Raw genomic sequence first — 144,179 nt, 5'->3', positions numbered from 1 at the left:
TGTTATGTAAATAGCACACCTGTCTGCTGGTTGACGTGCCCGGCTTTTAGGATCGAAATATTATTTAAGAAACGACATTTTGTACCATCTGTGAGGATATTCTGTAAAGAACTAAATCAAAATGATCGGGACAGGAAGTGGGCTCATATGACATTCAGCAGAAGAATGCAAAGCAGATTTCTAAAACTGTATACCCGATTACTTACTGTATACCCTATTATTAATTACTTTCAACAGTGAACAGAAAAATCATCACTTTATCCACCAATACACATCAGAAGTGGAATTCATTATTTACAACACGATATTGAATATTGCTACCACTAATAGTGTCTGTATGTTACTGTCACTGAATAAAGGGACATGCTGTGTAGTTGTTGATGGAGCTGAGCCCCACAACATTACAAAATATAAAAATTAAATTGGTGAAAAAAAGACCAATACAGGCTCAAAATAAATATATTAGCAAAGAAAATGCATATTACTGCCTTAATTCTGCCCCTCCATCATTGCCCTAGTCTCTAAATCACGTGCTATAAAAGGAGTTTGCATAAATGTGCTTTTCACCATTAACTGTCGTAAAAAATAACTTATTTCTTATTATCTTGCAGTTGACAGCATTTGCTCTGTAACAAGCCATCAGTTAGTCAGCCCTCATAATACCTATGATAGCACTTGTGATTGACACATAATGACCTATACGTCGAGTGGCACTGCTCGATTTTCATCCCTGCTCAGTATCGCTGTAATAATGTCCATTAGCATTCCAATATGGCATTAACAAAGACAAATGCTGTCATTCTCCATCACAGTCAAGTTTTGATGCTGAAGTACAATCACTCTCACTTCCTCCTCCAGGGCCATCCTCTGTTTGAGGAGCAGTGAAATATGAAAAAAGCTGACAAGATGGTGATAGATCACAAGACCATCAATTTCATGACGAGTACCTTCAGAAGCAAGTTAGCCAGAGAAATTAACATTGTTAATATTGTGTAATAACCCGCAGCAAAGCAAGAATAAAACCAGAAACAATAATGGACTTTCTACTTTTCTAGCCAGTGAAGCTGTATTGGCTTTACTCCATAAACAATGAGCTCTCGTTGCTGTAATAGCTCTAAGGTGCCCCACTCGTGTCTCTCTAATTACTTTGCTTTCATCAGGTCCTACAGAAATCTGGTGAAGAGGAAAATCCATACTCGATAACAATGAAAAATTAATATTGTTGTTTTCCCCCCCCCCCCATCCCTCTCTGTCTCCGTCTCTCTCCAACTCTCTCACTCACTCACTCACACACACCCTGCTCTCTCTTATTATGTGATATATTTAAATGTTAATAACCATTCATTTCTGACACCCTATCTACCAAGCCCCAAGTTTAACAGGAAATCTATTTAATCTGAAGAATCTCATTACACGATCATGGCAGCAGCTAAGGCCCTGACTATTGTCGATAGATGAGAGGGGGGAGGGGGGAGGAGAGAAAGAAAAGAAGGGCTTGCAGAGAAAGAAGACGATGCGCAGAGAAGGAAAAAAAATGAATTCAGCAATGGATATTTAATTTAATCATTGTGCATGAAGCAATATAAAGGAGGCATAAAGAGTCGTGCTTCTTCCTTCATTTGAAAAGATAATGATTAAATGTTTTCTATTGTGCTGTACAGCTGAAAGGTTTAATCATTCCGAGAGCCATAGAGAAGAGGCGGAAAAAGAAAAACATCACACCCTTTAGTGCATTTGACAGCATTCTATATATGAACTTCTTTTAAGGCCATTAAAAGATTATCACTGATTTAACGAAATGCCTGTTCAGAGCATTAGACACAGACGGTTCCCCAAACCCCTCAGAACACCATTCGGTGGCTCCGATTATCTCATCCACCCAGCACTATTTAATTTCATTCCCATGAATATGCAATGAATTTAATTTTGAACACTATTTTCATCTGCTCTTGTAATCACAAAAAAAAATGCCAGTGTAATTAGTTTCTAATTACTTGGTGTAATCGTTGTAGTAATCATTTTAATTACCCAAATGCAGAGACATTAGATGCTAAAAGGAAAATAATCTGCGTGTGCCTCCTACTGTGTCTCTCATCCACAGAGTTTGATCTCTGGATGTTGACATGGGCTGCTTCCCTGTCAAAGGCAGCGGCAGCGGAGGGCTGCTGCGTGCCGATGTTTTACAGCGCGGGATAGGAGAGGCATGTACTGTAGAGCGGGCGATGCGAGGGAGACGCAGGCAGACAGACGGCCGCAGACGTACATTGTAGCATCTCTGCAATCTGCTCCGTGGAAATTTGCATGCCCCGAAAAGCCATTAAGTTAAAATATACAGTTATTGTACCTTTCTGGGACCGGCGCCATACAAATGCTTATTGCATGTGCTTATAGCTCAGTCTACCAGATGGTAAATCATGAAATTTTATGAAATTATTGCACCAGTGAGGTGTTTTGAAAAGGAGCAGCTGTGAGGGAGATGGGACATTATAAACACTCACAGGTGTTCTGTCTTTCCCCACCGCCAGCCACAACATCAAAAAATTAAATTATAAACAAACCAGCAAATGTTGTAATCTCCTTCACAGATACACGACTTACAGAAGAAACTGTTCAAACCAAGCAAAGAATTTAATTAGAATTTGCATAAAAAATGTATTGTGGCGAAGAAATGTCAGAGCGGGACTCGCCAAGTTTGGAAATTGACGAAATGTACATTCCACTCGCATCTCAGTGCCATGGATGAAGATCCATTAGGGAAGGCTCTAATGGGCACTTCACCCGAGCGCATATGGGCAAGTACACCTAATAAGAGGGAGCTGGTCAGTGCCAAACACCACAACAAGCTTGTGTTTCTCATTAAGATTGTATTCCTTCCTTCGTATTTAATTAGCTAGTCTAGCACAGGGACCAAGGAGGATGGCTTCACATCCACTGTGTTGCCACCTTCCAACTCTCCGACATGTAAACTGGAGGTCTCCTGCTCCCCGGTTTACACGTCGTATATCATTTGAGCACTTGTTGCTTGCAAGAGTCAGACTCTCAGCAGAAACCCAGTGGCTCTGAGGCACAATGTGCAGACTTGGCTTCCCTCAAAATAAGCTCGTCGCTAACATGCAGTTCCACTGGGGATCAAGTGGAATTTGAGGCAACGGCTGCGCTAACATACTTATACTTGTCCCGGCATGGTCTCGACAAACTAAAAAAGATCTTGCCACACAATATGGTGATGACACAAATCTGCGGGTAAACAGTAGTGGACTGTTTTCTCTGCATTTCTACTCAATGATCTTATGAAGCATTCCCTCATAAATAATAATAATAATAATAATAACTTTATTTATATAGCACCTTTAAAAACAATGTTTACAAAGTGCTCCACAGAGAGTCAAAGCAAAACAAGTGGAATAGCAAGAAAGCAATATTACATTTAAAAGTATATATTAAAATGAAAAATAAAAATGGAAAATAAAAAATTAATTAATTAAAAACAGAAAATAAATTAGGGGAACCAAAGTTCTGCATAAAAAGACTAGATCACTTAAAAGCTGTTCTCTAAAAATGGGTTTTAAGAAGTGATTTAAATTCCCTCAGAAAGACATCACATTGATGACAACTGTCTGTAAGGAATCAAGTCACATTTTGATAAGTACACTTATTCACGTTGTTGCCAAGAGTTAGATAATAAGATTGATAACAACAACAATGTGTCTGTGAGGTAAATATATAAAGCTACAGCAAGCAGCTAGTTAGCATCAGTTCACCTGCGCCTGAAATCACACTATTTGACCATGTTCAATGTTGTCCGTTTCACTGTGCAGACACTATGTTGCAGGTGTATGAAGGATAAATAAATTAACCTGCTGCTTGCAGTAACTTAAAATGTATTGTACAAATTTAACGGTGGTAATCAATCTTCTCTTGGCTAGAAAGTGAATTAACCTTTTTTCCCCAAAACATGTTGTCAACATGTTCAGAGATATGGTGAAAAACTAATATTTTCTATTTTTCTTAATCTTTCAAAACTTCAAATTACAGTTGAAGGACACTTCCGTGCTCTAAGAACTGTGTCACTCCAAGATGTTTTGGGGTAATTCATTCAATTCAATTCAGTTTATTTGTATTCATCATCATTTACCCATAAAAACATGTCATAAATATTGGATTTATTGTGCATGACAGGGCCTGTTACATATTCAAATGTTATGCATGTGTATTCTTCTTAGAAAAGGCTGGTGCCTGGTCTTAGAGTTGTGCTGCTTGGGTATCTGGGAAAGTCATGCATATTCAAATCCACTGCTGGACATGGCTGCCCTAAATAGGCGAAGAGCGTGCAGCACTTACGGGTGGTTTGTTTCCCATGTGTTCTTCTGCTTCTTCTTCCTCTTCAAGCACCTCCAGCACATTCTGATCAAGGCCCTTCCAGACATTCATCTCACGCGCCTCTGGTGGTGTACTCATCAGCATCAGTTGAATAGAGCAGAGCACAGAAATCAGAGAAGCCAAGTGATTAAGCAACTTAGACCTTGAATTGAGAGGCTGCTCTAGTCCATCTTCTTTCTTTCTTTCTTTCGATCAATCTATGTTGCGTCTGTTCCCAGCAACATTTCCCACAAGCAAATGTGCACCACTCCACTGATATCTGATTAGATCCGGAGATGAAAAACAAAACAAAACACGGATTAAAACTGTCACCATGAGTAAAGCCAGGACTTTAACGAGGTCTAACATCCGATGATTTCTCCGCACAAATCCAAACCAACTCTCGACTTATTATTAATTTAATTTAAGCAGCATTATTTTACTCCTGAGAGGATAAACAAGGACACGATTATTCTCTAAATAAACAAGTTGAAATGATGTATAGAATAAAAGAGTATACTGCGGATCCCCTAGGAAGAGAAAAGCACATTGTGGCATTTTGTTTATGAGGTTTTAAAACGAAGCAGCTTCTCACACCACCAAACAAAGGCGCTCCAGGAGAATCTCATTATGACTCGTAATGACAAATTCACCCTTTGCAATTATTTTCTGCCATTTCAAAGCACTATCTTGTGGGGAGAGGCTTCAGTTTGTGCTCGGTTGGCCATAAACCTGGTGAGGTAGTGCACCAGGCAGGACAGTGATATACTTTCTATTGGCAACATTGCTGACAAATGAACTGGAGTGTTGTCCTTGTCTGGGCCGGCGGAAGCACTCTCTAGAACTGCAGACCTTTTAAAGTCGGACGCAGAAGTTTTTCAGCTCTTTCACATTTACATTTTAAATATTGAGGACTGATGATAGAAACTCTCACAAATAAAAATCCTGACAATACCCGTGGAACACGCTAATGGGGAGTGTAGAATAAGGTAATCAAATATGTTTGCAAATTACCACAAACTCATCAACAGGAGCTTTTAATGAAATAACATCCTTCCATGAACACTGGGAGAGAGTGAGAAGTGAGCAATGGCTTTTCAGGGTAGTTTGAATTTCTTAATTGCCTGTCGGGAGAATATTAGATAAAGCTTGATTAGGAATAAATTGAAAATCTCTGCTGAATGCATCTGCTGATGGACACACTAAAGGAGACAGGCAAGTCAGGACATCCATAAAAAAAAGCCTTTGAGGACCTTCGAAGTTGATTGATTTACGATCTATTAGTGGGGTTTTTTTCCCTTCATATTTTAATAACCAACATTCACACATGCGCACCACAATCGCAGTACAGTATGTGGGATCTTTTTCACGCACACAGATCCGAAGCCAATTTATGTGCACACGGTAGTGCACTTTAGTTCGAGGTGTCTAAACATCTAAAGTGTGATGCCTGATTTACACAGCTGCAGCCGTGTGCGTCTGCGTTCTGCGCGGGTTGTTGCCGGCACAGCGGCCAGAAGTATTTTTGTGGGGGATTGCGCATGGCATGTAATTGTGTTCTGAATTGCACCCGTGGTTTGTAAATCCTTTCTCAGGAGGTCTTTGATAGGTGTGATTTAATAGTTCCATCTGCAGTAAGTTTGGCCAAACAGAACTCTGGGGCTGGAACACAAATAAATGATGGAAGAGTTGGATGATGAGTCGGAGCCTCGATTAAATGAGGTTGCTGTTGTTACGGATGTAAGGAACTTCTCCGGACCCCTACCCCTTAGCTCCGACGTCCAATTGGATTCTGATTAAACGTTCTGTGGCGTTACGCAGTGACCGGCGCCTAGTTGCATGTTTGTGCAGCGAGTCTCTGAGAGCTCCATGAATCATCTCTGCGGCTCTGCGCAAGCTTTTTTCCCGCATTAGTATTAAGTCAGCGTGGCGCTGCTGTAACCCGATGGTTTTGGTGGACGTTGATGACAGCTTCACTGGTCTGCTGCTCTCTTCATGCACATATGTCTCTCACGCAGGTGTCTGGCCTTTGACTTCTCACACTAATTTATCCGGCATGTCTGCAGTCGTCAGTGCTTCCTGGGCACCGGTGATACTCAATTAAGACCAAAGAACTACGGGATGCATCAGACTGGGGGGGGGGGAATATTTGAACTCCAGTTATATCATTTCCATCTCTGGCTCTCAGGAGTCTAATGGCCTCTATCAATATTTCGATAAATCAATAACTTACAGAATAATTTAACCTCTGATAAAAGCAGAGAGTCGCACCACATTTATAACTATTGACTCCACTGGGGAAATAAGAACATAATCCTGATCTAATGACTACTTAGTTGAGCTATTGGATTTAGCTACTCATACCTTACCATAATTGGCATTTCACTGGAATACAATTGGTAGTTTAGTTTGTGGCAAATATTAAGTTTGGAATTTTATGAGGAAGTAAATGTGATGGAAATTGAAATAGCTTTTTTTTTTCAGTAAGTCCATTGAAATGCTTTTGAATGTTTCAAACAGACATCACAAGTTATTTACATTATTGATGAAATAGCTACTTTTACTTGTGTCCACGCACTGTGTACTAATGCAGCTGAACGTGCAGAGCGATTGAGAAACGTTCATGTTCTTCTGGGAAGCTTCGACACCGCAGATGGTGAGGGTCAACAGCTAGTTTAATTAAAGCCAAAGTCACACCACAAGTAAACATGTCCGCTATGAAAATTAATCATTTGCTAAATTATTGTTGAAAATAAGCTTTAAAATATCTCATGTATGATGTAATATCCAGACAATAAGTTCGGGAATGCATGTTCTTTCAAAAGTGACACATTTGTCCATGATAGTTGCACTGTGGGGGTTTAACGTCAGCCTTTTACAGCTGAACAAAAGGAAACGTAACTCCTGCTCTCCGTCTTACAGGTCTTCTTCTACTACTGGTTTACAATGTGTTGGTCTGGACAGTGTTGGGCAACCATTGTCGCAGCCATTGTCTATGGATGTGTTGATTGATGATGGAATATAGATTTAAATGTATATTATATTATCACTTATATAACTCAAGAATTATATAATTATAATTTTTATATCGACTTGGATTAAAGTAAAAGTGAAAAAGTAGCTTTGATGCAATGACACAAACGTTGCCGTGTTGCTTTAGTTTTGCCGGCTACATTTCTCGGGGGGGAGGGGGGGGGGAGGCTTTGAAGCTTTATCTCATGGAAAGTAACAAGACACCCAGCTCAATACACTTTCCAAATAACGTATCCATCAATATAAGATATTCATCAGCACATGCAGTACCAGAAAGATGTATACATGGATATGGGGTAAATTGTCCAAACACAAAACCACAACAATTAGGTCAATTGGCAAATAAAACACCTTGAAAAGACACGTACATTGACATCCAGGTGGTTAGCTAATAACGACACCTACAATATAAATCAAGAGCACTACACTGAGAGTAGTGCTCCTGATTTATATTGTTACGAAAATGCATTTGTGAAATTGTGAACTGGGGGAAATTGTGAATAAGAATGTCCGTCTTCGGACATGATCTTGAATCACCATCTGCAGTCATAGTTGACTGTTAATGGATTTATAAGAGTGTACAGGCAATAAAAGTCCTCTCGATTAAGTCAAATATTGCTTTTAAGTCCAGTGCTCAAACTCCTCCTGGGGTGATCTTTCTAATTATTATTTTCAATAAAAGACCTGCAGTGAGGGAGACCATCTATATTAAATAACTACTTCCAGATAACTGAGGCCCTCACAGTGACAGGCGGGTCAGGAGGTCTGCCGACTGCAGAGCATGTGCAGTGGGCTGTGTGAAATGAAGGACACAGGGGACATTGGGCTCGGCTCATCTGACCAGCCTCACAATAAAGGCTGTTCTTTACTCACACTACTGAGAACAATACAAACAAATCGGAGATGGAAATATCCACATGCTGTACAACACTGTTCTTGGTTGGGGCTTTGAAGCCTCAAGAATGCACAATACATTTTAATTTTTTCCAGATTAGCTGTCTCTGTGCAACAGAAGGCAGCATCAGAGCCATCACTGTGAGGCAAGTGTACTGAAAGAAAGCATGCGCTTTTATTTATTTGGATCGCTCTCGGTACACTGGTTATCGCTTGTATTCCATCCGTATTGAATTCTGCCAGAATCCAGGCGGCCGGAAAAAAAAGCTACAATAAATGTAAACTCCTTATTTAATCCTGAAGATCGCAGCAGTTGTGTGAACAGACACTGTAGGGAGCGTTGGTATGTGCAGGGAACCAAAAGATCTATTGTTGAAATGTGCCCGTGTTGTTTCATACATCATTGATTCGACAAAATAAAAAAAAAAGCCGTAACATTGGGTCAGGAGAACACAGGCCATGGGTGCTGACATTCCATCACAGCAGACACATATTGACTGGCGCTCTGAAAGTAGTCACTCACTCATCAGTGAGAGGCAGGCTGATTGAGTTGCCAGCAGCCACTAAATGAGGCCTCCGTCCACTGTGGGTCGAAATGAACTGCAATCTCTTCAGACCTCGTTGCAGCCAAGAGACCAAGTGAGTTGTGTGAGAGAGAGAGAGAGGGGGGGGGGGGGCGGGGGGAGGACAGAGAGAGCGAGAGGTTTAAACCCCACAGGGATTTCAAATAAGTTCACTGGGGAAAAAAAGAGAAGGAAGCCATGAAAAGAAAGCAACGCATCGATGCTGCGCCCTCTTTGTGATCTTATCGATCGCCCATAACCTGCATCATTTTCTCAGCAAACCACGCAAAGACTGACGAGGACGTGTCTCTCCTCTCCATCCTTCCCCTCGGTCTCAACTTGAACTCTCTCGGTATCGCAAAGACAGAAAGCACGCAGTTAATTATGGGTAATGAAAGCTTGTTTGAGCAGAAGAGGAGGAGTGTACATTAGGGGGGAGCGAGTCAAGCGGCTTGAACCAGAGGGTTCCACGCACAATTTGTTTGAACCTGGGTCCTCCTCACTCTCTGCATGCTAATTTACCTTGGGGCTGCACCGCCTGTTTTTAAATATCGTTAATTGACTTAAGAGCTCATCAACGTGCTTCGTCTTCATTAGGTTAATGAAAAGGCCCAGTGTTTGTTTTTCGTAACAGATTGTGGCAATGACATAATCTAATCGGTTACTTCCACTTCCTGAAGGATTGAGTCCTTCTGATGTGAGCTGCTGGAGCCGTTCAGATGTTCGGTGTTTGTGGGTGTCTGTCTCTGACAAAGCAGAGACGGGGGAGGAATTAGAATAAACACATTTGGCCCTTGGCATGAATCTATGTTGCCCTTCTCTAATCGTCAGTGTGAACTAACAAGAACGTAATGGTGGTTTTGATGTGTGGGTTGTCGGGGAAAGGCTGGGTGAAAAAGAGGGGACGGGCAGCCTCTGAAAATGGGGGGATTGCAGATTTGTCTCTGTAATCCTAATGGGTTGAAATAAATCAGTGATGGTGGAATGTCCATGACCCATGTCATGAACCCAAGGGGCCTTGTAAGATTCTGAGCAGAAAAGGGAAATGTTTCCTGCTCTTCCCGGGGCGAGTACACACTCGAGGACGACTAGCCTGCAATAAAATTACAAGGCAACTGGTGTAAATATTCATTTTTATATTGTCGACAATTCTTCTTAGTATGTGCCTGTTGTTTATTGCCAGACCAGAATGTTATCATGGGGCAATTATGCAAAAGTTAACTTCTATAATACATCCCCCACATTTTCATGAAAGCAAACAACATTTTGGATACAAATTCTCGTCAAAAAATATTCACCAAAATCAACTCAGTATATTTATTAACTATCTATATAGTTTTCATTGTTAGGAGGTGAAGCCCGCCGTGATATGAGCTGATTGCGTTATCAGCAGTTATGAGTGTCACAGTTATGGATCAGAGGTTATTAAGAAGGCTGTCATCATATAGTCACCGACACCAAGATGAGACGACTGTGCTGACTTCTCGTGGACGTAGTCATTCCGACGGGAGAAAAGAAGGTGACGCAGTATAAAGAGCGACGGAAATCCCCCATCAGGAGGTCAGAGTGGATGGGTCGAATAAACACAGGACTATTAACCAGGCAGGTGTGTTGCCCAAACCAAGAGTTCTTTTATTTCACTTTCTTAAATTGGTGGGTGACGTTTGGCCCGTCTGATGCATTAGAATGATAGAGAATTCTTAAGTGTTACCGTCTCTTTAAATCGACTGACCAAATGACTAAATCCAAACAACCTACCAAGGGATTTATGTTTGGATAGTAACATTACTGTTTTTAGTTTTATTTCATCACCACAGTTCGACCTTGATTGATCAAGTCCTTCATGGCCATTTTATTTTCTTAAAATTTTTTTAAAAAAGCAACTCAGTTTAGAATATTACAGAGGAGGCAACACAAGTTTGATTGACTGCATTGTAAACACATACATCAGATAGTGTATCTTTGGTCGTATGTCTGCGGCACACAGTTGGCTGTTGGCTGTAGTTATTAAACTGAGCTTATGGTTACCACCAGTAACACATATGGTAAACGTATAGGGTGAGGGAAATAAAACACTGGGGTTGAAATGAAGGAAGGAATGACGCTGTGGTAAATGAAAGGGCGGATGTTTTACTCTGGTAAACTTCATGAAAGTCAAATTACAAAGGATACTGAGCTGCTTAAATGAAAAATATGAATTGTTAATAAGTAACTTCATTAAAAAAAAACTAGATTTACATGACGTGCTGTAATTTAACCTCTGACTCCCTTCACGCATCACTGGAATACACATTGTGCCGGTTGCCCTTAAAGCATGAACTCTGGCTGAAGCCAGGAGGAGCTGCTGGAACACTTAGGCAAAGCGCGCTGATCTTCCTCCTGAGGACAGTAACATTTGAGGCCATCTCGAGTGGTGTGGCCCATAAAGAGTGCCATGGTGGTAAAGTAAATCACTCCCCCGACCCCAGACCCCCCGACTCCCCACGCCTCACCCCCACCTCCCCTGCTCCTGACTGTCTGGGCCATGTGACCATCGGAGGGCTGCAAAAGCTCATCAGTGAGAACGTGAGAATCCTCCCAGGAGCTGGTCTGGGGTCAGCTCGGCCTCTCCACGCCATAAACAGCTCCCCTCTCAGTCAGGTTCATCACTAACCGTTTCCCCCTGCACTTTTGCTCACTGTCCATCCTTGCACTCCCTTTCCATAGAACCCAATAGCAGACGTTTCCAATAAATCATTTGACCCCTCCTCTCGCCTTTTGTCTCGGAGCCCCTGTCTGTCCCCGACTTGGCCCGAGATGATGCGTTCTGCTGAAGTCACTTAAATAAAAAGATCGCAGTGGGAGACATAATGTGTTAAAGTAATAAGATGGTCTCGGGCAGGTCACGGCCCCTTTTCCTGCTCCAGTGCTCCTGCGGAGGCTCTTTGAGTTAATGGGCTGTGGTCAGTGCACTGGTGAGCCATAAAGGCTGCCCTCTGAAACTACAGCCCTATTCAGAACAGGGGATCCTCCAAAAGCCACTAACTGGCCCATCTAGATTACAGCACACCCAGCACTATTTCCACAGTGCATCTGACACTTCCAGAACCTGTAAATCTCTTGTATTTATCATCACTTCTTGTACCTCCCCCCCCCCCCTGACTGCCACCCTTACACAACTGTCCTTCAGTGTCAGCTGGATTTCACTGCACGTCCGCTGAAATACAGACACGGATTTCTTTCCCAGCACTTTTCCGACTCGTCGAGATGTACTTGTTCCGATTTGACCTGGATCCAAGCCATGCATAATACCCTTTTCCATTTAAATCTCACCATAATGAATACAGTAACAGTGTGTACTAATTAATTAAAATGGATGTCTTAAAATTGGAAAGCTATCACAAATGATCCTATTGCATTTGTACAGCAGGTTATTTTTGTGATGGCTCGTGTGACTTCACTCGGGTGTGCAGGCTTCCTGAACGGAGGGAGTGACCGTTAATGAATGTAGCTTAGGGGATTAATGAGAAGAAGCAGGGGACGTGTCATGGAGAAGTGTTCTGGCATCATGACGACGACACCGCAGCCCCCATCCTCGTCTCCACTTACAGTGATTACATGTGAGCCCCTGTCATGTGCTATAAGTGGTTATGTGAAATTGTATTAAATGCCATTGTTTATGCCTCACTTTTCACTTCCTCACTGTTGTGTTGTTGGCTGCCCATTTGAGCCTCACTTCAGGGTTCGTCATCAAGGCGTTAGCATGTTAAGTCAAATTAAACCATTTTTCCTCATGCCGGATATGTGGAACTTTTCTTTTTGAGCTCACTGAATCCTTTTTCTCAGAACTGATTAATTTGTATGGTTCTCCATCAGCGACATCAGCAGAGAAGAACTAGCTCCAGGATCCCATTTGCTCAAGCAGGTGGATCTACAACAGCAAAACCTGCACTTATAATATTTATGTTGATTTAAGCATGCAGAACAATCCAATTGTTGGCTCGCTGGTGACAAGCTTTAGAGCCGAGAGAAAATGAGGACTTAGAACAATATTTCTTAATGAGTGTCCCAAGGCAGCCACAGTGATAAAGTTAAATCCAATGCATTTCATAACCAAATCAAACAAACATTCACAGCTACACTCTGTCACAGGTCTGATCCACGACTGTTTGATATAACATCAGAAATTGATTGATCGAAATGCACTTCTATGTTAAATATCTAAATGGAATCTATGAAATGACAGGGATGTCTATGTGTACAGATTGTAAAGCACTCTCAGACAAATAAACTGAATTGAATTGAAAACTGAATGAAAGCTTAAAAAGTAAAAATGCCATTTTAAATCCCCTGAAACCTTTGGAAACGATGATGCACCCACGTTTGCGTCTGAATTGGGTCTTACCAGTCACGACGTGTGCTTCCCTGATATGTCACGCCCCTGTCCCGGGATCCTTTTTCCAGAAGAAAACCGACCACATCAGCACCAACTACCAGTGGTTTAGGGTCAGGTGAATTTATGATGCTCCTGCTGCCGACATGCGCAGGAAGCAAGCTATTATTTGAGCGCTTTGCAACAAATCCAGTGTCCAGGAGCGTTATCTTAAATGGAACGCCAGGAAGAATTAGGACCTGGTGGGATAAGTTGTGCTCCCTTAATTTGCTCACAAATTCAACATATCGTCATCAAAGTTGTGTTGTGTTCACATCGGTTTGCCGCTGCCGCCAAGTGGCAAAACATATATACATTTATTAAAATAATAATGTTCATACTTAATAGCCACACGTCTGATAGATATGTACTGAAATCAATCAGTGTGTACCAACACAGGGGGAGCAGTGTTTACGTGTTTTAAGCATTTTTCACTCACAATCTTCCCCTCTGTGTGGTGTGAGAGGGCGACAGAGAGAGAGAGAGAGACAGAGAGACAGAGAGAGAGACAGACAGACAGAGAGAGAGGGCGACAGAGAGAGAGAGAGAGACAAAGAGAGAGAGAGAGGGCGACAGAGAGAGAGGGCGACAGAGAGAGAGAGAGAGACAAAGAGAGAGAGACAGAGAGAGAGACAGAGAGAGAGAGACAGACAGACAGAGAGAGAGGACAGAGAGAGAGAGAGAGACAGAGAGAGAGAGAGACAGAGAGAGAGAGAGAGAGAGAGAGAGAGAGAGAGGGCGACAGAGAGAGAGGGCGACAGAGAGAGAGAGACAAAGAGAGAGAGAGAGACAGAGAGAGAGAGAGAGACAGACAGAGAGAGAGGGCGACAGAGAGAGAGAGAGAGACAGAGACAGAGAGAGAGAGACAGAGAGAGAGAGACAGAGAGAGAGACAGACAGAGAGAGAGAGAGAGACAGAGAGAGAGACAGACAGACAGACAGACAGAGAGAGAGAGAGAGACATACAGACAGAGAGAGAGGGCGACAGAGAGAGAGAGAGAGACAGAGAGAGAGACAGACAGAGAGAGAGAGAGAGACAGACAGACAGAGAGAGACAGAGAGAGAGGGCGACAGAGAGAGAGAGACAGAGAGAGAGAGAGAGCGACAGAGAGAGAGAGAGAGACATAGAGAGAGAGCAGCAGCAGCACACTAGACAGACGGGCTGCCTCCCCCCAGCATGGCTCTAATAACCTCCTGGTGTTGGAGCACACTCTCTGAGATATCCTTGAGCCTCACCTCCATCTCTCTAACAGGTCACGCCGAGATCCAGGAGATAGTGAGCTATAGTTAAGGTCCAGATCTGCTATCTGGACTTGAATGATGGAGGAAACCATGTGGCGACATGTTTATTGTCACCCAGATGGTCCACAATGCAGTGGCTTGGTGAGCCACATCCGTCCCTAATATAATTCATGGGGTGGCACCATTGTAGGGTGACTGATAAGGCCGTCACTTTGCCCTGCACTGGTCACTTGTCTCAAGGAGACTCCAAAGAAACTTCACTCTGTACAAATGGTGGCCAAAATATCTAATCCCACAACGGGTTGCACTTCAGTGCTAAAACTCAAAGCGAGGTTACAGGGCTGAGAAAGGCCATTTATAATAGGGGAATTCTCTCTTTACCGTTCGGCTCCTTGGAAGAATTCTTATTTACAGAGGAAAATCAATTCCTTGTGAGAAAACAGTGCGGGAAATGTAGAATAGATGAGGGAGACTAGAATAACTCAAGCCCACCCAGACTGGGACGCATGCGGTCGCGGCTGTCCACACAAAATTAGGCCCCCAGTCTTTCGCCTTGGCATGTCAAAACATGTTGACACCTTCAACTGCAAGAAATGCACTCACAGTAAAAAAGCTGAGAAATGTTATTCTTACAAATGATTAAATTGTGGTGCGTTAGATGACATTTTGAAAGCGAAGGACACCATTTCACGTGGGACCGTTAAATGGAACCAAATGCACAGGCGAGAGCAACGTGGTCAGTGATGAAGAAGATCAGAGGAGATCAGCTCGGTGCCGCCGTGACTGCTTAAAGCTGTTTCCCATCAAACAATCGCAGTTCAGATTCTCCAGGGACATTTTCTGACAAGTAAAGTGTGTATAACTGCATAAAGATATTTAGAAAATCTGGTCACCATTATCAAGGCGTGTTGTCATTCTGTGAATAGACTCAAAATGTGTTATTAACCATTACTTACACTCACAGACCTTTGCAGAATCACCACAATTATCAATACCTTTCAAATTGCTGAATTAAAAGTGAATTATCTCGATATTGCAGTGACAATCTGTATTTTGTTTTAAAGCAGTTTTGTCACAATCACATGAAACGTTTATGTTATGTAACTATCTTGCGATCACATATAGGTTGAGCTATAGGCGTCTTCAAGTCTGAGAGTATGCATCCTCTAAGTATATTGTAGATTTAAGAACAGGCATTGGTAAACAGACATTATACACTACCGTTCAAAAGTTTGGGGTCATCCAGACAATTTCGTGTCTTCCATGAAAACTAACTTTTATTTATCAAATGAATTGAAAATTGAATAGAAACTATAGTCAAGACATTGACAAGGTTAGAAATAATGATTAATATTTGAAGTATTAATTTTGTTCTTCAAGCTCAAAGGAAGGCCAGTTGTATAGCTTATATCACCAGCATAACTGTTTTCAGCTGTGCTAACATAATTGCACGGGTTTTCTAATCAGATATTAGTCTTCTAAGGCGATTAGCAAACACAATGTACCATTAGAACACTGGAGTGATAGTTGATGGAAATGGGCCTCTATACACCTATGGAGATATTTCATTAGAAACCAGACGTTTCCACCTAGAATAGTCATTTACCACATTAACAATGTATAGTGTGTATTTTTGATTAATGTTATCTTTCTTGAAAAAACAGTGCTTTTCTTTGGAAAATAAAGACATTTCTAAGTGACCCCAAACTTTTGAACGGTAGTGTATGTCTGCATCCATGAAGCCCTTCACAGCCATCCCACATATTTCACCTGATACATTTTAATATTCTCCCTGTCTTTTGTTATCACTTTTCCTCCCGTTCAGCATCACCTTTTGATTGTCTCCAAGTTACTGCTGCGTTAACAAAATACACCAACACAACAGCAAAACACTCTGAGCGACGGGAAAAACAGAAACACCTCTCATGATGCAATGAATCGCAATACAGAAGAGCTGCGATGCATACTTCCCGACTTTAATTGTTGCTGTGTTGAATGCACTATACAGTACTGAGTGGATATTGTTATATTTTTTTACTTTATATTAAGTGTTTGTAATACTTTAAAAAAAATAAGACATATGGAGGAATAATGAGGGGTCTAGTACAGCTGGGCAGTCAGAGGTCAGTAAAGGTCAACAGTGAAGTGAAAATGTCCATGGAAAACATCATGAATGTTGATTTCAATGTGTTCACTTGCAAATACAAAGATTGTCACAACTAACTGAGTTTGGTGTGAAACATAAACGGAGGTGTAAACAAGACCTTGCATCTTGCTCTCCGTTTGGTCTGAAGAGCAAAAAGTGCCGCTTGGAATTAAAGTCTATGCATTTCAGATGTTAGAATGAGAATGTAAACAAACCAACAGGCACACATAATCCTATTGAAGGTCACCGCTACCTGGAACACAACGAAACACAACAGAAACTGATAGATGCAGCCTCCCGCATGCGGTGACGATACAAATGCAGTTACACAAACAAAAACTGTGTTCGTGCACAAAAGATTCCAACAGCGTTCATAAATGGACGTCCAATCTACATCATCAGCCGGGGATTATTTTTCAGCGAGACCAGTAGTTGGAGTTGTGCCTATCGAAGCAGCATCTTTATTCGGATGGAAAATGAATCCTCAAGGAACATGGCCAGGCGCTTTATTGTGTATGCAGTGTGTGGCCAGGTTCAAATTGGCAATCAATTATCCAATTAAGACTGACAGAAATGCACATCAGGAATTCCAGCCCATCAGTCCAAGCTTCTGATTGGAACACGATTAGAGGGACTTAATTAAACCCTAGGTGCTGGGTGTTTAAACATCATTTGTGCGGCATCGGAGGCAGTGGAATACATAAATCTGGATTCTGGATCCTCCACACTTTATCATTAACAGAAAATACATGAATAAATGTCCCTTTGACTCCATCCTCTATGTGACCATGTCCTTCATTCAAAGAGGTGCAAGGAGCATGGAATTGTTAAATTAAAATGCATGCCCTTGGGAAGATCAGAAGAAAGAGGTAAATATTTTTAGAAAATTGCACAGTACAATGCAATAACAACGGCGACCGTGATATTGTGCCACATTAGTCTTAAAACCATTCCCACGGTTTAGCGGGCTCTGAATAATTCAAGGACATCCCATACCATGGAGAGCTGTATAAGTGCGGTGTGTAAAATGAAATGCAGCTTGCTCCTGAGATACGAAGGGGTATGTTCTCACTTGCCCAACCTCTCCTTCTCCTGTGTGGTTGTTTAGTGCCTGTATTGATTTCTGAGCCGTTTCTTCCTCCGACGTCAGACGCTGTGAAATGGAAGGCACTGCATTTTAATATCGGCTTGTGAATTAATCATTTTTCCTGATAGCAAAGCTCAGGTCTGTCCCTGTAGGAGAACACCTTATCACAGCAAATAGGATTCAAAGGGAGAGGGGCAGTATAATCCACAGCTAATTGGATGAAACGGCTGTGCTTTCTCCCTCCTTCCAGGGGCGAGTGTCCATGCAGCCCCCTCCACAGGGATCTTGGAGCCACCGAAGAGGTTATTACACTTTGTCCTGAGGGAGCATTAATACCTTAGCTCTTGTTCAGACATGCAAATAATCTAATTCAAGGGCTAGCTAATTATCAACTTAGCTACAGTAAAGATAAAGAGGCTCAATAATAAGCTCCAGCTTTTTGTAGGAGGGCAATGTACCACCTACCTCAGATACACCAATGTCACAGAAACAGGAGGTGCACTTGGAAATTAGCAACAACCTTGTATTGAAAAAGAGGGCTTTAACCCTTGTGTTGCCTTCGGGTCATTTTGACCCGATTCAATGTTTAATGTCGGTGTTCTTTCGGGAGTCAACAAACAAACATAAAGTACCTCACACTTAAACTTGGAAAACAATATTAATTCTAATAATTTTCTGGAGATTTTAATAGCTGGGGTCATATTGACCTCAAGGGTAAAATATGTTAGTAAATATAAAGGTAACAGGAGGGTTAAACATTGAATCGGGTCATATTGACCCGAAGGCGACAGGAGGGTGAAACATTGAATCGGGTCAAATTGACCCGAAGGCAACACAAGGGTTAAGCAAAAGTGTAGAGTAATTACGATAAAAGGCGGATGTGAAACTGGTCACTTTAGGGACGATATGACAATTATCAAGAGAGGGCCGTCTACTCTATTTTTTGGAAAGAAGGCACGTCATTTGTCACGATCTTTTAGCATTGTCCACCTATCTTTTATTCCACATCTGAACAGAAGGCTGAAGTACAGTGAGTCAAAGGGTGTAAATGTGACATGTGCAATTTGGTTAGCAGGAAGCAGCATTGCTTTTAACCGGGGTGAGGGCTATACCGGGCTGCAGGGTTCAATAAATTGACAGCTGAGTATCAATGGTTAAAATGTGTGTTAAACTTGCTGGGGAGGTATTGCTTTCTAAAGAAGTGAAACATAATGTTTACCTCCTTTCCTGAAAACCTGCCGCTGTCTTACGGAATTGAAACATTTTCTTTTTTCCATAACAGCAACGCTCATTCAAGTTTATTCATGCACGTACGATTCCTGTTGTTTATCGAGTAAATATTTAAGTTGTGTATGAACCATGGCTGTTAAACCCGAGGATTTTAAGTGTGATGTTTTCAGTGAGTGATCAGTTGGATATGTCAACATTTTTCGGACACTTAGCTTGCTTAAGTTTCTCCTCGAGTGCTCATGCAGCATACTACAGGCACTTATTGGACTAGCCTCTGTAGGCTGCTGTCTCATAAGAAGCAGCAGGAAAATGGAGCATGTTTTAAGGCATCTCTGGCTTTTCCAGGGTAAAATGTTAATCCCGCTTTAGCAAGGTTACATGGTCAAGGTTGCCAAATTACCAACAAGTACTAATCACCCTTACCTTGAAGCGAGTCTGGCTCAGAAGCAAACACTGTGGAACATTGCTCCCAGCCCCCGCTGAAATGCCTCACCACACTCACAACCACACTGTCTTTCCTGTGTGTGAAATTGTGATTTACAACATCAATTTACATCTGCCAATACCAGACAACTTTTCCTTAAATACATGACGTTTCTGCTCCAAAGGGTCTGTGTTCCCTCTCCGAGGTCGTTTAAAACATATATTAAGTGTATGCTATATCAGACTTAAACAAACATGACAATCACTGACCTTTAGAAATGACAACATTGCCTAGAAGTGAGATTTAAGACATTTGCATATATCTGTCAATATTTTTTTTTTATTTAGCATGAAAACTATTTTTAAAATGTGTCATCCAGATTCAAATCATCAATATTTGGGAAAGAAAAAGTCTTCAGACGAATACACAGCTTTCTTTACTACCAACCATATATTCTGAATTGTTGTAATGTGCATATTAAAACACATATGTATGTGTGTGTTGATGTATGTGCATGTGTTTGTGTGTGCAACATTAAGTTGTTCTCTTCTCATCCGTGGGATAACCATAAGGAAGGTTATAATGACCACTTATGTTCAGCCTCTAGCGATGTTCCTAACGACTGATGAGGTTTGTAATCTGTTCAATATGCTGTTAAGTAACTACAAAAAGGCAAACCTTGACTCACCTAACCTGTTCATAGTTAAAAGAATAAGGCCAGTATTCAATAATTCCCATGAAAATAGCAAAGCCAACAATTAATAGATCATGCAAATAAGTGTTACCTGATATATATTACCTGATATATAATTGGACTACAGCTCAATTGATGTCCCAAATCACTTCAATGAGCCAATGGGGAAACGATAGCTTATTTTGAGTCAATCCTGGTGTAAATACCAACTAGCGTGCCCAATGTGACGACGCCCATCGATCCATGCTGAAAATGTCAATCTTTGTCATTGGGTCACAAATATATAGTTTCATCATAAAAGGTTATCTAACTATCTAAAACTGTTGGGTACTGTATTTTTCCTTCAAACATGACTCAAACAGGAGTAGATAATGAGTTTATGGGGACTATTTTCAACCATGTATTAAGGTAGTGCTTCAGACAGGGTGTGGAAGTCAACATTTATTTGAGAGATGGATTGACAATAATGTATTATTGGTTTTGGTCTTCTCATGGAATTTGATGCCAACATTAAATAAAGTCACTCATATACATAAATAAGTAGCCTACAGGTCATGTGGTGCTATCTTCCTACAGCTTTATTAAAGATTGAAGTGGGGATAACATTGTTTTATAAAACTTACCCTCGACACAAACAATGGTCATTTTCAATATTCTGACACAATCATTCGTTGTTGTCACGAGACAATTAACAGACAGTGAAGTATGCATGCTGTATTGTGCTTACTGGTACGTCTATTAGTTCCTCTATTATTACAAAGGGTTGATGAAAGTATAGCATAAAATATGGTATACCAAGTGTTCGAGTCCAATCACTCTTTTTAATAGCTTTGTAGCGGCCAGAAAATCAAGTATTCATGAAGATTGAGGAAGATGATCCAGTGAACTTCAATTTAATTGGTGCAAATTAAAACAATCCATCTTTTGCAGCTGTCTATCTATCTGCTATCAACACTTCATCGCTCGTCTTGCACCTTGATTACAATTATCTTTTAATAGCAAAACTTGTCAGCAATTTCTCTCCGTTCTGATTTACATCCCGGCCCAACACAGCGTTGTTCCACTCATATTATTCACGTTTTAGTGTAATGCGGAGTAAGCCTCCACTGGGCACACGCAAGATGTATTGACACCATCACCTCATATCTGCTGCTGCGATGACATATGGCGACCTGTCTCGGTGCAGTATCGGCGGTAATTCTTCCCCCATTCATACCAAAAGAGCATGTTTGCATGTCTTGGGTTTGCTCCCCTTAGACTACGCTTGGAGTGAAGTACATCAATGGATTACAAAATAAATGCATATGCAGACACATTTTCTTTGCAGTATCCAATAATGGTTCCAGGCAATTAGACCGAAAGATGACACTCTGCCTTTTAATTTGGGACAAAGTGATCTCTCTCTCTCTCTCTCTCATCTTCCCCTGCCTCTCACCTGATATGCTGAGCTAAGGTCTTTCCAAAGATACATCGCTGTCGTCTTGTTTTATCATAAAATGGGATCTGGCCATTTCCTCTCAATGACTGGACGTTGAAATGCTCCTTTTAAGTGACAAAGGATTTCATAGATGACACCGTTGATGGTGTTTTGGGAATAGGAGGCATCAATGGCTGTTAAACTAAGCCGAACATAACTTATGTTCAAGATCCAAGCAAAACGGCCTCTGAAAACCCGATAAAATGGTGTGAGGAGCTGAGAACAAAAGCTCTTTTGTATTCATTGTACACTGCTTACTCTTTGAGGCAAAACTGTGTTCTAACTTTTGTAAAGTATTCCTCTGTAATAGTTTGTAATTTCAAAGTGAGGCCAGAACGAGTGTCAGAACAGCATTCAAAAGAAAATAAATTATATTTGTCTAAATCTTCCTTCAAAGTAGCAGCAGCAGACTCATTGTTGCGGCAATAAAATATATCCAAGTCGAGAGTTTCAGTATTTGAAATTGCTGGACATTACAGCAAATGAGCCATGCATGGGCAATAATCAACAGAGAGATGGAGGGAGAGCAAAACAAATATACATACTTCATAAAATTCATTTCAAGACGTGTGATCAATGGGAGAATCTCCTTTTCTCTCTAGTATTGTATTGCTAATGGTTATTCACTTACCAAGCATTATATATCTATTACACACCCTTACAATTTCGTAGAGACTTGATAATTAAAGAAGGTACTGTAGGAAGGGAAAACATACATGTTTACAAGTGACAATGATTTTTGTTATGAATATCTTTTTTTTTTTAAAGAAATGATGTGCTTTCGGGAATTGTTTGGCCATTTTCACTGTGCCCCAAATAAACTTGAATGTTCTCCATCCATCACTATATGGAGAGCTGACCTGTCATAAATTCACTCTGTGGAGATGATGACAGGGTTGGAGCCAATCTTCATGAAAGAAAAAAAAAATGGCACTAGGTTCCCATCCCCCGACTCCTTGAACCCCCTTCCAACCCCAACTCACCCTTTACCCTCAGTACTGGAGCACCCTCGCTCCCATCCTCCTGCCTCTATCTCTCTCTCTATCCCCCTCCCTCTCTCCCTCTCTCTCTCTCCCTTTCTTTTCTCTCCATGGGTAAGCAGGTAATCATGAGCTGTCACAGAAAGGTGACCCATTAATGTGATGGATACGGTGTGAAAAACAAATGGTGTGAAACGTGTGGATTGCTGTCCTTACTGCACCTTGGCCTTTTGTTCTGTCATATCAATATCCACACAGGGCCTCATTACACCGCTGCACTACACAATGAGTGGAGCGCCCGGGTCAAGACTGTGCCACGCTCCCTTTGACTAGGCTTTTCAGCTCAACCTCACCCCGAAGGACTCCCAGGTAAACAGGAAGAGGGGCCGCCTCTGGAGCCAGAGACGGCACACACCATCCCAAGCTAAATAAGCAACCCCCCAGCAGTAGTCCTGTATCCAGCAGCGGCCCTGAAGCTGCTGCTTCTACTGTATATATATATATATATAAAACTATATATATATATATATAGTTATAGTTATATATATATATATATATACACTACCGTTCAAAAGTTTGGGATCACCCAGACAATTTTGTGTCTTCCATGAAAAATCACACTTTTATTCATCAAATGAATATAAAATGTAGTCAAGACATTGACAAGGTTAGAAATAATGATTAATATTTGAAGTATTCATTTTGTTCTTCAAACTTCAAGCTCAAAGGAAGGCCAGTTGTATAGCTTATATCACCAGCATAACTGTTTTCAGCTGTACTAACATAATTGCACGGGTTTTCTAATCAGACATTAGTCTTCTAAGGCGATTAGCAAACACAATGTACCATTAGAACACTGGAGTGATAGTTGATGGAAATGGACCTCTATACACCTATGGAGATATTTCATTAGAAACCAGACGTTTCCACCTAGAATAGTCATTTACCACATTAACAATGTAGAGAGTGTATTTCTGATTAATTTAATGTTATCTTTATTGAAAAAACAGTGCTTTTCTTTGAAAAATAAAGTCATTTCTAATTGATCCCAAACTTTTGAACGGCAGTGTATATAACTATATATATATATACTTATATATATATCTATATATATATAGATATATATATAACTACATATATAACTATATATATACAGGATATATATATATATATATATAGTTATATATAAAAATGCAGACAATGGTGACAATAATTAATAGAAATCATTAGGCTTCAGTTGATCCATGAACTGGTCTTGCTGTCCACTTTATTTGAATTTCGTCTTTTTTTGTCTTCGGTCCCTGGACATCATTTGTATATCCAAAAGGTTACACGTTATTACGTTATATTTACAAGGACAAAAATGTCTATTTATTGAACACATAATGGTGTCAATGTTTCACATATTTTCTTTGTTATTTTGTCTGCAAACTTTCAGGTTCTCGGGCTATAGATCACTGTTCTCCCCCCAGACAATGGCAGGTTACACAGTGATAATTGAAACTCCACGTTGCCAGACTGTGTGAACAGCAGCTAAGGAATCAATAAGCTGGACTTATATGAATGTGTATGGACTCCTAAATTGCTTCAGGCATACTGTAAGATGGGCACTTAGATTTGCAAAGAGCCATACTGCCAGTCAAGGTCAGGAGGGTAGGCAGAGAGGAGCTACTGTATCACAGTCCTGAGCTAACCCTGCACTGTCCATTACACTTCCTCTACTGGACGGTCGAGCGCTTATTAAAGACCAAGGCTAATTCCACTGCCAGGACCTGTGATCCGCAAAGGAACAGCTAATCACCAATTAAGAAATATTATGGATTACAATCGATTGATTTTCATGTGCAGGATTTATGGGCCCCGGAGAATTGTGCCTGAAGGCAGACGTACACCGCATGCAGGTACATTTTCGATAATCCATGTAAATCGGCATATTAAAGAAAAAGAAGAAAGTATTTGTCAATGTTTTGTGTGTGTGTGTGTTTGGTTCCCTGTCTTCCGTTATACAGTAGAGATGAAATACACCGCAGCGGTCTGGACATGTAAGCCAGGACAAGAGATGTCGATACACTCTCCGTGTTCCCCCTGAGGTCTACAGTGGTGGTCGAGTGGACACCTCAGATGAAACGCTGGGGACTCTATTAAGGACAGTGGTTACGGGCCACAGACTAATCTACTATGACAAACTGGAGGTGTCCTGTTATTTCCAGACCCGGTGATGAATCGAGGGCTGGAGTCCCCCATGCTGTCATGTCAGAGTGGAGCAGGAACAGATTGAGGGGGAGACGACAGCAGATTGATGTTGCAGGCTTCTTCCCTCTCCTCTAAAACACACAGAATGAGTCCATTAGCCCTCCTCCCATTTGACTATCATTTTACACAGGCAGCTGACCCAAGAATCACATCTGAGACTCACCTCGCGGCTGAACCAAAGACATACAGCAGACCACATTGGTCTTTACTTTTTAGTTCATTATATTTAGTTGAAAATTCTTTATTATGCTAAGACATTTCTTTTGGAAATATTACACTGCTTTGATCAAATAAAGTCATATATTCTCTTTAAAATCTTTACTTTTGAATTTGTTACTGTTATTTAAATAAAAGAAGAGGTTTCTATAGCAGAATCCAGAATGGCAGCATTCACAATAAAAACACACAATCTATGTGTAATCTATTGAGAGTCAAACTTTAAGGAATAGTTTGACATTTTAATAAGATTAAAGAGTATTGATGCCACTGTCTGTTGGTGCCGTTTCTGAAGCTGCAGCACGTCTCTCCTAATGGAAATGTTTTGGGCGGTTGTAGCGCGTTTGACCTTGTCGGCCATTGAAGTTTCACCGTTTCCAGTAGGGAATCATATTTTTTCCAAAAATGAGACATTTTCTGTCCCAGGAGAAGAAGCACACTATCTCGGAAATTGTTGGAAATGACCTCGTTTAAAAAGGTAGGACTTCCGCTTTATTCAAAAAGCACTAAAATGTAAACATAACTAAACTCTTAGCTTCTGAAATAATCAATGCAGTTATGCTGCTGTTCCTCGTGCATAAATGGGCTTTACTATAATCACATTTTATGAAATTTAATGTAATTACCATTTTCCCCATTAATGATTATTATTATTTCCGTATTATTTCATCCGACACCGATCCGCTATTTATCAAAATGTACATTTGCATAGCCCGACCAGCCCGACCAGCGGATTAGCCAAATAAATTGATTGATTGATAACATAAAGTTTGCATGCAGCTTGAACTTCGCCATAGCTGCAAGGAATTTGAAATTGACTTTCATCTGTCTGCTGAGAGCAGCCTCAATTCATATTTGGCTTTTTTTAATTGCATAAGCAAACGGAACTCGTTAAAGCAAGTAATGTGACGTTTAATAAAGTAATTTTATGAAGGTAAGAATGATCCTATATTGTGTCCAGAGGCTGCTTGTACACGCCAACCTGCGTTCCACCCCACAGCTGCACCCCATGAGGTGGCCACTCATAAAGTATTTATGTTTGGAGGGATATCTGTATTTTGCATGCATCAGCCTTTTTCATTTACACCTAGATCATTACTAATTTGTCCCGTTATTATATTTCTCTGGAAAGAGTTTGGATACGTGAAACAGGGTTTCGGGACTAAACCCTTGTTTCGGACATGAAGCTAAGCGAACGGGTTGATAGCGTCATATTTGCCACAGACATAAAAAGTGTTTCAATCTTCTCATCTAACTCGTGGCAGAAGGAGAAAAAATTGATTTCCCTATCGGTCAAAATTCCGTTAAGAGAAAAAAAGACAAAACAATGTCAGCCATCACTAATTGAACATTTAATTTACACTTTGATGTTGTCAAGAAGACAACTGTCAAAGTACTTCCATTCCACATTTGGTGTCATGGAGTTCACTGTATGTCCATTGCAACCACTGAGCACCCAACTTTGAAAACGTTAAGAGGCTGGAATTCTGAATTATTTACACCTGTACAGTAATAGAGGGAACCTTGAGCCAAGGGTTAACTATGCTTATCGGTAATGGTGGAATAAAGACAATGACATTGCTCCGTAGTGGGTCCTGGTGAGTATATCTGTACCCCCCCTCCTCCTCCTCACCCTCCTTCACCCCCCTCTCCTTGCGATGACCGCTTCCCCACTGTAATGCACCTGTGTGTGTGAAGGACATCCTGACCGGCAGGGCTATCACAGACACAATCTCACAGCACTTTAATAACTTTGAGAGCGGTCAGCACCCTACACTTTAATAACACTCCCTGTCAGCTCACCGCACACTGCGCAAAATTGTCTCGTTGGAATTCTTTATGGTGGAGACCAACGAACTGTGGTGATGGGGATGGAATACAGCCACGATCAACCCGGTTCTACCTCTAAATGGCTTTCCCAGAGTACGCTTTCATCTTCGGCTCAAAACAAACACGAGAGAAGAGACAGGCACTTGCTTTATGACGTCGCAATAAGCTTTTAAAATCAGCACTGTCCCCTTTCATAAAAAAATATGTAGGCGCTTTTCTTGAGCTCACCAAAAGTTCACTAACTCAAAAGATAAAAATGTCTGAACTGTTGCAAAGCTGTTGAATGCCTCCAGACATACATTCAAGAGTTTTCCTACAGAGAGCTGAAATCAATAGTTCTTCATAAAATAACATTCCTTCTCTCATCCAAACTATAATCGTGATGTTATACGGTTGATCTGCAATATTTAATGCTCATAACATTCTGATACGGTGCAGTTTGTACGCCTACCTAAAGAAAGCCGATAACCTTATTTGTAGTTGTTTGAGTTCAGTCACATTGCATGTTCAACACGCTCCGTTTCCTCTAGCTGCCTGCATTCCGCGTGGCCTGGTGTGATGTTCTTATCGTTATGCAAATATTAGATTATCTGTAAAGGGAGATCACAGCGAGTTGCTTCGCAAATGCAGCGTGTTTATCCTCAGTATACATATTAAAGGAAAATGTAGCTGAGCATGTACAGTGTAAATCACCGTGTGCTGCACACAGTGCGCGGCTGTGTTTCAGAGCTAATGATGGGCCCGGGCTGTGTTTTGTGATGTGTCTGAGATTATAGCTCTCTCCTGCAGCAGTGGTGCTGCGTTCCTGGTCATCACTGCCTAGTACTACTGATTAACATAATCAGCCAACATTAGTTATTCATGTGATGTGCAGAAGCGCTCGGGGGTCAAATCTTTGCCCTGTCTAATAACCTATGTTAAATATTTAAGAAGTACATGGGCTGCCTGATTTACATGCCTCTCATCCCGCCTTTAGATGCAGAAGTAGCAAGGAAAAAATATCACTCTCGGCCTGTGGTCCATTTCTAGGATCGAGAATAAACATACAGTATATTGTGCTGAAAATGCATTGCTTTGAAGATCTGAGGATGGGATGTTGTCAAATTACAACGCTCACTGTACTGTATCAGATACTAGATCATGTGCATACGATTATATTCATGTATACTGTACATGTGATCATCTTGCATACAAACCAGCCAGTAATAGCCATCATAAGAGGATTTTTCCACTGGGCTTCATCTGACCATCTGACAACAAAAAGGACCCCACTGGGCATGCATGAACTGACTTTCTGCATCTTTATGCCTCACATTTCTTGATTTAGAACAATGAGCAGAGAGGCTGGCCAAGCGTTGAGCTGCTCATGTCGCGTGAGCCACACGCTGGATATAGGGGAATACCCGATGGGCTGCAGCGACGGAGGCTGGCCATGAACTCTGAGGAAGTCATTAGCAGACCAGTGACCTCACTGGTGCAGAGCTAAAAAAAACTGCCCACTGGCATGATGTCATACTTCACATGTCAACCTTCATCACAGCGACACAGTGGAGAGTCCCAAACTGGAAGAACGACATCACGCACCTGGCGACGTTACCTCCAATTGATATACAGCAGTGGCCTCACCTGCGAATCAAGCAGACGAGCGTCACCTGTGGTCCTGTATCGACGAACAATGAGCTGCACTGAACCACAAATATGAGAACATTCAGTAAAGTAAACTCCTGAGGATGTGTATATATACAATGCACATGCTGTTGTGTCGCACAGCAATACGCAGGATTTATTATTCATGAGTCATTTGGGTGATATAAAGAAATCTGCCACTCTTCTCTCAACAGCAATACAAAAACATCCGGGTCTATTTTCCTTTGTTTTTCTTCATAAACTTTTCAAAAGCTAAATCATTCTAGCTTCAAAATATATTTAAAAGGCCATTACATAGTTGGTAGTCCTTATTTGAGGAACTCAGTCGGTCTCTGTGGGAGCTCTGGATGTCCCCAGCTCTACAAAATGAACACAAACACAGCAGCAGGTGGAGCTCAAAGGTGGCACTGTGTTCCAATTGCAGACTGGGCCTTTAATGACACTTTGCACTGTGGACATGAATGGATGCACAATTTATCACCCATATTCCCTCACCCTGTAGGACCAGGAGGACTAAGCGTGTAGACTAATGAACTGCAAACTGTCCTCTAGGCTTCCCTTTGTAATGATGGAACTACTCAGGATTTTCTCTGTTCTTTCCCTCTTTCTTTTTTTAATTTGGTCCTTAAGAAAATAACAATCCTCCTTGGCCCTGCTCATTACTGCTCGGCTGTAGTGACCATTAGGAAATGAAAATAACTTTGCTCATTTTGTGCAGAGCAAAGGCCTGTAGGCTGAGGGTCTGAGTAAAGAATTGGATTTCTAAATATAACTTCAGTGCTTACTGGCTGCAGAAATGGTGTGATGAGCTAGTTTACAAGGCCACTAAATTGCAAATAGAATCATTGCTTGGTGCCGGGCAATGAAGAAGAGATTTAAATCAAGACCGAGAAAAAACCTGCGTGTGACAATGCAAGTGAGATATCCTGTGTTGTAAGTGTGGGTGGTCCTCCCCAAAAATGGCTTCAGTTGTTTTTAGCTGCATGTAAAAAAAGTGTAACTACAAATTTAACATCATCACAGGTCCCACAGTGGGGATTAAGTGAGCTGCTTTAACTTGTATTATTATAAGAATGAACAGCTCCCATAACCCTTGATGCAGAAGGATCGGTCTTACATCACAGAGCAGTGGAACTCATTGTCCCTGGACTGCAGGGATGCATTGATGCATTTTGGAATTCAGGGGATTGCAAGGGAACTCATCTTAAGAACAATTGTCCATACGTTTTAGAAGTTATTTTATGAAATGTATTTTGCTTTTTGCTTTATCTAAAGTATCCACTGAGAATCCACAGAATTGGGTCAGGTGAAGCTTTTTTATTCTAAAATATTACATTAAAATGTTATAGAAAGCTGCCAACTAACTAACCAACTGAAACATAACACCACCTGCTTGCACCACATTAAACCATGAATTGTCGGACTGTTGTGATTCTCACACCACCGCCCAAAAGTTTTCTATCCTGAAAATGAAATGTTTTAGATTTCTGAGGTGCCTGTTTTTGAACGATTATCTATTTAGTTAATGAAAAAAATGTATGCAGGTCTCTAAATCTATATGTTTAGACAAGTGTGTGAATCAGCTTTGCAATTTTGTAAGAGTTGAAAAGTAGACATCGGCAAATGAAGCCTAAATAATTTTGCTTCGGACATCAGACACCTTAAAAAAAAAAAAAATTTCAACATTTTAATTTCATGTTGAACGGTGGTGTGAATGTCTCAACAGAAACATTGATCCGGCTGTGGGTGTTGGAACTTGAAAGTGACCAATCGAAGGAACGGGAGGCATCAGCCAATGTCAGTTCCATTTCCGCCTGAAAAGTCTCAAAAGTCAACTTTGGCGAACGAGCGAGTTGAGCAGTTTCGAGCGCGTGGGGGAGCGGCGGGTCGGGCTCGTCACGGCCCTGAGCTCACAGGACCGTATTCATGCACACAGAGCAGGAATGTGCTCTCTTACGAGGATGTGTTCTGCTCATGGAAACTGTTCCGTGCGCTCGTGTCACATGCACGCACCTGTTTTTCATTTAAGACTAATTAAACGCTTTGGTATTGAAGTGACTGTTTCACTGCTTATGAACTTGTACAGGGTTCTAACACATTTTGACCAATGGATTTCCAGGACTTTTCCAGGACTTTTCCAGGACTTTAAACCAAATTTCCATGACCAAACTGAAATCTCGGTATAAACATGAAAAATTTAGAAAATGTTGCGTATTGAGAGCGTACGCCGGCTTATATTTTGAGCGTCTTTCTTTAAAAAAACATGTTAGTTATTTCAAACTCAGCGTAGATGAACATGTGATTATAACAAATTTCCATGACTTTTCCAAAACTTTTATGATTTACGTTTTTTCCATGACTTTTCCAGGCCTGGAAATGACCATTTTAAAATTCCATGACTTTTCCAGGTTTTCCATGACCGTACGAACCCTGCTTGTATCTGGAAGGAAGAGGGTTGCTTCTACAACCAGCTCTGTACATTTCTAAATACCAGGTAGGTAGCCGGTAAGAAGAGAAAAGTAAAGTAAAATTTGTATTAATGGTATTTAATGCTGCGACACTGCAGTGAATCTTCTCTTGTCAATATCTGTGTTCACTGTGTTTAGTGCAGTGTAAAGGGAACGTGACACACAAGCATGAAGTCTCACAGCGCTCGTACACCATCGATTCTCTCACTCCAAACACAAATGTGGTGGCAAGCTCGACATATTTGGCAGAGACCAATGTCCAGTGGTTACTGGATGAATGGGCCACAATATTGCACTGAGTGAGCGCACTCCCACATCGAGGCTGGACTGCTGTTTAAATCAAGCGGGCGGTCACACTCGATGTGTACATCACCACTGAGGCATGGTGAGCAATGAGACGCCTGTACAAGGCCCCTGCTGGCCTACTGCAGGGCTGGACTGCTGAGGCCCCTGGGCTGCCTAATCAAATATGAAACCATCACATTCGCGAGGCTCTCAGGCAAGGATGCACGCAACAACAACAAAAAAAGATAAAAGACGACATCACCAATCACTCCCCTCCCCCACTGCTCTTAAATACCACCATTAAGAAGGCATTACAAAGGAATAAGTAAGTCGAGGAAGTATAGCGTTTCATGTGTTGATACTGCTTTCCTGTCAGGAAGGAGCTTTGTGGTTAAACAGAGGTTAGAGAAATTGCAGTGAACAAATCTGCTGGTCGATCCATCCGTTGAAAAAACACTTGTGATGCACAGTACAGTATCTGTATCATCAGCCACAAGCAGCTGATAACTACAATCTCTAACTTTCCAGACCTATGAAATTGATGTGTTTATTTAGCGTGTCCAAGCCAAGGCAGAGCAGTAATAGCCTTGTCTAGGGGCTGAAGATGGAATCCCGTCGCTTTACCATCGATGTAGGATAATGGTTTCCTTTGATGGAGATTTGGGCCATCTCGACATAATTAGGCAAGCATGAACAATGATCTCCATAAAGTGCAGAGTACTAATTAAAACGGTTCAGCTTTACAGCTTTTCAAACATGACAATAAAAATAACAAGAGGACCCAAATGGATTGCACACTGTGCCAATAGTTCAAAGGAAAACACTGAATCAGAAATTAAAAGGGCAGTGAATTCATACACAGTAGAAACACGCTTGTGCTGAAAATATAGATGATAGAAAAATAGATGTGTAAAAAAAAGGAAAAAAGGAAGATTCATCGACAAACATAAGCTCTGCGCATGAATATAAAAGGTATAACATTATTCACTTGAACTTCAAAAGTCATGGCTAAATGTATCAACTGAATACAAACTCTATATATATATTATGTTTGAGTGCTGTGTTGTGTTCACCGCTTTGACCTTATTTTCTCTCCTAATTAACATGTTTCATAAGTGTTGAGTTAAGCACTATTATACGGTAGCGCTCTAACTATCTGCAGTCCATTAATGCTTGCTGTCTGGAAGCATTTAAAGCTCAAAAGATCAGGATAATAACAAAAAGGTTTCCAGTGGTGTACGTGTGTGTTGTGTGTTGTGTGTGTGTGTCTGTGTGTGTGTGTCTCTTGAGAGGCGCATTGATTCCTAAATGAATGCAAGGCTAGAGAAAAATGGATTTCTTCCTCAAGATGTGACTTTATATCTCTTCTTTAAATCCCTGCAGCACTGTGTGCATTTGATTACACACCGAGATGGAAAAACTCTTTGCATCTTTATAAAATATTCATTTGAGTGGATGTGTGAGGCGAGGCTTTGTAAACTGGTTGCTTTGTGATGGAGGAAAATCTTTGGAAGTTCAAGTGGATATAAACAGAATGTGGTGTCTGCTGTGTAAATCACATAAGTAGGTCAGACAATTTAATGCCAAAAAAGCACACACACAAAAACCGTGTTGGGAATTTGTACTCCTACTAAAAATGTGATGCAAATAATTTAATGAAGTGCACTTTTTCTGTCCCTAAATAAATGCTCTGCATCTAGTAAATGAGCTGATTGAGCGATTTACTGTTGGGACATTGCTTTTGTGACAGCATCTTTCATCCATTTTATGCTGACAAAAGATTGATTTAAGATATGATCGTGATTAAATTACAGCTGGATCTTTAATTGCCCACTTAGCAGTCTGTGGTCTTTGTTGCCAATGTTAGAAGGAGCCTTCTTTATATTCTCCTCTATATAACCACGAGGTGACGTCCCTGCAAAGATCACACATTTCGAGTTGCAGCTACCTCTTCCATAACTATCTGTGAGCTTCTGTTCAACCTGCATGAAATTGCAAGTACAGTATGGAGAGCTAAACGTTTGCATTATAGCGCTACGCATTAGAAACGTGGAGCTGACGTGAAACCCTAATTTATATATCTGTATCATTTATTAAAAGAAATCTAAGATACATATTCATATAACCACTTAAATCACCAGAAAAACACATTAACTTCCCCTTCCTTTAGTTTAACTGGCTAATGATTACATCGAGTCTAACTTGGTCTTTCAGAATGCCAGGAGGTGTCACTGTTCATGCAACACTTCCACACAATCCTGGGAAGTTAATACCCCTTGCATGGTATCTTCAAAACTGACTGGATGACAAACATGTCTGTCAGCGCTGTGCCAATATAGTTTAGGGCCTCTCGTGATGGGGCACACACCCAATGACAGAAGCAGGTCATTTCCGCTCGCTGGCATCATAAATCCACCGTCTGGCCCCTGTCCGGCTGCTGATGCTGCAGAACACCACACACGGTGGACCTGTCGGAGCACTGTGAGCTACTGCGCTGTCCCCATGGCACACAGAAGTACACACACACACACACACACTTTACGTAGGAGTCGTTGTGGCCCGCACACTGGCCCATCTGCTCTTGTATGGACTTTCAGGTGAGTCAAAAAATAAATTCTCTATCTATCTCAGTGTACGTTTTGTTATCGCTTACAGAGCATCTTTCACGATTGTTTCCTACTTTTCCAGGAAAAAAGGCTAAGCTGCCATGCAGTGGTTCACTTGTCCTTTGTGCAGAACCTGACACTTCATATTCCTGTCTGCAGGAAAGAAACTGCACTTAACATACAGTTGCATAGCAAAAATACAGTGTGAGCATGTCAGCTAGGGGATGAGGGATACTGCACGTAATATATTCATGTTTGCTTAAATCAGACTCAAGGTTAAAACAACACCTATTTCTCCTGGCGTCACATCTCGTTGGCAGAACGCAGAGTTCCGATGTGCCAAACATGACACCTCCACTCACTAATACAAGAGAAATAAGGGATGAACGATAAATAAATCTGCATTTTCACAACCTTCTGGTATACACCTCATCTTCCCGCTCTTCCTCCTCTCCGAGACAGAAATGCAAATAGGTCATTGAGCTTCATCTCCCTGTTGCCCTAACATGCAATGACAGTCTTTAAATTCCAGTTTGAAGCCTCTCCCTTAAGAAAAAAAAGTATATAGGAAACTCTCCCATTTAGCATGACAGGGTATTAATGTCCCCTACACAAGGCTAGGGATCAAAATGCGTGCTTTAGGGAAGCCGTGGTTGAGCAGAATGCTAAATGCCATAGATCCTCAAGGTTATCTCTGAAGACAGAGTCCTTTTGGAATCGGGGTCTGCTTTAGCTTCTTGAATGCATGCATTAAGCCAGCAGAACGGAGACGATGAAGGTGACTCCGAGAAGGAGTTGAATGCTCTCTCTGTGCACGCTGCCTGGCGGTTGTAGGGTGTCCACAATGAATGGTGGTCATTCGGTAGGTCCATACTAGCCAATGCACTCTGTGCAGCGTGTGGTTCGGTCTGTGGACTGGGATTAGGCAGAGGTACAGAAAGCCAGGGGCTAATACAAAGCACTTAAATGTGAAAAGTGTCATTTCCATCCCCAAGTCCCTGAATATTGAAATGAGGTCATCAGTGCAGCAGAGGCCAATTTTCAACCTCATATATCATAACTGCCCCTGCACCCAAGGTCTCATTACACCATACATGGTCAATAATCCATTAACATGCAGCAGACAATGTGTAATGTTCACACAAAGACAATGTGTCTTACAGGAACTGTAGTGAGTCAATGTCTGTGCCATACAATAATCCAGTGGAACAATAAAAGATGTGCAAAATGGAGAAAGATAACTAAGAACCGTCACTTGGAGCATTTCGGATGGTTTTGATGCTGGCCGTCGTTTGCAAAGGAGGGGAGATGCTTTTGGACGCAGTCTTTTTTACCAACATGAGTTTGCCAGTGTTATATTCATTTGTTGGAAGCTGTGCTGCATAAACAAACAACGCCCAAGGCGACCGCTGGCTGGTTAAACAACCAGAGGCTGTTTTCTCTTTTCTCCATCAGAGAACATTGTGAATTCCTTGTTGGTCCACAACATGCTCTGCTATGTTTATTTAACAAATAGCCTACATGTACTGGCAATTACACATTATAATATTTACACCTTGCACCTTCGAAGAGTATTGTCTATGTTTTATGTTCTGGCTTTGATTGATTAATACAAAATAGGTCGAACATTATGTGCGTACGACAGTGGTATTGCTTTAGTAATGATTGAATGGTTTACGCCGTAATGAGAGAAGCTTTTCTTTGTTTGTCGGCGTCCTACTTTTCTTCTCGCCATTACCCTGCAATAAACTGAAGGCATCAACATTCTTCTAAAAAACCAAAGGCAGATTGAGGGCCCTTCCAGTGCTGTAACAAATGGGGCAAATCATTGTCACAACCCATGTTTCTTTTTGCTTTAACGTGGTTACACGACTGTGCTGGGACATTTATGGACTGCCTGATCCACTGCTGGCAGATTAAAACAAAATCAAGCCAAACCAGTTTAAAACTCTTCTGTGACGAGTCTCCCAGAAAATTGTACACCAAAAATACAAACATTTTATTAACAATAAAACATTGGTTTATTTTATTTCCTTGCTCTGATTCAATCTATTTTCCTCAACGTTTTTTCCCCGAGTACCTTCTTCATGCTTGTGAAAATGGGGTTTGTATTGATGAGCTGGGCCCAATATTGATTTCCCATCATTCCTGGTGTGGACATTTTCTGGTCTATTATACAACAGTCGCAGCATATTCCCCTAGCAGCCGTAAAGTGGATATATGGACAACCTGACCTTGGCAATATGGAGATAATGAAATATCCTTAATGACCCTTCCTGAAAGATTTTACAGGCTGGACTATAGACTGCCAACCCGTGTACAATAATAGTTAGCAGAGGACGGTTTTAGAGGCCCAACTAAATCTACAGCTCACTCTGCGTATTGGGAGGACTGTTAACTTGTCTATTTTACTAGGCTAATGTAACCATTAAGGGCATACAGTTATATGATGGTTGCTAATATCAGAGACTGGTTTATATTCAAGGGCAGTGTCGGCCATTACTCTCTGACTCGCACCATCATCAGAGAGAGAAGAGGAAAACATTGTGTTTCTAGTGAAAAAATGATTATCATTTGACATTCGTAGCAACAAATTTGTTCAATGTGGACAATGTTTATCCATAACACATGTTTTTGAATAGTAATACATTTCATAAAAAATAAAATATTTAGCATTTAGAAGCAGTTTATAAACACTTAATGAATGGAGTGTAACGTGCATTAGCCTAATGTAAATGATAAAAACAGTGTCACATATCTGTGATCAGTACATAATGATGGTAGCATTTTATTTATAAGCACTAGAACAATATAATAATAATAATAATAATAATAATCATGCATTTCATTTTTATCGCACTCTTCCTTCAAAGAATCTCGGAGTGCCAATATATTTATAATCACACTACAATAAAGCTGTAAAAAGATAAAAGGACATTTTGAAGGAATTACTAATATATTGAAATTGTTTAGAACTAATAATAATGATTCTGTACTTAAGATAGTATGTATATATCTATATATTGAAAAATGTACTCTGTGTTAAATTATTTCTGAATAGATAGAGAGATAGATAGATGGATAGATGGATACTTTATTAATCCCGAGGGAAATTTAGGTAGGAATAGTTTTTGAACAGCGGGTTCGAAGGTGTTTAAATATACTGAAATGTACATTGTGATAAAATGTTACTCTGTGATCAGGCATTCATTGATTGAATCAGTTACAAATGCTTAGGATGAGTTATAAATCTTAAAGAAACATGTTGCCATGATTTCAATAATTTTCCAACAATCGTCTAAAACTAAAATTGCAGCCAAAGATAAAAGGAAGAAAGGAATGTCTGAACTCTGGCAGTACTGCAGGTATTTAGGTGTCAGAGTGGGTTTGGCATCAGCAGGTGAAAAAGGGAGATCATTATTCACATGTCGTGCTGACAGTTGTTTCAGAGATTCACGCTGATAATCATCCCCAGAGCGAAGCAACAATGAACTTGCCCTACCACTCGACTGTCTTCAGAACACTTCAAACATGCTCCACTTCAAACACAAAAGCAGCCATCTCCTTTGATGTCATTGTCAAAAAATGAGTTTTGTTCCATTGGATTTAAACTCCACCCCCTCCGCTGAAACCTAGACGGAGACGTGCGAGGAACCGAGTCAGAACATGAAAAGAGCAGATGTGTTGTCTGATACAGCCCTCTATCCTCAGGCTGCCACACTTCTCCCCTCACCACACAGTCGTGAAACACAGTCACGGCTGTGCATCACAGTGCATAACCTTCATAGAGTTGTATGCATGGAGTCATTCCTGTTTCATGTGAATTATGTTTACAGAATATGTGGCACACAATACATACACGACCGTTCAAAAGTTTGGGGTCACCCAGACAATTTCGTGTCTTCCATGAAAAATCACACTTTTATTTATCAAATGAATATAAAATGTAGTCAAGACATTGACAAGGTTAGAAATAATGATTAATATTTGAAGTATTAATTTTGTTCTTCAAACTTCATGCTCAAAGGAAGGCCAGTTGTATTGCTTATATCACCAGCATAACTGTTTTCAGCTGTGCTAACATAATTGCACAAGGGTTTTCTAATCAGATATTAGTCTTCTAAGGCGATTAGCAAACACAATGTACCATTAGAACACTGGAGTGATCGTTGATGGAAATGGGCCTCTATACACCTCTGGAGATATTTCATTAGAAACCAGACACTTCCACCTTGAATATTAATTTACCACATTAACAATGTATAGAGTGTATTTTTGTTGAATTTAATGTTATCTTTATTGAAAAAACAGTGCTTTTCTTTGAAAAATAAAGACATTTCTAAGTGACCCCAAACTTTTGAACGGTAGTGTACGTATTAGTGATGTGCTCACACGTTATGCCTCCAGTGCAACAACCGATGGTAAACCAGGAGTTGGAGTTGAAATATTCGGTGTTTTTACTAAACGGGACGTGGTTGCAGAGGCAGCTGGCTGAGCACGTCTGCTCCTGGTGAAATCCCACTACAGACACGGCTGCTTCATAATGACTATAATCACAGCCGATAAGCAACTAGTGCATGGGAAGGAGGGTGGAGGATCAGAGGGTGAAAGGAATAGAAGGAGAGAAAAAGTAATTGAATCTTTGGGAGGCACATTCAGATGAAAGCCACTGGCTGTGTGGGAGATGCTTTTCAGTGAATGACATTTAGATTACAGGGGCGCCCTGTTCACCATCACGGTCAATACCTCCTTCATCACAACAGCACTCTTAAGTCTCAGCAACGCCGCTCGCAGAATAAAAGGTGTTTCAGCAGTGATGTGAATTTTGGGTATCCAGAGTCCACTGTGTGGATATATTCTCAAGATTTAGGAGGGAACCACAGAGCTGCATTGAAACGCCAGTGTTTGTTATCATTGCTACAGTAGGTCGTCCCTTTTGATCGCAATGTGTGATCATCCTCAATAACACCGTCATCGTGACGCACCACAACTGTTGGAACATTTCCACGTGCGGATATATGGTTCATGCTATGCACGCTGATTTTAAATAGGCTATTCATTATATACCTTATCAAAATGTAACCCACGGCGACTTTCTCTCCAGCACCCCCATACGCTTTTAACCTTGCTATCTCCTGTATTGACACAGACCAGCATATTCCTAATATTAGAGGGATCGCATATTGCCCCGGTGACACACTTCAAATGCATCTCAGATTAATGATATATCACGGCGAGGGATCTGCAAAAACCATTAGTAAGCCTGACACTTTGACATCAGATTTTTAAAAATTTCCAAGTAATCTTTTTGATTTATGAAAGTGTGTCCAGGTTCATCGGGAGTGATTCCAGATTTATCACATCCTGGTTAGAATTATTAATGATTTTCAATTTGTAAATCTGATGCTGCCATGTTCGGTGGAGCTTCGTGGAATCACCAAAGGCTGATATCAGAGTCCGAGCTTTGCTCCTGAAGCATGATTACTTTATCAAAATATCGCTACCTGTGACTTACATTTCACTTATTTTCCACTCCTGCGGAGCCTTTCCCGTCGCCTTCATTTCCCTCTCATCGCGTACGAGCGCCACGCACATTTTTCAAAAGCAGCATCTGAACACCAGAGCAGCCGCAGCTTATGTTGTTGCTTGGCTAATCTTCTGAAGTTAGGCGTTGCACTATTAGTTCCTGGTTCCTGACACATGCACTTTTAAAGAGCCACTGTGTCAACATGTCAAATGGATGTGGCGCGCGGACAGCTGTGCGCTGCAATCTTTCTCACTGTTGATGAGAAGCACAGCTAAGATCATCATCACTTTCCAAAGAAAGCCAGCTATGTGTTGATGTGGAGGATGGCTGTGATGTCATGTCAACGCATCAGTTCAACCGCTTTACTTCGACTTACACGACGACGAGAATCCACTCTGTGTGAGGTGCCCTTTGTGTGGCGTATGCCCACTCAGACATGAATAACACTGGCACTTTGCAAGTAAGCACGATGACCACATCACAATATGTACGGCTGGGACACCTTTTGCTGAAAGGGACTTTTTGCATTGAAGCCATTCAGATGACCAGTTGACGTGGACACAAAAAAAAGTAAAAGGCCGCGGAGCCTGGCTTGTTTTGTCAGAACCTTAGTGATTAGTTTCAATGCACTACTCCATAAATAATTACAACATGACAATGTTGCTAACATTTCTTGCTGTTCGTTGTTCTTACGTCTTTATAGTGCATCTCACTTCAAAGGGGAATCAGTGGATGTGTGAAACTGTTGATAACCCTCTTCAGTCGCTGTCCTGTTCCCAGATAAATACAGCCCTTCGCCACATCTATGATTCACTGCTGATCGTGCCAAACATGAATGTGTTAGTAATAGTGTCTCTTTACTTATTCAAAAGACTCCGCTGCATTGTTTCCCCCACTGACTACCACAGACACTGTGGCAATATCAATACTTATTAAATATGTAAAATAAAGTAATAGCTTAAAAAATGTCTGTGGGAAATGTGTTAACTCTCGTTCTTGTTGAGTGTTAGAAGAGAATGGTGCCACTGTCCATCTGTCCGCTGAGGACTAAAGCAGTGTTAAGTTGTAATAGGTCATTTTGACTTTGCACATGTACATAGGGAACGTTTGTGCTTTAAATTAATACATATAGCAAGATAGTATCATAGGAAATATTAGGGAGAATATTGATATTGTTGTTGCTGTGTTATGAAGCATCGGGGTAATGTCTACTCTATGTATATGTCAATGGCAGAAGTAATGTTTATAATTGTATGTGTTTATGATTATATGTATGCCGCATGAGAATGAAAGTTAGTTTATTGTTTCAATGTTGACACATGAGTTGGAAGCCGGTTGAAGTCCGTGACGTTGCTTAAAGCAGGAGAGTGACATGTGGGACTTTTATTGTGAAAAGGAACTTTCATCACACAGCTGACCGGAAGTAATATTGGTCGCGGGATCATGACGTTTGACCCGGCTATTTTATGACCTGTTTTAATACCTGTTTACGACCTGGCCGTAAGCCAACTAGAGTGTAGCATGCTGAACTGACCAATGGAACTAACTTTCAGGATTAAGAGGTGTGGATGCCGTTACTAATAAATACGGGTGGAAAGGGTGAGTTCATTCTCTAGACGGTCGGAAGGTTACAAGACAGTTGCCTATCAGCTACTTTGCTGTTAGTCTGTGGCGTAATATTCCGGTCGGCCCGACGATCGTAGCTTCAATTTACTGCTTAGACTTCTTGCCATTAAATATTGTTAAACGTATCTATCGCATTCAGATTCTCATTTTATATCGAGCACGGGACCTCCAGTTTGATACACCATAATAGCAGCCAGTCGGACTTTGCTTAGCTTAACATAAAGACTGGAAACTGGGGGAACCAGCTCGCCGGGCAAAGGTAACATAACAGTGAAGGTTGCAGGGGAAAAGCAAAAAGTCCAGAGAAACACGGCTTCTGGCACAAAGGTAGGCCTTTTAACCTCCCTTTAAAACCACTATGGTTCTACATTTTAGTTGTTGTACGGTTGGTTATTCAGTGAGCTTAAGCTTTAAATTTGATTGTGTTACCTTTGGCTGTGGCCAAGCTAGCTGTTAACCTGTTCGGCTCTGCACTAAGCTAAAGCGGCTGGTAGCTGCAGTTACATATTTAGTGTACAAATAAGATGGTATCAATCTTCTCATCTAACTCTCAGCAAGAAAGCGAATATGCCTCTTTCCGAAATACTTCTTTAACCCTCCTGTTACCTTAGGGTCAATTTGACCCCATTCAATGTTTAACCCTCCTGTTACCTTTATATTTACTGACATATTTTACCCTCGGGGTCAATTTGACGCCAGCAATTAAAACCTCCAGAAAATTATTAGAATTAATATTGTTTTCCAAGTTTAAGTGTGAGGTACTTTATGTTTGTTTGTTGACTACCTAAATAGCCCTTTAAATATATTAAAAAGTTGATATTTCTTATATGTTTGACACAGTGAAAAACAGCCTGGGGTCAAATTGACCCGAAAGAACACCGACATTAAACATTGAATGGGGTCAAATTGACCCTAAAGGTAACAGGAGGGTTAAACATTGAATGGGGTCAAATTGACCCTAAGGTAACAGGAGGGTTAAGGAAGTAGTGGCTTTGTAAAAAGACAAAATAACATACTTCATACATATTAACCCAAACTGTTATATTACCATCACTAATACAGTGTGTTCCATGAGATTATGGCTGTTATGACTGCATTAGGACCTGCTTTCCTCTGCAACCACACACACACACACACACACACACACAATCGTAATGCTTTTAAACGACCATTAAACTGGAATGACTGCAAATGTGAGGAACTCATGAGTGCTATCTAGTAAACTGACATCTTGGCATTTGTTTCTCTACGACAGTGCGACAACAGAAAGCTCAGCCAGAGCGTGGCGTGTTACATGTTGAACTTGGACCAAATTCACTTACACAGCCAAAGTAAACAATATTCTCTGTAACCCAACACTGCCTGCTGGGATGCTGGTTGCGTTTCAGACTGATAGAAAACAATGAAGAAAATCTTACTTGACTATTGCAGTGCGGTTCAGAACATGCAGGTTGAGAACGCCGGATGATTGGTCTGCGGTGTTGCTGCTCACAGATTTCAGGAGTATCGCCCATACAAACAACTTCGCACTGGACACTGCTTCCTACTGTCCTCAGCAATACACCTGCCATAACAAAGAAGGTTGCGTCACACACCCAGTTGCAGCTACTCACAGTCTGGTTTATGGAAGAAAAAAACACCTGGGGCAGATTGTATTGATAGGCAAGGTAGGAGACTGCCTGTGGCCCTCAGCTGAAAGGGCCCCAAAGCATTTAAGATTCACAATGCTGGTTAGATATGGAAATTATTGAAGCATGTTACTATTCTAAGACATTGTGCTGTGTCCCTAACAGATACATGTTTCTGGTTATGTTTAATATTTTACTCACAAAATAAAACAATTACAATATAATGCATTATTATTCATTTCACCATCTAGCAGTATCTTGAAAGCTCCCCCTTGAACAGACGTTAAGTAAAGGTAAGTACATTGAGGTGAAAATGCCTCTCTTTCACTCTTCACACACAGTCAACATGTCAATGCAGGTATTTTACTGTGCAGTAGGCTACACATAGTATAAAACCCATACTTTTAAATAAGTTATGAACAGTTTTCAGAACATATCTGTGATTCAGTCAGTTTTCTCACACGTGCTCATATCTCGATGGAACACGGTGGCTAACAGCTGACCGTGCAGACAGCACGAACAATGCTAACAACCATGACAGTGGTTAAGAGTTCAGAGTTAAAATAGTTAAAAGAGTTCATTAACCTGGGGACAACCGGAGGGAGCAGGTCCACTTCTACGTGGACTCCTTGCGTCATCAGCAGCGACCGCGCTGTCAGAAAGGGCGCTGTCTCGATTTGCGTCCATTAGCGAACACACGTAGGCTCAGGTGCACTCACTTGTACCGGTGTTACGGTTTAAGAAGCGACCCTGTTAACTGGCGACTTTGAACTAAATGCGTCGGTTGTTGCCGTAGTTAGACAGCTGTTGACAATAGGAAGAGAACACGTAGCTGCCCTCGTGAATGCTGCATTTTTTAATTTGTATTATATTATTTATATATATATGACAGCCAGGGGTTGACTTTCATTACAAAATTAAACTGGCATTCACGAGTACAGCTATACGTGAAAAGTCACCTGTTAACACGGTCGCCTGTTAAACCGTAACACCGGCACCTTTCCGCTTTAGCGGAGTTATTTTGACGGTGGTAATTTGAGACGCAATGGCAGATTGTCGCTGAGCCTACAGGTGAACCACTGGTCCTACAGGTGAACCACTGGTCCTCGTGAACTCCAGTGGTTACACAGAATGTAGCTTTAGAAGGACAACCACCCGCGCTCAGCAGCAACAATGAACCTCAGTCCATGAGCCGAGGTACAGCACGTCTGTAGACGACACAAGCAGCACAAAGCGTTAAGTCTGTCAAACTACGTTTAACATTGTGCACGGCGGCGCCTGCCTCCCAAGATGCAGCGCGAGCTTCGAGCACGCACACATTCAATGTTTATTAATATTGAAGTCAGAGACAGAGCCCTTGCTCCATTGCTGCCTAGAAGTTATGGTTTTTACCGCTGTCTGCTGGATCTAGTTTGCAAAGTAACATTTATGCAAGTGAGTTTGTTGTAAAAATGTGCAAATGATTAACTTTCTCCAAAATAACGTTAAACAACAATTTAACAAATAAAGGCAGATACATGCAGCACTGAATGTGTATTATTGCTTTGGAAACAGTTTTCCCCAAAATGTAATGTATTTTGCACATTGCAAGTCCAAGTGCCAAAATGTGTAGAAATCTGTGAAAAATGAATCTCATGTTTTTTCAATTGCCTCTGTATTAAATTATCTAAATATTAGACAAAACACCATGAAATGTGAAGAAAGTGAATAATCTAAAACTGGAATTTGAAGAAACTCTTTATGGAAAACATGATAATTGTCCCCTACAGAGTTTAGATTTGGTTACACGCATAATAAATTAGCTTCATATTGCTAATATGTTGCTGAAAGACGGGAAAAAAACCCGCCTTTATACTGAGAATAGACTGCAGTGTTCTTATTTAGAGTCAATTGTATTCTCCCGTTTTTGAACATTACACGTCAGACCGTACAAAATACAGCTGCTGTACACCTTATAAAGCCGCAAAAAGAGAAGATTGAAGAAGCATATAATACAAATGAAAATAGTATCATTATAATTTTTGAAAGCACAGTACAAGCATGCAATAGTGTTCATAGATAACAAATATGTCATAAATAAACAGATGTTTAGTCATATCAGATGTATACAACGTATACACATCAAAGCTATATAATCATAAGCTGACTCTATTTTTGAAAAATAAAAAGAAAGACAACAACAGCATTTCTATCGTTTCATGAGGTCAAACACTAACGAAAAAGTGTAAGTGTTACCAATCAGGGCAAATGGGTTTTCTGGTTAATGGGTTACCCTATTCCGGTGTCTTTTGCAGTTGTTGCCAATTGGTGAGTCAGTGTGAAACAAGGTTTATTGTTTTTTGGTAAAGAGCCCAAGGGAATCGGTGTATTGCTGTGGAAGTAATTAACAAAGATACAGGGGTGGCATGAAAATACAGGGGTGGCATAAAAATAATTTCAAGGGAAATGATGGCTGACTTCCCACCACCATCATGAGTCCTTTTTGTGTTTCCCCTTAATGCTGTCCTGGAGTGTAGAGTATTTTTTGTGTACCTACAGTATGTGCAAAGCTATTTATTAGATGCTATCTGATTTTTCATAATGTTCAGCGTTGACTGTGAGGTGGGGATTTTACTAACCGACTGGGGACATATGGCGGTTACCTTTCAAGAGCTGCCCACAAGAAAGGCCGCAACCTGTGTTACTCTGTTCCACTGAAGCTTAAGACGATCGACACATTTAAGATCATTTATATCTGCTCCTTATGACCCTGGCAAAAGGAACTCAGTCTGACTCACAAGTGACACCTAAATCTGTGTATTTTCTGCGTTTAAACCTTTGCAAATCCCAACTCGTATAGTATCATTAAGAATCTTCACCCCTTTTTCGAGTTTTACTTGGTAAGCATCAAAGTTGCATTTAGTTTTAGCTTGTGTTGTAAAAGCCAGATGCTCAATAACAAAACAGAGACACGTTTACTCCTCCTCGGGGGTTGAAAAATAGAGAGAGGAAATATGTTCTCATATAAAATCCGTTTTTGAAATCGGGTTTTAAAGCCAAAACGGCATCATCCTACATTTTGGACGTTGTAGAATTCTGCTATAGTGGTATATCATGTATGGTATTTACCCTATTACTTCATGCTTCCGGAAAAATATGCAGAGACAACAAACATTCACAAGGAGTAAATTTTACATTTTGGCTCAGAGGCAAACAGGAGTTTTTGGTGCGTTCTCGGTGGAATCAAAGTGTGAAAATGGTCTCTCTCTCCCTGCCAGTCTGCGTGGTCCTGACAGGCTTTGACAGACGGAGCTGCAAGCGAACAGACTTGACAACAAGTGCCTACGACAACCATACAACTTAAGGATGCCGTATGGGGAAGTCTTGTGGTCTGAGAGGCAAGACAGAAAGTACCAGGACTTAATTTGTGTCAGGCTATAGCAATGATGGTAATGAATTCCTGCGGTTTGGTTGGACTCGGTGCCAAGGTCTTGAAATTCATGCAGCGAAGATGCATGTAAATTCTAAACACACAGCGCAAGCATTTAATGTATTAAATGTACTCCTCTTGTTCTTTTATGTGAATAGTTTTTTCGATTTTATGTCCAACTGTTGGTCAGAGCTCTGACCACAATCTTCAAGTTCATTATATTCAAGAAGGTTCTCAGGCTTATAGAGGCTGATCAATTTATCCATACAGTAAATGACCTTTTATTGAGAATGTCAATATAAGGATCTGGTTACCTATGTTGAGGGAGAGGGAGGAACGTAATTGCTCCCAGTGAGTGCAGTCTGAGGACTTGATTAGACCTTCAACCACTTCTCATGTTTTTCATTTGTGTGGGGACGACCTTCCTCCTGACTGAAATCAGCCCGGGCTCATTCCATGTCCACTGCTCTCTGGAGATTCAAGCCCCAGTGACTCCAAATGGCTGCTGAATTCATTCTGTTAAGAAGAAAAAAATCTGTTCACTCTTTAAAAAGCATATAGAGTTCATTATATCCAGACCATAGGTAAAAAAGTCTTTATTTATTTATCTCATGACCAGCAGTTGGTTCTGTGCAACACAGATACAATCTTAATGCCACTCAAAGGCTTAAATTACCTAAAATCATACTCTCATTTCTTAATTCACTTAGAAAAAGAAAAAAACATAAGAAACAAAATGTGTATTTCAGTCTTTAATCATATAACCAGTTCAACCAAATGTGTGTGGCATTTCAAAACACTAAACTCTGAATCTTTACAATTCGCCATTCTTTTCTTTTAACTGAAAACACAAGTGTATTTGCATATCTTCCTAATGATATGGTAAAACATGTTGATGGCAGGTAGAGCTGTCTTCTTGTAAAGCAGGTTCTGCTATTTTTATTAGATCAAAGATCTACAGCCACACAAAAAAGAGGGAAAGAGAAAACGGAAATCACAATTATAGCGCTCAACTGACCCACCTGCCATTAGCAAGATGAATTAGTTGGGTCCATGCTCGTGACAACAGCTACAGAGGGAAAATGATCCTGGTGCCTCATAGACCTGGGTTCCCAGACACCACCAGGAAGCAGACAGGGGCGGCTCGGACCCCAGAGACCCAGAGAGAGAGAGAGAGAGAGAGAGAGAGAGAGAGAGAGAGGGAGAGGGAAATAAACAAGATAAACACATTTACTAAGGCTGCGTTTGTGTGGAAGAGTGATAGAGGTTTACTTCTTGTGCAATAAAATAAATTATGCAGCAGAGTGGTGCAGATTGTATCAACATAGTAGCCACACTGGTTACTCTGCTTTCTGAGGTGATTCTTGAAGCACATGCAGAGACATGTGACAAGTCTCAAGGGGTTTTTGATGAATGCAGATGGACACTGTGTTGTTTGAATGCCTCTGACTTGATCACCAGTAAGCGTACAGTCATTTTTTTGTTGCTGGTTTAATCATCATGATAATGTCAGTTTGTCAAAGTGCTGCTGCTATGTGTTGTGCTATTCAGTTGTTGTCTGTGGCTGTAATATAAATTCAATCTGAGCTTGCTTGATGACCCTTGTCTGATGATGTACTCTAAGAGCTAATGCACCAAGAAATGCCTCGTAAAAAGAGAAACAAAAGGATATAATGTACAATTGGTAAAAAAAGAAGAAGAAGTGTATATAGATAATATGTATGACTACGGTGTCTGAGAAAACATATTTTACTCCAAACATGTAGTGTTGTGTCATGTCCTGGAAGAATTGCTCTGGAAAACAGAAAGTTGTGTGTTAGAGAATCAGAAACAGTGGTTCAGACCCAGATGGTTAAATTGTGTTTAGGTTTTAAACCAAAATATCACCAGAAGGCAATTCAAGCATGAATAACCCTTGTAAAATATATGCTTCCCTCAAATGTGTTAATCTTAAATCTTCTGATACCACATGATGAAACTGAGAATACAGCAACATGGTCGGTGTCTGTTGTAATAAACACAAAACGCTCACTTAACCCTTGTGTTGCCTTAGGGTCATTTTGACCCGAATCAATATTACACCCTCCCCCCGCCTTTGGGTCATTTTGACCCGATTCAATGTTTCACCCTCCTGTTACCTTTATATTTACTAACATATTTTACCCTTTGGGTTCAATTTGACGCCAGCAATTAAAACCTCCAGAAAATTATTCGAATTAATATTGTTTTCCAAGTTTAAGTGTGAGGCACTTTATGTTTGTTTGTTGACTACCGAAAGAACACCGACATTAAACATTGAATGGGGTCAAATTAATCCTAAAGCGGGGGGAGGGTGTAATATTGATTCGGGTCAAAATGACCCTAAGGCAACACAAGGGTTAAACATGTTTCCTCTTCATGATCTCAAGTGGTCAATATCTATATGCTCGTCAGGTTTGATGACCAGGGGTGGTAGAATGACTGATGGCATGTAAACTATGACATCATGCCCGTGGGCAGCTTCTCTGAGCGCTGCACCAGTGAGGTCACTGGTCTCCTAATGACTTCCTCGGGGTACAGAGGCAGCCTCCTTCTCTCCTCACTGTGTCCATCCACTGCACGGCCCTCCACACTCCCACTCAGTGCTCTTAATCAATAAGAAACATGACGCGGAATGAATAACATATAAAAAGTTCCCAATTTAACACCACATTATTAGGAAAATGACATCAATGCTTTTAAATAAGTAATGATATACATCCCTGCGATATATATAAGATTAAATGTCTGATTCAGGTCCTGTGAGAGGCAACTGTGTGATGGCGTTTGCTCGCCAAAAATCTGGTTGCTGGACAAATATGTCCTCAGTAAAACCGCCTCACATCTGTATTTGTTCTGCTCTGAATCATAGGTGGCCCAAAGCTGTCTTGATAAATAGCTACTCCAGGCAAGTATGGTGTATGCTCTCTGACACTATAGGTCACATAACCTTGTTGTCGGGACTAAGACTAATGCAATGTGAAGTGTCAAGTTATTATACTGAAACTAGACTGTGGGGCGGAACCCGAGCCACTGCGGTGATAGCAAGAAGGTAAAACAAGGCAAGGTGAATGTAAAAAGGTCATAAAAGGAGGAGATACTGAGCAAATGAGAGGGTATGGAGGGGGAAATATTCAACACTAAGTGGGTCTTGTTGGTAGCGAAAAGGGGCACTGAGGTTCTTGGTAGTTGACGTAAATCATAATTGGCTGCTCCGAGCTGGAGCGAAGCAAAACACAATGCTGACTTGGTAGTCACACATGATGCTAGGAGGGGAATGTGTTTGTTTATTTCAGGAGATCTAAATAATGCAGTAATAATCCTCCTCACCATGTCTCCCGAGCAAATGCCTCAGCACCTGTCAAGAATGTGCGGTATGTTGTCTATTGAGAGAGTTGCAAGAAGAAAACATGTTATTATTACAAAGCCGAGTAAACTAAAGTAATTGTCTGCAGATGGCAAAAACAAGCCACAGCTGTTAATACAGTGTGAAACAAAAGATATGAAATATAAATGTAGCAGCGAGGGACTGAAAACAAACTGCATCAGACCAAAAGCTAATGACTTCCCATTACACAATGTAGCCTATAGCCACGCTGCACTCGATAGTTCATGGAGGAGGCAAAATGTGTTGCAAAAATGTGTTGTCGTTTCAAGTAATTACCAAAATCCAAGCAGCTGGAAGGTGGATTTCAGGTTTGGATAGATTTCAGTGAGATGTACTTTGCTTTCTTGCTGAGAGATGAATGAGAATATTGAAACCGCTTTAATTTCTGTCCTCTAAATATAAAACTCTGAGTTAGCTTGGCCCACTAGTGGAAGCCGCTCGCTTCGCTAGAAAGACACTCACCCTTCTCGCACTTGTGTTGTGCACGCATTATAGTTGATGTTTTTTAGGTAGAAAAAGTATAAGAGTGACCACTTGCCATTTAATTGGAAGTTAGTGTAAGAGCAGCAACTTCCTGGAATCTGAACTTGTCAGGCAACGATAAGGCGAGAACAGGAGGTCACTGCACTATAGAAATAGTCGAGGATATAACGCACTGTAAAACTACAACTCATGTGGACATATCCAGGCAAGTTGTATCACCGTGAATACATTATTTATGCTAAACTAACTAGCTGTGCATGCAGCCTCATATTTAGCAGATAGGTATGAGTATGGTATTTATCATCACATCTTACAATCTCAAAATAAATTGGGTATTTTCCACAATGTTGAATAAAACCTTTGAGATTGTACTCCAATAGAAAGTGAGGGTAATATTGTGCTTTGCGTTATTCACAGGAGTTTGACCACTGGGTGTTATGTTCACCCCAAACTTCCAGCTGTAAGCTAGAGGACACAAGATGCACCGCTTGTATGTTTGAGTGGTTTTCTTCTTATCCCTTGTACTTCATCACTCACCAGAAGCTTAAGTTCTTTATGGATTTTTTTCCGGAAAACGATGTTCTTCCTTCTGAATATTTATTTGATTCTTGCAATTGTTTTGCTTCTTCACATATTTCTCTCTGGGAAAATGTCTGTCTTTTTGGCATCTTTGTGCATCTATTAGTGTATTTGAACACTATGAACACACAGTAAGACACACCTTTTGCTCATTGTTGGGTGTCGTATGAAGTGAGACAGAATCGTCAAGTAGATGATCTTTGGAAATGTCTTAAAGTCAATCTCTTTGCTAAACTCAAACTAAATTGATAGTAGTTAGGCTCCATGGTTGAGACAGTCCAGCACAAAGAGACGAAACACAACCAGTTGTTGTGGCTCACACAAACAAAAAGCCACCCGAGAACACCTACAGAAGCTACACTGTGAGCCATGATCTGTGCTGCTGGAGAGAAGCACTGAAACGGACCGGTACAACTCCAAAGTGGGCTCATTTTCACAATCTAGTTGCACCGAGAACAAATGACTGCTCTCTGCAGACGCTTGGATGTGAACCTGCTGAAACAAAATCACATCACAGGCATCTAGTCACAAACATGTTGTCACTTTAGGTAGACGTGTCACGTTATACCTTTATTTAAAGCTGGTACATCCATTTATTCTGTTGTCTGGTATTTTTATTCAATGACCCACTTGCCAAATCTTGGATAACAAATTGGTTGAGCCGCTTTATCTTTTCTTCCAGAAGTTGACAACAGGATTGGTTGCTTTTGGATGTCAGGACGCATATCCAAGCAAAGACGGGTGACAAAGAGTGAGACCCCGGGAGAGAGAGGAAGTAAACAGTAAACAGAAGCCTGGGTGGTGACAGGACATTGCATTTCCTCTTTAAACCTCTTGGAGAGTGGACACTTCATCACGATATGCCAATAGCATCCAACACTTATATCAAGTAATTCATGTTTAATTTAATTCATTTAAATATGTGTCCTGACATATGTCCTGTGTTAGGTATGAAGGAGGAAAACAAATGTTACATCATTTTTTCCCAGTCTAAGCACCGTCAACCCGCAGATTTCTTCGTCCACTTCTGACGTCGTCACCGGGTCATTCGCTCAGCGACAGGGTCATTTTTCATGCCACGGCTGCTGCCCAATCACAGGTTTAGGGCGTTCCCTTGACTCAGCACTTCTTTTTACTGGCCCTGCCAACCTCATCACATTTTCCATCAGCCTGAACAGTTCTACAGTTGTCTTTGGGCATGCCCTGCCAACTCTCAGCTGACGTACCATGCACCAATACCAAAGGTTCACAGTTGATAGCCACGGATTTGCAGACATATTTTCCTTGACATTTTTTTATAAGAAACAAATGGAGCCCAGTGAGTGTATAGTGTTTTGGGTAAACTGATGTATGCAGTTAGTTGTGATTTAAATTACAAATAACTCTTAAAATGTATATTTGTTTCACTTATGCCAGGAGAAAATACCAGTGAACTTATAATGGACATGGAAATGGAAATTAGATGCTTCCATCCCCTGATGTTTTCATTAAAAGGTGCCAACCATTTTTTTGTTAACCATCAAAACATATATTTACATTACATGTTTCTCACCACAAGCTCTGACAAACACACTGAATGTGTTTCTTTTTCTCATATTTAATAAAATTCAAATTAATGTCGTCAATTTGAATGTAATATGTTTAGTTATTGATCTTTATTCTTTATTGTAATCACCTAAAACCAATGCATGAAACTCAGCTGTGGTAGAGTACATCTTTATGTCGACATCTTCCCAGTTGTTCCAGTCAGAGCCCAATAAAACATTAGTGGGAGTGTTGAGTTTAACGTTTATCGTGTAATCTTTTCAGGGTGCCATGTTTGCATGATGTCAATGCCCCTGCCCAGCACAATATTTAATCATTTATACAAATTACGCACATTAACATATCTATTTAAAAAAAAAAGTAAAAGTATGGATAAGGTATGAATGAAGGAACAATTTTTAATCAAAAGCAGATGCTGCACCCCTATAGATCAAATGAATTTAAGAGCTGTCACGACAATCAGTTTTATATTATGGTACTTGAGTCTTTAGTGGCTTTATATGAAATGGTGCTCCGTAGGTTTCATCTATCATCTGCCTCGGTGATTTGCACCTGCTTTGTAGGTTCAGTGACTGATGATACGTTGGGCTCGGTAATGAAGTCTTTGTGAAACCGAATTAGAAAGGTCCAAACATTAAATAAATGCAGCCACTGATTTAATAAAGTTACATGATGTATATATTGAATTTGTGTTGTGCAATATGTGTATGTGTGTAAGAGACAGACAGACACAGAAAAAGACAGATACATGTCCTGTTTTTGAGTATTTCTGGTTGCTGTTTTCTATTTCCCGTGACTTGGTGTCAGTTTATTTGAGCATCACAAAGGAAGCCCCCTGCTTGCTGACACGCGTCTGCTAAGAGGTAAGGCAAACATCTGTCTCCTGTCACAAGCCTTCACATGCTTGCTTTTGCCCAACAAGCTACGATAAGCCACCATCAGTTCAGAGAAAGCAATCTTTGAGCACCGAAATGGACGAATGGGCTGAAATGAAATTGCAAATGAACTTCTCAAGACGTAAGGAGAGGTCGGATCAAATGTTAATTAACTCCACTGTTTTAAGCTCAAAGGCCACTCAGGACTCATCTCGTAATAGAAGTCAGGGCTGCTGAAGAGATCAGTGCAAGCAGTCTGCGGTCCATTATACTCCTGCTGAGTAAATCAAACTGCTGTACACTCTCATGCTCATGGCTTTATGAGCGTCTCATGAAGCAGCTCTTACAGGAGCTAAAATAATTATACAGAGCGACTGGTCCACACACAAAAATCACATAGCAAGCAGACCAAATCTGTAAAGGGGAATCGTGGATTTAAAAATATATATTTCACAGTCAACTAAAGTAATAAAAATAAAAAAATCACAATAACAGTAAAGCATATTATCTAAGATCAGCATTGCAATTTGATAGAAGCATTCTCAGCATGGATTAGATGCAATATGGAGTAAGAAAAAATAAATGTAAGGGAATGAAAACCAATTTGAAGGAATTCACTGGTAGTCGGGATGAATCATAAAGCACTGCTGGGTTCAGTGTTGTTGCTTCAAAGTTTTTTACATTTTTTGGTAATAGTGAATAAATGGTTTAATACTCACGATATAGTTGTAAGCAGATATCAGTGTTTATTAATACATTTGTCACAGGGATAATTCCTCTTCCTCTGGGCATCCATACAGGCTAGTGAATAAACAAATAATGAAGGATAATAAAACAGTAATGATATGCAATATGGCCGAGGAGAAGATTGTCTTATAACTGCGTACTTTTGCATTAGTGTGTGTATAAAGTTGCTTTCTATTAAATAAACTGAACTGAATCTGTGTGTTCCTCATACAGTATATAGATCCCCGTCTTTGATCAAGCATTGAAGCTATACATGTTGAATATGTTCTTTTAGAAAGGAGTACATCTTAAGTAGTTATAGACATCAATTATGTTTTAAGGGCTTTGTGTGTATATAGAGTCGCATTTAAGAATGAAAAATATGCCAGCTTCAGCATTCCTGTTTAAACCTCCTAACAATTTAATTTAGCAGTTTTTATTACATTGAAATATCAACATCCTCTATTGAAATATAATATACCATGGTTATGTGAACAATGCACTATAAGCTATAAATCAATCTGTGAAAGTATTACATTTGATATTTAATCTAATATGAACTCTACTTTAATAATATAAATGATATATTTCTCTAATTTAATTGGCACTAGCTATGTGCGTATTGCTAATATATTTTTGGATTTCCATATTTAATGATGCATGCTTTTCATGGTGAATTTTACTTAGAAAATGTTGTCTTTAATGAACCTTAGAACAATCTCTAATAGGCATAATCTCAGAAAATGTAACTTCGTTATTTAAAAGGTTCTTGGGCCAATTTTGCTGAGTGCAGTACTTAAAATCCAATAGCTGAAGTCTCGGGGAAGCAAATGTATCTATTTGTAATAGAAGAATGAGCAGATAGATTGTAATTCAAACGGAAGGGTACATCAGTACTGGACTTGAAACTGCAAATAGTTTCATAATTCTTTTGAGAGTGAATATGCATGTACATGGACACCTAATATTATAAGTAGAGAATGGCCTTAAATAGCATTAAAATGAAGGAAACTAGCTTAGGCAGATGCACATCATGTTAACTAAAATAATGCTGAAATGTTGCCAAAATCTCCCTCAAGCAGAACTCAATAATTATCATTAATCATTAAAAAAATAATGCTATGCAAAGTAGTTTACAGTTTCCTTTTTTGATCAAATGCACTTGACTCTTAATTTAATTTGCTCTGAAAAAAAATATCTCCATGCATTTGGACATGTGTGGTGTGTGTGTGTGTGTGTGTGTGATATCAGGATGAAGATATGATTTCCAGAGAAAGGTGTTCGATGAGGTTCTGCACTGGTTGAGTGGACAAATCTGCTGTCTCGGGAAACCGTCTGTGCTTTGCGCTTGAATTAAACTCATGCTACAGTGTTACATCTCTTTTCTCTCTTTCCTGTCGATGTACACTGGTGTAGGAATCAAAACAAACAGTAGACATGAACACACACACACACACACACACACACACACACACACACACACACACACACACACACACACACACACACACACACACACACACACACACACAGAGAGACGTTTAAATTAGCTGCACATTGTGAGTGGTGGTATAACACTCAATGATTCAGTCAGAAATCCATGACTGAGACACGAACACTGGACTCGAGGCCGAGGAGGAAGACAGGAATGAAGAACTCGACTGAGAAAATGAGAATAAATGGATGTCAATCTCCATGTGGAATTGGTAGCCAATGATCCATTAAGGCAGCCTTTCCACAACAGACAGACCAAAAAACCTGAATTAGAAGTGCCTGACATTTCAGTTAATTGCGCGAACCATGTCAGCTCCACAGTACACACCAGGTTAAGTCTCAACCTTCTATTCCCCATATGAAGCAGGAGCAAAGGCCGATAGCAGGGCATATAAATGCAGGGATCACTGCGTGCCAATGATGCTTAAATGACTTGAAATATTTGCGTGAATTTACATTTGATGAATGAGGAAATAAAGAAAATGTAAATAAGCACAATAGAATTGGTTAAAAACATGAACATAGATGATGTTATATCATTGAAAAGGGGACCGAAGAAAATTATGAGACAGCAGATGTACAGGCTTAAATTAATTGGCGATCTGTGAAGGAGCCAAAGGTCAAAGCCCCTCCCACTGACTCAACAAAAGAAAGCACAACTTGCTGTCATGAAAGCAAAAGGTTTATTCATGTTTGAAATTACACAACTACCACAAGGAAGACTTTTCAGTCCAGGGTGTAGTCTGGTTAGAAAGTAACACTAAACATCTTTAATACATTAGAATCACTGCCACAAATCATTTTTCATGACTTTTTCAGTTTCAGAATCACATACAATAGAAAAGAGAGAAAACAAGTTTTGAACCCTGTTGAACAGAGCTGGAAATGTACAGTTCTGAATACTGAAACCTCTATGCATTACAGTTTTTATAGTGATTTTCTTTCCTCTTTTTTCTGCATGATTTAGTAACAAGATGAGCAACATTCAAAATGTTTTTTTCTTCTTCCATATTTACAACAGTTTTACTGTTTGGTGTTAAGTTATCAACAATGTTCATCGCACTGCCTCTTAAAAGCCACAGACCAACAACTTCTTCTTAAGTCCCCCCTTCGCCATCTCGTTCTCATGGTATTAATATTATCATTTTCATTTTTTATTTTTGTCATTTTACGTTGCAGTACAGCAACAGCATTTTATTAAAAGATTAAAATATACATTAGATTACATGGAGGATGTAGAGTTTACAGTGTTCCAGGATGTAATCAAAATAACAAAAATAAAAACATTACATAAGGGCAAAATAATCTATGGTGGTGATATTGTTTAGAGGTAGTAAGTGAGCACTCTAAGCTACAGAAATGTTGGAAATTATTGTATTTTTGTGAATTTGAATGAGGTAATAAAGCTGTGTTTTGATTTGTGGGATGTATAATTACTCTTGAGCTATATTATGTACAACTTTTCCTGTGTAACGGGGCCTGCTCCTGTGTGCCATGAATGATATACTGTGGGGGATTTGTTGATAAGCAGTACAAAACAAATGTTTACATATGTACATACTAAACATCAAATGATAAAATATGGAATGGTGTCATGTCATAGTCAAGCAATCAATTATACTTCTTTATGTTCCAGAGTTTGAATAGCCATTTCCTTCTACTAATGTACACGGCTGTAAGGCAAAAATAAATCTTGAAAGTAACTACAAAGCTGCCATTGAGCTGTCAACAGTAGCATTGTTGAGTTGCTGGACAAGATTGCAAGCACATTACAGTCAAAGAAACAGCTGCTTTAATCTATGTATTGTAAGCACTGAATGAAAACCCAATTATCAAAATGGGAGTAGTAATTATAGTAAGAATCAAACAAATGGCTGCATTTAAAATGTCAAATTAAATGTGAGTGTCATCCAGTACTTTAAGTTCAGAGGAGCTAATTATCCTGAAAGTTTACTGAGTCTCAGAGAGCTGTTTTCCATTTGTACATGTGTGTGCTTACCCCTACGACAAACAAATAAGAGCACGGTGATTACATCTGATTTATGAAGACAGAAAGAAAACACTGAACGCTCAGGAAGCATGATGTCATCTGTGTGTGGCAAATTTTAAGGTACTGGACAAACTGATCTGTTGTGAAAAGTATTTTTTTCTTCTTCTTCGTATATCCTCTGCAGTCAGTGAGAAGAGTCCATGCCCAGCTCGAGGCGAAGATGCATTAATAACGGATCAATTTGAGGTATCGGAGAGCACACTTCCGGGTCCTTCTGTCGGAGATATTACAGAAGACGGAGTCGTTGCATCTTGCCATCCCCCATTAGCCTGGGACACAAATGGAAGAGGTTGAGATTACGATCACGTTCTCTGCAATATGAGCGTGGTACATTTGTATCCCCAAAATGTAACACAACACAAACTAGCTTCTAATGTGTCAGCTGATATCAACCTGTTTTACATACAGCGTGATAAGGCTCTGCATTACAGTAGCATCAGCATCTTGAAAAACAAATTTGTCTCGTGTCCCGACCAATCGGAGCAGTCCCTGGAATCAGTGTCTAAGCAGATTTCGGCAGCGGCCGACAGCTTGTCGCTACATATTTTCCTGTCAGTCAAGGAGAGGGAGGGCTCGGGTCGGGTGAGGTGGGGGAGCTGAGTGAAAGTGACAGGGCAGGGTCTCTCCAAGAGAGCCGGTCTTAGCCAGCCTGACTTTGCTTTGCTCCAGGCATGACCTAGCCTTTACTGGATCCCTCTACGTCACCACCAACCACGCTAAAGGTTAGTCTATGCTAATATATCTATGTGGGACTTCAAGCTTTGCTGCTACACAATAGGAGCTTTGCCACACTTTGACTTATTCAAAATATAATCTTTGTTTCTATATTTAACGTATTTTGTTTTCCGATTCTCTCTCGTCATGGTTGCTCAGTGCCGTCAGTTGCTGTTTTAGCGGGGATCATGCTGAGCTCTGGTGAGCCAGTAGGCACAGGTCTCCACGGCGCATGGAAGTGAGAAACCTTGTGAGAAAGTGAAACACGCTTGATCCTGGTAGGAGCTGACATGTCTAAAGAGCTTATAGCAATAAGGCTTCAGCAAAGCCAACATGACACCAAAAAGCATTGAATGCTGGCAACAGCCCCCACCATTTGTTTACATCAAATATGTTAATTCTTTTTTTTTTTTTGCATAAATATATCAATCATGTTACTCAAGTAACACTTCTGTAAATCTAATACTTTATTTATGATACTTGAGTTTTAAATAATATTAGACTGTAAATATGCATTCCTTTTACCCAATGGGCATAATGTTAAGAGAAGAAATACTGAGGTCCTGGGAGAGAGAGATTTCTCTCTCTCTTTTCCTTTCCTTTCTTCATCCTTCCTCATCAACTAAATTCATCTTTACTCTGATGGCCTCAGATTGTGAGCTGCTTTGCAAAAATGAGCCATATCAAACCTCATCAAGGAAGATGGAATTCATGTCTGGAAAAGGCTGCTGAGATCACATGTTCATATTTTATCATGAAGATAAGGCTATGGAATACACTGGGAGGCATTTCAAAACAGCAAAATGCAACAGATACCGTGTGGAGGAAAAGAAAGTGTCTGTTTCGTTATCTCCTTTTTGGTTCGAGTCACACAGAATTAAAATATGTTTATTAAAGTAAAACTGTAGATTGCTCTGTAATGCATTTTATTAAAAGAAACTTTTATTCATATCAGGTGACAAAGTGACAAAAAGTCTGCTTTGGGAACGCCATGTGTATAATGCAATATAATGTACCACGCCTTCATAAGATAGAATGAATATGATTTAAAATATAACCGTGCAGCATATATGTAACCGTTAAGATCTGTACTTACAGTTAACCCATGTGGACTATACATTGTGTTCCCCCGAAGCGCATCACTGTATCCTGCCGTCTGACTGATAACATGGCGCAGAGTATCCACCTGAGGGGACAGACAAGGTGGACAAGCTGGTCAACTCGCTGTCTCAAAGCAGGTCAACACTAACTGTAAACATGCTCAGAGAAGCAACAGATACTGACTAGTGTGAAATCACAAAGGGAATCCGGAGACAGAGCATTTGTAACGCAGCTAATAGAATTTCTAATGAAACAGCAAAGGCACACTGACATTACAAGCATGCTCAAAACGAGTACATCTTCTCTACTGACTATGGAATAAGAAACAAAAGCATTCGTGACAATCCGAAATCAAACACACTATGTATGTTTTAACTTGTAATCATGAATAAGCATAGGTGTTTTTTGTTGTACATGTGTGTCAGTTTGTGCAGTTGCGTTAAATCTACAACACAAAAGACATCCACAACAGACAATAACAAGATGAGACAGGAAGATATCAATATCAAATACAGGAGAAAAGGGGAAAACACAGAACCAAAAAACCCAATACCAACCAAGAGTTCAAGTCAAAGCCCAATGCGTTCACAAAATGCTTTACTTAATGAGTTTGTAATAGTTACCAGGAAATTGCTTTGCGGCATGATAGCAGTGCGGTGGGATTATATTTTGGCTGCCAAAATATTCCATCCAAAGCGAAATAGTCAGTAAACACTTTATTCAATCGGAGGTTATAGAAGGCCTCGCTGTGGTAATTTGAACTGCCCCTCGTAGGAGCAGCGTGTTTTTTTTCTTATTTTCTTTTTCTGGGTCAATGTGCTTCAGACTGCACTGTGGATGGCTCAGTGCACAGGCAAGACAAGGACAGCTCTCTGCACTGGTAGTCAGGAACTGTCCCCGATTGTTGATCCTACCTGTGACTTTACATTGGCTCCGACTTGTGCCCCTTGGTAAGAATCCCCATTCAGACTCTGCATGCTCAAGAACATGTCCCCAGAGTTTGGGAGGTTAAAAGAACCTGAAGAACCTGGAAAGGGAGGATGTAAGTAGCTGAATACATGAGAAGGCTATAAAAGGGAAAGCACAGGCACAAACAATGCCGACACACACACACACACGCCACGCACGTGTCCGCATACACACAGACCCAACTCAGGCAGACGAATACACTGAAGAAAGACTCCCATGAAGCAGGCAAATACGAGGCGAAGGAGAGAAAGGAAGGGAAGCAAGGAAACAAACAGAGAGGAGAGGAAGATATGCAGGAGGACTGAAGAGGATCTATTTTCTTCTCTTTTTACAAATGCAGTAGACACACAAATGAAATGAAAATCACATGACACAAGGGGGAAAGGGGGCCAGTTCTAGATGTGGTTGGTCGCTTAAGCTCCCAATTGTTCCACATCACCTACTTACAATCTAACGTTGGCAGGGAGGTATCACATGGTAAATGACAAGGACAATAAGAAGCTTATGAAAAGACCAGTACCAGTAAACAAGTTGGTTAAAAGAGTGTTTTTGCTCTCTGCAGAATCCAGCTGAAACTCTTCATCTTTCATCTGGAATCCTGGGTGCAAGAAAAAGGGACCACTTGATAAGCTTCCCACATCCCGATGCAGGTCAACCTAGTCCACACTCAGCATTACATTACTCATTAAACTGGACTAAACATGCCCTCCTTTTAGGCTTCCTCTTTTCAAGTGACTTCAACATGAACTGCATACAATGCCATTTTGATATAATACTATTACTCTCGGGTAAAATGCTCCCAGCAATTATGTGTCATTTTATTTAGCACAACAACAAAAAAAGCACTACCATTCAGTGGGACTACAGACATTACAAGGGAAAACAAATCCCACTGGCATCCTTCTGAATTCTTTTTTACATTTATTTTTATTTTGCCAAAAATACATGTGTTCTCGGTTCACAAGTCAGGAACGCTCTCTTTATGCATGAGTTTGCTTGGCATCAACTGTCTTATAGACAGGAGACACTGTGATCCCCAAGCTGGGAGCAGAGCCTGTCACTCTTGCCTGCGTGAATCGTGCATGAGAGAGTGAGGCAGGTAGGCAGCAGGTTAAGGGCTGAGACGGAGGGCAGATCTCGGCTCGTCTATATGCAGGAGTGCCTACCAGAGTTAGGTGTGGTAGGGGAGTTGGCCTGGCTGTTCTGCACTGCAGCGGCTGCAGCGTGTGCTGCATTTACAGCGGTCTTGGCGGCATACAGGTTGGCTTCTTCCTGAAACTTGCCGATATTTTTCTTGTACCGGATCCTTTTGTTGCCAAACCAGTTGGATACCTGTGTGGTAGAGCAGAGGAGGAGGAGCAGAGGAGTCAGACGTCAAGCAGCCACGACACCGAGCACTGAGCAGTGTGATTGTTTCAAGATGTCATGTTTGGGTCCATCAAGTACCCAATTCCCAGCCCCTGCGGTAATGTCCGCCGGGTACACAAGCTAATTAAGCCATAATCAGGAGCCACTTGTGTCTTCTCATGGATGGGAGCATGACATGCTCTCAGTTCTGTCTCCTGACAAAACTAAAACACAAGGGGATCCTACTGCACAGGCACTTAAGTCAATGTTATATATATATATATCTATATATATATATATGACATGATACAAATCCTAACATTTCTCTCTGTAATACATGTTTACCCTCTAAAGAATGCTCACAGATCCCAGATCAGTGAGTCAAGGTGATTGACACTTTATGCAAATACAATGACAATTAGTCAATTTAAGTGATTCAATATTACAGGGCAAAGTAATATAAGGCAGCATGTCAAATTTCACATTAACAGAAAATGTATATCTGTGTTCAATATTTGAATACAAATAGGATTAAAGCAGCCATAGCACTTTATAATCTAATAAACAATCTGCTTTAATTAATGGCAGGCCTGGGTAGCTGCACGTCAGTGCTTTCCTTCTTTTTTTAAATATCAGAACATTAAAACAGCAATGAAACACTTCTGTGTGTGTGTGTGTTTGTTTGTGTTTGTGTCAACATGCATGCTCAGTGATCCTGAAAGCAACTTCTGTTTGTAATTCTCAAAAACAAGAGTTAGAAGGTGAACACCTGCAGACATGTGAAGCGATAAACACAGACTATCAGGCCAGTCAGCGTTAATTGATCGAAAGAGCGAAATAAAATATATCTCTGAAGGCTGGAGGAAGAATTGACTTTAAATAAATGTCTGAAAGTCAGATTTAGAGCAGTCGGAAATGCTCATTTTGTTGAATCAGTCAGACGCTGAAAAGTTGTATGAGGGGTGAACCGTATGTGTGAATGCTGGCTCTGCAATAACAGAGGAATAATAATGACATGATGCTTGTTTTTAATGGTTCTATAAATTAGAGTGTCTTGTCGCTGGGCTGCTGCCCCCCTTTCAGGCCTTGCAGCCCACGGCTGGACCAGCCAAAGAGCAGCTGCCCCTAATGACGCTTTATTTAATTTCCACCCATGTGCTTAAATTTTAATATCCCCAGCAGCCCGCCAATGCTGTGGTGTAAAAATCTGACTGGATTTGCAGGACATCAGATCATTTCCATCCTGCACGTCTCTGTGCTCTAAATCTTTAATATCTAGGCAATTAAAATTAATGACCATTCAGGCGAGGCCCACTGTTGGCAGGGTTTCCTTGACATCAATTGTTTGATGGGTTTACCTAGAGGTTAAACTAACAAGCAAGGTTTAATTGGAAGCAATGAAAGCCCTGGCCATCATCCTTTTTACTTAACCTGCTTATAGTGGATTGTAGGGCCGAAGACAATGCAATATTCTCACTCTTTTAGACGGCTCACAAAGTGCCGACAACCCCCCTCAAAATCTTAAAAATGTTCTTTTCAAAAGCTCATCAGTCTGTTTGATTTAACTAAATGTTCATGCAAACAGTGTATTAAACAGAACTACATGTATTACAATGTCAGATGGGGTGTTTGCACATGAAGACATATTTGTATCATTAAGTATGAAAGTTGACAGTGGTAGATAGACACTCTTATACCGTTCTTTAACCAAACATCACAGTGATACATGTATATATTACAGTTTTATATGAAAATGGGATAATAGCACAAGTTGAATCTGCGCTCGTCCTTTAATATGAAGTGTGTTATGACTGTATTCGGCCACTATATGGTGTTACAAGCCTAAGTCTTCAAATCCTCTGGACGGTACGCCACTCTTCTCAGCCCCAGCACATTTCTCTCCTGCCCACTGAACTCTGGCGTCAGTGATTCTCGGGTTCAGCTAAATATTGAACAAATTCACAGCACTGTAGGTGTGGAGCACAACCCAATCGACTGAACTAATTCCCTTTTATCTTGTGGCAGGCCATGCATTCAATTGACTCCTACGTGCGGTGAGAGCCAGGTTGTGAGATTGAATTACCTGACATCAGCAGCCTCAAAGGCAGCAATTGTATAATGACCATGCAGGCTCCTTGCAAGAACACAATACCACTGCCTTCATTGCTGCCCACTAGAGAGGCCGTGGAGCTGTGGTTAATAATTCAAACTATTTCACCCTATTTCAGGTCAATGCTCCTCATAAGTCACTGTAATGCAATGCACAATCCGTCTATGATCCCAATATATCTGAGATTACGATGCCTGAAGCTTTCAATACAAATACAAAAGGTGGTCGCACTCGCTGTGGTACCATTAATTATACAAGCCACATTAATAATGAACAGGAGCTCAAGTCTTAGCTTCTCTCAATTCACTACGATCTGAAATATTGAAAAGCGTCACTCAGAAGAAAAATGAAAGCAATGTAAACGAGTCTCTGCAGAGGAATCTGCCTTAAATGTTGAACCATTCGCACACAGTATCTCAGATATGACCTCGGTAAACCCCGACACGAACCACAGGCATCCAATCCCATGCCTTAAATCAGGAGCCCAGCGCAGCTCATGCAGAGCGACAGAGGGAATAAGACGGCATCCTGTCTTTACAGAGCCACTTGGGTACTCGTAGCAATGCTCATTGGACTTTCAGGGTTCAATATTAAACAAATCAGACACATTGGCATTTATTTATTTTTTCTTCAAGGTTATCATTGCAGCAGTTAGATATAAATAAAAAAAACTGGATGTGAGCTGCATGGATCTCCGGAGGTAAAGAGGCTGTGCTCACAGGGAAGACGACTCTTGCATTTTCAATGATCTCTGCTGAAATGATGCCGCGTGTTTCGTCAGTGATGATGTATCAAGCAAAGCTGCGGACTGATATTGGCATACCATTCACGACGGATGGTTTTTACTTAATGAACTGCTCGTGCAATCAACAAAGCCCGCAAAAAGGATTTTGTGGGTGTTTGAGAAATGACTTAACCGAGCCCTCAGAGTGGCCCCAGCGAGCGGTTTGCGACTCTTAAAAGGCCGGGGCACGGTGAGGGATAACACACTTACGGCGCACTCGGCTTCATGTCGAGCTTCCGACTTTGTTACTCACTTAAAATGAGCCAAAGCACTAAGAATAAGTCAATAAGAATGTCTGCCGTGGCCTCCGCCGGTCGAGGAGTACGCCACTAATGGGGCCTGAGATGAGTTCAAGTGAATTTTTAAAAGCCCTCTAATTTCTGCATACACTGATTTGTTCTCATGGGAACTGGAACGGTCGCCTGTTTTTGCGAGGCACTCGAAAAACAGAGTGGAGCTCCATTTGAGGGGGTCGGTGGCCATTTCCGCCATAAAGCACACAGCTAATCGCGGGGGGGGGGGGGGGGCGGGGTGGGGGGGGGGGGGTGAATAATCTCAGAGCGTAGTTTGAAAGATTCAAAAAGACCACACAATTAGTCTACGCTCTACAACAAACATAAAAAAGAGAGACCATGGGGTAAACAATAGTCAAAGAGGAACGTTGTATGTGACACATGTGTACACACATAATATGGTGGGGACATGGGTGTAGCTTAAAAAATACGAGTCAATCAAAAATACGTCTTGTGTGACTTGAAGGTGGGATGTAAATGCTACTTATCCACTCTTTAAAAAAAAAAAATGTAATTCAAAGTTGAAATACTGCCGTTCATGATAACATTAGCATTGATCCAGGAGTGAGGGAGGGAGGTTCTGTGCAGTGGAACACTGTGAGGCTATTACATACATAAACAAAAGAGTTACAAAAAATGAAAATAGTGGATCAGGAGAAGTTATGACATACCTGTGATACTGTGATGGTGCTTCCCACCCCCTGAAGGCAAAAAAGAATGGGCTTTTACAGTATCTGACTCTTCATGACTCCACTCAATATACCCCTCAACACCCCCTCCCCACACAGAAAAAAAAAACCAGCGCAGATTATTGTATAGATTCATGTTTCTGTGATATTGTGTCTCATGAGGACAACCATAGAACAATAGAGTATCCAAAAAAAAAATCTAGATAGTAGGCACAATCATAGCAGAAAAAACGAGAGCACGGGATAATAATACTGTGGATGTGGGGGTTAGGTGTGAGAGATATTGCCTTCAGGTTTACCCAACAAGGAGGCTCTGCTATACATCAAGTGGGAGAGTCTAAAATAGAACCGTGAATTAGCAGAGTCCTGCAAGGTCACTTGAACAGCAAAGATACAAATAGATAGCCAGTCGCATCCAGTGTTTTGAAGCACCAGACTTTAACTGCTTTTCTGAACGTAATGGATGATGCCATTTTGTGAGTGACTGACCAGGCAACGGAGAGAGCACACATGGTGGATGGGAATGAGAAGGGGAAATGGCAGGGGACCCAGCGTTGGGGCAGCTCAGAAAGGACAGCATAGTGCTTTGATTGAGGCCAAGATGATATGGGCCTCCCCTCCCTGTGGCCATGCTCTGACTGACTGGGCCCAGCCTTGACTGAAGCATCATTAGGCAGCCACAATGTCAAGGTTAGCTAAGGACATTGTGTCTCGGTGGTGTAACCTACGGTAACTATCCCTCTCGGCTTTCGCCTTTCCCACCATGATTACCAACCAGCGACTGTGAGGCGAGCACTACCCACCTGGGAAACTGTGATGCTGCACTTCTTCGCCAGCTCCTCTTTAGCCTCCTCACTTGGATATGGGTTGCTGAGGTGCGAGTAGAAGTATTCGTTCAAAATTTCCGTCGCCTGCTTGCTGAAGTTTCTCCTTTTCCGCCTGAGTGGGGAGCAAAACGAGAGAAAGGCCGAGCACGCCCATTAGCGGGACCGGCATTAACTCATCCATTTGGATTGCACAAATTGCACAATCAATCTCGCACATAAACGGTGAAAATAATGAGGAATGGGCCCTCGGGAGCAGAATAGCGTGTCCTGCTCCAAGAGTCTCGTCAACACACAGAAGAACAGACTCCGACCAATAAACCGACAAGCACATACACTCACACAAACACACGCACAAAACACATACAATGTTTAATTTGGTCTGTTGGTCTCCAATCTCCAGTCCAAGCGTGTAATGTGTGGAGTTTAGTGCAGCGGATGGGTGGACTCTGTGACGGAGCGCAAAGCCCAGTCGGAGTGCATCTCGGTACATTATAGAAATCATGGCATGCACAGTTGAGCATTGTTCCTGAAGTGCCACAGCCCCAGGGATCTCCAGTAGAAACAAGCAAACTCTAACTAGAAATGGGTCCCCTTCCCTCCCAAGGGCACGGCTTATCATGTTGTTGAGCATTTGCTTATTTTGCCTTGTTTACTGCGCTTCACCAAGGCAGTGGGCAAGCAAATGGGCTTCCACTTGGCTTGTTGGGCCCAAACTTGTGCCGCTGTCTGCCGAGCGCCCACAATGCACCACACTGTTAGTGATTAGAGTAAATCCACAACACCTGCTGATGACCTCCTCTCCATCCATTACACATGACCCCGTTTCATTTCGACTCAACTGTTCTCAGGTGTGGGGTCATGATCGTCTTGGAAATGGATAATGCATGGAACATGGACATCATTAAAATCATGCATTTCTGCAGTGCTCATACTGTGTGCTGTGCCAGAAAAGGGAGGGAAAAAAACAAACTTCTGACCTGCACATGGTCTAAAACTGACCTTGCGCACAAAATGTGCTTATTTGGGTCATAGGGAAGCGGTATCAAATACACACACACACACAACCACATCTAAATATATATACAACAACACTACACAATCTACTGACCTGGCATCAAGGAATCTGGAGCGCAGGATCATGACAGCCTCACAGGTGCTCTGTTTCAGTTGCATCTGGATGGAGCTGAATTTACGGTGGATGATTCCCACCATGCGCTCAATCTCTTTGGGGGAGATGGGCCGCGTGCGAGACTGTTCCCTCAGCAGGTTCATCACATGGGTAGTGAATTCGTTGCATGCCTGCAAAGTGACAGAGAGACACAAAGTGCAGCCAAGAGTTATGTAAATGTCCAAAGTCACTGCGGTGAACTTACAAAAGCTCTTCGACAGATATTTAAAAGTTGCGCACATTTTTCATATGGGACGTTTAAAAAAAAAAAATTTTAAGCGTCAACAGAGTGATGACATAATAGGTAAAGTCATCTTTAAATATAAATGCAGATTCGCAATTTGGCTTGGCCCTAATGCAGAGCGAATTCAAACAGCTTTTTGTTAAACCAGTAGTTCATACATGATTAATTAGAATAACTCATTTACATAGTGCACACTTTAGCTCATTACTCTGAGTAAAATTCGTTAAGTATTTACATTTAGATAATTAAAACCTGGAAACACTCTTAAGAAAGATGCATTTACTCCAGGCGAAGTGTTGTGTGCCCCTGCGTACCCACCTCCTCTCTCAGAGAGTAAATTAGTCTAATTTACCTCACTGGCTTGCTGAGGCATCACTATTACACCTTCTATTTTCGCCCATAAGTGCTAGGTGAAGGGGCTGATCATACTTTCATTCAACACAGATGACTAAGGCTCTCCTTTGGATCTCTATAATCAGCTACAACACAGTGAATGAAACAGTTTAAAAAAAACTCAAACTGAGAACACACTCTCCCCATTAAGCATATTACTTTTCTCTTTTTTCTTTCTAAAGCAGGGACTACGCTGTTCTGGATGTTCTGAATGGATGTTCAGTGTGAACTCAATAGGTCTATTTGAATGCCAACTGAAATGTTAAATAGCTGGTGGGAGTCACATGGTTATTTAAACCTTTTTATGTTTCTTGGTTCATGCAGTACAAAAAAATGTATCCTGCAGCTTTTCTTTTTGACATTTTAACCTCGGGCTTAAAAAGTCTCCTCACCTGTTCGTATTTCTCCAGCTCCGTGTGGTAGATCTGTCTGATCTGGGTGAGTTTGGCTCTGTAGTCGGAATGTTCAATGGAGTTGTCGGCCGCACCTCCGGCGGCCGCGGCTGCAGCTGCGGCGGCCGAAGATCCGCTCCCTTTCTCTGGTCCTGCCACGCCCTCTGCCAGCAGCATGTTGTCCAGACGCATGAGCTGGGGGTCTTGGGGGTCCTCCTCCTGGGAACCACGGATGCTGAGACCTGTGGCAACACACAAACAGGAACACAGGGTCAGCTAATGCCATCCAGGGACAGTAACATCAGAACAATGAGACATATAAACCCCAAACTGTTAGGAGCAAATAAAAGCATGATGTCTGCGTCGTGTGCTTTCGTATTGTGTGATGTTTCCCCTGCAGGTATGAACTGGGTGCCTGTTGTGTGTGTGTGCTGCGTTCCTGTCGCCCAGGTCTACGCCTGTTCTCTTTTATTTACACACTGCGCTGCACACTGTGTGTACGGGAAGGCTGACATGACAGCAACATCCATAAACTGACAAATGCTCAATGGTGAAATGGCACTTCTACACTGCGAAAGGATGCTAAACAGAAGAGCATACCTGCAGTGAGTGTCTCTGTCTTTGACTCACTGAATGCTGGGGACTCCAGAAAGTAACCTCATTTCTATTTGGTTATACGGTTTGAATATTGTATAATTTTACTCTCCTGATTTTGCAATATTCTAAGAAGTAATAAAAATGTGCTGGTGAAGTAAAAATCTACATACGGTAAAATGAGAGTGGAGCCAATTTTATGTAAAGTGCTCATTCATGAATTCTGTCTTCGCTGTCACACCCTGCTGTTTATTTCCTCTGGTTTTCTGTCTCGCCAGTCTGTCAGCAAGTCCTAATCAATTCAATTCAATTCAATTCAGTTTATTTGTATAGCCCAATTTCACAAATTACAAATTTGTCTCGGAGTGCTTTACAATCTGTACACATAGACATCCCTGCCCCAAAACCTCACATCGGACCAGGAAAAACTCCCAAATAACCCTTCAGGGGGAAAAAAAGGGAAGAAACCTGGAGGAGAGCAACAGAGGAGGATCCCTCTCCAGGATGGACAGATGCAATAGATGTAATGTGTACAGAAGGACAGATTTAGAGTTAAAATACATTCAATGAATATGACAGAGTGTATGAATAGTTCATAGTAGGCATATTCCACGATGGAGACCTCCACGATCCATCAGGCAGATGGCGGTGGGGAGGAGGAGTGGGCGGAGTCTCAACAGTGGGCGGAGTCTCAACAGGACAGTGGCGTAGTCATGAGCAGGAATTCCACGACCCAGACGATCCATCAGGCAGATAGGATCTATGCCGTCTCATAGGGTCCGATGACCCCATGAGACGTGAAGTCAAAAGGACTCCGGGGAGAAAGCAGAGTTAGTAACATGTGATTGAGAGATGAACATTCATCCTTAAGGAGAGAAAAAAGAGGAGATAGGTACTCAGTGCATCCTAAAACGTCCCCCGGCAGCTATAAGCCTATAGCAGCATATCAAGGGGCTGGACCAGGGCAAACCTGATTCAGCCCTAACTATAAGCTCTGTCAAAGAGGAAGGTCTTAAGTCTACTCTTAAACGAGGTGACTGTGTCTGCCTCCCGGACTGAAATTGGAAGCTGGTTCCATAAAAGAGGAGCTTGATAACTAAAGGCTCTGGCTCCCATTCTACTTTTTAAGACTCTAGGAACTACAAGTAGTCCGCATTTAGTGAGCGTAGCTCTCTAGTGGGGCAATATGGTACTACAAGCTCCTTAAGATATGATGGAGCATCACCAATCAAGGCTTTGTAGGTTAAGAGAAGAATTTTAAAAGTGATTCTTGATTTTACTGGGAGCCAGTGCAGAGCAGCTAGTGCAGGAGTGATGTGATCTCTTTTCTTAGTTTTAGTGAGAACACGAGCTGCAGCATTCTGGATCAACTGGAGGGACCTAAGAGATTTATTAGAGCAGCCTGATAATAAGGAGTTGCAGTAATCCAGTCTCGAAGTAACGAACGTGAACCAATTTTTCTGCATCTTTTGAGACAAGATGTGCCTGATTTTGAAATATTACGTAGATGAAAGAATGCAGTCCTTGAGATTTGCTTTACGTGGGAGTTAAAGGACAAGTCCCGATCAAAGATAACGCCAAGATTCTTTACAGTGGTGTTGGATGCCAGGGCAATGCCGTCTACAGAATCCACATCACCAGATAATTGATCTCTGAGGTGCTCAGGGCCGATTAAAATTACTTCGGTTTTGTCTGAGTTTAACATCAAGAAGTTGCAGGTCATCCATGTTTTTATGTCTTTAAGACATGCTTGAATTTTACAGAGTTGGTTGCTCTCCTCTGGTTTTATCGATAGATATAGTTGAGTATCATCTGCATAACAATGAAAGTTTATGGAGTGTTTCCTGATAATATTGCCCAAAGGAAGCATGTATAAGGTAAATAAAATTGCAGATTCACCCAGCAGATAGCATACATGCTCACCTTGATGCATTGGCAATGTGCCCACAATGCCCGGCTTTATGGAGAATAAACAAACAAAAGAACACTGCGGGTCAAAATTGCAACCAAAACAAGCTCGAGCAATCCACTCTAATAAGTGGATACAAATGTGGCTCAATGGGCAGTAAATACTGAGTGGCTACTCGAACGTTATGATTACCAGAGCTGTTTCAATTCAATAATCCCTCCCGCAATTCAAGGATTTTCAACAGCTCATTACAGCTTCATTAAGATATGGCCAGCCACTGGAATCTCAATAAGAAGATTAGTGGCTCTATTGTGTCCGCCAGTAGGCATGCAATCAGGGAGCCCTTTTACCACACGTTGACCGGCTGACCCGACACGCCTGCCACAGGAGAAAATACGAGAAGGAAAAATCCTTTCTTCTTTCTGTCGTTCTTATAAACACATTCCTGAATGGAAACAAATTAGGAAACATTTATTATTCCAGCAATTCCTCCTGGTGCTTTCATCTCTGCTGGCGTGTTGTGCGATACTGCAGGGCCACTGAAAAACAAATGTGCCTCTATTTATGGATCGGCTGGCTTTGAGTCTTTTAGGTGTAATGGTGTGAGAGGAGTGGATGAATGTGGCTATTTGTGTTGGAGACATTGAGATGCTGGACAAGGCTCCATCAGGCTTGCAGAGCCAAGCCATCCATGTGGACAATATGCCGCTGCTCCACTAACCCTCATCCACATCACACTGCATCTGCGCAACTCCACCCAGAGCTCTCGTTCTGGACAGGCTCGACTGTTTCTATTACAGTTTGTGCAGCATGAAAACAAAATGGCACATGATTCAAATGTTGACTGACCAGGTGGTGGGCTACACATCTCAACAGGCTCGAAAAGCTGGTGGCCACTCTGGTTTAATATTTTCCTAATTCAGTATTTCCTCCCACTCTCTGATTCAACTGAAGCTCAGCAGGCTGCACTTTGCTTTGTGCTGCGGGTGGTGGTAAGCAGGTAGGCATGTTTTTCATGTCAGGTATATTAAATATAACTCTGGGACACAGCGTACATTTCCACACCGAACCCAGTTGTCACTTTCACTCCACTCACTCTATATCCAGGGGAAATGCAGCTGAGGGAATTTACAGGGCTTTTCAGCTAAATGGGCATAAATCACTGGTTTCATTCAAACTAAATAATCACAGGCCATAAAGAGCGACTAGTCTCTTACCATATATTACCTCAAAGTTCCCGTGTGCAATAATGTGTCCATTCACGGCAAAGAAAAACAGAGCAAGACATTAGAAAGTGACATGTAATCCTGTTAGTCCACTGACATGCGGAGTGGCCGTGACATTTTTATCATACATGTCCATTTCTATTTGGGAAATCAGCAGGATAAAAATGATTACGGTGCCGCCCTGAGAAGCAGACGGCCCTGCAGGAGTCCACCAGGGTGTATTTGTGCCACAGCAGCTACAGCTGGCCATTCATAACTCACATTTCGGGAGGGATGATGCGTCTGTCTTAAATACAACACATTTGAAGAAATGAGGAAACATAGCCTCCAGAAAGAAAAAAAAACAATTTTAAAAAACAGGTGCAATGTTTCTCCGTCTCTCTGTGCACCTTTGTTGAACGGGCTGAAGATTGTGGATTTACTGTCGAAGCTCGGCACCATCATGCGACTTCCACAAAATAGGCTCAAGCGAGATAATATCTTTAATTTGCTGTGCGGTTGACAAATCTGGATAGTAACTTGCAAAGCCACAGTCACATTCTAGCAGTGCAATGCTGCTTGCCAGCTCAAATCTTTATCCTGTTTTTGTCTGATGATATGGGTATTAAAACAAGTTTGGGCACCAGAGTTTAGCTCTAATCCGCCTCCACAGTCAAAGTGGGATTAATCTCGGAGCAAAGAGAAAGTGCTGGAGTCGTGTCACCTTGGTAAAGCCTGCGAGCAAAAGGAATTTAAGAATGAAAAATCGATATACTGTCTGGTTATTTCACACAACTCTGATGATGCCGGCTCACTTAATTACCAGAACGAATTTAATGACGTAAAAGAAAGAAAAAGAATATGAAATTGTTATAACAATGTAACGTGTCCTTAATCTGCCTCATTTGTCATTCAACAATACAGGTGTAGGAGCTGGGGGAAAGGCACTTGCCTATATGATTGTTCCTCGTTTCTCCTCTGTGGCTGAGACAAAAGGCGGCACTGTGATTAATCCATCCCTATCAGTCAGGGGTGGTTCTTCTTTTCACTTTTTACAGGTTTCACCGTCCGTATCAGATCAGAGGAAGTAACAAATTTGACAGATGAAGACAATGCAGACCTTTTCTCTCATATACTCTCCCCTGTTCTCTGTTCATAATCATTTCCGGTTCGGGGCTGTTGTCTCGTACATCATTCCCTGCTTGAAGCCCTGACAGTGATCTGAGCACTGCCTCGGGCCGCTCTCCTTTCCTCCCACCTCTTTCCCCCCCTGTGCCCTCTTTCATTCTGTGGGCTTAGCTGACCTTTGGCCCGCTGCTTGTTTACTCTCATCACTGAAGTGTGAGCAGGAGAGCCATAAAGGCAGAGCCCTGCTGGGTTAATGTGGCCTGCTGAAGAGAGAAGGGGTGGCTCTGGGCTCCTCCACCTCATTCTACTGCACTGAAGGCACTCAGATGCCAGACGATACACTTCAACGTCACCAGTTCTTGCAGATGAAGGCAGAGATTTGTCTTTCGGGGTATTTTTTGTTGTTTGCGGTTTGTTTTCTCAATGATTTTTTTGAGATGCTAAAATGTTTATTGCTGGTTGCAGAGTATGCGTTGCAGTAAAGCGGCCCTGCCTGTGTGTTTGACTGTGTTTGAGTCTCTGTTACTTCCACCACTGTTTCTAAAACATCCTGTTCATCCCTAGTAACCCTGACTTCCTGCAGGTCCTCTCCTACCCAGTGCCTCCAGTAAACAGCTCGGGCCACGTATCGACACTGTTCATCTAATTGCATTGATCCGCAAAGGTCTCCCAAAGCTAACTAATCGAAACAGAATTTATTTTCTGTCAATATTTGCAAAGGTCATCTCTCTTAAAGCCGCGGAGTAGACGCCGTGAGCTGAGAGGCGGCTCGGAGGACCGTGGCATCCAGCCTGCTACTGAGGCTCGTCCAAGGTGAGCTTTAACTCTGGCTTGGCACTCAGGATCCAAGGCTTCTAATCCACCATGTTATTAAAACCCGCTGCCAATGCAACACACTGGAGACTACAGAGGGCTTTGAGTATCCATTTCACAAAGAGGCCAGTGTCACTACTGCCGCGCTCCACATCTCCTTTGACTTCATATCATTTCCTTTGTCGTGGCGCCTAGATCAGTGACTTTCAGCTCCAGAAGCGGAGAGCAGGATCAAATTACCATTGAAGAGCTTTTGTTCTGACAAATGAAACATAAGGATCCTCTTTCATTGATGTCCTTAAAGGCTTTTTTAAGCTTGGCCTACATCCACATGGCACAAAGAGAATGCCTGCAGGCTCTCTTTAGGATGTACAGTAATTAACATGCCATTAACACATTAATACACATTAACTATTCCCAATGTTAATGGCAGAGTAATTACCATACCTGATACTGCACTGTGGGGAAGCCAAAGCTCACTTTGTGTTTCACTTTCTTTGTTGAGTGAGCTGAAAGGAATTATTTGGGAGGATGGCTCATTCGGCTTTCCTCTGAAAATATCAGTGGCCGTGCGTTGAAGAGTAGCCTGTCGAGTGCTTGATGAAGTGCTTTTACACAAATGATTGCAGCTGTTCCGATTTCAGTAAAAACACCCCAGAAAGGAAGAAAGTTCTCATCGAAAATAATTAAGGGTTGCCTGTAGAGGTGAGGCTGAAATACCGGAGGGTACGGAGCGTCTGATGATTAAATGCAGAGTAAAAGGTGGCAGGGAACGAGCCCTAAACTGGGGAATCCTTGTCTAGAATGATGATGTATTTCCTCCCCGTGTGGTGAGTGATAAGCTAATCAGCCGCGCTGACAGTGAAGTGTTACAGCCACTCAGTGCTAGGTCAAGACTTCTCCCATCATACACCACCGGCACAAACCAAACAGACAGCGCTCGGAGGTGGTGTCGGGGAGTGTCTCTGGTCCGAAAAGAAGATCTCTTTCAGTTCAGGTAGCCTTTGTCCCTTGATGATGATGAGCCCTCCCGCCCCCATCTCCCCTGTGACAGTGGGGGCGAGGGGCGTGAGGGGAAGGAGGACGGGGGCTTGCCACTCTCAACCCACGGCGAAAAGACATGCAGGGAGAGGGGTTGGGCCGAGGGGGTGGGAAAAGACATCTCAAACAAACATCTTGAAGACATTTTGCCAAGCACACCCAAATGAATCACTGTCCCATGGTGGCAGTGACATTTGTGGGAAGTGACACACAACATGACAGACTAGTGGGAGAGGATGAAAGGAGAGCAAGGGAGGGTGAGGAGGGCTGGATAAACAAGAGCCACTGTCACTCGCTGCGGATCATGCCTGCATGTGTGTGTGCGATGTGTGTTTTGTACGTGGACGTGGGAGCGCCTGCTTTGTTTCCTGCCCTCTAAGACTCGATGTGGGCAAAGGGCCAAGTGGTGTAGTGATGGCTGACCAGGCCTGGCGGTGGCGACCACACGCAGCGGTCAGGGAGAGCGGCCAAATGAGTGGACAGGACCTCCGCTACAGATCAGCACACTGACTGACCCTACAGGACACGTACAGCATGGGGCTCCAACATAGGGCTCACATGGGTCACATGGTCCGCTCGTCACAGAATGAGCCGCAGTCACCGAGACACTTGTGTGTTAGTCAGGCGGACATCTCAGACCAACGTAAAGGGAAATATACTCAATAGCAGAATCAGAGAATATTTTAATATCGGTGCTGTTGTCAGACTTGCACCGTCTGAGACGGTTATTGTGTCTCGTGTTTCAATATTTCATTCTATCCCCCTATATTGTGTTAGCATATTTTGCTTATTCCTTTTCCTCAGTTTCATTTTATATTTAATGTACTGATGGTCTTTAGCTGCTAGCCTCAATTTGCTGCAAAGGTAGGCTGATTTGTTATTCAGACCCCAAGCAAATAATGCAAATGTGGCACTGAAAGCCACTTATGAAATACCCAAAGGCAACTAATCACTCCTCCTCTCGTTCCAGCCTTTCTGCAGCCTCCTAATTAGAAGATGGAGATTGCATGAAACCAGGTCACACAGCAGGTCTTGTAACACCGATAACCAGGCAAATACGCAGGCAAAACTTCATCCAGACACCAAGCCAAGCATGCATTATTTTAAAGGCTAGAGGTGAAAAACTAATGCTATTCACGTTATTAATCCCATATATTTCACTGTATGCTCCCAACAAAAAGATATAGGCTTGAAGCATTGTGCGTATGCAATCTGTATATGTGTGTCTCTGTGTGTGCCCGCAAAATGTGTGTGCGTGTGTGTGTGTTTACATGTGTTCATGGGCATACACTCATGTCTGCATGTGTGCGTGTGAAGGCTACATGCTCACATAAACAAAGAAATGGCATTGGCAGCATACAGCAAACCGTGATCTACTGCCAGAGAGATTATTCTTTGCAGTGGCATTTCTGCAAGAGAGTTGACAGTCCATCATTTAGATTTTGCAGTGTATCCACGAAAAGGCTGCATTGCCTGAAGCAGAAGGAGCTGCTCTTTACTTCAGTGTCTTTTATAGAATAGAATTTCAGCTTCGAATTGTAAAGCCACAATCCTTTGCTAGCTGTGCTATGGCGTGTGCGGATTTCGCGACGAGGCAACGGAGGTTGTCCTGGAATACGACTGCTCTCGACACGCCGATTCTCCGAGCGTCTCTTGGTGATGGCCGCTAAAGCTCCCCGAAACACATCCACCTCCGGTGTCGTCGTGCTGTTTCTGCAAGCATCCCCAGCCTGATGTGTTGCAGGTTACCGCTCGGGCTGCAGAGTGCAGTGCAAGGAGTGGCTGTGCAGATCAGGTCCAGGCCAAACAACAGCTTGTGACAGAAGCAGGCCAAAGAGGACGTTGAGACACGCAGAGACTTAACAGGCAGCCGGCCTGCCATCCACTCTTTTTCAGCTCCCCTTAAACTCAACGCATCACTTCGGATCTGTCTCTCAGAGAAACATGGCAGAAATAGAGTCTCCTATTACCATAAGAAAGGAGTGAAATAACTGGAGGTTTCAAAGCAAATGAACGATTGCTGGGAGAAAGTCATCTCCCTCGTTCCATTTGACCGGCTGAATCATTTTATTGTCCACCCACACGGACGATACTCCGCCTTTTCTTTTGTGAGGTGCGACAGACAACCCGCGAACAATAAAGCAAACAAAAAAGGTTATTTGGTGCTAATTATTCCCAGCATGTACTTTACACACCATTTAATGAGTTCGACTGGAGGCGTGGCCATCGGCTGTGACTTGCCCGCCCAGTTATCCAAGATGAACCGAGCAATCTCCCTCACGTCACCCCTGTCATGTGTACCAAGTCCCCCTCCGCATCCAATTCCCTGCTCGGGCTTCACTGGAGCAGAGACGAGGCGCCGCTGAAGCAACACAACAAGCTCCCGTAGCGCCTCTGCACACCGGCGAGGGAGCAGAGGGAAGTGGGGGAGGGGTGCTCGGAGCTCGCTCTCATAATTACAATAATTAACAGTTGCAGGTTTAATTGGAAGGGAAGGCATTAACAGGAGGAACATTGTGGCGGCGCGTGCAGAGGGAACCTTTGCCGCGAGAAGCTTTTGTCTTCTCTGCACCTAATGGCGCCGTGGCTGCGGTCGGCGAGCGCTGACACGACACAATCGAGCCGAGGGTTCAGACGGTGGGGCTTGACTGGAGGCAGATAATTAGGTGCCAGGTTAATGAGAGCACAGGCTCTTGATGGCATTTGGTTACTGTATGTGGGCAATTAATGACTTTGTTTTTGTGGGTTTTTTGCCCACTTACGTGGAAAACACAACACATTATTCACCTCGGGCCTGCGTGTGTGGTGTTTGATGGAGTGGCAGTGACGTTGGCGAAAGAATCAGTTCCATTCATTCTGGTGGACTGTTTATTCAAAACAATGCAGTGTACTATGTGGAGTTGGCAGAATGAAATCTCATTTCAGTCATGGCCACGGCGCCGTGTGACCTTTTCAGAGTGTATTGCCTCATGTCAAGCAAACATCGAAGGTGCAGGCCCAGGATAATGTCGCCACGAAAACTCACCAGAACAAAGAAACCCAACCCTGTGGCCGTAAGTGTTGTTAATTCAGCGTATCACATTTCAGAATGTATTTGCAAAATTCCATACCGCTCCCCAGAAAAGCCCTGCTTTTATTCCAGAGGATTTATTGGCAATAAATCCACTGAGAGGTCTTCAGACATCTTCTTCTTTAGTCCAACCACTCCACGCCTCCTATTTTGGAGTTAGTTGTGCTCTTGCCTGTGGTGGCCAATTAGAGTGCTATAAGATATATGGGCACCAACAACTTTGATGTCCATCTTTTTAATAAGCTTTGGTTAAGATGACATCTGTGTGAAAGAGTTCAATATCTTCACAGTGGGAGAGAAAAGAGGTTTATTCTAAAATGAAATATCCAAATACTGCTGGAGGTTTAGGCTGGGTGGGGGATCATGGTGTTGGCTGTGACTCTGGTGCTGGCATTCATTATCTTCCTCTGCAGTCGTGAAGATTAGTCAGCGAAAGAGGATTTTTACAGCCTCCTAAAATCTATGCTTTTCCACAACTGGATCAGCTTCAGCCTAAACCGATTTTTTTCCCCATTCTAAATGCAGTATTCAAACATGCATGCACGTTTTTGTTCATACACTTCTAAAATAGAAAGCCATTTAATAAGCATGAATGCAAACACTCGCACTACCAAAGATGATTCAATGTTGGCAATATGAAGCAGTCATGGAAGAAAAGTACTGTGTAACAATATCTAAAATGGTGGGGTAATAAAATGGAGCATGAGTGTGCATGAATGCAAGAGAGAAAGCGAGTTGGAGAGGGAGCATATATCTAACCAGGCCTGCGGACGTGCTCCTTTATCCGCGTGTGTAACTCAGTCAGGAATAATGTAAATGTCTGGAGAGTCTTAAGACTGAGCAGGCCTGTATAAAAGCACCCTGTTTCAGGCTAGTAAAACAAGTCAATAAATACAGCGGAGAAGCCGGTGCTGTCTGCTGCACTCTCCTGAATGAAAACAGAGGTGAACTGCTTATTTTCAGTCTGGCACCAGAGGTTGACAGCAGCATAATGGGCGCTCATACATTCTGACTATCACTCGTCACAAGCTATATCTGTCAACATTACACTCAAGAGCATTTTTGATGTAAAACAAGCGCTCCTCGGGAGCAGTATTTACGACTGGATGTGGTCAGCTGCTAAATGAACTCTGACCACAAAACGTGACGTTTTCAAAAGACTTATCTTCCAAACACGATTCATCGGTTTGTCTTTTGTTGTTGTTACTCACAGACAGACGGAACAAACCCCGAGTCTCGGTGAGTAAGCTGCTGTGTGAGGAGGCAGAGCCTTTTCCTGCCCGGGCGCCGAAAGATACAGACTCACACAAAATGGAAACGCCATTAGGTAAGCAAACACTTTGCTGCGATTACTGCTACCTGATTACAGCGGGGAAGTGCAGCTGTGGTTCTCCTTTTTTTTTTCCCATACTGTGTCAACACTTTGGGAAAGCAAATATTTCGGTGACGACCCTGCCTGCGCTTGAATCCATATGGTGCATTCTGTTTGTCACCACACATGTAACACTCCCGCGATGGGTTTTTCACAGTAGGAGGAACTACTCTTCTCCAGCAGTGGCTCACCTGCTCCGTGCTGCACAATGAATACACAGAGGTCACACACCGTATCACACCGGGGCCAGCGTCAATCCTTTATTAAATTACCTAGCTATCTCATTTTCCATCACCACGCTGATATGAGGGTTATCTTTTTCATTTATGTGGCGGATTTTCAAGGGATTATGCATTAAAGATTACGGGTGTGTATCCCTTACACCTCAGCACAATAAAATGCAATATATCAGACAACGCATGGCTGATGTGTGTAAGGCAAAAGGAGGTGCTATAAAACAAATCTTCAGCAGCCAGAACCAGACAGGGTTAATTCTCCTCAGACATTACAGGCGGTGACTATACGGAGTGTTTCAACTCTAAAATACTGTGGTAAGCAATACAAATCCCTTGGACAAAATTAAATGTATTAAACATGTGGATTTCATAAATCTCCTTTTCGTCGGTCTGGGTCAGAGGTATATTCGCCGTAGAGCTCAGCAGGCACTTCCCCCCGCAGCATTGTTACTCTGAGTCGCAAGTGCTCCGAGTGGTTTCAAAATGAATGTCAGCAAAAGCTGCACGTGAACGGCAAACAGCAGATCCTCACAGTGAAACGGTTCAAATCACTTACCCCTGCTACTCTGAAAGAGTATTACAGAGGTGTACGGATGTAAAGGTCTGCGATCGAAATATTACAGCTGTGTAATAGTGAACGAGGACCAATTAAAAAAGCTCCAGAGATGAACAGTTGTGTTTCGTTCTCGACAATGCAGATCGTGTCAAAAAGGTGGGGGGGGGGCATTTGATAGTGAGTACACCACTATTAAACACCCGAGTGGGATGCCTTTAACCTTGAGTAGCATACCAAAGGTAGAGGCAGCCTGGGGCTGTGGGGGGGGGGGGGGGGGGGGACTGGCTATACCACAACTCCCAGTGCCATGCTGCTCCACAGTGGGGGCCTCGACATGGCCAGATTGCCAGAGAGGCCGGCCGAGGAAGTGCTACAGAGTTAGCCGCAGCCGATCATTTATCTACTGCAACGTTCATGCTCCATTATCTATTTGTTTTGTTTTCTACAATGATTCTTTTCCGGTCACCTCGCTGAGGAGAAAGGTCGCCCGCGTTCACCTTGTGGGTGTTGGAAGCATCTGTCGGCGGCTTCTTCGCGAGACATTCCTGCTAATTATTTAGCTAGCGTGATGGATAATCTGTGATCATTAAAGATCAGAGGAGCTAAGAAAATATTGGGAGTAATTAGCATTGCTCTGTGGTTCCCACTAAGAAGTGAATGGGCTTTGGAAAAGCAGCAAGGAGTGCGGATACACAAGTAAAGGCTGTCTTTTAAATAATCTACCAACAGGCTCTGGTATTTTCATCCACTTCAAACTAAAAGCTAGTAAACAAGGTATGAATGATGAATGAATGTTATACATAGCTCTGCTTCATGTGAGGGGCGTGGGAGAAAAGATGAATAAAGATGAATAAAGATGAGAGACAAATTACCGTATGAAAGTATATTCTTTCCCTGAAGTTCACATCAGAGCTCAAGCAAAACAAATAATGAAGGCCTCCAACCTATGAGTCACTTCAATCCCATTTTATAATTCAATCATTTTTGTGACAGCTGACTATTACTTCATCATCGCATAAAGACAGATTAAAAAGTTGTCAAATTAAATATTAAAGAGGGTCTGCGGGCAACAGTGAATTTAAAAAAGAATAACACAGATTGGAGATGAAATGAGGCACCTATATGCATATTTTATGCCATGGGGAACGAATGCATATATTTTCCTCTAGGCCACCTACTTTGTAATAAAGAATAGCGAGTGTATAGATGTGGTAATGCAGCACGGCGGAAATGATATGAAAGAGAAATTGGTTTTACATAATGATGTCAAAAGGAATATGGCTCTGCATGGTCATGCAGAATAAAGATAAGATTCTCTTTATCCGTGAGTGAATATTTCGTTAATGGTTTCTTCATTTCCTTAAAGAATAAAGAAGTCAGGCTTTGAATGAACCTTGAATGAGGTTTCTATTGAATGAAGTTAACATTTATCTTTCAATAGCAGAGGAGATCTGTTGAAAATACCCATGTGTGGAGCAGAATACTGAATGTAAAAGCTTTGTCATCTGTTGAAATAAAGAGAAAGTGACAAGTGACAGTAATGCTATCACATTTTCAGCTGAAGGAAGGCGTGAAGAGGAGAACAAAGCGGTGAAATGCGACGTGGAGAGGGTTAAATCTCTATGAAGAACAGAGAGGAAGGTGCATTTCACAAAGTCGGCATCGATTGGAGTAAACAATGACTGATCAATACACACATAAAAGGATCCCTCCAACAAAGACTCACGTGTTGATTTCATATATCATATCTCCCAAACAGATACTGCCCTGAGAATGTTTATTCAAGCCTGTTGAATTAGCAGCAGTGACCCTTTTTATTAACACCGTTTTTTCTTCTTCTTCTTCTTCTTCTTCTTCTTCTTCTTCTTCTTCAATCCAGCACAGATACACACCCCTGTGTCCATACACACTTACTCATGCAATAAGCATCATTGTCACAGAGGCTTCCTTTCCAAATGGTTCAGCCTCCACCATCTGCAGGCGTTCCCAGACACACCGCTTTGAGTCTGCCATAATGATGCATGACTAAGTACAGTTAAAGTGTTGCAGTCTGTTGGCAAAAAGCAGTCAAGCACTTTGCTATAGTGTCACTACGGATAAACCATACAGCTGAAGGTTGACGATGGATAAAAGGCAGTGACAGGCCTGGTGATGTGTCTGTGTGTGTCTGTGTGTGTGCGTGTGCGTGTGTGTGTGCGTGTGCGTGTGGTAGTGTGAATTCACATGCGTATGACAGGCTAGAAACCATGGCGCAGCAGATTTGTAAGTGTACTTAACTAGGATGTGAAATGAGGTTGGACACGGTGTGCTGGTGTCGGTTGGAAACTGGGACACTGTTTAAAAGTTATTTCCTCTGCCAAAAAGCAGGCATCTCCCTCTATGGTCTCAAGGGGGCCGCAACATCATGGATTTGCTATTGTTGTTTGTCACGCACGTTTCCCAAAAAAAAATGTGTCGTGAGCCAGCCTGATATGAAATCTTCAAATGTAGCGCATTGTTTTTACAAAAACATTGGATTCTGTACATTTGGATTATTAATTTAGAGAGGCTCATTTGAGGGAGTGTGTTTATTTGGCTTTGCACACACAACTCCTTTGGTTGAATTTGGCATTATGGGACTCGAGCCTCGCTCCCGGCTCCGTCTCCCTCCTCATTCCACTCCTCCACTACTCTTCCGGGTAGTTATTCTGCATACAGTGAAAACAGAGGAGACAAAGAACTCTCCATTATACTGTACTCTGTTTGCCAAAGTCTTTAGTGTCAAAAACGCTCCACAGACTTTGTTGCTGCTTTGTAGAGTTCACCGCCGCAGCTGCTTTCATGTAAATGATCTTGAATGTTATTTTCTAAAGAATGCATTTTAAAGAGAAATTCTCATTTCTGCCTCTGCATCTTGTCACAAACCCTTTTCTCTCCTCTCGCCTTCTTCTCTCTCTCTCCCCCCGCTCCCTCCTGCCGCAGCTGTAGACTGCATAATTGATGCAAATGCTGTCACATGTGTCAGGAGTGGAGAATCCTCTATAGTTTACTTCTGTGCCTCACTTTATCGGAGAACATTAAGTGGAGAAAGCAGCCTCGTGCCAGGGGTGTAAAATCAGCTTGTCAGTGGTCTCATTCACACAGCCATTGCTTCAGGGTTGTTTCATCAAGGTGATTGAGAACAAAAAGTGCAGCGGCAAATTCCAGCTTATGTTCAAGAGGCCTGCCACATACATTATTTATATGTGTTGCCCACCCTGGTCTCTCCAGCCATCTGAATACATCATTGCCTAATTTTCAAATATTTCTTCCGATTTCCCCCTATTTACGCTACATCCTTTCCACATCAACCATGCCGTACCATTAGGCTTGTAGAGCACACTTTTTTGTGTGTGACACAGACCTGAAATTATGGATAGCTGCTTTCAAGAAGTGCTAGGGTCTGATGGGAAAGCTGTAATGGCTGTCGAGTGACTGGAGTGCAGTGAGAGATAGAAACAGGATTTCATTTACAACAACGATACAGGAGGAATCATGTCGAATGGTAACATTCCATGGCATTTAATGAGCCATATTCACTAATGTCTAAGTCTATGGTCTCGAAGTAATAAAACTCACCGCCTGCCAGAGCTTGCCTGCTACACTGTTCCTGTCTATTTCGAGCTCTGTATGAAACAATGGTGCATAACAGAACAGGCAGACATTTGCAGTTCTTTACCCTGTGCGCTGAATGCTCTGCCCTCAGACAGAGTGAGGCGCTTGTCTGCTTCCCTCCCTCCCTCCCCCCTGCTCCCTCTTCCATGCTCTCCCTGTTCTCTTCTTCCTCTGTCTGTGCTCCACATTAAGTGACTTGATCCTGCAAACATCTGAAGAATTCAGCTCCACAAAGGGGTCAGACAAAGGCCAGAGGATAGCCTTACAGGTCCTCCTCCATTAGCAGGTCCACAGAGGTGTCATCAGAAAAGCTCTGCAGGCAACAAAGATGCCTCCAAAAAAGAGCAGATTGGTGTTTATCTCTAAACTCATTTTTAAAACACTCACAGTGGATGTTACAAAAACTGGATTAAAATTGCATGAGATGTATTGGAAAATAAATATGCGCATATATTCTTGGACCGGTATTTGGAATCCTGCATCTTTGCTCTCTGTCGATTCTTCACAGTTTTTTTTCGCTCAACAATTTTCTTTGCACAAACAAGTTCTCGCTTGTGAACTGGAATCCTCACACCAAGTGAAGCTGCAAATGCTGACTGCCTCTTTGTTCACATGTCTCTTGATATAGACAAACAGAAAAAAATACTCCATATTTTCCAGCATTCACAAAGAATATCTGGAGCTCCCAGAAAAACATTTCAACTGTAATAAGCTCTCTCCATGAGAGTCTGAAACATTTCAGAGGGCTCCTTTGAAGCTCTCACTATGTTGACTGTTCATATATAGACAGTGGTTGGAAAGCCTGAGCGCCATATCACTGAAACCTCTCAGTGCGTCTGCATTAATAATTAATTGCCAATGTGAGTAAACACCACTGTAGATACGAGAATGCCCCGAACAACACAAACTCTGTTGCTCCTACTTAAAGCTGTACGCTCAACACATTCGGATGAGTTTCCAGATGCATGCAAATGTTGCACGTAAACCACCCTCTGTCACATTCATCAGGGGCGAAAACAATCCGGCAGCTTATGCGCGTGTATTCGGCTTTCAATTTAACAAACGATGTAATTGGAATGATTTGCTGAAATGTGTAAAAAGCTTCAAACGAGACGTGGGATTCGAGCAGGTCGGCTCCGTCTTTCATTCTGCAGCCTCCCGTGTCGGCAGACCTGCTCAGGGGGAGATTTGGAGGTGTTGCTGTTGCGCAGTTGCCCTTTAGCTTACAGGCAACATGCTGTGAGTTTACGGCTAACACAACCTCATTTATATTACTTATAGTGAGGAATGTAGGTGCAGGGCCTGTAGAACATGCTGACCTTGTCACCGTTAGCAGCATCCCCCCCCCCCCCCCCACCTCCCGTGCTAGTGAGGATCTTTGCTGGTGTTCAGGTACTGTTACCCAACCACTCCGGGGCTTCCTGCTCATGTTATACATAAAGGAGAAGCTAAGGGCCTCTGAGTGTGACAGCAAAGCAGTTGCTTATTGAGTGGCTCAGGAACATAACCTATTGAGCTCAGATTATAAGATTATATTACATGTACAGTATAAATGCATATCCTGGCAAAAGGCAATATCTAGTTGTGTCTGATGAATACAAGAGAGGCAATGCAATAAATAATACAATGCAAACGCTGATCATATTAGTATGATTGTGTATGCATCCAATGAGCCTCATTTAGCTTTTGGTGGTGGAATATGAGCGGCTATTCAAAATTCAGGAGCAAAGAGAGCGTCTTTTATCTTACGATAAATCCTCATTATTTCTAATAGCACTTCTGAAGGCTAAAGAGTAAAGCAGAGCATGTTCTCTTTATTCTGCAGTCACTGACAGACATGGCCAAGCACTACGGGTTAATGTAATATCACAGTCGGATGCCTCCTCAACTCACTTACATTCCCTGTTAGCTTAAAAGTCCTTGTGTGAAAAAAAAGAAAGGATTGTGGGAGCCCATAAGAGCGGAGGGCCCACACAAAGTCCATGTGAATTACTCCCAAAAGAAACAGCCCCACATGAGAGAATAATAATAATATTACAATACAATATTCCTATTCAACTTTCCTTTCAAGTAATACACTATTATATTGTTGAAAAAAAAAAAAAGGCTGCAAAATTCACATCTGTGGTATCCATAGCCCCATTTTGTCACGGGGAAACGTTAGTCCAAGAATAGAAAAATGGACTGTAAAAAGTCCATGGTTCATCTACTGAGACTGGCATATCAATTAGGATTGTGAATAAGAGTGTAATTGAAAGCAACAGGAGCAGAAAGAAGCGGAAATTCATCAAGGCAAGCATGGAAAAGCACAAATGAGTTCCGAGCGAGATGCAGAGCGCCTCGTGCCTATTCTTCTGCTCCGTCTTTGCCCAGAACAGATCCACCTAATCTCTCCAGCCATTACCAAACAATAAAATCAGCAACAAAACAACTCTGCCGGCTGTAGTTTCCTTTAATAATTCTCAGCAGGCTAATTGTTTTATTAGAGGTACAAATAGATATTTCTTGGAGTGTCTCTCCTTCCAGCCACGGCAGATTCATAAACTTGGTGTTAACAACATATTGGGTGCTAAAGTCTGCAGCCTCGGGGGCCCCAATAAGTGGTAAATCTAGTTGTGTAAAAGTGAGAAAAAAGGAGCTAGATGTGTCGTATGAACCAATTACTGTGAGCTCATCAGTCACAAGCTGTTGAAGTGGTTCACTATACCTCTTAGCATGTAATGCTGAGGAAACTGGGACATTTAAGCACTGTTCAGGTCAGAGGTCACCTTGCTGGGACATTTATAGTTGGGTTTTATTGGTGTGTTGGTGCTCTGTGCCTGTGATTGCTTTCAAGGCCGAGCTTACCACTGAAAGGTTCACTGGCCAGCAGCATCTGTGTCTTCCTCTACTCTTATCTCTGCTGGAAAGCGAGCCCACTGGTGCAAGCCCGCCACACAATCACCACGGATCCACTGTCACTAAATGGCACGTTCTCTCAGCCCCAGTCCTCCCTTTCCTAGGCACGGGCTTCTCCAGCTGCAGCCTAATTTCCTGTGACTTGCCTAATTACTGTAATTAAGGATTAATTGCCATTAATTATTCACACATAAGCTCATCGCAAATCATGGGGTAAATGTCTTATGAAAGCTGCCATACAAGGCATGTATAAACACACTAGGATGCTCCAGGCTGCTGAATCGATCACTCAGCCCTGCAGCAAATCTCCACGCCACACTTAGAAAAACAGCAATAACTCTCCCCAAAATCAACAGCCGATCCAGGTGATGGAGGAATCAATTCACATGCTTTATTCGTCTCAGCGACGTTTGGTTGCTTCCAATCGGGCTTCCAAGATCTCCACGACATGAAGCAGATTGAGCAAAGTGTTTATGGGAAATGCTGTTAAGTTTTGATGTCCTGAAACACAAGATAATGAAAGGGATAAGGATAAGTAAAGGCTAGTTCTGCTTTAATTCACCCTTGTCATCTGATCCTCGCTCTTAGCGCCATGTGAATCCATTCGATCTGCTTTCACAGCAAAGAGTTAAGAAACATGAAACTGGTAGAATTTCTCAAGATTAGGTTGTTCCTTATTCACGTGGCACTTTATTTTTCATTGTTTCTCTATATTCTGGGAAGACCACTTAAGCCTGCGGGATTGATTTTGGGTCAAGGACAAACATGTCCTTAACCCCAGCTGGGAAAAGCTTTTATCTCTTTGACAAGTGTATGGGACCTTTTGGCTTTTGGTGGGAGGGAAGCTCAGGCATACCGCAGGCAAATATTTACACTCGCAAACACTCTGACGGTTCCCAAGCATTTTTAGGGAAATTGTTTTTAAGGCTTCAGCGTCATAAAATCATAATAATGGCCATAATGTAAATCTGCTGAGTATAAAATGTCTTCCAGGGGCCCGCATGCAAACAGTATTTAAAAACGAGACATTTTAACAAGCCTTTAAATCAGCGGTGGAGCCATGTGTTGATAGAGGAGAATAAAAGAAGAAGTACACTGTCTGGTTCTTCACCCCAGGTCTGCAAGACCTCATAGTAACGCCACGGACTCCATCATAATATACAAAACTGACAATTATTTTCTGAATCCTGGTGGGGTCTCTGGAAGCTGCTGCCTCAGCAGCGACAACGTGCCCCGCATATCCGCTACTCCCTGTCGTTTTCCTCTAACCAGTGGTCACTGGGAGAAGTGAGAAGTGGATGGGATGAGAGGGGACTAATTGTCAGACCCAAGGCAGATGTGTTGCATTAATGCAGGAAATATCTTAATTTTGGGCGCATAACTTTGTCTGTCTGATTTAAACATTTATGTTAATCGCCCTTCTGGCAGCTCTTTAATGTTCGACACTCTCTTGTAAACAGCCTCTTTGCAAATCCATCATTGGACCATCCTGCCACAAAAAAAACTCCAAGCTGCACAAGGAGAGGGGAACAGATAACTCCATTCCACATCAAGACAAGGGGATAACAAGACTTCAGACATACAGACGCGGCTTGAGCCAGTGCTGGCAGAATTTCCCGTGATCAGCATTATTGCAGCCAGAGTTTAATTTATCGAGCTCAGCCAGTCCTGTTTTATGCGCTTGTTAGATTAATGTGCGGAGCCATACTTTTTTTTTTTTACTGCTATAGTATTTGATTAAGTTACATATATTTGGATTAACCTGAGGTTTAAGCGTGGTGTATGATCCATTTCAAATCGTTACACGAAGCCTCTATTTTTTCCAGCTGTGATTAAGTTTCCTATCCTTATAATTAAACACGAGTTGAAACTGTCAAATTTGCTCTCAACTATGATGACTCCGTAATGACCCTTTGCTGCAACATATTAATTTGTTCTTATTTTTGAACCAAATGTAATATCTTTTGACCCCCTTTAATACATATGTGTTAATTGTTAGCTTAAAAGCAGCGCCGTGCTGTGATAAATAGTACTTTTCACTGAGACACAAGAGAAGTGCCTGATTGTGGCGTTAATGTGGAAACGTGTTGTACAGTTGACGTGTCAACACCCTGTGTGAGTTACAAGACCCCACAGCCTCTGCAACTTTCTGTGGACCCTGCTGCCCCCGCACATTTCACACTCCCATCTCCCTCTGTGTGACACCTCCCAGTAAGCATATGCATCATCGCGTCATTGATGCCTAATTGATACTTCAGTATTTATCGTCACCTTCCCTCTCTGTCAGCTGACTTGGTTCTCCGTGTCGCTTTGCATTTATGGACTCCCGGCTGCCTTGATCTCGGTAATTAGAGTTTATGTGCTAATTGGTGTAAATACAAAGATAGGAGTTGCAGGCGAACACTTCACACTGTAGCTATAAATTGTGGCTCTGATAAGTGTGGGTTGTAGTGCTGAGGGGATAGAAGTGTCTCGAGGAAAGTGATATTTCTGTCACCAGCCCTCGTCCTTCTTTACACATTCAAAGCGCAGCACAGCTTGAGAAAATAAATATAACAGCTTCAGACATCTTTGCCTGGTCTGGCTTTGCAATATCATTTAATTTTGAATGTCAAATGTCATCGTTAGGCTATTTCAAGACCAAGTTGTCAACAGACACCGAGAGGCAAATTCACAAAAGGATTGCGTGATGTTGACGACAGCTAAACCGGAGCAAACAAGACAAAAATAAACCGTGTGATTCTCAAAGCCCCTAACTGTGCTGCCAGGTAAATAGGGTCTCGGTGTACCTGCACTACTTGCACGTAAATAAATGAGGCAATATGCACACATCTGCCCCCTTTCTATGCAAATTAGCCTCAATGCATAAACTATTGACAAAACAATCAGAGATCAGGTTGGTGCTAACTGAAGAGCCGACTACATTTCTGATATCAAATCCCAAATACATGTTTTCTTTATGTTTTATTACGTAATGAATGCAACTGCACCTCGTTGGCCAGAAACCTGTAGCTTATTTTTCTTTTTCTCATTGCCATTGTTTTTCCTCCTGTGTTCTGGGCACAATGGCAGCACTTATACTTTGCCACATGGATCATTGCAATCAAACAGAAAAAATGGGAAATTGCACACAGCTGCAAAATGTAACTTTTTACAACAAACGTTGGTCTCCCGTTTGGATGCAATGCCATGTACATTTATTGCTGAGAGGAAAACCTGAACAGCAACCGGGTGATACTTTCGTATAGAAAATATCTTCCGATTAGGCCATGGCCATGAGTAACAACTGGGAACAAAAACGTACTGTAAAATCTGACTATCATAATAATTAAAATAAGTCATTTTATTTTTATGGCATGGAAATGCAAGCCACATGCAATTAGTTTTACTGGAAAACCAACAATGAGTAACTGGTTCTCAGCACAGCGTGGTTTCATGCAATAAACGTGGTGTTGCATGATTGTGAACATTTTTGTAATGAATTGACTGAGTCTCACTCGGGATAAAAAGGTCAAAGATAAAAACTGTGTAAATGTAGTTGGCCAAGTCAATAATAGTGGTTACAATACCATTTTTAATACTACCCTTTTGGTATTTCTGTTAAGTTGTTACACAATGGAATCTGTAACAGTAAACAACAGAAGATTAAGTCAAAAGTCAGTAGTCATCTTAAAAGTACAACAGCCTTGAAAAGCGTACAAATTAAATAACTTTAAAAAGAGTACAGTAGCTGCTTAGAAAAAACAATATCAGTGAAATGTAATGTTGCGTTTATATCCTTTGACAGAAGTTGCATGAGCTCCAAGTCAAAATGTCAAGAAACGGTATTTGTAAATCTTCCCATTACCAAATAAGATGTTTTTTAAGCCATCTGCTTCAAAATGCTCTATTTCACTGAAATAAAAAACACAATTATGCAGATATCAAAGAGCAAACTTTTCTTCTGATTAAAATCACGGTCAAGCCATGTGCTTTTCAAATGCAACACGCAGATGTATGTTTCTTTCTCTCTCTTTTCATTTCAACTTGGCTCCTTTTAAACTCGGTGTTGTCAGCAGATGTCCTTCTGACGGAGACAAAGAAAATGAGAGGGGGCTGGATATCATCAGCATAGAAATGAGCCTCCTTACCATGCCGTTTCTGAGGCACAGCCCCAGCGTCGCTACAGCCACTGCACTATACCTTTTCAACTTGCAAATGACAGTGTCACCAAATGCTATCCTTCCATCAATCAAGTCGAGGGGGTCATGAATATACAAAAGGCAAAGCGGAGACTGGCTGCCTCCCGCAGCTCTACTTGGCCCAATTATACGGGCTCAGCTTTCTCCTGTGAGCTTCCACTTTTTGTTTCAGTCTAAAGGGTACAGTCCTAGGCAGCCCCGGGCTTAATCAAGGTAGGTCACGCATACTGGACCTCTCAAGTGGACTGCAAATGCAAGTTAAATGTGGACACCAAATGTCATCTTTCTTTTACATCATTACTGCGAGGGGGGGTGGGAGGGGGGGGGGGGGCAGAGACAGCAGGGGTCAGTTCTGCACCCCTTTTTTTCCGTGCACACTCTGCCACATCCCATGTACTGAAGTCCTCCTCTTTACTAAAACACAAGACTAGACCACTAGGCCGCTGCAGCCCCCTCCTCTTCTCTCTCTGCAGCAGCCTGCTTGCCCCTTTCTTTACCCAGCTGTCAGATCATAGTAGTGAATTAGTATTCTAACGGATACGCCTCAACCCAGAGAGGAATTTGCACACAGGAGTAACTAATGACCTCCCTGCTGCAAGTGGACCTCATAGTCCACAGCACAGCTGATCAATACCACCGCTTCAGCTCAGCTTACCCTCTCTTTTCTCCTTTTAGTCTTCTCTGAAATCCTCTCACGGTCTTCGAAAAGATATTAATAAATACGAAAATTAACCAAATTATCTCAGGAGTCGCATGCGTTAATGTTTGTCCAAATAAAAACAATCTTGAAACTCGTCAATACACCTGAACGGTGACTGTTGAACACAAAGAATGTCGCTCAATATCGTTTCATTGTTGCATATTTATTGTGATGGAGAAGGTAAACAAGGCAAATCCATGCGTTAATGCAGGCCTATTCAACTAGCGGCCCGCGGGCCGGATGCGGCCCGTTTGAGTTTAACTATGGCCCGCAAGACTGCCTGCAAATCACTATAGCTTGGTAAGAAAAAATAAAACTGACGGACACGCCTCTTTTATACATTGAGACATCTAACCCAGAGCCATTGAGTTTCACTGTTGCCTCAACCAAACCTGTATGGTTACATCTTTATGTTACGCACCCGTGTTGGTTGCCGTTGTTACACCCCTACTGGTTTTCAAACCTACTGGTTTCCCTACGCGTGCCTGCGTTGTGTTCTCTTAACATCTGCAGCGGGGCTCTGTCTCGCTCACCAGATTCGTCACACATTCACAAACATATTGCTGGAGATCTTCAAGCCACCGTTCATATCCATTTGGGCGATTACGATTGTATAAGTGAGCAGTGCATCACAGCCACGTATGAAGAAATACATTTTCGAAAAAATAACAATAAAAAGATCGCCCGACCTGGTTTCGATCCCTTTCACGCAAATGGAGTCTGCACTCAAAGACATGCAGTCTGTGCGCTGCGCCACCAGATATTAGTTTCATCCCAAGTCATTTATATATTGGTGGCTGTAGCTCAGTTGGGTAAGAGGGCCGTCCCTCAACCACAAGGTTGTGTGTTCGATCCCCGCTCTCCCCATTAGTTGCAAGTTGAAGTGTCCTTGAGCAAGGCACTGAACCCCCAGTTGATTCCCGGGCGCTTCACTGCAGCCCACTGCTCCTTAACAACTAAGGATGGGTTAAATGCAGAGAACTAATTTCCCCTTGGGGATTAGTAAAAGTGTATATTATTATATTGATGCATTAAGTCACATTTCTTATGTTTTCATGGGAACAGTTTGGTTGAAGGGATCTGAAACAACTGGTTACCTTGAGCGGATATTTACACTTTGAAACATGTTTATAGTGATGCTTGTTCGCAACACTTTTGCCACACAATACCGACGCATTTTCGTGTGTGACTGTTTACCTGTGGAAATATACATTACTGTTTTTCATTTTTAGCCATTATTTGATCAATATTCTGTGCGGCCCTCACACCCCCCGTGATTTTCTTATTCGGCCCACTTGCTACTGAAGTTGAATAGCCCTGCGTTAATGTAAGTAATGTTACCTGATAGCATCAATCACTGAATACAGTGATTTCTGTTCTTGCTCTGCATTGACAAAGTGTCAGTGAGAGCTGACTAATCAATCATATCATTAAAACTGATGATTCTAATTGTTTTTGATGAGTGTGGCACTGATGCAAAAGGTTAGGACCATTTGAAAGCCTGCTCGTTTTATGAATGCGTTAAAAAATGTATCGCATAAAAGTCTGACACTGATGAAGCAGGACTGGACTTTTTCACTTAAGAATTACTTATTTATGAATAAACTAACTATATAATAGACATGTTCTGTCTAGACGGGGCAGCCATTGGTAATATATTCTGTAAAAGCATGAAAAAAACTGCATGTCAGTTTTGTTTATCTGAATTTAAGACCTTCTGAAAACAAATTCACAGATAAAATATGTCCAGGCTCGAAATAGATGCAACATGCAGTTTTGAACGAGCTTTGATCAGCATTTTTTGATGTGTTAACGTGTCAGCTGAGGCGCAGCAATCAAGCCACAATAAGTCTCAGAGGAGTGTGAGAAAGCAGAGGGTTAATGTGGGCCTACGGCTGAGAAAATAAATTACTCTAAATATGTAAGTGGACGTTGGAATGGGCCCTGCAAGAGCAGAGTGGGTTTGGGTAAACCAACACTCTGTAATTTATAGACAGCTATGATAAATACTATTTGTCCATGACAGTCACATGAAATAATAAACCGTGGATGGCGATAAACATTTCTAAATCCTGACACTATTGATTTATAATGTCTAACAGTGACATCAAACCAAACAACTGACAGAAACAATGCCAGGGCTTTAGGAGCAGTTTGTCAACTATTAATTCTGTCAAAGGGGGTTTTGCTCTAAGCCGAGAAAGCTTGTCTTACAGTTGTCAATCCCTTTGCTGGAAACGACTGCAGCACGTCCGCGGGTAAGGGCCCTAGGCACTGCTCCGTTAGCCCTAATTACCCCCATCCCTGCTTTGGCAACGACAAGACCAGCCTCTATTAAAATGCATGTTAATTATGCAAATTATTAATTGGGCTGGTGCTTGAGGATTTGTGTTTATGCCCGGATTAGAGTTAATAACTGTATCAAGCTACGTTTTAAGCCTGACCTATGACAAGTAATGCTGAGGTGCTGAAAGGGATATTTTCCAATACATTACCCTTTCTTCTCTTCCAAGTCTGTTCCCCATTACAGCGGGCTGAATAAATGACACACAGATTCTCCTCCCCCACAACAAGAAGCAGGCAGATCGGATCCACACTGTGCGCCGGATAACATCGTGCTCCACTGTTGCTTTGCCAGACGCTCTCGGGGAACTACAGCAGTTTGTATTCGCTGGTCACTCTTGTACAAAAGGCACACACGGCCACATAAACAATTGAGGGTCTTATTTTAGGGCAATCCAGAACTAGCGGTCAGGCTAATTGCACACACCTGTGATGGGGACCACACATGCTCTGTCACCACCTGGAGAAGAAGAGTCAACAACAGTCTGCACTACAGTTATCATCAGGTTGAAGCAGGTAGCATAGGAGAGTCACAGAGTTGAGGTGGCACAACAACACCAACAACAACAATATCAACGTTTGACTTTAGGAAAAGCTGTAGGCTACATATCTCCAATTTCTCCTTTTATATGTATATTTAGGCGACTAAATCCCATATAATTGTGCTTGTGTATGTTCATTACACATTTGCGTGCGCTCCACACAGTCCTCCACATCCTGTTTGAGCCCCGCCAAACCTGTGGGAGCTCTGGGAGCGCTCGCTCGATAGGGTTAAGCTTGAGTTTGTGTGCCGACAGTCATGCACGAACGAGGAGCTGCTCCACAATACCCAAGAGGTACGAAAGGAGGATCAACTGCCAAAACCTCGCCATTAGAAGATCAAACTGTATTTATAGCATTTCGTTCTGCCATTTGTTGAGGTGGTTTCTTCTTTTTTTTGTAGTTCAAAACACAATGTATCGCGATTTGTACACAGATTTGATGGTAGTTATTGTTGACAGTTTTTATGTAAGTAATAGACCATGACTTGATAAAAGACTACAGGGGAAGCTTTGCATTGTGAACTAATACTGTTTGCAAACATTTTGCTCTCAGTATAAGCAGAACGTTTGTTATTTGTATTTTGCCTGGGATGTGAATTCTGTGCAATTGTTGTCTACGTAGGCTAAAACACCTCGTTTAATAAAACAGCTTGGTTACTAAAATCCATCCACTGTTTTAAACTCAACAACTGTTATTCTGGAGCATTTTTCAGAAAATCCAACACACTTTATTAAACAATAAACAGACTGCAGAGGGTGTCGGTCCCAGTGCCAGCCAGTCAGCAGTCTTTTCCCTTCCTGCCACGACTGAAATGGTTAAGGGCACATTAAGCTGTTTTGCTCAATGGCCCTTGACCAATATAAAGAAGTACTGAGATAGCATGTTCTGATTTATGCCCTGTGAAGACATTATGAATGCATGCAAGCACATGCATGAACACCAACACACACAGTTGCTAAAAATAAGTACATGTAAAAAGATAGATGGATAAATAGAAATAGATCAAATATAATATAATCTGTAAGGCTAGTAACAGGGACTAGTAATAAAACGTATAAAGGACTAAAACCGTAAAATTGCAAATAGACTTTCCATTTATTTTCAACACAATCTTTTGTTTGTTGGATCTAAATTATAGCTTGATTAAAGTCTAACAGAGGGCTATAGTAAATCCTGTGTGAATGTTTGCCGCAGTTCCTCTCAAATGGGAAATATTGATCAGTATGATTTCCCTGGGTACTAGGGAGCTGTAGAGGAAGAGTGAGAGACGTTATTTAAGGGACATGGAGCCTAAGTTTTAAAAAAAAGGGGAAAAAAGGAGAAAATAAACGTGACATTATCGTCTGTGCCTTGAAACATGACTTTGTCTGAGTGGCCTTTGATGGTAAGGCGAAGGTAGTTCATCATTGTCTGCATGGGAACCAGGGGGGTGGTTGTCTTGTGTTGATTTTACATTATTAATTTGAGGCACACAAGGTCATTGGGGCCGCTATAGTCATGAGAACCAGTTGTTATCTTAACACAGCTGTCGGGCTGAATCTGCATTGACTGATTATGCCATTGATTGGTAACACTGTGAGAGCCTTTCGGATACTACTCTGAATTTAGAGCCATTTCAATGCCATGATTGCATTTTGGTGTTGAAAACAACCCCTTAAAACCGGACCTATTATTTGTATTTTACAGTCTTTTGTTAGCTATATTGTAGCTCCAAGAGTCTCAGACACCTTCAATCTGCTGTAAGCAAATCAAATGTAAATGTGAAATTGTTGCAAACACATGCTAATGCAGGACAACCCTCATGTGTTAGGAAAAGGGGGTAGAAACCAAATAGAAAATAAACATTACAAAAACTGTGAAATCTTAAACAAAGGGGGTTGAATCCTGAGCAGCTGGCATGGAATGAACTCTTCTGGAGAGGGAATGCCAGTTTCAGAGCGCCCCGAGCATCGATTTGGAGCCAAGGCAGTAAACAGCTTTTATCAGCAATAATGATGGCATAATCCCAGCTAAAGAGGAAAGTAGCATATGGTGCAAAGCTTACAACTGCAATCCCAACAAAGTAGGGGGGATTTTTATCACTTTGTCCACTTGAAAGACACTGACAATTTCCCCCCCCCCCCTCCTTCCAAGGATCATAATATACACAGTAAAATGAACATAACTTGTGTAAAATACAGACATTTCTCTCATCCGTTGACTCTAGGCCAGTATAATTTATAGATCTCTCCACAATGTAAAATTGTCCCGCAAACACTATAATGATATGTACACATGATAGTACATATAGGCTTTACAAGGTGACAAGCATTGCCCCGCCAGCTACCGGGGAGTCACTGTGATTCTGCATTACGAATATGCATACAGATGAATTATGGCTATAGAAAGTCATCCCACAGCCGCAAATTATAAATGAATTTCAAACAGTGCATATATCCGCCACCTACATTGAACTCAAACAGTCTTGGCTGCAATGTCTTTATTTCAGTTGTCATTTCTATCCTCCTTCATTAGAGCTATCAAGTCTTTCTTTTGATCAGACAACCACGGCCAGGAGACAGCTCTTTTCCAGCTCGAGTGCAGCACTGCCAAGTAGCACTCTAGACCGGCTTCAACCTCTGTCATTGATTTTCCTCCAAGCTGTGACCATTCATTGTTTGTGACATTCTCCTGTCGGCTCTTTAACACCCTTCAACCAAATCAATTTCATATTTTTGTCAATGCCTTGCAACTGGATGAGCCAGATGGGAAGGGACGTCACATGATTTAGGATGTCGATTTTCTGGCAACAGTTTCATCTGCAGTTTTTAAAAGACTTAGAAAGCTGGCACGATGGGTTTATTTAAAGACATATGAGATGAATAAGCTGCCATATAATTAGTAGTTCATCGATAAGTTGATTGAGTCAATTAATAATTGTGTTTTGTATGAATGCCTTCCGCCAAACTTCCTTTTGACTACTGTGATAGTTTGCTGCTTTTCTTTGTCTTATATATTAGGAAACTGAATATCTTTGAAGTTGAGACCGAAACAGTAAATGAATGAATAATTTACTAAATGATTAGTTATATCACTACAAAGCTGTGGAATCTAAGTTTGCAATCATCAAACTCAAAACTGTTTGTTGATATGTTTTAATGTCAGCTATTTATTAACAGTTACCATGGTTATTGTCAGTTGATCATTTATTCTTATTGGTACTTTCCGACTTAAGCTGTACACACAATTCCGCAAACATCGACAATTTGACAGTGAAACCTGATAATTGCATCAAGTAGTCACCATAAAGAACGGGCAGATGATTTGTCTTGGTGTTTTGTACAACACTCTTCAAAAGTGCACACCTATTTAAAGGCAGCAGTAATAGCAAAGTCAAAAGGAAACCAAACGGCAACTCTAACAAATGACTTAATGGGTTTTTTGCGTCTTCATAAGGCTCGCAGACCATATGGCTTTGCCCTCTATTATTATCCCAATATCACACACTAACAATGACAACAATAATAGCACTAGTGACCTTGACTTCCCGTCTGGACTCCACGAATAATATTTGATAGCAATATTAAGTGCAGCAATAATGAGATGAATATTCCCCATTTAGTGTAGACAGCTTTAGGACAAATTGTGAAGGGAGAGCTGCATGCTGCAGCAACATGCTGGTCACTCTGAGTTGTCAGGGCTGATTTATTGCCTCCTAGCTGTTCAATTTCACATTTTGTCCTCGTCATATCCCCGACTCATGATCATTCTGCACTGACCCTTGTAGGGCAGGCAGGGAATATTGATAAAACAATTATCTGCTTGCCGTTCATTTGATTTTCCATTTCAATTACGGATTGAAAGAGGCAAAAAGAAAAGATTGCAGCATTGATTTTTGTCCCTACCTTACAACAGGAAGGAGGCAGGCTTTGATGGGATGCTTTGGTGACATGGAATACAGGCAGGGGAAGTGTGTAGGAGCTTTAGGCGCTACGCTTCTCTTTTGCTGCTGTTTTGCTTGATGGCGCGTTTGTGAATTAAGTGAGATTTAGCATGGCCAACTAGTAGTGTATTAAAATGTACAAAGACATACAAACAGTGCATCACATTTATTTTGTTATTCTAGACACATGCATCTAATTTGACTGAAGGTTATCTGACTGATTATTGATTTTTCCGATTCAAATGTGATGAGTGAAATAGGCCGGGTTTTTCTCCGTGGGGGACCAGCATGTTCACACTGCTGCTGACCTGAGGTAAACACTGTATGTGCCGTGCACTCTGGAGGCCAAAGGACCCAAAGGTCACAGCAGTTTGTCAGTGACACCATTCTACTCTCTCCCCCTTTCTGATGGTCTGCCACTGTCTATTTGTCACTCTCAAATGACAACAGAGTTGCATCATACTTGTGTTTCCTGCAGCACTGACACAATGCTCCACTACCTCTACATTGTGCAATATTGCAGTGTGATGGAAGGCATAGTGGGCGGGGACGATTTAAAGACATATCCCAGAAAATCGCCGCTACCACAGTAAGCCAAATGTAAAAAATACAGAATGGGATTGAAATGAAGGGAAAGTGCATGTTAAATGCTGAGTTTCTTTAGAGCAAGCCATGTCAAATGAATCCATTACCACACAAAGTAAATAGATTCTTCTGTAAATGATTTGGAACATTGGTAATGGTTAAAGACCTAATGGGAATCCTGGTAAAATAGCCTTTGGGGAGCCTGGGAAAATCTGCCTCAGTGAAGTGGCCAGCCCTTGGCCAAAACCCTGTGTAGAGGGGCGGTGGGGGGAGGGGTGGCGGGGGGGGGGGAGGGACTTCACAGAGATGACAGAAAGCAAGAGAGGGAGACAGACAGGAGAAGGGTGAGAGTGAGAGAGCAAACTCTCAAGGAATCTCCACCCCCACGGATGATGTTAAGTTCCACTGTTGAACATAATCACACAAAAAAATGCCCAAGACTTGAAAGGGCTGATGATAATGCTATTGCTGTCCAGTGATCCAACACGGTCACAGGCGGCAGCAGCAGCAGCAGCAGCAAGGCACAGCGCTGTACGACTTCCTACACTGCAGTCCGCTCCAGCGAACACGGAGGCTCCCGGGGGATTTCACATGGCTGACCTTAAATAAGTTTGGCTTTGATCAAAGTTTAGCACCATCGGCCTGTTTGCTCCAGATCAGGGGATCAGGGAGATGAGACCTGGGCTAGGAGGTCCTGGCAAAGACTCTTTCCCAAAGCTCCAGTGCACCCTTCCAACACCGGATTATGTTGGGCAATTAAGGTAATGAACTGGCTAAGGAAACAGCGCATAATGATCTTTTTTATCCTCGTTCTCTGAGGTGCCTCTTGCAGTCTCTCTGACTCATCTTTCTCTGTATCACTTAGAAACAGCTTTGCATTCTGGTGTGTGTCCTGCTGGTTGTTGTTCCCAATACAGGAAATGGTATTGCAGGTAATTCAAGATGAAAGACGTTACGTCCGTGAGTAAAACAGGACGGTGATCAGGAGTACACGGTGGAGCTCTTGTTCCTGGTTGAGATAGCAAGGACGGGCCAGAAGAGTGAGCACGGGCGTGACGTAGGAAGCAGAGAGCACCTGTGAGTACGGCGTGGTCCGGGGTCGCGTCCAGACGAGTGAGCGTCCAGGCTTCGCCTCTATCCCATTTGCCCCGTGTGAACGCCTGCATTCCAGTTGCCCCAATCAACCTCCCACCCTATCAGTGCACAACTCGTCTGCCTGCTCCCTTTTCATTTGAACACATTTTCTCGCCAAAAATTTCACTTCAATCTCACCTCATCTCTCCATACTACATTAACCCCTGGCAATTGCCTTCCAAATGACCCCATTAAGCTGTAATTGCCTCAGCAGGCCTGCTCCCTCGCTTGTAATTCTGTGCAGCGAACCCACCAGACGTTCCCCCGGCATTGTTTCATGTTCTGGCTCCCATCAGCCAGTTCAGAGGCTGACCCTCCCCTGCACCCCCTTCCACTCCCCCACCTCGTCTCTGTCGTGGCCGGAGCTGTTGGCGTTCACCGCGAGCAGCGACACCGGCGGACTCTCCTCGTCTTCACAGTGAGCTCACACAGGAGGCGCGGTGCCCTCACAAGCTACACTCACTGTCAATGACACAAGCACACACACTCACTACAAGAGGCCCTAGACTAAATAAACCTCAACCCGGCCTTCTATTATGTCATTCTTCTACCTTTCATAAATACAGCACTTATCTGTGTGACTGAGGATGAACACCACAACATTTTTTTTTTTAATTCACTATGTGTCAATGACATAATTAATTGTGACATAATGTTTGTATGTTACACATGTATGTTCGGTTGTCATTAGGATGCTGTTGGGTGCAAAGAGTACAGCCAGCGATGACACCCGCTGTCGCATCCCCCAACACAACTTCACCTTTTCTCTCCCCACTAGGGAGCTGATGTCACGACTACGCTACTTTTTGACAAAGGCCTCCGTGGATAACTAACGCGCAAATGCGGATAGGTGGAGGAAGTGATCCTGACAGTGATGTATTGCAACTAGTTGCAGGTGTCAAAAAGAAGACGCTCTGCCAGCCGCTGTCGTGCATGCGCTGTATATATGCACGCATGCATGCATGCACACGTATGTTTGTTTATTCTCAATGTATGTCCCTCTGCACATTGTGTTTGTGTACATGGGTCTGTGCACTTGTGACTGTTTATGAGGCCTTTAAGCCTTTACATGTGACCCGTGGGGACTCAGACTAATAATCCATTCAACACTCCCCTCTATCTCAAGCAGCACATCCTCCCTGCCGCCCCTAACAGATTGGTTAGCTCATAAAGGCTCTCCGCTGCCACTGACTCCTCACACACTGCCTCTTCTGCCCGTCACCCTAATCACATCCTCTAACATATATTCATATATATATGTTTAAAAAAAGCTCTTTAGAAATGTGGAACCACATATCAACAAAATACAGTTACATTGATATTCCCTTTTCTTTTTTTTTACGCCGCAGCCTTTTACTGTGATTCTAAATGTGGATTGTAAATTAATTCTAAGCCTGAGATACACAAGCTTCCTCTGAACGTACAAACCTTCAGAAATGCTTTAGATCATTCGTTCTCATGTTGCCCGTTTATTTATATTCATTCTTTTTCCTAAGCAAATGTTCCCAGGAATATCAAGGTGTTTTTGTTGCAAAGCTCTAACTGATCCAGGGGGATTTGCTTCCAACAGCCTGTCTCTCCCTCGCCTTTCAACACAAAACTCTGCGCTCCAATCAAAATGAACCACCAGGGACCCCCCTTCCCTCCCCCTGAGCTACGCCTGCTCCGAGTGCTGTGATAGCAGCCTCTCTGCCATTGATCGCGGAGTTTAGCACTGAGCACGCATGCCACCGTTAGCGGGAAAACAAAGACCTCGCTCCCTTTAACAGTGGCGCACGCCGTTAATGCAGCTAATGTCGACTGTTTTCCTCTGCCCTGAAGAATGAATGAAAGAAAGCAGATCGCAATTAAAAAGGTTAACGAGGGTGCATGTCGAGTCGCAACTCGTCTTTTTCACACAAATCTTTTTACCTCATAAACAGATTGATATCTGTTGGGGTGCACATTCACTTGCCACAAGTGATAAAAACAGGCATTCATGTCTTACTTATAATTGTGTTTCACGTTGCAAATCTAATTGTAGACACTGAATTCAAAAAGGAAACATAGCTTTATTGATCCACCTAAGACAGACCAGGAGGATCTCATGAATTAGCAATGAGATAAATCACCATTAACCCCAGAAAACCCAGCTTGTGGTCGACCATTGACATACCCCACTGATATATATATTTTTTAATAATCTGGATAATTCATCCTGGCAAAGTATAAATATAACTTCAATGAATACAGCATGTGTCTGTTTATTTAATCAAGGGTTGATTTACTTGTGACAGAGAATACATTCTTCTATTTTCTGTGAGCCTCTATAAAATTGCCATCATTTTTAATTAATTCTTAATTAAAATATATTACACCACAGCTTCTGCCCATCTCTCTTGATATTCTAACATAATCAATTCAGAACCATTTACATATCATTAATTAAAAGCTTTCCTCTCTCATCCTTAAAATCATAATGAGGGCCGATTCCTCATTAGTAACCTATAAGGGAGAAAATAACAATACAGTAGAGAATGGATGGCACATTCCACAGTGAGTCCTTTGTTTCAGTGTTTCTGAAAAGCATTATTTGTACGCTTCTCAATTGGATTTTAAAATTACTGAGTCAATTTTGTAGACATAATGAAAATACGTGAAGCAACACAGGCTCCCCTAGTTTCTATTTGTGCCTCCATTCTGCTTAAAACAAAGTCAATCAGAGTCATCGGTTGTAACAAATTTGGACTAAATTGTTTTCATACTGCAGAGAAGCACAACGTCCCATAATTATCATACGCATGAATTTGATTGTGTTCTCTAAATAATAAACCCTATGAACAATGATTCTGGACCAGAATAAAAACATGTCCTAACCTTGGACTTTTTTTTAAATGAGCATGCAGAAAAAGAAAAAAAAATTGGCAGTTTGAGGAACAAACAACACATGAATATAAAAGCCAGTTCAGCACTTGTTGAAACATGTCATGACTGCATAATTGAATTTCAGTGTACATTATAAATGCACCTATGCAAACAACGGCCTAAGATCATTTATTATCGAGACTTAAGTGAAGCCACCTCGTGCGTACTATCTTTCCATCTTGAGCTCTCTCTTAAAGAAGAGTAATAATATCAAGTAATGATAGGTATTGTTATGCCGAGGATCAGGCATATCCTGATTTTTATCGCCTGTCTCTCACAGGTGCTCCGGCGTTACTTGTCAGGACTACATGTCTGGGTCTTCCACATGTCAGATAAAAATCGTTGCACTTGGTTTTTCGGCAGCCTGACAGCAATTTATTTGAATGTTTTGTCACACTGGTGTTGGTGCATTTTGTGTGGGCTGCTCACCGGAATGGCAACAGCTCGTAGCTTCCTGACACTTGTGTACAAACACACATGCGCACACACACACACATACACACTTACACGCACACAAAAACACAAACATACACCTGGACTAGCAGAGAATCACAGATGCACACTGCATGTGCCGCATGTCTACTTTGGATAATTAAAACCTGTGTGTAAAAAAAAAAAAAAAAGAGCGTTGCTTCATTATTATTTAATGCCCAATATAACTGGTGACACTACATCGTTAGCACACTTTTAGAAATACACATTTTCATTTACACCTTCGTGACCACACACTATATGAACCCACAATAAAAATGTCACACCATCTAGTAAACTGTCAACATTCTAAGGTGAATAATTAAATAAATGTATTGTCTACATTTATATGTATACCTTCTTATTTTGTTTCTACTTTTCTGCCTGGTTTAACCTACGTCAAAACAAATAACACACTTGATTTGAAGCACGTTAAACACAAACCTCATGCAATCTTGTGATTCTCGGAGCTGACATGGAATATTGAGTAAGTTAATGAATTCCTCTCAAAGACAGGAACTCTATTTTTACACCATGATAATTAAAGTACGACACAGTTATAATTTACAGCCCTCGCTTAATTGCATAGGAAAAGTAAAATGGGAGAGGTCTATGAGAGGAGATTAAATGTGTGTGTGTGTGTGTGTCTGTGTGTAAAACGAGTGTGTGCTCGTGCCCCTCTTCACTCAAGAAGAGTGAATGTAAAAGAGCTTCCTGTGCATCTAAACAACGCGGGCTGTATCTTTTAGCATCATGGAACGTATCAAAGATTAGGTAATGAAATATGCACTGTCCTATTTCTCTGCTACCAGGCCCTTTGACAAATCGGGTACAATCCAAAATCTCCATAAATCACTATTAAAGACAAGTATATCATCACCAGCGCATATATCTTCCACAGCCTGACCCGGAGACTAATGAGAAAAGGCCTAGACTATCTTGTCTGATTAATTAATTCAAAATGTCGGCTGTTATTCAAATGTAAGGCTAGTGTTATTTGAATAACACTTGACAGCAACGCCTGAAGAAATAATTTCTGGTGTGTGAGGCTGCCGCGGCATTACTGATGATGGCTCGTGGAAATGTTAGAAGACGCAGAGTATTTCTTCCCTCTTCGCCGGTCCTCTTGCTTTCCCTCCCTCACCTTCTCAGTCATGATAGCTCCAAGAAGTATTTCATTACTTCAACCCCCTCTTTACAATTATGGCTCTTACTTTTCTTTTTTCTTTTCCACGGCCTGTCCTTTCTGTGTTTGCATTCCCTCCCAGAGCCAGCCCAGAACTACAGGGCAGCGCTTTGGCTCTGCAGGAGACATGCTGGCAGAGAGGAAGGTCACGGTTTTTACAACTGCAGCTCCCCAATGCTGACAGCCCGCGCTGCCAAAGTGACACACTCTGTTTGGCTTTCCCACGTTCATAGAGCTCCACGGCACTCCGTCTTTATCACGGGGACGCCACACACACAAACACACACATTTAATCAGCCCCGGAGCTGCATTCCCCGTCAACGTGCGACACTATGATCACCCTCGCCGACATAATCGCAAAATATCGCTACAGACAGAAGTGAAAATTATCCTCCACAGTGGTGCATTTTTCCTGCTTTTTTTGTGCAAAACCCAGTGGAAAGGGGGGCAGGGAAAAAGACAGTGGAGAAAGAAAACCATGAGCGTACGTGCTAGGGCCTAGGGGCAGTGCACACCCCTCTATCGCTTCCCTCATCAAGCATGGATTCTAATCAGGGCTGGGGAGATATAAGACGCTCAGTCATTAAATAAATTAACTCTGCCACTCCATGCTCTCCTTCAGCACCCGCGAGACGCCTGCCGTGCTCTGCATACTTACAGAGGCTCCGAGCATCATCACGCACCTCACCTTCACGCCACTACCTAGCAGGCCTGCCATCACACACACACACACACACACACACACATTTAAAAAGGTTAATAACTAACCTTAAATATAAAAAAAGAGCGAAACCACACCTCCTGTCTCTCAAAAACTGATGTTTACATTCATAGCAGAGCTTTCACATCATTGCATTTAAAGACAACCTTTGGGACATTTCCTGCAAAAAAATGCAGGTACGTCCCAGATATTTGCGTGAAGAAAACTAAGCGCACACAAGTGGTAAATAATGTGTGTCGACCGATGCTGATTCACAGGGTTGGTGAGACGGCGTCGTAGACATGTTTTTGTTGTTGTTGAGGATCTGTGCAGCGTGCTGCCATTCATCAAAAGGAAGTGCAGTGACGAACAGTAAGAGAGCTCAATGTCGGCTCGGATCACTGACACAAACAATCAAAGCTGACACGGTCTTCGTATAGCACCTGCCACTCCAGCAACACAAATAGATCAATATGAGGGGAACTCATTCACTGTTTGAAACTCATATCCTTGCACCCACATCATCTTCCCGATGTAAAAAAAGTGCATGCTTAATATATATCAATCACTCTGACGGGGGAAATGCTTATTTGAGGAGCCAACGTGAGGCAAATACGCCATGTCAGCAGTATGTCCGCTGTCAAAACTTGCCATTTGAATTTTCAACCGCATTGTGGGGAGACAAATGTCCTTAGAAATCCCTCACATTGCAATTTATATCATTTTAATGCACGCTTTAATTCTCCATTACTAAGAGAGGAAGTACCTGGGAGGGTGGAAACGCATTAGAGAAAGTAAGAAATGAGCAGAAGGGTCTGGGGATCTCTCTAGCAGACACAATTAAATATTCATGTGTCTCCTCCTAGGACACAACAGATACAGATCATTATCATGACGACAGCACACCACCATTTTGTTCACACGTTTTGGCTCCAAATCAATGTGTGTGTTTAAATTCCACATGCAAAGAAGACTCAGATCACTTATCAACTCTGATATTAAAATGAGAACTGCTTAATTTAACATCAAATGATCCAGAATGAGGTATGTAAGATATGTAACTATCAGCTATTAATTATTGCCGGTGAAATGATGAGCAGTGTGGTAAAAACATACAGGTAGTGTCTCTGTGAGCCTGATGCCATGAGACAACACACACCGGCTCCCAACGTTAGTGAATCATTCCAAAATTCATCACAAGCGCTGCGTCCTTTCCTGCCGCCTGCTTTGGGAAAAAGCAAGAGAAGAATAGCGGTAATGTACTCCGGATGACCTCCACTTTCTAAAGAGAGGAGAAACCTTCTTTTTTTTTGCCTTTGCTTTTCAATCCCCATCAAAGAGGAGCAAAAAGGAGGGATAGCATTCCCCTGCTCGCCGTCATTAATCATAGCTTTCTGGGAGCAAGCGCATATTAATTTCTGTCATCCCAAACATCATTTGGTATTGTTATGCCACGGCTTAGTCCTCATTCACCAGCAGACGCTGGCCGTTCCTCCTGGTTTGAGGGAAGACAGGGCCTGTGTGGCTGTGTTTCAGAGCAAGAGGCCTTTATCCCTGGGGCTCTGACACCAATTAAGCCATTTCACCGAGAGAGGAAAACAGGGCCCGCCGTTTCACTGTAACATGAACCAGCACCTAGCTGCTGGCCCCTCGCCATCTTTCCATTACTTCAGACACAAGAATATACTTCAAGGACTTAAGAAAATAAAATGATGTTTGTGAATGGGCATACTTTACTGACTGCTGACAAAGTTAAAAATTGAGTGATTTTCAGGTTTTGTGCACTGATCGCCAGCAGTAGCTGCGCAGCTTATTTATCATTACGGCCAGCAACAATATTATTTTAAATGATTCTAAATAAATATATAAACTCCCAAACAATTTCAAAATAGTGTGATAGTATTTTGCCACGACTGACGAGAAAAATGCTCGGTGTGCAGTTCCCTTTATATCCCCACGCTCCCTTTATTTTTCCCATAGTTGCCTTTCGGCAGGCAGTGGAGTGCAGCTATAGTCGTAGGGCTAAAGCAGAAGAATGCAAGGTTTGTTATGAATTAAATATTAGGAATCTTAACACAGCGGCCAATAAGAATTATTTGCCTTATTAAAGCAGCAGAAGACGCTGATTAAAATTTCATTGCATTGCAGTCTTTTTTCCTATTTCTGCCTTCAATTTATCATTGTAATGTATGAAACATGTGGAACAATGGCATGTGGAACAATGGGAAGACGGGCTTCGTTTTCAAGCTTGCAAATGAGGAAAGGATTCTTCTTTTTTTCTGCTTTCGGAAAGCAATTGAACGTAAAGAAAAGAAAGGCGACGACAACGTATCCTTTCTCTTTTTGTCAAGTAACAAACTGCAGACCGCTGCCGAGTGAAAATGTTACATATTACATTTAAAATGTGTACATTTACCGACTTCTTCCTCTATCACTTCCTTTACGGACATCCATCACCTGTAGGAGTAACAGCTCCACACACACAGGGCAAAACAGTCATGATAAGATACAAAGCATTTTGCATCAGCTTTCTAATGTATGTATTATTTAACTCCAAAAACATGTAAGTGACAGTAAATCCATCAAAATAAAAGAACACAGGGACGGCTACTGGAGCAAAAGCAAAAAATAGCAACAAAAGCGTGATTGTGTTCTTGCACTCACAAATGATAGGTCATTTAGTTGTCCACATGTAATGTGTACAGAGTAAATGAACATCTTGGTGTCTGCTGTCCCATGAGGAAGACTCTTCCCTGAAACACTAGAGCTAATGAAATAGGGACCTATAAATAGCAGAGTCATTACTGAGAGAGGACTTGCTTTGCACCAGTCTTTCACTCTAACCCTTTTTACACTAATAACCGGCGCCATGGCATAACATAGACTCGGCCATCGGGTGACACAGTAATGGACGTCATGACACGGGAAACTGGGAAAAGTTCATCCTAAAAACTATTTATTTTCCTTTTTTTCTGTTTTTGTGTGCTGTAAATAATAAACAGGTAACTGAAAGTATGCACCCTTACCAGAACCCTATTATATAAAATGACATATTCTCATAATCATAAGAGCATCCAAAGTGTATTTTATCTGTTGCACCTGTGTGTTCTATTAGCACACATTGATGTTTTGTTTTTTTACATTTTATTTCCGGTGCCAAAAATTAACAAAGAAAAACTTGTAATTTTTGTAATTCTGCCTCATGAAATTAAAAGTGTGACATATGAAATGTGTGTTGTTGGCATTAACTTTAACGCAGTGTCCAATTCCATATGGCAACTTCTGGAAAAGCAACATTTGGTCTAACTATGTCTGCTGGTCAAAGGTCTCTTACTGTTTTGACAAGAGTGCAGCCCCAGTGATGCATGAACTAAATCCTCGGTAACTCATGCCGACAGGACAACAAGTTGTATCGTTCACGTTTAATCTATTTCTACAGGGGGTCAGAGTTTGATCCAGCTTCTCCCTGCCTGCTTCAGGTTTATATTTCTACATTCAGCTTCAAAAAGCAAAAGGGGCGTGCAGAGAGTCTCACACAGACACGCTGCTCGACTGCTGCAAACTCATTTCAATCAATCCTTCCTCTTTGCATCCCAAGCAGCCTCTGCTGGCTGCCACCGCCTGAAGATAACTATTTCACCACCTCTGTCATGCCTAATTAACAACTCAGATGTACAATTCAGAAATTTAGCAATTAACCTACTAAAATATTGTTGGAGGATGCTAATTGTTGTGCCAGTTGCCATAAAGAGTCATTTGCATAACGTATGTGCAAAAAACAATTATGAGCTGTTGATCGCGCAGGAGCCGGCATGAAAACGCTCGGAGCGACGGAGGGGGAGCGAGGGAGACGTTTGCAAGATGGGTGCTCGTGAGTGCAGATGGAGGGACAGCGCCGAAGCACCGTGCACGAAAACTAAAAAAAACACATTTGAGGAGCCGTGTGTGCAGAGACCAGGCAGCACCGGTGCAGAGGCATCTATCTCCTTAGCACGAAGGCATTTAGCCTTCCAAATGAAACTGATAGTTAAACTCTCCCCCCCCCCCCCCCCCCCCCCTTTCCCTCTTTGTCTGGCTTGTGTTCTTTTCGTCTTTGCTGATGGGGAAATGGAGGGTATTTGGGAGCTACATAGATAATAGCCACATCTTCCCCGGTCCCCCTCATGCTTTAGAGGAGGAAGCACTAGTGGCCCTGCCATTGAGCCAGTGAGGAACCCAGCTGTGTGCGAGCCATTCGGCACAACACTATCTAGTCACTGCAGCCGCAGCACTGAGGCTCTCTGAGACAAAAAGCAGCCAAAGTCAATTGTCTCTCTTGCTGAATAGCTCTCTGTTCTCTGTCATGCATTTTCAAAACCCCCAAGGTAGAAAAGTCAAACTCAATATTTGTTCTATTTCCCTGACTTGCAAGTGGGATTACTTGACTTTAGCTGCAGCTGCTATAATAATAATAATAATAATAATAATAATAACAATAACAATAATAACAATTATTATTTGTAATGATATGTGTTATTATTATACATTTATATTAATAATATCCCAATTATAATTATAATTAATAAGTCATTCTCTTCATCAGGGAACATTGGAATAAATGTTTCCTGTAGATTTCAGAAATGCTTACCTCCTCAGCCCTAACTCTATTTACTCCAGGTAATGCTTTTAGTCGGCCTTGCATGTGGTTAATTACAGGCTCATCCTGAACTGTATTTAATTAACACAGTCTTTCCTTGCTGAACATTACATATAATGCAGACAAACTGATAAACATACATGAAAGCATGTTGAGCATTTTTCAGAAGCCATGTGCAACAAAACGCCGACATCGGCTCGGGAGTCTGTGTGTAGTCCCTCCCTAATCCACTGCGTTAAACACTGGATCGGAGCATTTATCAGCCTGAATCCGACACACGCTCTCTCTCTCTCTCTCTCTCCCTCCCCTACCTCTCCAGACCCCGTGTTTCTGAACCTGATGAGTCAAAGGTCAGGAAAACAACAAGTCAATACGCAGCCAAAAGAAGCGCCGTGCAGCTGAGAGAGCTGTGGAGAGGGCTAAGCCTCTCTGTGGCACTCCGTGATTTAGCCTGTAATAGTTTTCTGTAATCTCTTTCTATTGATTAAACCTCACATCAAAAAGGAGTCTTGCTACAGAACCTCTCTTTTCCTGGTCAGAAATACCATATGGAGGTAATCTTTCACCTTTGTTATTCTTGCCGCTCCCACTGCTGCTGCTGTGAGCCTTTCCTCTAAACACGAGAGCAAGACAAGGGAGTCGCCAGCAGGATGAAACAAACCCAGCACAGAGGAATAACTGCAAAGCTCATCTGAATCGCAGGCAATTTTCACTCAATGCATTCATTGTGTTCTCAGGCAGCCTACAGGGAAAAAAGGTACATGAATGTATCCTTTGTCCTGAAACAGTTAGAAACATTGCAATAAAACATTCGAATTCCCTTTTTTATATATGTTTTAAAAGAAAATCATCACACACTGAAGGACAAAGAACTCCACTTGCCAACCGAACATCACATTTAGCCTTTCTAAATGCAAAACCAAGAACATTTTGGGGAAAAAACGCCTCCTGCTAAAAACACTCAATTTAGTGACAGGCAAATGACTTCATGCTGCCACTTAATCTCATTTCTTGCATAATGCTCTCTAATTAGCATATCAAAGTGAATTAATACTTCCAGGGCATTAGCAATGCAGAAATATGCTGTAGCTCGATACAATAACAAGTTAGAAGAGTGCCGGAAACTTCCCAACACCCTGAAAGATAAGAAAAGAAAATACTTGTCTTTATCTCGACAAGAAAATCCAGAGTAAGATTGTTCTCACCACCGATCACAAAATAACACTAAAAGCTTTGAAGCTGAACCCTGAACTCACTATTTATCTGGACACTAGACAATAAGCCTCCATAACATGATACATGCGCGTAGTAATTACACTGATGATTCTTGGACCGCTTTCAAATGTATTATTTAAGTCAAGACCGGCCAGCGGTGGATCTCATGGCGAAAAGACAGCGGCCCTTGTGCCTGTCAGCGGACATGAAAGGGCCGAGGAAGCTCTGCGAACGATGCTGCAGAAGCCAGTGAAAGACTCACTGTGTGCTGGAAAAAACAGGCCGGTCAACAAGGCCACCAGACCAGCTGAGCTCTGTCAATGGCTAAGAGGGGGAGGCTGTGACTCTAAACCACAGGTTAATACACACATGCACACACACACACACACACACACACTTGTTCTCCCTCTGCTCCACCGTCTCATCTCTCTGACACACACTCACTCATTCAAAAACATAGCAGTGAATATTTATATTTCAAAATAATGTTGTCATTTTCAATGACTTTTTCATGCACATTTAGAGTCTTATTTAAACTTGAGAGCTCAGTTCAACGCAGAAACATTTAAACTGGAGCCGTCATACAAGTTTCAACAAACAAACTGGTGGATCACTTAATGAAAGTAACTTGTAGAGTAATTAAAACAGGATTTTAGTGGGACATAGGTTCAAAAATATAATCCCGTTAATAATTTTTGCTCTGACGACTACGTTTTGAGAGATGCAGCAAAGCCTCTACTGGAAAACACTTTCACATCAAATCAATGGGCACATACAAAATAAAAGCTGGCATCTTGTCTGATGTGCGATCTGCAGCCTCAGTTTTTTCTCGCTCCGTCTCTTTCATTATGTAAACGCAACAGGCACACACACACACACACACACACACACACACCCAGCAGATAACCTCGGCTAGACTGTGGACACTCTGCCTGTCCCTATGGACGCCACCTGTGTTGGGGAAGTTCATAAACTTTTATGATCTCTCCCAAGCCAATTTCCTCATAAACTGCACAAAGGTCACAAATATGACAAGCCATCAGGTTTGCTAAATTACACCAAACCCACAGCACTGTATTCTTCATGTATTTCCTGTGACTGAGAAACAGTCAAACATTGTATTTCTAAAGTAAATAGTGTTATACAGTAGTTTCAACATTTGAAGCATCGGTTCAATATGTTTCTATTTTCATTAACAGGACAGTCATAGAAAAATAAGACAGAATATACATAGTCTGTAAAAATCTTGTATCAATATAGAATCAATAATGTTTCATTTAATTGTTTAAAGAGAACCAGTATAGATTATACCACAAATAGTATGGGGAAAGTGCACAGAAATGTGTCTGTATAAAAAATATGATATATCAAAGTTTGGCTTTAGAAAAAGTCATGAAATCATTGGCTTTAATTTCAGCAGTCTCATATATGTGTTAATGCATGGAGACGCAATGAAAGTTATCAACACCGGTTATAGAAAAATACAGACTTGATGCTCATTAAAAGCACATGACAAAAATGCAGCTTTTTTTCAAAAATAATTTTCAATAATTTCAAGTTGATTCCATTATTTTCACTTACATTTATTACATTTGTAGGTCAAGAGTCTGCATGCAATTGCCATATAATTATTGATTTAGATTGTTTTTGCCTTCATATGTTGAAAAGCTGGCAATTTGTGTCAGGTTATAAAGCATGAATTCATTGGGATCTCAGCTATGCAGAGCATATGCTGCGGGATTTCCCCATCCTGTTCGGTGCCAGGGCAGTGAGGTTGAAAGCTGGGGCTCATTTCTGTTAAAATCCAAGCAACCAGTGCTGGAAAAGACGCTCCTGCCGAAACCGTGGGGGGAAAATAAAGAAAAAATCAACCTCTGCTACGACAAGAAGAGTGTTTCTGTGTGGCACAATGACATATTTAGAAGAAGAAAAAAAGTGATTGATTAATTTGGCCAGAGGTCTCCTGTAACCTGGATGCAGGCTGCCATCGGATCACTGGGAGGGGAGAGTGTCTGTGTGTGCTATTGTCCTGAGAGTCCAATATTTTTTTCATTGAGTTCATATACAAATAGGATTTTACACAAAGGTCTTACCTGTCTTTTCTTTGATTTCACAGAGAACGCTGAAGAGTGCTGGTTTCATTCTGTGACAGTTCAGTCCATGTTTCCTGTTTCAGTATAAGACAAGATACAATACTGAAATAAATTCACTGATAAATCACATGTTAGACATGACAAATAAATGGATTAGATATTAGGTTTAGTTGTGACTATGTCATGCCTTGCAATATTTCAACCCAAACATCTCTTAAAAGTTATAATTTGCGACTATACAGTACAAATAATAAAAACAATATTGGTTAATTGGGTTAGATAATGTTATATGATGTCCAATGACACTTAATTTATATAATGAGCCGACTGACAGGAGCTTCAATTTTCAGCACAGGTTATAGTTTGAAGATATATGAACATTTACTGGAGGACATGTGTGCACACAAACTTTTGCAACAATACAAGCTCACTCAGGTTAGCACATAAGCAGTTTAACAACAATGCTGGTGTACCCTCCGTGACAACTTTCTCGTGTGTTTATTATTTTCAAGGCAGTAAATACACCTCAGAGTATGATTATCATTAAAGCCACTTTAGCCTATTGTTATGCATGAGGGAGTTGAGTTAAGCGGGCCACATCTTAATAATGATGCGTTCAGCGTTTGTGCTTTTTTTAGGGGGAGGGGGGCGAAGTTAATAAAACATATAAATCAACCAACTTTGCTTGCGCCTCGTCCAGACTTTGATCAGTTATGGTCATTATTTGATGGAGAATGTCACCAATGTCTTGTTTTCTTCCGTCTCCGTCTGTCCCATCGTGTCCATGTGGAGGCGGCAATGCCATGCCTCCTTGTACCGAGTGACCGGCCAGACTGACACCGCCGATCGACTGCATGATCCGGGCTTGATCGTCCATAGTAGCCGCTAAAGAGTCTGTGCACTGAGCCACGCAAATTGAAAAACTCATATACGAAATCGGTTATAACACCTGCCGCAGACAAGAAGGGTTCACGGCTGTGGTTCTTCAGCGACACAGGCGACACACGTTTGTTTAAAAAAAGAAGCCTATAGCAGTGACGTTAAAGCGTAAATCTTGTGTCCAAGTTGCTGTCCTCTCGCTTTTTTACGCGCGGTCCAAAGTGCCAAAACGCGTAACTGTGTTTGTAGAAAAATGCATAAATCTTGTTTCTTCTTCTGAACTATTCTTTGTCAAAATTGATGGTCCATCGTATCCGCACGAATCCTCATGCCAATCTGTCTTTTCTCTGAGATTTGACGGGTAGTAAAAACAGAAACGCTCCTTGGTGAGCTCTCATTTATTAGCGCTCTTCGTGGGATTCCCGGCGCATTCCTTCTCCAAAATGTCCAAATCCTCCTAGTGAAGCACCGGCAACAAAAATATCCAATGTGGAAATGTGTAAACAAATAAAAAATCTTGCAGGTGTTGCCAACTATAAATGTGCAGAAATAATTCCCGCGACAACTGACAGCATTAAAAAAAAATACACAATCTGCGGCATAAGGTGTCCAAATATGTCTATAAAAATATGAAATGTAAAAAAAAAAAAAAAGTTGTGAGATTACGGTTAAAAAAAAAAAAGAGACAACGAGAAGAAATTAATTAGGACACAACGCTGTATACAGGCGATGCGCAAAAAAATATCTTGCCCTGCTGAAATTTATGAGCTCCAGCTTCTGCCTGTGTGTGTTTTATGTTGTTTGATGGCAGCGGTAGTGAGCGATTGACAGTGTGCCAATGCCACTCACTCAGTGCAGACGTGTCAGAGTAGGGAACAGGGGTAGGGAGAAAAAAAAATACAAAATACGAAATGAAAATGCACGCTCCGCCCTGCAGAGGAGGGGTCTATATTCTTGTCACTTCTCGCCCGAACACCGAAAAACAAAATGTTAAGAGCTAGTACTTAGGATGGTGATTATATTGATGAAAGCACGGCAGAATCCCCTCTCTCTTTCTTGCAGCAGCGACAGCAGGGTATCCTCGTTTCCTCACGCGTACACGTGCAGCTATGTGCATATTATCTACCAATGATAAAGATTTAGCCCTGCAACAACAGACGCAAATGCATAATGAGAGTTTTATACAGTTTGATGTAGAACTGCACAGCCCCTTGTAAGCCTTGGTTCAAGCCAGGCAAGCAGCCGACATGTTTATATTATTGGAAAGTAAAGCTCCTCGACCAATCGCAGGCGAGAATGACGAAGACTGACGATCAGTGTGTCCTATTACTGGCAGAAACATGACGCTGAAGGCCCACCCACTCCATCCCTCCATTTTCACACTGCTCGCACAAAAGGATGGGAACTTCTGATTGGTCGTTGCTCCGAGTGACATCTATTGCACAAGCAGGCGGCGCTGCTCGGTGCTCCTCCGCAGTTGCTATGGCAGCAGACACGTTGTTGAGCTGGATGCAAGGCAGCAAATCTACTGTTCACCTCTCCAATAAACATCTAGATGGTGAGTTTGTAAGGAAACAGATACTACAGAGGGTCACCTTCCTTTTGGAGGCATTTCCTTTCCACCACACAGGAATAAAGAGACAGGTTTGATTGTCCAACACTGGAGTTTTACAGACTGGGAGGCTGAACTTCTGACGAGAGGTATTTGTTTTATTAAGTCACAAAGTCAACATAAAGAAAGGGTTTAGTTGAACCCAAACATGATTTTTTCCCAAACCTCATCAAGTGATTGTTGCCTCAACCCAAATAAAAGTTAGGCCAACGTGGAAGTGCCGAAAACTTGCATTACCTCTACTGACCAGCAGGGGGCGACTCCTCTGGTTGCAAAAATAAGTCAGATTATATAGAAGTCTATGAGAAAATGATCCTACTTATCACTTACATGCCTCAGTAACATTAGTAACATGAGTTTATGACCTCAATCGCTAGTTCCAGCTCTTATTTATGACAATATTATGTTCATTTCGTAAATCATGATCCTATTTAGAGTACAATAGAGGATAAAGCAGGCTGCGCTGCTACATGCTCCTCCGCTATATGAAAATGGCCACTTCAGTTAGTTGGTTGCGGAATTATATTTTTTTGCCGACGGTTGAGATACAGAACTCTAAGCTTCATTAACCAATGGGTGATGTCACGTATATTTTAAGGGGATTTCTGGCAGAGAACCTTGGATTTAAACTTCGCCCATGTGCATGAATTGTGAGCATATCTTTTGCCTCCCTACGGCTCTCAAAACAGCAACGCCGGCTAGAAGCTAACGGTGCTAACAGTTCAGCACACCGCAGGATTCGTTGTGTAGTGGCACGGTTTTACAGAAGCATACTGCAACTCTCTTATGAACTGTGATTACAACACACAGCTTAAGAGTGTGACCTGACTCTGCCCAATTACTCCTCTACATCTTAACATTGAAAATGGTTGTTTGCTGCCACCTTAATGGTTTGAATACAGGTAACACCTTTAATAAGAACAATTCTACTGCTTTATGTTGCCTACTATTTGCTCACATCAGACATGTTATCCTCCAGTAGCTTTATATATGTCATTTCTCCCAAAACTAGGCATCAGGGAATCAATAAATGTGTTGAACCGCCTAAAATTCCCCTTGAATAAATGTGCAGTGATAAGCATTACCCCTTGAAAATCTAGCTGGTTGCTGTCTGCAACACTTTTCCATCTTTGGTTTTTAATTTCAGCCTCTCTGTTTGATGTTGCACATTGACAAGCTAAACAGAAGTCCCGTCAAACGTCTTCCTCGTGGACTGCAGTTTATTCTGAGGAACCTGATCTGCTTTATAGTTTTTGCAGTCACGATGGCAATGAGCACTTTATGTGGAAATCCCTACAAAATCTTAATGTTTCAGAGTTCTCGTTATTGGAAGAAGTTTTATTCAGAGTAGACTTAAGACTTCCTCTTTCATAGTGCTTATAGTTAGGGCTGAATCAGGTTCATCTGTTCCAGCCCCTAGAGATGCTGCTCTAGGCTTGTCGGCTGCTCGGGGACATTTTAGGATACACTGAGCACCTCTCTCCTATTCCCTCTCTACTTATGGATGCATGTTCATCTCTCCATCCCACATTATTAACTCTGCTTCCTCCCCGGAGTCTTTGTGACTTCACGTCTCATCGGGTCCATTGGACCTGGCTCTGTCTGATGGCTCCTGCCTGGTTGGCCGGCCTCCTGTCATGGCCCTGCTGATGTGCCACGCCCCCCTCCTCTCTACCGCCTTCTGTTTCATGGATGGTGGAGGTCTGGATTGTGGTCCATGCCTACTTATTATTCATACATTTCTGTAATTTTCTCTTTTTTCTATTTTTTGGGAATTTTTCCTGATCCGATGTGAGGTCCTGGGATGTCGTATGTGTACAGATTGTAAAGCCCTCTTCGGAAAATTTGTAATTTGTGATATTGGGCTGGATAAAATAAACTGAATTGAATTGGATTCAGTCTGTTGATTATGTTGTCCATATTCAATGTGTTCAACAGTCAGACAATCGACAAAACATCATTGAGCATCAGGGCAGTCTGTAATTGTCTCGATCCTGTATTTTCCAATATTCATTTATTTTGAAATGACAGTATTTGTGCCAGATTTGGCTCGGAATCTGAGTGACTGCTTTATTGCAAAAGAAACACACTTTTTGATTGGTAGAACATAGAGGAAAAACACAAACGGAGCAAATACTATTCACAGGATTGTTAAATTAGTATAAAAGAATCTGAAATAAATACGATGTGGTTATCCCCTTCAATTCAATGAGTTGAAAAGAAAACAAACCTGCACGGTGACACTGAGATTAAGTGCAAGCAGAGCGTCATCCTTCTGACAGAGAGCTACCGGTTTTATGAAAAATGTACATCTCTGACATGGATGCTCTAAATTCTTTATGGTAATTATTCCAGGGTATTCTGTGTTGTTGCAGTGATTATACAAACAGTACAACCCATAGTAGATTTAAATGTCCTTTTCTCTGTAAAAAATGGACATGATCTCCAATTGTAATTGAAAAATCAAATTAAATTGCTATCAAATTATATTACATTTTCTCATTATCACAAAATGATTATTCCTTTAGAATACTGAGTTAAGTGTCCCCTTCACGATTTTGTGCTGGTATTGTGATCCTCTGAAGTCATGCATGTTCTTCTTGGTCAGTATAGATTGATCATTGTTCAACAGATCACAGGAGATGTCTCATCTCTTTTCAATTAGAAATGTGTGATTAGATTAATCTTCAATAAAGGAAGCACCTTTTGCTAAAACTCAGATACAGCGATTCATTTCTGAGAGTAACTCTTGCACTCCCTCACGAGAGAACAAGGAGAACATTACACTGTCCTTCCTCTTAGTTTCCAGGAACCAGATGACATTTAATTTGATCTAGAATAGAATCAAAATTAATGAATACAAATAGAAGTAGATAAAATGCTCAGCATCATGTATTTGGCATTAAAAAGCAACTTGATGCATGCAGACACACTTTCTATGACTATGTTAAACCCGGAAGTTGGTGATAGTGATAAAACAAAATTTCAACATTTGAAAAAAATTAATACAGATTTTCTTTAGCAGTCTGTGTAGTTCTGCTCATTCATTTGACCTTGAAGTATTGGAGCAACACAGTCTTGAGTTTAGTGAATGGGAGTCCCAAGACTACTGCATTTATCATTGAAATACTGAGCTGTCAAGTCACACTCCATACCTGTCAAGAGGGGCTCAAAGGTACAGCTCCGGCTCCTCTCCTCTGTTGCAGTGCATGATTCTTCATTGCAGTGCATAGCAGGCCTATTCGCCGTTGTTTTCAGCCATATGTCAACATAATTCATTTCCGTATGTGACAGCTCCCGACAGTAAGACACTGTGGCGCTACTAGTTCACAAAACATTGTTTACATAACCAGGAGGTTGTGTTATCCGCTGTATTCTGTGCACTCCATTTTTTTAAAACCGTATTGCTGTAAATACGAAAAAAAAGTCCTGAAAATGCTGCAGGTCAGTTCTTTGAAGATGTAATTTGACAAGTTGCCTCCATACATACACACTGCATATATGGATGAAAGAAAAAGACAATATCTTTACAGATGAGCTAAGCGAGGCATAAGAATTAGCACCTATGAGTGTCGAGACAACACTTTGTCATCATGGCTCTCATTGTGACATTTGAAAAGACCCACAGGTGCTGTAGAAAGTGACTGTGTTGTCATATTTCATTTAGGCATCCTTCTGCAAAGCTTTAATTGCCTAATTAGCTTGTTAATTAGGAGATTAGCATTTACTGATAGAGTGGCTTGCTCTGTTGTGATGAGAGTAATACAGATTAAGTGAGAAGTTATGGGTGCATGATTTCACCATTTCGTTGTCCACAAAGGGGTCACAAATCATTCAAACATTTGTGGAATTGCTGTGTGTTTTACATCTGCAGATGATGTTCGTCTTTCCTCTGAGCTTCCGCGTCTCAGAATTGGAGCTGGAGACGGGGAGAGACTGTTGGAGCCCGGTGACGGCAGCCTGTCACACCGCAGCAGGATACCTCCTGGTTTCAGTGTCGTCGCCCGTATAATCCCCTGTTGCTCGGGGAGATTGGAGGAAATGGCCGAGCAGACGGTGCCAGAGACATTACTAACCCAATTATGAACAGTCTTTCATTGGGTTTGGATATTTTATTCTTATTTATTTCCCGGTATTTGTCGCCGGTGTGCATGCACTTTGTCTTCATTACGGTCGCAAATGTGAAAGCAGAGAGAGGGAGCGTGAATATGTGTTGAATCTCCTCCTTGTGTGTATAGTATCAGGTGTTGTGTCTGGTAAACACTGAAGGAAGAAGCGTTACAATTCTTTAGTTAGGACAAATTTGCAAAAGCACAACACATTAATAAAGCTCTAAATAATATACTCATTAAGGATAATTATTACTGATGTATGGGGTCAAGAGGGAACACATTTCTTAATATACTCTGCTATTGATAAGTCAGATATTCAACAATGTATCATATTTAATGAGCCAATGATATTTATTTCCATGTAAAATGTAAATTGATATGCAAAGCATGTGGCTATAGAAATACATGTCATGTATAATACATTTCCCACTGACTTGTAGTGGAGTTAAAGAATATAGCAGGAGAAAAGTACAATAGCTGAGTAAATGTACATTGTTACATCCCACCACATACTGCACATACAGTAGTGCGCTTGAAAGGTAGATAACTATGTAGGAAATATTGCATCTGCTAATGAGTGCAGTTAACTCCCCCTGTGGTTATTAAATCATTTCAAGTGTTAGTGTGGGAGGTAAACTAATAAACGGTTAAGAATGTTAAATGCACAATTAGAGAGTTGATACATCTCCAATGTGTTTGTGGGACAGAAGTGAATTCAGCCGGTGACTTTGTGGTGTGTTGATGTGGGCGAGCTGGAAAAATATGAGGTGATAAAAATCCAAAATGAGAAGCTTCCTCTTCTTTAACCACTAACATGTAAATGTTCCCAATCAAAACATCTCACCTACTGTAACTTCAGTGTACAACCCATCCACATGTATTACTGCACACATGTAAAGCAGGTTGTTCCTTTAAAAAAAAACCCCACACCTTTAGTCAAAGTTGTATTCCCATTGAAAAGTATCATATCTTAGGAATCGCTTTCTTGAGGAAGTCAAGACAGATGCGAGAGATCAGGAGCAGGCAGTAATCAGAGGGGGGGGGGGGGGGGGAGAGGAGGTGAGAGGTACACAGCCACACTGCTCACCGCGATCAATCATACTCTACTTGTCCTCCCTCGACTCGCTCGCTGTTACTGTCTCCACTGAATGCACTTCTCTCTTTGCTTAAAATTATTACACAGGCCATAAACCCAGAGAGGTGAGTGTCCTGCTAATGTGGGTACATGTAGTGGCTGCAGTAACCTTTAAGATTGGCCAGTGAGTGGTGGTGGCTTGGACACGGGCCATATATTGTGGTCAATACCAGACACCCGGATTGACTTGGGGAGGCATTTCAAAGCCTTACGTTTTAATCGTCAACCAGGCTGCAGCTCAAATTGATTCTCAAGCGTGGAATAGAATATAACCTTTATTCCAGGGCTTTGGTTGATATCTAAAACTTTTTTTATGTGACAAAAAGCTGGAGGAATTTTCTGTGGAAAGGGTTAAAAAAGGTCAAGATTTTCATTCAAACCATAAATATTGACTCGTCTTAAATGAAACATTAAAAGTCAAAATGTAATCTTAAAACAAACCGTGTGAATCTGAAGTCTTCGTCGCACTGCAGCAGACCTACACAACCTTGACTGGGCTTTATCTCCCTTTACTTTATCTCCTTAATATATTTAACTGTAAAGATTTAACTATTACATTTTACAACTTTTCTTCCCCCTTTCAACATCAATTTGTCTGGTAATGAAGAGAAAATCTCCGAAGAGGTCAGAGTGTAGCGTGTCTAAATCACTGTGGCCAGACTGCCCTCAACTCAGCATGAGTATTGACATTATGCCAGCTATGACACCATAACTCAGCCCACTGCGATGGTCATTTGATAAATGGTATCATAAATTGTTGACAAAACAATTTGTGATGTATTATGTTACCGATGGGTTGTACTGCTTATCAAATCAAGTAATCTGGCAGGGCTCTCCATTCATCAGCAAAATGCAAGCGCACGCTGTAGATAGTGATGACTTTGTTGCTTTGTTGACACACAGTTCAAATGTAGTGTTGCTGGAAGCAGGGAGAGCAGCGAGCTTCAGAGTTTCATTATTTTTAAAAGGCTCTTATGGAGGTGCAGTAATACTATCTTTCGCTCTCCGTTGAGGGAACGAGTGTAGTGAGAGCAGTTTATTGTGCATTGTTCAGAAATAGCTTGTTTTATCTAACTGCCATTGTGTTAGAAAGTATTTGGTGAATACAAATAGTGGAGTGCAAACAAACATTACATTGTGGATACAAATGTCATGAAGGAATGGCAAAAGGACGCATAAGGCATATTTTACATTTTAAAGTTTTAAACTCTGAATTATTTGCTTCCTTGCAGAGATTCAGCAAGTTTATGTCTATAACATCTTTCAACAATAAGGCAATTAAATGTGATTTAAATAAGATGTAAAAGAGATTAAGAAAACAAACATTAATATTGTTATTAAACAATGTAATAATGTAAAAATTGTATAACAAAAGACACTTAAAATCTTAAAATCTATTTTATGACAAACGAGAATCTAGTGTAAAGTTCTGAGAAGGATGCAATCCACTCTCTTGGTCCCATGAGGACTCTAAATATCACTGACACTTTTAATTGTTGGTATATTTTGATGGTGATGGTTGGATGATTTGGTAATTATCTTCATGAGGGATTAAACACAGAATATATGATATGAGACTATAAAAGTGCTGCTTGGGACATTTTGTTACATCCGGATACGTCTTTGTCAGTATTACTAGCCTTTGTGCTAACTAAGCTAAGCTAAGCTACGTGGCTACGTTGACTATCGAGTGCTTTATTCGTCCTTCTCAACCCTCAACAAGCGGGGGAATAAGTGCTGAACTATTTTTTTAAATTTAACAGATTTTTCACGGAGCAAAATATTGTGAGCCATCCATAAACAAAAACACCTTTTTACAACTCATTCCAGATTATTAAGTGGGAACGCCTTTGATAAGCTTTACATTTATTTTCACAGTAATACTTCTGTTTACTTAATTCATTCCTGTTGATATGCTGACACTCATGTCAAGCAGCAGTCAGGACAGTTCTTTTTCCACTTTCTAAATATTTGTCATCCTTTATTTCTCATGAAGCCACAGAAGATAGAACATAATCCTATTGTACCAAACAACTCAACGGTGAGTTCATTAATGTTGGAGCGTTGACAAGCAGGGGAGCGAATGTGACCGTACTCACCAATAGCTGTCTTTCTTCCCTCTTATGTGTCCTGGATGGAGAGCTCAAAGACATGAACAATGAAAACAAAAAGAAAGCAAGAGAAAGATCAGGTACATCTCAGCAGTCAGCCCGGTTTGTGTAATCAGGAGCATTTTAATAAATGCTAAAAGCAATATATCTTATTTTTAGCATCTATGAAGTCTCAAGATTACACTTTTTATTGTCAGATTTCTTCAAACATCTCCAGGTGAATGTCTGTCTGTTAGAAGGGCATTCATGTGAAACATACGGTACAATATTTATGAAGCGCTCCACCATACAGCCCGTGCTACAGCCAATTTTCCGTTGAAATATTTGATCTTAAAAGCCAATGCTCAATAGAAGCCTCATGCTCTTGATCAAGAAACAATGCTGTGTCTTTTCATCATGCCGCTCTTTGCTGGAAGTCACTTGTCCATCCTTTCACTGACAGTGCCATTTCTGTTTGGCTGGCAGTGGGCGACCCCTGGGCTTCAAAGATACATTGAAGTTCTGCAAATAATCTGTCAAGCATGGAGACCAATGACTAGAACAACATCTGTCCACCACGTTCCAACAAACCTATTCAACTCGTGTTGATTGTTGTTTGTCATGTTTGTCATGTCTAAATGTTGCACCTTCCGCCAAAAAAAATCCTCGTTTGTGTAAACATTCCTGGCAATAAACCTGTTTCTGATTCTGATTCTGATTCTGATGAATGCACCGTTTGTTGTTGACATGATGGAAAATGCTCGTTGTCATCAGAGTATTTTAGCACGGTAACACTACCACTGCTCATTCCTTATCATTGTTTTAATGCAGTTTGTTGAGGAAAAGGGATTTGATGACCCACTGGTTTGTGACATTTAGTATCCACTATCTCGCAGAAGAGGCAAAGGGATTTATGAAATGGGTCATACACATGCACACGAATCTTGCTTAAGCCTCCAGTTAAAGCCACATGACCTTAAGAGAGAGGAAAACGGATCACTGGAAAATGCTAATGTGGTGCATTTGGTGCACATTAATTCTGTGCATGAATACGACTCATATTTCACCTCAGAAAAATAAAAATGGAGCTTAAGAGTGATGCGTTCCTTTCTCTATCTTAAACATTAAGGGTTCTGCTCTTTAGCCATTAGGACTACATGTAATTTGTTAAATGGTGATATCATCGTGGCTATTATTCTTCTTCCTGTGAGACTATGCGAATTAGGGAAAATTGCTGATTTGAGAGGTTTCAGTATGTCAGCGAGAGCATCTTGAAATTCATTAATTATGTATGTCAGTCTCCTGAAAGGAAGGTGGAATGTTTGAGTTAGTGAGAAGAAAGGCGTCTCAGGGTTTGTTTTAATGGCACTGTTATATATATGTTATAGATATGTTGCAGCTTTACATCAGCAGCACCTGAACTAATATGTTTGGTCGAATTTGTTCCACAATTTATCTCAATTTTCTCTCAGAGTTGCAGCGCTGATTTCTCTGGAAAGTGTAGCTCACTAAGATCTCAAGGTTAATGCTTCTCAGGAGTCTTTACCTCTGGCCTTGTGTGCGGATCACCGCAATTAGGCTTTTCACTTGTGAATTAAATCTGTTTGAAAGGAAGAGGTCAGCTTTCATCATTTGACCGTGTGCCCTCACAGGGAAAGATAACACAGAGTTCAAAGGTTTCATATTACAGAGGTAGGATTATAGGGAATTCGGGCCGGTGAATAATTAGATTTGCACCCTCTGGGTTTTAACTGTTTTTCTTGTGCACATGTTTGCTGTGCTCCACACAGGCCTTTCATTCTGCACTAATTCGTTGTCTTGATTGCAACCCTGACCTGTGAAAATTACGTATATATACTAAAAAATGTGTTCCCAGTTAAGTTGTGAGTGAAGCTTAATTGCTGTCAGGATTATTTTTAGTGGGGATTTTCTTTTCCAGTTCACAACATGACCAACGCTTTGCAATCTGAGTCCTGCATGTGGCAACAAAAGCACTTTGCTTAACATTAGGAAAAGAAGGTTGTTGAAAGAAAATAACCTGTCGTGCCTTGAGCTTCAACTCACTGCTGACGCTTCAAATATTTAACAGACAAAAGAATACAATCAAGGTGGAAGAGAGGCCACTGTTTGTGAACCACGGGAAACCAAATGCCAACGTTGACTCATTTGAGCTTATGTCTATGAGTTAATTTACGTCACACATTTATTAATAAGCTTAACTTTCATCTCATGCTTAACAAAGGTTAACGTACACCATGTAAGGGTTGAGTAGTTAGACTACTGTCTCCTGTTACTTGATTCTCACCGGTTGGGGCGCTTATTCAGGAAGCACTGCTGCGGGTTATAGCTTTTAGACGGTCGGAATAAACGCACCGATTTGGTTTTGTGGGTTGGAGGACGCTCACATTCAAGTATTGATGTGATTCATTGTTAATATTAAATATATTGAAATGACGAAGTGCTGTTTGTGGTACTACAAGTGGATACTGCAAGAAAACAAACAAAACATATACTAACGTTTTGCAACTTTGCAAGTAATATGGTGATAGTAAAATTAAATGTTATTTTAATTATGTTTCACCTAAAGCATGCAGTGGCTGTTGCTAATTTTATTGTTATGTATATTATTGTTATTTTTATTATTATTTATTATTATTAATATTATTATTATTAATATTATAGGAGACTAGATTGTCAGTTCAGACCAAAAAAGCCTTTTGTAAAGTTATAAAACCAGACAGTAACTCACAATGTGCTTGCCACATCTCTTATAAAAAAATTTTTAAAACATCTATGCCTGAGGAATAAAAAGGAAAGAGCTGAAACTGACTGCAACATAATGTTTTAAAAAGTGATTGATGAAGACAGCATTAATAAGATTGACTTCAATTACAATTAACCTTGCTAAACATGTGTCTATTGATATTCTGAGAAAATAGTAACCATTACAATTCAATATTGGAAAGGCTGCATTGGAGGGGAAGATGGAGGTAAGTTGCCTGTGAGAGGCAAGATAGCACAAATAGTTCTGTTGATTTTTTCTACCATTTCATTGTACCGTGACATATCTTTCATTAAGGTTTAAGCCTTAGATTAAGCTAGATCCAGTATCCAATAGTAATTAACTTGAGTATATCGGGAGGCCATTATTCACATTAAAGTAACCTTTTAATAGCTGAGCCTTTAACTCCACTGCAGGTAATGACTTTAAAGAGTGCTTATTAAAAGAGAAATGGTAATGAGCTTTAATAAAGCAGAACAACTTTGAAATGAAGAGCACTTTTCAATGGAAAAGGATAGAGGGATTGGGCCTGTGATTCCATTAACGAGACTAATGATTCTTTATCAGCCCTCTTATGCGTACATGGTTAACATTAACAGTGATTGAAGACGGGTTTCAGTGAAAAGATGGACCTTTTCATTGCCCTTTAAAAGATCAGATAAGAGAAAAAGAACTTTAGTCATTTAAATCATTGAGAATGGATAACACAAGTCCTACGACCTCAAACTCAGCGAGCGGAGCCGAAATCTCCTTCAGCACTTATGGACTGTAACAATACAGTACATCCGTAATTATAAAATGAATCTGTCTCATTATGTGTGAAAATGACCCGAAAGAAAGGAAGTAGATTAAATGACACGGGAGTCAAAATGTTGCTAAAGTGTGCTTGAATTCAAAATGTGGAAATGTGAGGAACAGAGTGCGGGAGCATTGCATTTGATTAGATTGTGTATCTGATTAAATCTGAATATATATCATGCTTTATTTTGGTCAAAAAAAGACCTTTAGGTTTTCATGTTATTCTGGAGAGAGAAGCCAAAAGGCAACAATGTACAAGACAAAGAATTAAAGAAATACAGAGGGAATGGGAATAATTAAATCAATCTTTGGCGAGCAGCTGGAGCAGGACTCCAGCTGACAACAGCACCTGGGTGTGCAGCGCAGGCTGCCGGGGGCAGGCCGGCCCCCCCACCAGCACTTCCCAATGCCCCCCCCCCCCCCTACAAAGCCCCCTAACAGCCCCCGGCCCCTGCTGGAGCTGTGGCTGGTACCTCCAGCCCCGTCTCCGTGTTCTCAGACAGAGGCGGCGTCGTCACTCTGATGGTAGACTAATTAAAGGGATGATTTGTGAAATGCCTCCTTTTCATTCAATTAATCACCAACAAAAAGCCATAAAACCCATCATCTAAAAATATTATTGTCGGTTTGCTGTGTACCTAAAAGATTAAGGTACAATAAAGAAGTGACGGAATGATCTATTTTATAACATGGTGCCCAAAAAGGTTGGCACACCTCCCAATATTTTTAAAGCCCGTCAATCTGTTTGGTGTGTCCGCCTCACCGCAACAAAACAAACAACTCCCTCTCGCTATTAATGACAACAACTTGCTCTGTGTTCGTACATCACTTTGCTTTCTTTAAACAGAAGCCAAACACACGCGTCCAAATGAGTGACTGTGCAGTTCTTAAACAAATGCTTCCCTTCTTCCATGTTCTCCTCTTCTCAACATGTTTTAATTAGTGGTGAAAAATGAGTTCATTTGGAAGATAAATAACGTGAGCTGTGCGTGTCTGTTTTTGGTTGGCAGGGCTAAAGATGGGTGTTTTTCACCCCCGAGAGGAGAGACGCAATTTGCATAGCTTACAAAGCTACTTAAAAGAGGAACGCCGATGGTTTCGTGATCGTTTAGCATAAAACCAAATTATCAAGTACCCTGCAAAGAGAAAAGTACTGTTTTTAGGAGGGATTTGCATTCCAAAATATAGCCATATTTGCACTGTAATAACACCTAATGCCATATGATGAATGTAAATATTAGTGAATGGCTCTTACAGTAATCCTTTTGCTCACTTGTTTCTGTCATTGAGTTAATCTATGAGGTGTCAGAACTAGCACATTTTGAAAGTAGCACACCTTTTCTAAGTATCTGAGTTTTTTCATACCACAAAGCAGCACCTTTGAGATAAATGACTTAAAAGAGGTCAGTTTATATTGAAATGATTCATAACTCCAACATCCAGTCAGGTCAAGTCACACTGCTAGTGTTTACATTTTTAAATGTTTACGTTTCAACTTGCCTTCCTCGTCTTTCAAGTTTTCCACCTCGAGGAAATGCCCTCGGCTCTTTTCTACATTTTGCCTTTGGAGCGTCTTCTTCGTCTGACTTTGAGCAGCCACAATATTCAGCATTTTGGTTTTGAAAGTTTCTGATGTCATCTTTATTTTCTGAAACTAATTTACCACATGCAGAAGAAATTACACGTACCATCAATAAATATTTATTCAGCGGTTGTGGTGAGCAATGGGTGTGAACTCAGGTGTAATTTGGTTTCAGTCTATCAAGATTAATTTTGTCAGGAACATGATGAATGCAATGCGGGGCGACGCTCCGATGCATCAGTGTCATTCCAGATGAGATTTTTCACGGGAGTTGAGAGTTTCTAAGATTAAGTGCAGTATTAGTCAATGTTTTTGGGATAAGACTTCACACTAATTTAGTGAAGAGCAACAACCTGCAGAGGAGGCTCCATTAGCAATGACAATGAACTACAGCTCTGGTGGGAAAATCTGATTAACGCTGCTTGCTGAAATTGTGAAGTCGTTTCGCTGGTTGGGCGATAATTCCACATTTGCAGGAATACCAGCTCATAAAGTGCCTTTGTCCATGCCAAAGTCTCATTTTACTGTAGTATTCTCATATTTCACGAGCCTCCACTGTGTTAGTTTTGACACTTAATTTATAGATTATGTCAAGGGACTTCTGTACAGCGACATATTGGAAAAAGCATTCCAGAGGAGAGATATTTTTTTGAGAATTCAGAGATATGCGAGATCTGTGAAGCATGGAATGCACCAAAATCCGAACAAAAGCAAGACTCAATATGAAATATAAAGTGTGTAAAAAGCATGCTGCAAGATCAGTGTGTTTTGTTGAAATATCAAACCTCAACAGAATACCGAATACTTACAGCACGAACAAATCTTTTCTGCCCTGTGTTTTAACTTTATTCACAATGTAGGATTGACCTTTCACTACAAAATATCTCTTCATTTCCCCCCGTTTCTCAAGGAAGTTCCTCTATTGAGATCAGTTGTTCTGAATATATAACACTGACAAGCTGCTGTCAGCATTGATTTCCATTTCTCCAAGAAATATGGTGTTGAAATCCTCTCCAGGCAGATAAGTATCTTTACACATGACTGCCAGATTTGATTGCGTTCTGTGAAGGCCGCTGTATTGGAGTCACTCTCAATGCATGCTACAGTACCTTGTATTCCTCTTCTGTTATGCCATACTCTGCTCCTTGCAGAGCCCTCATCTAAATAAGAATATTTCTTCCATGCTTGGCCGTTCTCAGAGGCATTGGTGTGCAGCAGGGCTGCGTTGTTGGAGATCCACTCTCTGCTCACTGTCACGGAACATGGGCCCTCCCCAAACTGGAGATGTCAGCTTGTATTGCTGGAAAAAAATGTTTTTTTTATGTACTGTGCACTTAGGATGTTTATTTTATCCCAAGATATGAGAAGACACGCTGTGAGAGAACCAAACCATGAATTACATTTGTATATGAATTGACTGAACTTATACTTGGATGAGAGATTTATCTTCAGTCTTGTATTTGGATATTCTATGTCTGTCTCTGAAGGTGGATTCAGGTAAAACCATAACCCTGTGAAGAATTTAAAAAAATTCTATATAAGATATAAATGATCAGTGCTGAGATGTAATTAAGTACGTTTATGTAAATACTTAAACAGTCAAATGTTGAGGGACTTGAGTAGTTCCATTCCATGCTACCATATACTTCTACTCCACATTCAAAATATTGCATTATTTTGCCCCACTGCTTTTATTTGAGAGCTTTAGTCACTAGTTACTTTGATATGAGACATGTATGAATTGCGATAATTGTTATAGAGTAAACTAGCCAACAGTATATTAAGTAGGAAACATTGATTGATTTTGATTGATTGATTGATTGATATATTTATTTGTCGTTTGCCAGAGTACAGGTACAAAAGCATCGAAATTACAAGAAAGGGTGGATGAAAGATTACAGCATAACATGAGGGAAGAAGGCGAGAAAAAACACCAACCCCCCGACTATGCCCCGAGAGGGGTACAGTGTGGGAGCAGGAAAAAAACACCTTAGCACATAAGCACATACATTTTAGACATGACTTGCAACGAGTAGGAAGGGGGGAGGGGAGGTAATCCAACAACTGGGTGATCTAAGCCCATCCATTGGGGGCAGAAGGTAACCAGCACCGACAAGCAGCCAGCCGGTCCGGCGCCATCACAGCAGCGCCAGCCACAGCCCGTCCGGTCACACTGGGGTAAAAAGCAGGCGAAGGCGTGGGATGGGGAGGGGGTAGTGAATGCAAATCAGTATTATTGAAAGTTCGTGTGCGTGTTCTGGTATGTCGTCCTCCCCCAGGCCACAACAGACAGAGTTCTCAGTCCGCAAGATGGTCGTTGCCATGGAGATAGCCTTGAAAGGTCCTGGGAGAAAACAACCACAGGTGTCTGTGGATAGGGGGAAGGGAATGAGAGAGGTTCTCACTTCAGCGATCTTCAGGGGAGTTGTTGTTCCAGTAACGGCCTTGGCCAAGGCCCGTTCTGGTTGAGGGAGCCAGCAGATAAGATTGGGATTGTTTGGTCTTCCAGCAGCTACATCCAATTTGCGCACCTACTATTCCACCACTTTCCTCCCATTTTTCAAATCGATCCAATTTCGTCGGGCAGCCTTAGGGGCTTTTAACGGCTGTCACCGTTTCCTTAATTTTCCGATAAACCAGGGCAACGCCAAATCCAAACAGCAGAAATCCTGTAATCATAGTTCCGAATAGGTAGATGTCATCTACGTCCTCCACGGAAAGGGCTGCTAGGCACACGACACGTCCATCGTGTAACCAGCTGCAACGTCCCGGCAGGACGGGCAGGTTCCCCCGAACCCAAGCTTCGTCGAGAAGACGGTGTCAATTGCGTTGAGAGACCAGTTGATCAGATGATCAGTTGATCGGTCCATGGTTTTTAGTTCGAAGAGCGATGAGGAGAGAGTCTCTCAAGTATAAAACAAGACAAGACATGACGAGAGAAGCCAAGCAGGGAAGGGAAGGTCATGGGGAGGAGAGGGAGAGAAAATGCGACCGCCTTCGAAGAGAGCCTTGAACAACTACAAGTTAAAAATACCAATTATATTAATGCATCACTAATAATAACCCCGTAATATAATATAAAATAATTTAACAATCACAGTGGACATTATTCAGCATGTTGAGTACTTGTAATATTTTTTAACACACTTTTCAAATAATATTTACTTTTACTCAACAATATAAATGCAGGATTAGTATCCTGTAATGGACAGTTTCTACAACCATAAATAATCTGAATACTTATTCTTTCCACTGCACATGTCAGCTTTATGAATGAAGGCTCCAAATGAAATGGTTCAAACTAAAAAGACAATAGTTTTGAGGCACAATGATAGACTGCTATTAGGCCTTAGAAAGTAATTAGATCTCATGATTATTCATCTTGAATCCAATTTTTATTATGATTCTCAAAACAATGTAATCTTTCTGTGAAAAACAACATTATATTTAGACGCCCTATAGATATTAATAAGCATGCGGTTCGCCATTGGATAGAGATCTTGCTGTTGCACCATGCGTCATGCAACACCTCCTATTGTACATGTTATGCTCACTGCTGAATGATAAAGATGAATGAATTGTGTTATTTGAAAGGTTTATTATCCAGACAGACTTATAAAGTGTGATCAGAAAATCCGACATTTAGACATGTGTTCAATGCTGAGAGCTATGTACGTATTTCACACAGTGAAAGCAATGATGATGTGGTATGTTGTGATGAGGGGCTTCACACAGTGCAATAATAAATTTGGGGCTATGGGGGTCTGACATTGTCTGCGCTCAGTATAATTAAGCGGTGCATTAAAAAGAGGGCTGGAATAAAACATGAGTATGTAAATGCAGCCTGGAGCTGATGTTCTAGTGATTATTACAATGCAGATAAAGCATTTCTCACAACTGCCTGTGTCTACTGAAGCCTCCAAAAACATCTGGACCTTTTAATTGAAAAATGGCATGGTGTTTCGCTGTGCTGCTTTGTGCTAAGTGAAGTCAACAATTAAGACGAAAATGTAATTGATAAGAATTGCGTTCCTTCATTATATGGTGTTCTAGTCAAGAAAATTGATTTATCAATTATTTACAGGTCACAGAGCAGAGGCCATGCATTTCTGTTCTCATTGCATCATCACCTCAAAACATACAGCATCGCTGGAGATCCTCCCCATGAAATCAATCAAAACATGAATATTATGTTAAAAACTAATGACTTTGTTGTGCTGGTATTAGTATACATGTTGAAGTGCGATGCATGTTTACTCTTTGCTCATGTCACTGTTCTGAATGTGAAATAATGAGAGAAAGAAGCAACCAAAAATACAAAATAAATTCCTCTACAATACACAGTGTACAGTATGCAATGTGGACTGGATGGATATTTAATACATTTTAAAACAAATGTGGTAATAGTGAATGGCATTCATTATCGAAACAACAGTAATCTAAAAAATAATTATAAGTTTACGCTAGTGAGAGGGGTGTGAGTTAAAAGCCGGACATATGACTCGACTTGACCCCAAAGATCGTGACCTAATGAAAGAATCACCAACATGGAAGCAGTCACGTCTAATTCAACATATACCTGGATGCCATTTCTACAAATATCTTACAAATCACTGTCAGAAAACCTTTGAAGGAAATCATTAAATACAAAATAAAGACACTAATTATGTGCCCTTCATTTTAAGTGTAACTATTACACGTATCATTGCTCCCCTCTGTGCACACCGGTGCTTAGAGGTCCACATTTGATCTGAACGAGTCCAGTCTTTTTGATGCTCGGAGAACATTCCTTCATCCTCCCTGTCTGAAGTCTCTAGATTAGTGGGCCTGGGGCAAAGGCTGTTCATCTGCCAATATGGCACCAGGCTGAGTGATGGGCATGTGGCGATGTCACTAATGATCAGACCATAATGATTCGCTGACAGGGGAGGAGAGCAATAGATTGTCACTGGGGGTTGAGTTAAAGAGGGGCCCTAATGATCTGCCTGCAAACACTGCCGGAGCGCCTCCTCTATCACTCCATCTCTTTACTATATACCACTCATCAGGTTCCTCTCCAATGGAGGGAGCCACTGTGTTGTGTCTCAATGCCATCTCGCGACGCACTGTAAACATCTGTCACCTCCGTATCTATATTTCATGCTATTACCTTTTAGGCCTTGGGCTGCGAGCTGTAAGCCTCGGGGTACTTGATTTCCACCAGCATGAGCTTTCAGTGGAGGAAGGATCAAGTCGTAATCATGGTGCTGCATGCCGGTGTTTTAGCAGCGGGTGTCCCATATACCAACATCCCAAGTGGCTCCAATTCTGTAGCACTCAGCGAAATGAAGAATACCTTATGACCTCTATTTGTTATCAGATGCTCTATTACCACTCTCTCTCTTTTCTGCATCTACTGTAGTTGTTAACCTGGCTTGAGAACAACTCTGACAGGTGAGAACGCAGGACATGCAGACCGTTTACAAATAGACACAATTCAAGCCTCATTTAAGGATGTTATTTTAATTTGGAGCAGGTGACTCCATTCGCTGACTCGAAACGCAACTCTGTTTTTGCTTTATAAGAAACAGATAAGTTTGTACTTTTTACCATTTTTCTTTTAGCACATGGATCTCTGCACGTATCCATCACACTCCCTCAGACAGCTGAGTGGATTGAAACAAGATCTTAACTCACAGATACATTTTCAAACACCAGCAGCACTGGAGAGCACTTTAACCCCATCGGTGTATTTAATTATGGTTGGACTTGATTCAACGCTCATCCTCTCAATATTATTTTATCTCATTTAAGGGGGAAAAAATGAAAATGAAAGGTGGAAAGAGAGAAAAGCGGCGAGTACTTTCGTAATTTAAGAGAGTGTTAATGAGTTGGTGCTAACCTTTCTCAGTTATCCATCATCTGGTAATGGAGGCAAGGATCCCTTTTCCAATCTGCTACATTAAAAACTTTCTATTAAATCTAAATATGACGCCTCGTACTGCTGAAATTAATAGAGTTTCTGAATGTCTAATTCATCCTTATGGTGCTAAAATGCTCCTTGAACATTTTAACCGCATTGATTTTATATGAATATTATTTAGGAAGACAGAGGTCCTTAAAAGCATGTCTGAAGGATAAAAGGCTCAAAGAGAATTACTTGAGACTGGAGTTGCATCATTAGCATTACATTTATCACACATATTAGAGTGGGATTGTTTGGGACTTTGTCAGTTGATGCCTGAGCTTTATGGTTGAGGGGGAAAACAAACCAAAGTTCATGTTTAACTCCTGTTTGAATGGACTAATGGTCTGAAGTCACAGGGACACTATTCCTCTTTAATGCCACAAATCTGTTTAAGTGCAACGTGGATGGCGCAGTCAAGAAGCTCTTTGCCAGCACAGGCTGTAATATTTGAATATTGACCATCTTTCAGAGTTTGAACACAGCACTCGAGCCAATGTACACATCATTATCATCTCTGCCTTGTACCCTTGTCCCTCCTTGAAGTATCGTCAAATTAATGCAAGAATCTAATTTAGATTGGAAAAATAGATGATAATGGTTAATTAGAGGAGGTTTGCTGTTTGTTTTTTGAAAATAGAAACCTTTCAGAACTTATTTAGAAGAAAAATTGCAATACCAAAATGTAAAAATACTCCAATGTAAAGGTCCTGCATTCAAACCTTAACTCGAAGTTTAAATAAGTAGCACAGTAGCAGTATGGCACCAGTCACTGGTATAGTATGATATTATTGATACATGTGAGCAATTTCTAAATGTTAGCTGGTCAAACTGACTTAAAGTGCGTTACATTTGTTGAAATGTGTTTGTTAAAACGTAATCTGCAAATTAAGTCTTGCTCAAATCTATAAAATAAATCTAGTAGAGTAAAAAGCCTGTTCTGCACAATAGAATAGTAGAATAGAAATATGACACACACTCAAGTAAAGTACATGTATCTCAAATTAGGACCTGAGGGCAGTCAAGGAACACATGTTATTGCATTCTAACACTGCAATACCTCGAAGGCTATTTTTCAGCTAAAATAAGCATATAACCTTGATTTAAAAAATCAGTTATCGTCTTTTCTTTTGTCTTAAAGTTTGAATGAGATTGCAAGAAAATTGCAGGAAAATTGCAATAAAAAATTAAATAAAAGGAAAAAAGTAATGCCACTGCTTTTCTGAAAATAAAAAGGGAAATACTGTTGATTTAGATTTGCTCCAGCCCACATGAATGCATCACTGCATGCCGTGATTTCCATCTAAAAAGATATGTCAGTCAATATTTCAATTGACACACCCTTCAGAAAACCTGCACTCATCAGCCAGTCAATATTTCTGCATGTGAGCACATATGCTTTAAAGATGCATCCTCTTCATGAATCACACTTATGGAAAACTGAACTGAAATCAAACAATTCAGATTTTTTTTTGTGGATACCTCTTTTGCCACATCATATTTCCATTTCCCCGTGTCCTCCTATTTCCTTCAAATGCTTGTTGGCTTGAAAAGGGCCTGGCTATATCTCCAAACCAGATGTGTGCAGTCTCTGTGTCAATCCACTACCCCTAAACTCCTCTTGGACGATATGGAAAAGTGTGCAGGAGGGCAAATGGTGAAGTCAGAGATTCCCCCCCTCCCTTTCTTGTCATAAATCAAGCTTGGCAGCACAGAATAAGCTACTTCTAGAGACATCGCTACTGGCACTACACCCATTGCCATTCATCACCTCCGAGGAACTACATAAAGGCACACAAAAAATATCACCACAAGCTACCATGTAATCTCTGGACCAACACCACCAACATTAGCAACGGTGCATTCCTCTCCTGAAGACAATGCAATGTTTGCCACCTGCACAATCATTCCTTTTTATTGCCACTGTGGCCTTTTGGAGAATTTAACGGAGCTAATTACTCTTCATTTACTTGCAGGGATGGATATAATCTAATGAGGCATTTGAGATGGAAAATATGACATGGAAATACTTTTCAAAGAGTACATATCTTAAGTGTCGAGTGCTAAATTGAGGACACTTTTTTTGTGGGAGAATATGTGTTTTTTTTGTTGGTCATTTTAACATTATGAACTAATGCTTGACAGCCTATAAAATCAAATCCCAAAGCGTCTGTTAGTTTTCACAACTTTTTTCCCGTAACCTTTTCTAAAAGCCAGATACAAAATCCAGAAGCATTTGATGAACTTTCATTGTACTTTTGCTCTCGCATGCTCAGTGCAATCCAGAATATACCAGCATGGGAGGGACGCAGGCAAGAGTTGATAAGCCAGGCTCCCTCTACATGTACTAACCTTTAGCCTGCACCGTAAAAATGACTGCTTTTTCATTTCCTTCGAAGGGATCTGACGGGCATGGCAATGGCGCTGATGAATGCCAGAATAAACAGACGGTGGGAGACAAGACAAAGACGAAGATGAATGTGTCTGAAAGGTTGGATTGTTGGCAGTTCTGAATTCCCGGGAAACCTGGATTTCATTTTTGGAATTCATCCACTTGCATGAAAAAGACTTCCAGTGTTAGTCCAGACAAACGTGCACTTGTACGTGCTTGATACGTTGACATTTTGGCCGTGGAACACAACAAATTAGCCAAACTGGTCATGAACAGACCTCTCTCTCTCTCTCTCTCTCTCTGTCTCTGTCTCTCTCTCTCTCTCTGTCTCTCTCTCTCTCTCTTTCCCTTGCAGCATGTGTTTTTGTTTATCATCTTTGTTTCCCTGCCAGCTTCAGTATGACATAGCTTTAATCATTATTGAGAAGAGAGGGGAAAAAAAGCCTCCATTTGTCCAAGTATGTTAATGTGAAACAGTGTGCCTCTATCGCCCTTTTAATGGATCGTTCCACAATAGTACAGCTCAACATATACAATTTACAAATCACTTAGAACATAAAAAATGCTGAAGTTGACTTAGATTTCCTGACTGCTTTTAGCTTTGGCCTCCATCTCTGTATCGCATTGCCACACACTGCCCCCCCCCCCCCCCTTCTCTCCCTCTACCCCCCTTTCAGGTTCAGTAGACTGCCCCGTGCACCATGTATTTATTTGAAAGTGTTTTCCTGTAGCTCAATAATGTAAATTACCCGTACTATCAATCTAGTGCTGAGCTTAGCAAGTTAGATTGGACCGCCACTCTATTTATTACCTTCGGTATTTATCTAGATATTTACATCAGTGCACATTAGCGAAAAGTGTGATCTGTCATGTATTGAAACCCAATTGCAAGAAGGGAAGCCCATTAACAAAAGAGTGACAGCTACTCTTTATCTTATCACACCTTAGGTTTAGAAATATGTTATTTTACTTCTGTATGCATTCAATAGCTCTCAGTAGGAGATATACAAATAAATGTAATACCGTAATTAATAAATCACATTATTATTAGCAGTTAAACATTATAATAAATAGACACACTTAATTAATTCAAAAAGTAAACACGAGATATCGCTATAGTTCTTGAAACAAACAAGAATAAAACATGTATTATATCTGCTTGCAACTACATTATAGTTGTTCTAACCAACAATTTGCACTATTGATTCAAACCAGAGTCAATGTTATTGAGATACAAATAATATATATGATCTGTAGTACCTGGAATCAGAGGTCATTGGTCATTAATGAGCTTGGAACATCTCTAAACGCCTAAAGGGGCAGGCGTATTGGGCGCCATAATGCTATATTTCCCAGCATCCCTTCATGTCATCCAGCCCCCAAGGGAGGAACAACAAAGGTGGTAATTCACAGACAGGAAGTGGAATGTAGCGTAGTGGCGTAATGATTGTTTCTGTGTAGTTTGTATTTCATTGAGAGGTTCAGAACACAGGGAGAGCTTCTCTGTATCGTAATATAGTTATTATAAATCACAGCAGAGCAGACAGTCACACATCTACGTCCGTTATCGTGAACTTTTAAACAAATATTGCGAAATAGGAGACATTTAATGTATTTCACCAGTATTTTTGCCTGTTACCTTCACATTTACTAACATATTTTACCCTCGGGGTCAATTTGACCCCAGCAATTAAAACCTCCAGAAGATTATTAAAATTAATATTGTTTCCCAAGTTTAAGTGTGAGGTACTTTATGTTTGTTTGTTGACTACCTAAATAGCCCTTTGATATTTCTTATATGTTTGACACAGTGAAAAACAGCCTGGGGTCAAATTGACCCCAAAGAACACCGACGTTAAACATTGAATGGGGTCAAATTGACCCTAAAGGTAACAGAAGGGTTAAGGGATTACATTACATTACATGTCATTTAGCAGACACTTTTATCCAAAGCGACTTACAATAAGAGCATTCAACCATGAGTATAAACTCAGATGGTGAGACACACGCTCATCATGTGCTCCCGAAGCATTCCGTCAAGGTCTTTAGGAGAATAGATAGAGATGCTGCTTATTCATGAATTTATCCTTAAAAGTGTCCTTCACATGTCATCACAAGATAATTCACCTGTGGCTCATTAAACCAAAAAAAACGGACTCCTCACTTAGGACTTCCACTTTAATTTGCATTAGAAGTGTGATATATAGGTGGACTTGCGATGACAAATGTTCTTGGACTGGTTTCTTCAGAGCAATATGAACGCTTACAGTTGCCATTAATATTAATGCATCATTATCAGCTGTCTGATTTCTTACATAACTACAGCGGTGTCCGGTCTGGTGTAGATCACTTTGGATAGGACACACTTTGCAAAACCACACTTTGTGAATTTAATTGGGAAAATTGCAAATCAGGTTGTCAGTCGTATAACTCATTGTCACATTTAATCAATAAACTTTGTAAATCAACTCATTTCATTTATAAATGATCTTATATAGATCAGGCGACCAATTAAACAATTAGCATACATTTAGCAATTCATTAATTTAACCATTTATCACGCCATTACTGTTCAGATTTTAAGCCAGCAAATTCGGGAGCAGACGTGCAGGCTGGCATTGGAGCTGTACATCATGCCTGGGGAGGGCAGATTGTGACACAGCTAGATTTACTGTGTTAAAAATCAATGCAATTAGGAGAGAGGCTGGAAGCTGGCCTTGGGTCCAGCGTGGTCTGTAAGACATTTCTCGACACACACCCCCACACACACACACTTCAAAACTTTTCGATATTTCTTTTATTTCTTATTTGGGACATACAAGGTCATCCTTAGCAGCAGTACTACCGAATGTCCACTAAGTACTCGGCAACAGCTCTGAAGCACTGCTTAAAGGTGCAGTGTGTTGCATTTCTAAACATCAATATGTCATTGTCAACTTAATTGTGGCACCATGGTGTAATTACCACAAATAAATGAGACAACGGTCGAGATGATTGGTTGCCCCTGTCTCACACCACCTTTATTGATGTTAGAATTAAAACCACATTTCCCATAAACCCCTTTGCTTCCAATACTTCTGCTCTGGTCCAAGTGTACATGTCTTGACTCTGTCTGTTCTCAAGAGGAAGCTCTGCCTCTGAGTGGAGGAACACGGCACGTTATCGTGTTTAGCGCTACACAGCGCACTGGGCGAGAAGCTAGAGAACTCAAGACATTTCGTACATGTCATATTGTGCAGTGAAGAGACCGATGCCATGTGGTTAGTTCACAGACACGTGTGAGGCTAAAGTAAGACATGGAGTTAGAAATATGAGCAGAGCAAAAGAAGAAAGACGTATTCTGTCATTACAAATCAACTGAAATATTGCATACTTTATTCTTTTAATATTGCTGATTATGGCTTACAGCTTAAGAAAACTCTAAATTCCTATCCCATAGACTTTTAATACTGCCTCTGTCCATGTTAAAAAAGAGGTCTATAACAGCAGACTGTTTGTCAAGGCTCAGGAAACCCTTGCAGGTGTTTCGAGTTAATTAGACAATTCAAGTGATTTGTTTAATACCCTACTAGTATACTTTTTCATGATATTCTAATATTTAGAGATAGGATATTTGAGTTTTCTTAAGCTGTAAGCCATAATCAGCAATAAATCAGAATAAAAGGCTTGCAATATTTCAGTTGATTTGTAATGAATCCAGAATGCATGACATTTTTGTTTTTTTAATTGCATTACAGAAAATAAAGAACTTCATCACAATATTCTAATTTTCTGAGACAGTCCTGTATATATGTGATATGTGCTGTATATATATATACTGTATATATTAAATATATATATATATGTGATATGTGCTGTATATATATATATATGTGATATGTGCTGTATATATATATATATATATATATATATATATATATATATATATGTATGTGCTGTATATATAAATACAATTATTAACTTAGAAAGTTACATGGCTAACATTTATTTGGAGTTGTGTCCGGCCAGTTTTGACCAATTGTCCAGTTTTAGCTCTGTTTGGTCTCATTGTTTGTCTCAAGTCTGGCTCCTAACTACCAAATGCTTCATAGGTTTAACATGCCACAAGCTAACTTTACCTGCAGCCATTTGGAGTTTCAAGAGTCAACCGAATCAGTAAAGTTCGAACCCCAAAACATTTTCTGTGGCTTCGTCACTACAAGAGAACCCCCCATTCATCCATTGTTACTATTTGAAAAAATGGATGCAACTTTGATGATCAACATTCGTCTCACCAAGATGTCTTTTCACGAGACTCGCAGAACATTCCGAGCAGCAGCCTCACCTCTGCATTGCAGGAGAGAGAGAGAGGTTAGTGCAAGTTGGAGATGTTGTGGAAAGCTGCCCTCAAACACAGGATGCGGACAGCGTTGAAGAACTGTCCGGGCCTCAGGTTGCTGATTGTCTCATCTGTCTTGGACAAGTCAGCAGGATGTGACAGCCGCCCTCTCTCTGTTACCCGCTGACCACTGGGCTTGGCATCCGCTCCACTCACCTGCCCTATCACCGCCTCCGCCATATCTCCATCCCTCGCCTCACTCTCACCTCAAACTCTTTGCAGCAAGAATGAGGATCAACGGCGCGGTGTCAAAGAGGAGGGATGTAGGCTAACAACTTCGGACTGCGGACTCACAAGTACCGGTTCCGCGTGCTGACTTCTGCTTGTTGGTTTTTTTATTGTTATACTCTCTGACAAAGTGACACACCTTCACTTTAAACGTAAGTGACTTATCAGGTTTACGTCCTTTATTTAACAGAGAATGCAGTTTTTTTTCTCGAAGTAATAGTAAGAAAAACGTGTTTTTCTTGATTGCATGCATTGTATTTATTGTATTAAGATATAATAGTTGGGAACTTTCATTCATTGAGTTTTGTGTGTAGAAGATGGAGCTTCCTCCTCATCCTCGCTGAGCTGCAGGTCCTCATTGTCACAGTGATTGTCTTTCAGGTTCACGTGTCATCTTGTCTCTGTGCCTGTCACTCTGAGAGGAAATGTACATCAGATACGCACATGCCTGCCTGTGTTACTGTTCTCTTTTTTTTCAACGCAGTATGTCAAATTAATATTATGGTGTGTCATGTATGATTACTATGCAACATGAAATATTTTATTTTTTTAGAACGGTTTACCTTGTCAGTCACTATCAGCTTATTTAACAGTATGCGTTTGATTTTATCTGCATGGGGTCTATCACATATGCCAAAAGTGTAAATACGTTGGTAGCTGCCGTGTGTTTTTCCAGCAACCCAGATATTATTCTTATGAACTGAAACCTATTCTACTTATGAGAAACATAAAAGTTGCAAATTGTCTTTGCATTAGAACATGAGCTCTGAAGATGTGAACTCTCAAATATTTATTTTAAAGACATATTTGATAGTTTTTACATATTTATTTTAAAGAAATATTTGACAGTTTTTACATATTTATTTTAAAGAAATATTTGATGGTTCACATCTTAAGAGCTCACATTCTAATAGGATTTTTTATTCATTTAGCTGTTTCATTACAGCTCCTTTTGTTTCTCACTGCTCACCACAGTCCTGATCCAAGACATGAAGCCGGCTCGTCAGGGATAACAGATGAGCGTAGATGAACAGTGTCAGGTAAAGTGCTGTGAAAGACATTTAATGTGTTTTATATCAGTGTGTCTGAATTGTCCAGGAACACTTGAATCACTCAGTGTCAACCAAATACGGCGTAATGAGACTCGCCTCCTCTCATCTGAAGACACATGTCTCTCTGCTGTCACTCAGGCTAACGCAGGAAAAAGGGCTCTTTCGAGGCTTTTGAAGCACACGGGCGATATGATAGCGCTCCGCTTTGCATCAGGAACTGCTCATGCAGGATCATTTCATTACGAAGTGTCCCAGAGAGAGTACGGAGGTCACACTCTGGAGCTCATTCAAACATCTGGAGTTCAGGAACATCAATTATTAAATGAGGCAGCAATCTGGACTGAGACACCTCACTGTTTTTCATGGACCACTTGAAGGTATTCTTTTTCCAAAAGCATTAATAAAAAAAATAGAATTATGTCTAGACTGAGCGTGAGCTGTTTTGAGCAGGATATTAGTCTTGGCTATGAGTCCCTCTGCTTGTGGGTTTGCTGTGCTTCTTCCACTGCTATGACACAGCCTGGCCTGACAGGAGAAGGTCTGCTAAGAAGCTTTGTTTTCCCAATGGGATGTTTCTTGATGTCTATTTGGAAAACTCTAAATTTCCTCCAATGTTGCCAAAACAAACCAATGTTGGAATTGGTCCAGTGGTGTCACTAACTATAGAAGAGAGGCTGTATGGGGGAGTTGCTGATGTTCTTTACCAAGGCTGTGATGAGGGTGAGGAGGTTCATGAGGGGAGGGGCCTAGCGTCTTAGCCTCCTTTGAGTTGTCACAACTGGAAAAGAATCGACTTTAGGGCGGAGAGAGAGATCTCTAATTATCCCCACCTGGGCTCGGCTACAAGGGGAGGGTCGAGATGAAGCCATTAGCTGTCTCTCCACTTGTATACATCTGTGTCTTATTTTCTTTTCTGGCACAATCAGTCCAGCAAGCTAAGCAGGCATGACTGGATTTGGCAAGTTCCAAGGACTTTGGCAAAGTTAGACAAGGAGGAAGCGGTGTGATGTAGAGAGGGGGATGAGCTGGCATGGACTCTGTGTTTGCTTTCTCCCCTGCCTGTTACTTGGGCTGGGTGGGTTGCTTGGACAGGCGGCTGTTTTGGTCAAAACAATCCACCGAACGCTGAAGCGGACAGAGACGGAGCAAGTCGCAGGGAGAGGGGTGAACATGTGACAAGATGAGGTTCCCATCACATGTTAGACTGTGGAACTGGTCCTATCATTTAGGTAACAAGCAGCAGAGTCCTTCCACTTTCCAAGTTATCTCTGTTGTGTGGGTGCTGTTCGAGATTATTGGGATACTTAAGCTCATCGCCCATTTGACTCGTGCTGCTTGATAGAAAAAGGCTCATTGGGATTTCAGTATTGTCAGTTTTGATTCGCTGAATCAAGCCTTTGTCTGGCCCTGCAAGTGTGCATGTTGTCAAAGCTGTTTACGAGCAATGACCAGATATGAAGCCCAGACTATGGCGGTCATGTAAACAGCCACATCTGTTTGAACCCACCTGCTCCCCAGTGTTTCCTGGCCCTGTAAATAATGAAATAAGTCCACCCTATTACTGTATAACAAATATTACAGCAGCATGGACTTTGCATTTAGTGACCCGATTATTAATCAGCAATATGAAACAAAACATTGCATGAAGGAAAAGTAATCTCAAAAAACATCCATGCATCTATATGGTCAAACCTATTTTCCTTCCCGGGTGCATTCATTTAGTGCCTCATTCACTCATTTTCATCTTTATTTATTTATATATCTCCCTGAGTGTTTGTTTTCATTTTAGTCCCTTGAACCTTGCCACCCTGTGTGTGACACCCGGGCAGTGAGCGAAGACGAAGAGGCGGTCTGGTTCAGAATGATCACTATCATTAACATTCACGGGGGGTTCACTTATCATC

At 41.3% G+C, this 144,179-nt stretch overlaps 1 protein-coding gene across 6 annotated transcripts; it reads right to left on the bottom strand.

Moving 5' to 3' along the window:
• Positions 1-55,806: 55,806 nt before the first annotated feature.
• Positions 55,807-114,907, bottom strand: pbx3b (pre-B-cell leukemia homeobox 3b). 6 transcript variants are annotated; one of them, XM_056418169.1, is made up of 11 exons: positions 113,972-114,907; positions 113,292-113,365; positions 68,224-68,465; positions 67,135-67,325; positions 66,003-66,138; positions 65,182-65,211; positions 61,143-61,308; positions 60,497-60,574; positions 59,922-60,034; positions 59,003-59,092; positions 55,807-57,461 (listed from the first exon to the last, which is right to left on the bottom strand). In XM_056418169.1, exons 1-11 carry the CDS (start codon positions 114,217-114,219, stop codon positions 57,369-57,371), a joined length of 1,461 nt encoding a protein of 486 aa, XP_056274144.1. In that variant the 5' UTR covers positions 114,220-114,907; the 3' UTR covers positions 55,807-57,368. The 6 variants fall into 6 exon arrangements, with proteins under 6 accessions (XP_056274144.1, XP_056274145.1, XP_056274146.1 ...); XM_056418170.1 differs by lacking the exon at positions 65,182-65,211; XM_056418171.1 differs by lacking the exon at positions 59,922-60,034 and having other exon boundaries at positions 57,371-57,461.
• Between the last annotated feature and the right edge of the window lie 29,272 nt (positions 114,908-144,179).

Source organism: Pseudoliparis swirei, chromosome 7, assembly GCF_029220125.1.
Source record: "Pseudoliparis swirei isolate HS2019 ecotype Mariana Trench chromosome 7, NWPU_hadal_v1, whole genome shotgun sequence".
NCBI lineage: Eukaryota > Metazoa > Chordata > Actinopteri > Perciformes > Liparidae > Pseudoliparis > Pseudoliparis swirei.
This window is presented reverse-complemented; position numbering and strand designations above follow the sequence as displayed.

Coding starts and splice junctions, on each gene's coding strand:
- pbx3b (XM_056418169.1), bottom strand. CDS start 114,219: ATGAGTTTTTCAATTTGCGTGGCTCAGTGCACAGACTCTTTAGCGGCT. Junction 60,035..60,496: donor TTTAACCAACTTGTTTACTG/GTACTGGTCTTT, acceptor CTCCCTTTCCAG/GTTCTTCAGGTTCTTTTAAC. Junction 59,093..59,921: donor GAGCCAATGTAAAGTCACAG/GTAGGATCAACA, acceptor CTGTCCCCTCAG/GTGGATACTCTGCGCCATGT.